Here is a 144,179-nt window from a genome sequence, read left to right on the forward strand (position 1 = left end):
CTGAAATTCTGATTGAGTTCATCTTTGGGACTTTCAAGGAGAAAATTTAAATTAAGCAGGAATTTGCATTAAATCAATTATATTTACACATGCTAATCACTCTCAGTCTGTTTAAGCCTTGCTATTCTTGTAAGTTCTTTGGGCTTTCCAACAAATTAAAAAAAACCCATGAGTTGTCGCTCTTTATACCTCACTGCTTGAGCTGTATTGAAGAATTTTATTTACCACATGAACAAGGAATATAATCATATAAAGTCATATAATGCAAAGTGATCAATCTCATAAATTCTGTAAACAATAAAAATCATGAACAAGGAGGAGTGTACTCTAAATTTAGTGTACAAACAATGGCCGAACAATTTTATGAAACACCAAAGGGTAGGTTATATTTGCAAACAAGGTCATTATGACGACCATATATATTGCAAAGCATAATTAGATTGTTGAAAGTCCTGTAATATCAACTTATTCATCGGTAGTCTGTCTCGTTAAAGATTGAATGTCCTTGCGTACCATATCAGTTGGGAGATTAATTAATGTAGTGGAATATTTCTAGGGTATTCCTGCAATATATTTGCTATTTGCACTTTAAAATGTTTAGAAATATTATTAGTTACACAGTCATTTAGGGACATAATACGGAGTCATACAGGGTGTGAAATGGAAATCCGTATTGGGCGAGGCAAAGCGGGCTTTGATGGAAGCTTTTAGTACTGCACGAGGATTACTACAGGCGCTGTCCCTGATGATACGTGGTGTACTCTGGATGTGAAGAATTCTTAGTGATGGTTTGTCTTCTTTCTACCTCTCCAAAAACCGCACGCTATTAGTAGGAATCAAATGCTTTTTCCACTGTGTTCTTCCATACAGCTTTGGTCGGCGGGTCTTTCATAATCTCGTAGGCATGTGGAAGGTTATACTTCTGTAGTAAGAATCTAATGTAGACGAACCAGCTATGGCTACTTTCGTCTTCAATTGAGAGCTGTCTGCTGGCAATTTCGTGTTCGATGAAGTCAGGATTGGAGGCAATGCTGTTGAAGACAGTGATGGCTTTTTTTCGGTATGGGATGTAATAGGCATGGCTCCAAGTAGTATATACGTCGCGATGTTTCCACATCAATCTGGTAGACCTGGATATTTTTTAGCATCTTGATTTCAATTTTTTCGGGTTCTGTCCTCTCCATACTTGATAGATTGGTGACTTCCAGACCGTAGCTGATTCTGGGTCTGCAGAACTTGGTGTAAAGTGTAAAATTTAAAGGAAACTGTCAGGTTCAGGCCATTCTTCCCATGAAGACCAGATCCCAGAAGGGCGTAAAGTATTCGTCTTCCTTTTTGTATTCTCTCTTCTACTGCGTTTTTGTTGTCTTTTTGCCGGGTTAGGCCTCTATGGGTGTTTTTCTATCTCATGTATTTGGTCTGTACCTAGTTTCCAAGCTCGTTTGTCTTTTTTGTTTTTTAGAGGCATTAAAGATTACTGCGTCGCTCATTGATGAGTTGATGGTCACTCAGTCAGCTTGATTGCAGTTATGGACAATGTGCAGGGCACATTGTAGGTCAACTGGGTTTTCTTCAATGATGGCCTCGTCGTCCGCTACTGTTAGGGCTCTTATGAAGGTTGTAACTATACGGGCCCCTGCCCAGTGTCGCTCGTATGTCTAGCATCTGATTGTTATAAAGACTAGGCGACAATCTGACACATTGCCTTATTCCCTGTTGGTATTCAAAGGCTGGGCTCAGGTTTCCCTTCCACTTTACCTTTGTCAGGTCTTCTGTCTGTAAGGATTTTATCAGTAGCCAATTGCTGAGTTCAATGCCACTATGGTCGATTTTCTTAGTAGATGTTGATGGTCGATTTTATCGAAGGCTTTTTCGGCATCTAGGGTTAAAACGGCAACAGGCTTTCCAGCATCCTGAGATTCCTTGATTCCTTCTGATATTAGTAACAGCATTTAGCGGGTTCGTTTTCTTGGTAAAGCCTCTTTGGAGTTTATTTTGTGTGGGATCTAAGATGTTATCCACCTGACTTTGCAGAATACATTCAAGTAACTTGTTAATAACTGGTGTCACCGTTACACCTCTGTAGTAGCCGGGTAGTATTGGGTCTTTGTTCTTCTTGATGATAGGTGTGAGTAATCCAGTCTGCAGAATTTCTGGGATATGCTGTAGCTGGATTATGTCGTTGATCAGATTTGTTATATAGCTTACCTGTTGTACTCCGCCATTTTCCAGATGTTCGGCTGCTATGCCCAGTTGGTCAGGAGCCTTGCCGTTGGCCAGTGAACTGATGGCTTTTCTGAAGGTCTTTTCACTGATCTTTTGTGATTCTTCTGAGCTGGTACTTAGCTTTATCAGTTCCTCTATGAGTTGACAGTTTAGTGTCACTAGGTTGTTGTTCTGTTGATCTGAGTTGGTACTGTCTTGTGGGGTAACAAGCCTTTCAAAATGTATTTTCCAGCCATTCAGTATGTCTTCCTTACTGGCAAGTTCGTTGTTATCAAGTATCAGAATTTCTGTATCTTGGTTGTTTGACGCGCGCTGCTCTCTAATCAGCTTGTAGAAGAGCTTCTGGTCGAATTCCTGGGCGTGCATGATTTTTGAGTATTTATGGTCTCGAATTTTAGCATGGGCTTGTCTTTGTTTTCTGCGTAGTTCTTTCTTTGTAAGTTTCATGTTTTTGAGCGAGATGTTTGAAGGTTCCTGAGGTGATATCTTATTTTTCCATTTAAAGAATGCTTTTTTAAAAATATTTTTGCGGCTTCTCCAATTTCATTGTTCCATGGAATGCGGCCTTTGGATTTCCTCTTTAATCCATTACAGATCACATATTTTGGTATGGAGTTTCTGCCTGCTTCTTGTAGCAAGTTTGTCAAATGGATGACCTTTAGGGATGTAAATCATATACGGTATATATTAGGGATATATCAAAATTGCATGTAGGGGGTGCCAACGCGTTTAGCAGTTCGTTGATAGTACTGTGATAGGTGGTTTTGTCTCATTTATCCCATCTTGGCTTTTTGTTGGTGACTTTTGTCTGTATTGCCTTTAGGGATTTGTTCCGAAGCTATACTTTTATTCTTCCTGTAATCAAAGTGTGATCGAGGAGTTGCAGCCCGTGGTTTTTAACATCTGAGATGGATGTTTCTTTTTTGTTCTACTGGGATAAAAAAGTAGTCTGAGATTGCACCTTCCCGTCATGATGGTAAAAAGTTGGGGAGGTGGGATAGTTGTTTGGTGTAGTGAGCCTTTTTGCCTTTAGGATTTTGTTTTATTTCTTAGTCGTTGTAGCTCTGTATGAACTATGCATAAAGATGCATTCATGTCTCCTCTTATAATGATAGTATGGGAATGTCGGTATTTCATAAGGACTTCTCATAGAACGCCAAGGGCATCCAGCTGTGTCTTGCAATTGCCGTTATTTCTGCTTGGGAGGTATGCGTTGATGATACAAGGAGGTTTTAATGTGCACTCAATCTTTATGGCTGAGACTCGGTGACATCCATTAGGTAGACTTCTAATGATTGGGGACAAAGACTTATCCCATATGAAAGCCGTACCGCCATATCCTTTGATTCACTTAAGATGGGTTATTGAGTCATCCTCGTCAACAAATTTAGCACACCAGTCCTTGTTGGGGCACAGGGTCTTAAAATCCTTTTTGTTTTTAATTTCCGCATTTCAACATTCATATAACAGTATATTTATACATATAAATATTGCGGATTTTTATTAAACATTCACTCTCTGATTCTTTCTTCTCACTCATTCAATTAGAGTATCATCTATATATATATATATATATATATATATATATATATATATATATATATATATATATATATATGCATGTATACAAATTACAATGTTTACTATAGTTATAAGAAAAATAACAAAGTAAAAACTGCAATGTTTCTTTATAATTGTAATACATAGCTGATTATTTTTCAAATAAATGGTACCAAAATAACCATCTCTTTCTGAATTCTTGATCTTCAAATCTATATACCAGTGTTCCTGAATGAGTAGAATACTGTACTTTTCCAAGGTTTTCTGTAAGTATGCTGTGTTCCCTCTTATATTCTGGATATTTATACTCCCGATCTCTAGTATTGAGAAGTTTTGATCTGTGAGTTAAGTGATGGTTTCATTATTAGTGGCTGTCCTTTTAGCATTTTTGCTAGTAATGCCGTAGTGGTCTTGGCTCGCCCGCATCCTAACAAAAGGCTGCGTAGAGTTGCCTTGGATGACTTATTGGTTGATAGGATCTGTGTGCCTGTTCTCTGCCGCCGTTAACGTTGGCACTGGATCTCTGTGCGTTCGGATTTTGTCTCTAACACTGTTGTTCATAGCTGTAGGCGAGCTGTGTACTGTAGTCATTTTTTATATTAGCTGGATCCATATGGGTTATTTCTACCACTTTCTGTGATGATTGTAGGTTTTGGAGGTCTTTGTTTTGTAATGGGGAGAGTTTCTTCTTGATGAGGTACAATGTTTGTAGGGGTCTGTACATTATTAGATCCTTAAGCTTCCGTCTGTATAATGGCTGGTGGATGGAGTTTGTGATTTGCCGTCTTTTTCATGTTTTCCCTGTTGTTACTCTGTGTGTTACTGTTGAGGCCACTCACTCACAGTCTGGGTCTCTTTAGTTCTTGTTTCGGGCAGTGAATGGTGTGTATCTGGGTAGTTGATGGCCTTAGACTCGCTGGATGTGATGTTGGTCTGCGTTACCCTTTTGTCTCATGGTAAGTGAGGTAGGTTAAGGAGGTTCAGTTTTTCTGTCAAGTTCCTTTATCTAGACTTTTTTTTAACTTCAAGTTTAAGTTGTTCAATTCCAAAAAGAATTTTCTCTAGAGTCAAGTTATGATGAGTGGCATAGATGAAAAACATCGGTAGTGTTTCTAGATGTGAGGGTGGCGTTGGTTGTATGTCAGGGTTGTTTTCAGCTAGTAAGAGTTTGAGGCGCATGGCTGATATTATTTTGTCTTTTTTCATTGTTTAGGTCTTCAAGACGGGTATTTCTGCTCTACATACGGCCAGTTGTTGTTCTATATCACTAAACTGGAAGATCTTCTTAGGTCATCTAGGTTTGGCATGGAAGATCTGTTGACATCGCCTTCATCGGATCTTCCCAGATTAAGTGTAAGACCGTCTAGGGTCTTGAAGTTGTCCAGACATTGGCAACAGTTACAGATGAACTCCATGCTTGCATTCTCATCGTATTTATTACATATAGTTCCTTTAATCCTTTTTTCGCAAGTTTAGTGTAGCCAGTTTGACATCTGCTGCATTCGATGGTTCTGCCTTCTCTTTCCGCGCATATTGGGCAGGACAATCGTCCTCCTTCTTGTTCTGTGATTGTCGCCATACATGACTGCAATTCTTTTACTGCAGTTTCTTCTGTACAGAGTGTTTCAATTGGGCTGGAGTTGTTGCTTCTCTGTACCTCCATTTGTGTCGAGCTGAGGTTGGAGTTATGTACTATAGAACCCGTTGCCTTTTGCTGTCTTAGATTGTGTTGGGGTCTTCTGCTGACTTAAGATGTTTTGGTATTAGACATGCAAGCAACCCTGTCTTGGGTCTCATCTGTTGTCTCATCAGGGGATTTATTTTCAGTTTCATTATTGTTGGCATCATGGTCTATGGTTTGATGTTGAAGATTGGATTCCGTAGCACTATGTATACCTTGTAGGCCTATTGTCTGGCTGTTTATCGATGAAATCTGGCTGAGTTCCTCTTCTAGTTGTTGTCGGTCATTTCATTGTGGATTAATGTACTCCGCGAGTTGTCTGAGTTGCTGTAGTGTTTACCATTTATCATCATCTTGCATGTAGTGTGGTTCAGCATGATGGAAAATCTCAAGACTCCCTTTCTACTTCTGCTTCCGGCCGTCTTGATCTGACTTTGCTGAGACAGTGACAGAGTAGGTGTATTTTGTGTCATGTTCTCTCTGTGAGTAGAAGTCTATGTTTTTTTGTGAATACATCCCATATAAGTTTGTGTTCATAGAATAAATGTGATTACCAAGTTTGTCTATGTGTGCAATGTTCTCTGGGCGATTGATTGATCGTGTAATTTTTTGTTGTTTTAGATGGATTGAGTTGGTATGGGTTTGTCTCGTGAGTGTGTTTGTTTTGTTCTGCTCTAATGGCAATGGTGCGATTTCTACTTCTAGTTTCTATATCACATACGACCGTTCACGGTAGCTCAGTCGGTAGAGCGCTCGCTTCATGATCGGGAGGTCGTGAGTTCGAATCTCGGCCGCGACAGACCTAAGTCGATAAAAAATGGGTAGCAACTGTTCCTTCGACATGCGCTCGGCACTTTGAAGTGAAAGTTGCGGGTCCTTCGGATGAGACCTTAAAAACCGAGGCCCCGTGTCACGGCAGGTGTTGGCACGATAAAGATCCCTCACTGCTCAATGGCCCTGAGTGCCGAGTAAAGGTCAAAATTTGAAGCCCTTCACCGGTATATGGTGACGTCTCTATATGAGTGAAAAATTCTCGAATGGGACGTAAAACAACATACAATCAATCAATCTATATCACATACGAGGGTCGTTCAATACATAATGTAACAAACAGTATATAATAGTAAATGTAGATCTGTTTAAATTTATTTTTTCACAGTTGAAACGTTCAATTAAAGAGCTCCTAATCACCGAAAACCTCATGATTTTTTCCATTGTCCTCGCAAAGAAATTCGCTTTTAAAGTAAGCATGGTCATTACACTGAGTTGAAAACTGTTTAAAATGATCTCTGCCAAGAAGATGAAAATGAGAGCGTATGTGAAAACTCTGCTTCTTTACGCTAATCGCCGAAGAACTCATAGTAAAGATTTGATTTTTACATGTGAAAGGAATAGTCTTTAACGCTGTATAGTTTTCAGATTGATTCAGAAAATCAAAAGTAAAAAAGGAGAGTTAAAATATAACAGTCAAACTGGTCGATTGAAATTTGTAGAGACCAAAAAAAAATATCGATGCTATGTGCAACATGATATCTGAAAATGTCAGATTTACTACGAAAGACATTGCTAAGATACTAAGCATTCCATTATCACAACATTTTATAGAATTCTGACAACGGAAATGAATATAATAATATTTCTATCAAGTAGGTGCCCTATTTTCTTAAAATTGCCGAAGAGAAAACACACATTAAATGTGTCAACGTCTATTTAAAAAAAATATTTCAACAAAATAGAGGATTTGTTAAATTTGCGTTATGGATGACGAAACATGGGTGGACTTTTTATAGCCATAAAGGAAGATCAATTGTAAAATGTCGAATCAAAGAAAAAGCTATCTTTCTTATTATTGTAAAGATAAACAAGGGCTCCTAGAATGTTTTATTAGTTTTCATTTTTTTAAGAGGTCCAGTTAAACCCAAAGGAAGGACCATCAATGGTAACTTTTATGTTCAAATTGCACTGAGGAAAGGTTAACAAATGTCCTGCAAAGGAAGTCCAAATACCGCCCCAGGGTAATTTTCTTGCACACGGCAATGCTACTGCAAATAAGCACAGAGAAATAAATGAAATATTCTGAAGAGAAAGTTTACAGAGCTTTGCCATTCCCCATATTCGCTAAAACACAGTCATTTAGAGATCTTTTTATTCCAAAAACGCATGAAAACAATTAAAGGAAGATTGTACAATATTAGATATGTCATGGGAAGTGATATTCATCAGTGTCTTTGGGACATCCCTAAAGATGAGTATGCTGAGGTTTTCTGGTCATGGGTACAAAGACTTACGGCATGTGTAAAGGTAACAGGGAATGCTTTGAGGGATTGAAAATATTTAGAATATGTATTACGTAATTTTTTATCTTTAGATGACCTATTGCATTATTATTAAACGACCCTCGAATACTAGTACACAAAGCACAACAGTTAGCACAGATGGGTGTAATTGACTTGGATACACAGAGATAACTCTAGTTCTTGCAGCACACAGGTGTATATAGGGTGAATACACAAAGATGACTATGGGTGTTTTAGCACACAGATGGATATATAGGGTGAATACACACAGATGAGTATAGTTATTGCACCACACAGATAGTTATATAAGGTGAATACACACAGGTGACTATGATTGTTGCAGAACACAAGACATTATGTCACAGTAAGCGTGTAAAAAGCTAGTTACATGAATATTCTTGATGTTGCCCTTAGTTAACAAATATGCACAAAAACCAAAGCGGAGTAAAAAAGGAAGATAAAGAAATGTACAAAAATAGAGCATGCGTAAGTTTGGGTTATGACAAAGTCCTTAAAATAGTCATTAAAAGTATATACACACAAGAAAACGACCTTGAAACGATCACCAAGATTCTGTGTGACGATATTCAACTTGCAGTATAAAAGTTCCTGGAGTACGCTATTTAAAAAGTTCTGTGGCCGGACAGATTCTTATGGCTGTAAAGTACTGGTATATCTTCTACCCTCAGTAGCAGTGAGGGATCTTTATCGTGCCAACGCCTACCGTGACACGGCACCTTGTTTTTATGGTTTCATCCGAAAGATCCGTGACTTTCACTTCTAGTGCCGGACACTTGGTGAAGGAACAGTAACTACCTATGTTTACGTCTTAGGTTTAACGCGGCGCGACGAACGATAATGGAACCCGGGCCTCCCGAATGGGAACATCGTAAGTAACAGTTCATATTGGTCGAAAACGTTTTTGTTTATTACGGAAAGCAACAAAATATTGCCAGGTTTGAAGTTGATAATCTCCATTCATAATTTTGTTGCAGCTGAATTTGCCAACGAAGGTGCAGATGCTGTAAACATTAGTAACAATGTTTTTTTAATAAAGAAAAAAACAAAAAACAAAAACATTCAGTTTTGTAATTCAAGGTCCAGACCGTGTCTTTCCTAAAGATATTCTCCAACTGCTGCATCCAAACTTTTCAACTACAGTTACTAGATATTGACCAGCAAACGAAATACTGTGTTCTTGTTCTTTTATGTCTTTCAACTATGTTGTATGAAAATGATTGAATTAAAATGTGGCAGAAAAAATTTTACTGCATAGCTGTGGATCTGGGACTGCCTAAACTAGACTTTGAATATACTTGTTTTTATGACCATAATACTAGAAAAGATTTCAGTCAAAATAGTGTATCTTAATATTAAACAAACTGTCTCATTTTTAACAGGCTTGTTAGATTAAAATCAAAATATTAAAAATCCAGATTTTGAACTCAGTCTTATTTCGTTGTCTTGGGGTCTGATCGGGTTTGACAGCTGACTTTTAGAGTTAAGTATCGAGTGTTGTTCCATAGTAAAACTGGGGTGAGAGAAATTCAATTGTATATGCCGTGATATTGATTAAAGAATTGGATCTCTGTTTTATCTCCTTCTGTATAACTATTGTCCTAACCTTAGATAAGTAAATCAGATATGATAAGGCTGTATGTAAATACTGCCATACTTATTCCTGCAATTGTAACAAATGAGGATCAAATCTTATAAAGTCTGTTGTGGTGTTTTTATCTTCTGTGGAAGTTGTCTTATTCTCCTTGCTTGTAGATCAACTATATTTGGTGAGAACCTTGAAAACTTTTCAGGTATGCCGAAAAGCTTTCTTGTCACTGATAAGGACATAAAAACTTTGTATTGCGGTAATTTGTCTTGTATATGTACTTTCGAATGTTAAAAGCAAAGTCGGCAATTCTATTGTCACACATTAGCTAATCTGTTATATATGATATTTGTCTTGTTTTTTTTTTCTTTATTCTTGGTGTTTCTCATCTAAAAACCCTGTTTAGTTTGTTCAAATCATAATTCAAAGTAAACTATCCGAATATGAGGATGCTTCCAGAAAAATAAACTAATCATATTGAAAGAGATTTGTAAGATTCTTTTCCTTTATATTTCCATGTAAAACTTTGATAGTCCATTGTGGCTCCACACTACTCCCTGGTTCATGCTTTGAACGAACCTGAATAAATGATATCTGAAGATGCTTCCATGAAATATGACTGATCAGGTCTTTGCTATTTTTGAGATTATTTCCTATATATATCCTATGTAAAACTTGATCGTCTGTTGTGGCCCCACCCGACCTAAGGGGGCCATGATTTGAACAATCTTGAATCAACACTACTAGAAGATGCTTCCATGTCAATATAACTTATTAAGACTTCGCTATTCTTGAGTAGAAAATTTTTAAAGATTTTAACCTATGTATTCCTGTGTAAAAATTGATCACCAAAATTTGCACCACTCTACGCATATAATTCATGATTTGAGCAAATTAAAATGTTCCTTTATTACAGAAGATTTCATGTAATCTTCATCTTTTCTGCCGCTCTGATTCTTGAGAAGATTTTTAAAAGTCACCCACCCTGCTTTCCCTTTTCTTCATTAGAAGGGCAAGATAAATGAAAGGTGCCTACTATGGCAAGCCCTTTTACTATTTATTAAAAAATAGAGATTTCTTTAACTTAGAGAGCTTTTTCTTTAGCTAAGAAAGATATCTCTATTACATAGAGATATCTCTTAAGCTTATAGAGATACCTCATAACGCTAGAGTAATATCTCTTATTAAGCTTAGAGAGATATCCCTTTAAGCTAGAGAGATATCTCTTGAAATTTGAGAAATATATTTTGTTCCCTCTCTGTAATTTATATAGATATCTCTTTAGATTTTCCAATGAAAATATAAATTAAAGAAATATTCCTCAAAAAAAAAAATCTCTCTTAGTGAAAGAGAAACCTCTCTAGGTGAAAAAGATATATCTTTTTCTGTCTATTTTGGAAATAAATAGTAAAAGGGCTTGCCATACCCCACAGATATTTTCTAAGGTGAGAAACAAATTCCTTTAACGATGCTTTAAAAAGAAGATGTACAGAAACATAGTTTTAGGTAAACACAAGGGAAAAATGATACTGTCAATTTCAATGAAAAATGAAGAAAACCATTCTCATATAAATATGTGGATTTTTCCATATCCAACAAGAAAAAAGGTATCCATATTGCCTACAGTCTCTCAGAAAACGGTAATTATATGTCCTTGACCTCTTCTTTAAAATAATATTAAATTGATTTAAAAATTTAACTTCTGATTAGAATCACGTAGTTCTACTCAAAAACCTATTGATTATACCAAAACCTCCCATATAGTGAGCATTGTTTTGAAATTACTGATTGGTTTATAGATCTGAAACTAAATGTGTAAAATCACACCAACATCACGCGCAACATCTAAAAAGTCAGCAGCTCAAGGTGATATTGCAAAGTTAGACCTACATTAAGGATTACAGATCTTTACTTTGTCAGCGTAAAAACAATATGCGACAAAGTTGTAGAATCATCAGTTTAAGTTAATGTATATACATTTTGTTTTCTTTTTTAGCGGGAAAAGTATGGAATTCCTTCAATATTCTTAACGAAAAATATTCTGTGGATAAATCAAAATATGGCCAGATGTCTCCAAAAGAGTTAAGGGAACAACAACTGAAAAAAAGAGTTCAACATTTGAGATCAACATGCAAATCGGCTGACATAAATCGGTATAACTTTGACTTTCGTCAAGTATCTGAAAACTTTTATGGAAATAAAGAAGCTAATTTATCCTACTGCAAAGTACCGAAGGCTGGAAGTTCTTTCATGACAGAAATTTTCCTTGTCCTAGAAAAAGACAGAGCTCAGTCAGTTGATGAAATATTTGAAATTAGTCGGAGTCATGTCCATGCCATTGGAAATAAAAAACTAAGTACATCTGCACTAATTAAGGAAAAACAGCCGAATTCGGTGACCTTGATTGTCTCAAGGAATCCTTACTCCAGGCTGTATTCAGCGTATGTGGACAAATTCTACCTGTTCGGTCTTGTTAAAGCAGCTCGTGAAATCTCAGACAATAATGGGAAGAGACGTTTGTCATGCGGGTATAATGTAACATTTCAAGAATTTCTTGATTAAGCAAAGCTTACGGTGGCTATCAGATAAATAGACACTGGGCACCAGTTTATTTACTGTGCCATGCGTGTGACGTCAGATATGATGTTGTGGGCAAAATTGAAACTTTATCTGCAGATATCGAGTATGTTTTGGATTATACAAACATTTCATACAAAACACGGAACAATTTGATCAAATTAATCCATAATAAAATCGAGAACAAGTCAGTGATTAGTCTTATTCACACATATATAAAATTATGGAAAAAGAACCGAAAAATGTGTCCAGATTTCAGAGAATATCTATCAAAAATTTGGAATACACTGCAAATTCAAGGAAAATTGAAATTTAAAGTACCTTTTCCTAAACGTGAGTTCTCAAGATATCTAGATAGGAAGATGAACGTAGATAATATCATCAAAATAATTTTGAGTTATGTGACAAAATACAAATTGAGCTTAAATGAAAAGAGACGTCAGAGAAGGCAAGCACTAGTTAAGGCTTTCGCTCATGTGAAAGAATCCACAATCAGTAAATTACAGGAACTCTATAAATTAGACTTTTTGTTATTCCAATACGACAAATCACCACCTATATCAACCTGATGTAAGAAACGGAGATAAACACTCAGAAAGAGAGAGAGAGAGATCATATCATTGTCAATTTGAGTTTCTAATAAAAAAAAGTTTTCTTTCAAATAAATGAGAAAATCTACCTTTTATGTGTAAGTGTCAATTTTTATGCCTGAGGAAATATGTAGCAATTTTGTAATTAAAAAACTCAGTGACCTTCTACATTTTCTTCCAGTGATAAAATGAATATAAACACTAAAATCAGGTGTCAACGTTTGATCCTCAAAAAATGTTTATTAAAATGAAAACGAATTTCTTCATGGGGAGTTATACACCACTAAAACCACAAGGAATGACATCTCATCATATAAAACTTTTATTTAAAATAAAGTGAAGAATTCTAAGTGCTTTGACTAGGGCCTCGTTAATGAGAAAATCAGCAACACCTAAAGCTCCCATAAAGCCCGAAGAGATCCAAATGCATTTTAATAAAATGGTATAATCTTTGTCGTTTATCAATACCCTAAAAATTATCAATATTGAAGATTTTTTATTTGATGACACATTGATATTGTACATACATCCATCAATGGCAGCTCTAACATTGATATATTTCTAATGGAAACTTTGTGATTATGGATTTATAATGTTTATTTCTTATATGATAATCATTATAAATGCACACATGAGCACCTAAGTGTTTGCTTCAAACAAAATGTAGTTTCAATGTTTTAATTTCAATATTTTAAAAAGAATGCACAAATGTACAGTGTATACACTACACTGTAAGCAATATGGTTTACAATAACAAAGCAAAGTGTCTTAGAATGATTTTGCGTATCAAGTCTTACTGATAATAATAAAACATTTATAACGATTGTCAATCTCAATAACTTGTAAGAAAAATGTTCGTCATATTATGCTAAATATAAAGTCTTTGCTTATACTCAGTCTCAACGTTAATTTCATTAGGCATTATGCAATCTTTTTGTTAATTGAATAAAATCAATTTAAACTTGGCCAATTTTAAGATTCTTAATTACAGGATCGGCCAACACAATTAACGGATCAATACCTTTCCTCTTTATACAACCAAGTACTTAAAATTACTAAATCAATACCTGTTAACGAACGGTCATTCTGTGTAAATCTTTATTTTGGCACAATATGATAGTAAACAGTCTCGAGTCATAGTTTGATTTAATCCTATTTCAATTAGAAACCAAATTCCTTCTCGAGGAAATGACGGATATCAGCCTCTGGTGAAGGTTAGTCCAAGGGTTCAAGGCGGACTGGGTACTTTAACCTCCGGATGGGTGTTGGTTTTCCATAGTTTGTCTCCCATGCCGGAGGTCTCCCTTCTTCCATTTTTCTTCTTCTCTTTTCCATCTCTAATTTTAACATATCTGCTCGTCTCTCAGCTCGAAGACGAGATATGCCAGTATTCATAAGGGTTGAATTTTCAAGGACAATTTGTGTTTCGTCACTTAAGTCATTTCTTATTTTTTTCCATGGCTTCCATTCGGTATCTTCTGGTTGAAATCTGAATCCTATAGAATGGTAGGTTTGTGGCATTTCGCAAGGGAAATGTGAACAGTGATGCTTTCGTTTTGGAGTCCCAATATCACATGCCACAGCACGGCGTCTACGGCGCTTTTGCGCCGATTCTGGCGTGATTGCAAACCGTCCATACATATCATCAAGCGACCTTCCTGGAATCCCGCCCTTTCTTCGGTCACTCTCAATATTTTCTAACTGTCTTTGTACACTTTTGATAGATTTATCTAGCTTTTCCGTTTGAAAATGATATTTCTGTTCAATAAAATGGAGTGTATTCTCCAACTGTCTCTCCACAACTTTGTTTTGTTTCTTGACTTTCATCGCTGGGTGGAGGATTAGTAGCTGTCCTCGGCGGGTCGGACGTGTCCGCATGCTTCCACCATGGTCTTCTGTTGCTCGACAACTCCACTCACAGAATCTGGGCTATTGATCCAATGGGTCTATTTCACGCCGCAACGAGGAAAACTTCAAGTGCAAAAGGGGCCCAGAAACATTTATTTCCATGCAAGTAATTATTTTTTATCGGTGGGTATTTGTTCAGTTCTATGTTCACGTTTGACGGGCTTTCTTTTCATTTGGTAATTTTATTTGCTCAGAGACGTCATTTTTCCAGATTCACAATCTCAAAACTAAAAATTATCAATAACATAATATTTGTGTTGAAAGCATTCATCAATGTAGTATCAACATTGTTGAGTGTTTATCGCAAGTGTTGAATTAAACAAATTCGATTACTTTAAAGCTTTCACTCGCATTTAAATAAACTCCTTCCAATTCAATATCAGAAAAAGGGTCATTCTTATTCGGCATTTTCTCCGTTAAATGAGCATAATAAACGAGTAGACTATGAGAACACAAAAAAAGATTTGCGTGATGGAAAAGTGAGGCCTCTTCCTTTCAAATATTAACTTTAAATCCAGCCCAAGATGTCCAAAAGCTCGCACTTAATGTGATCAATAGTAACAGTTAACAACGCCCAATAAATCAGAACCTAATAGCGTTTAGTAGAATAACTCTTTTCAAGCAGACACAACAATTCGCATGCAGGGTAGAATAATCAATATGATATTGGAGAAATTCAAAAAGAAATCTGCGTCATAATATGCAATTGCCAATCACCTGAGATTAAGTTGTGTATTTGTTTTTTAAATGTCAATATGCTTTTCGGATGTCACACAGATCAGAGGGTATTATACACGACAAAAGGATTTGTACATACGGACCAGCGAGTTTTCATAATTTATACAACCTTGAAATTCAATCTTACATAAGACCCTAGATCAATGCCTTAAAGGTAAAGTTTTACTTCAGCTTTCTCCTCGTTCATAAAAAATCCACCTAGCGGACATAAATTATAGAAGTAGAGGACACTGGTAACCAATTCTTTAGTTTCAATATCTATACTTCTTTGTATAAACTTTACAAGTACTTTATAGTGGCTAGTTTTAAGGACACATGCTACAAAACAAAAATTGTATGCATGGATTGGTATATATTTTGAAGGCAAATGGTGCATATATCAAAATACATGTATAGTAGTATTTAAAATATTGAGAAATCATAGACTTTCCATGATGTTTATTTTCTTTCATTTTTGTCATCACCTTTATAAACCTATACACTTCTTTTTATCACTTTATATGACATTATTGAGGAACTTTGAATGAAAAATGAAACTATATGCGGCTAAGCTTATTCATTTTACTATATAAACATAGATTTAGTTGCTATTTTCATTACTTTTAGAGAAAAACTTGTTTGTATCATCTGTCCTGAAGTGTAAATAAAGCTATATGTACTAATAAAATATTTCCATTTTTACGTTTTAATATACTTCAACACAAGATTCTTTTTTATTTAGTGAGAATATAGATACAAAATAAAATTTCATGTTAAATACGGGGAAAATATGAAATGAAGAAAGACTTGTCAAATTAAAATATTTTTTTTTATTCCAATGTAATACAGAATGTAAGACGTCTGTAGGCGTCCTCTTGGCATCTCAGCTCACACTGTGTTTTAGTACATCCGTAGCCGTAACATCTACTTTTACATGCCCCCAACACACTGTTGCTTCTCATGAGACATTGATATTGAGTGGCGAAGTCGTTACACTGCCCATATACAACTGTTACCAAGACAGCCAAGATAAGGAATCGTATCTAAATATACAATAAAAACAATACTCAACAATACACGAGTAAAAATAATTTTAAATTTTAAAGATATTTTATGTGTCTCGGAGTAAAGATGTTACTAAGAAAAAATTACAATAGTTGAACGATTTTAATTTCTTAAAAAGTTCCAAGCAAAGAGAGGGTGCTTTTTAAGCCATTTAGGTAGGAAGCAGTTCGCGTACTACATTTACATCAAAGGGATGAAAAAAAAATTCTACTGCTAAAAGTATATGTCCTGCTTGCCCTCGTCTGTTCCTGGCAACAATGCGGGTAAATTCAAATGATATTTTTATTTAGTAGATTATTAAATTTAAACCATTATTTTTTCTTACAAAAAGACAGACTGCAAATTTTAATAGACATTACAAAATAAAATTTGGTCCCGCATAAATATGATCACAATCATGAAATGTAAGGAACACGCTCAGAAGTCCAATTGAACAATGCAAATTGAGAGCAATGCACTACAAACCTCTGAAAACATCAGAGGTAGGATCAGCAGCTACTGATGAGTAAGTATCCTTGTCGATTAAAATTGTCAAGCTAAAATTCCATAGTATAATACCATGAATACAGCTTCTCTATTGTTTATACCATGTATGGTAAATATCAAAGGATCAAAAGTTAATTGGAAGGTCACCACAAGTGCCAAACAAGGTGTACAGGGTATACACAGGGACTAGTAAGTAAATGTCAATCAAGTTCTAGCACCCAATGATGTACCTTTATGCACTTGATTGACTGGGGTACACAGACCAGGTATTTTTGAAGGCGGTGCTTAAAATCTCTGCCTTTAACAGATGTGTCAGACTCTTTCCTGTCCTTTATTTTGAGTTCAGTAGGATATATTGAATCAACATATGAATGAAAAATATTATTAATTGATAAAACGTCACCTGTATACAAACTCAAATTGAAGGCTACATCAAAAAGCATCCTCTTTTTATGTGGAAGTTTCTGTATTTTAAAATGAATTTTGCTTCATAGAATGGGCTTCATGCGATTTCCTAAGACACTTGATAATGGTTTATATGCTGTATTAGAAGTGAAATTGGCCACCGGGTTTTAAGGTATTCTCGATGGTTTTGCCCTTTGAGTAGAATCGAACTATTTATGACCAATTTGTCTGTGACTCTGAAAAGCTTGCCAGAATCAAGACTGCATTTTAAGGAGTATCTCTCTCTCTCTCTCTCTCTCTCTCTCTCTCTCCGACCAATGATTTTTTTTAAATCTGCAGTTAATCCATCTGTTCCTTGTTATTTGTCATTTTTTAATTGACTTTTTTGCTTCAAATAAATCAGGATTAATAATTTCTAATTCCAGCTGATTTTTCACGTTCTCTTAAATTTTTAAACATCCTTATCATATATTAATACATCATCCAGTCCAGAAGAGAATCTTTCTTTTCATACAATGACTTGTACACAAGTAACAGGTTTTTACCTCATCTAAAATATTAGGTTTATTGACCTCTATTCTCTGATCATTTATAAGTTTACAACTGTTTTTGTTGACATAAATTCCTTTTTCAAGTGCAGCAAAAATATTTACTAAAGAGGGTGTTGCAGAAACTCGCAATGATTCCCTAAGTCGAGAAGGACATTTAAATACCCACGACGCGTGAAGAGTTATCTGTAAATATAGATAGAGGATATTCAATGTTTTGTAGACGAATATGGAATTTATTTCACGAGTGGGACAGGATTTTTTTATATTTTCACGAGTGCGAAGCACGAGTGAAAATATCAAAAAAAATCCTGTCTCATGAGTGAAATAAATTCCATATTCATCTACAAAACATTTAATTTTCTGTTTATTATATTTTTTTTATTTTCCTTTTGCCTCTGTCTTTTCTTAACACAGTGTCATACGCTTGACGTCATAGTTGAGCGGTTGAGACGTCATAGCTTACCAGTTGCGAGATTGAAAACATTACAAAGCATGGATTTTAGCAACATATTTGGGAAGAAATTTGCAGTTTTAGCTCTATCAAGATGGTTAGTTATACTATCTCTATCTTATGACAGGCCAGAAATTATTTTTTACTTACTTTGATATCCTTTCACACTGTGAGAGAATATCATTTTGGTATCCTTTCACACTGTGAGAGAATACCACTTTTATTCAATAAATAAATCACAGTATTTCACTGTTGAAAATGTAACAAATAATGCTACTTAGATGGCTTTATTTATGCGACGGGTATGTCCAGCTTGTTATAACAAAACATTTCACATTTTACGTTTATTTCATGCATAGTTTTTTCCTAACATAGACTGGCGACCTGTAAGTAAACTTTTTTTTTCACATCTATGGTCACTGTCGCCATATTGCACGAGAAAAGTTAGAACGATAAAAAGCACAACTAATGGCAAGTGCAAATCGCACATCATTTTGAAAGATGTACTGAACGAAAGCGACTGCCTGTGCTAATATTTTTCAATATATAAAAATGTGCCCAATAATCACGCTGTTGATGCACTATCCAAGAAATTCCATTGAGTCGTTTCAATTTAGTTGTTTCAAATCAATTCTTAGCCACTAGTCTAATTAACAGAACAATAATGAAACGAAACGCATATGAAAAAATTAAATTATTTAAAATGATAGTTCTTTATTTTTTAAGACATCGCCACTAAATAATAACATTAAATATATGTCTTATTAGTTTTAGATCACAATATCAAGGAAAACAATTTAATTCTGCATGCATCCAAAATATTACCCTTTAACTTTCTGACATTCTCTCCCTCTCTCTTTCTCTCTCAAGAGAGATGTTACATTGTACTTCCATTATATCAGAAAAAAAAAATGTATATATATACCAACCATTACAGGATTCGAACCCATTCTCAGGTAAAAGAATATTTGCATAGTCCACACTCTTTACCACTAGACCAGCTCCGATAGTGAAATCTCTTGTGCTATTTTATGTGCACATTTTGCATTTCGAATGGATTATAATTTTTATTCGATTTTTGTGATTTTCAAAAATATGCCTCTTTGAAACAAAAATCGGAAATGGTAGTTTTGAAGAAAAATCCTGTCTCTTTATGCATATACCAAATTCATTCTGTTTCAAGGAGGCAATTTTTCAGAACAATGGGGATTCCCTGTTTGAAGAACAGAAAACTTGACTTATTTTGCTATGTGACTAATTTACACTTCATTTAATGGCTAATTGGATGTCGATAGGCAGTTTCTAAATACTGTTCTACATTGTGATGCATATACCGTTGTATCTGAAAAAAAAATTAAGCAAAATTAAGAAGAATTTTTCCTTTTAAACTGCAACAACTTTAGGGAAAATAACAAAAGAACTGCAACACCCTCTTTTTTGCCTTCCTCTATCCATTGAGAATGACTTCTTATGAGTAGTCCAATTAATTTATATTTCCTTATTTCTTCTAATTCTGTCTGAAGTTCATTTATCCGAGTAAAATTGTAAGGGACACAAGTCATGCATTTCTTGTAATATTTTTTCTTACTTTTCGAAATATAAAGAGAACGATTCGTAATCAAGATCAAAAGTCAATTGGAATAATACAAATTTAGAGCAGAGCAAGCACAGATCTCTAAAAACATCAGAGGTGGGATCGGGTGCCACGGAGGAGTAAGCATTCCCTGCCAACCGTTCACACCCGTTGTGTGCTCCTTGTCAAGATCGGGCAAACGGAAACATCTCTAAACAAATCTGTGTAAAAATAACGATCTAACAATTTGTTTGAGAAACACGTCAGTCAACATTAGAATTAACGATATATTGTATTTGCTAACAAAGTCATCATATCGACCACAGAATTTGCGAAAAGTTGACATAAAATTGGCTGTTGATATCCATCAACTCATTTGTCAATATCTTGCCTCATTTTAGAAGTTGTTCGTCATAGAGCATGCTCTTGCGCATCGAATCAATTGGGAGACATAAACTCCATTTCCAGGTGATAGAAGTATTTTAATGCTACATAAATAAAGGAGGTTGACGATAGAAGAGATGAAGGCGTCACGTTTATCATAAAGTGTTCTTGCTATTTTGCCATTGGTGTCTTTTTCTAGCAAATACAGATGTTTAAGACTATGTTGGTGTCTTTCATTTCTAGTTCAAAGGGATATAATGTAGGAATGAAATGAATATTGTTAATTGATAAAACGTCGTTGATAAATCCAAGTATCGAAATGTCAAATTGAAGGCCACGGCAAGAAACTTCTTTTCTTTTATAAAAGTTTTTGAGTAAATTCTGCTTTATATGAATACAAAAATAGGTCTGCTAATAACGTGGCGGAATAAGTACCCGTAGGAATTCCAACAGATTGTTATAAGACTTGATCTCACAAAAACTACATAGATATTGTCAACCAGAAATTACAAACTTTTACCAAAATCATACGACTTTTTAACACTTTATGCAACTATTCCCAACGATAGAATAAACTCCATTTTTAGACAACATACACAACTGCTTTTTCAATAAAATTGAACTCGTAAATTTACATACCTTGTCATTGGTCATCTGTCAAATTATATTGTTAAAAACATTCTGATGGTAGACACAAGCACTCCAAAGATGATATTAAAAAGATACCTAAGTTTCTGATTGACAGTATGTAGTTTTTGGAGATCAAGTCTTCCAACAAGCTATAAAAAAGATTTCCCGGTGTGAACCGCGCACCGTTTTTGCCAAGATGTAAAGTTAGTGATTAGCGATGGTAGTCAGTTAGGTTACTACAGAAGCAGTCTTCAAGTTAAAAATCAAATAATATAAAGCGATTGCCTATCATATCGCCTAGTAGTCAGCCAGTGCCTTGGTGTCCATACCCAGTCCATCCAACTTCCGTTTGTCCCGATTTTGTGGAACAATCTTGAATTTGTCGTGTAATGACTTCTTAATACCGTGGCTATCGATAAGAAATATTTTTGTGTTTAATTATCTATTTGCAACAATTTTTCACTAGAAAAAAAGAATAATCTTTTATTTTTTTAATTTTTTTTTTACAAATTTCTCCGAAGGAACACCATGCGGACACTATACTGACCGCATTAGCATGCTCTTCCCGGGTCAAACGCTGAATATGGGGGTAATTTTGTTCTGAGTTTTTAATTAGTACAAACAAAAAGAACACAAACCCAAAGAAAAAAAAATAGAAATTTATTCCTACAAGATGTGTGAACACGATTTTCATTCTCTCTATCAAATGGTTACGCTTCAGTTAACATTGTAGTTATTTATCAGTTAAATTTATTTAAATACACAATTTTTACTTTGTTAACATATGTATATATGAAATACATCACAAACACGTTTACAAAGTAAAACATTAATTTTCTTTGGTGGTGCGTTAGCAATTTTGACTAGTGTATTCCTTATAATAAAGAGTTACTGAATCTCTAATTACCTGTACCCCATTGAAAATCATAATTCTAAATTCGAATTGTCAATTCTATGTCCTGGAATGATCTTAACATTTTCCAAAATTCACAATAATTTTTCAAATATAACGAAAAAGTCTAGCCTTGCTTCTTTAATAGGATTTCTACGGCTCCAAGTAATTTTTTAGCTGTTCTGTTTTCTTATTCTCCATGGGTTCAGAAGATTAAATTTATTTTTTAGGCTTTATATTTCTAGCCTATTTTAGAGTTGTTTTCTTTGACATAATTATGACAGTCTAACTGAAAAGGTTGATGTACCAGAACTACTGTTTTTCTACGACGAAGTATATATATTCTACATTTGTTCTATTTTGATAGTTTTCAAGAGTGAATAAATACAACGCCTTTTGAATAGTTTCAATACTTCCGACACATCATAATTTTGAGGATTATTACACAGCTGTTACATTATTTATGATTTTTTTTTTTTATACTAGTACCCCATGACAGCAAAATTCGGCCTGGTTTGTGACAATATCTTCTTTTATGAATAGGGAATAGGCGGGTCTTGGTACAATAGAGGGATATGCATGTCCGAGAAATCTACCTGATATGGCTGTTCTTATTTCGCTCATAGTCGCTTACCGAGAACAATTGTCCAATCCGACGACTGAACGGCAAAACATGCTGGTTTACTACCTGTTTACTTTTTATCACAGACACGTTGATTAGGTCAATTTACAAATTATCTCAACTACAATTCAAACAAACTTTTAATGGTCAGCAAAGGCTTTTTTTATACATGATATTACGCATGAAACTTCAGCGTTTATTGTTTTTGACCAAGAAATGCACATGAAACTTGTATTCACTGATACTCGGGAATACATGTGGCCAATTTGCCCACCAAACGCCTTACAAAACTAAGTTATGCCATGTATGTTTATAAATCAATTCTTTATAATCATGAACATAGAAAATGTTGATTAGTGTCTAATCTGTGTCTGAAATGTAAACGTATTACATTTGGCTGCGTATTTATTTTTAGCGCTTTGGCGGAAAGAAACCTCCGCTTATTAAAGTACAACGCTCAATTTCTTTCAAATATCTACCTAAACAAGAATATTAAGAAATACGCTAATTCAAATCTATGCTAACTTGTTTAAAAATCAATTTCCTCTTCATATTGTACACGCTTAATAATTTTAGCTAATTGTAAAGCAAATGTTGAATGACGTATATAATGCTAATTGTTAGGTCATTTTTGATATACAAAGGTTGATTGACGTATTTAATGCTACGTTTTGGGCCATTTATGATATAAAAATGATGACTGGTGTATTTAATGCTAATTGTTAAACCATTATTGATATACAAATGTTGATGGACGTATTTAATGCTAATTGTTAGGACATTACTGATATACCGGTACAAATGTTGATTGACGTATTTTATAAGTGCTAATTGTTGGACCATTATTGATATGCAAAATCGTCAACGGACTAGTCCGTTTTCCCCGATGTACACAAAAGGCTCACGGCGGGTGTGACTGGTAAACTCCTTACTCCTCCATGGAACAAGATCCCAGCTCTCGTGTTTTTATAGGTCTGTGTCTGTTTTTCTCTCAGTCTGTATTGTTTAATTAGACTTATGTTTTTATAGGCCTGTGTCTGTTCTTCTCTCTATCTGTATTGTTTAATTAGACTTCTGAGCACGATTACTATTCGTTATCTTCACATTTAAGTATTATTTTTAAGAGAAAGCAAAATGACATTTAAAAACTGTTGCCACTCATACTCTTTCTGTATTAAGGTCAGACGATACATGTACGTTCATCAAATTTATGTTTTGTATCTCTTGGTATTTTATAAAAATTATTCATAATTGTCATTCTCTTGTGATTTCTACATTGTTTTCAATATGTTTTTAAATAGAAGTACACCAAAAATTGTGACGTAGGCCATTCATAAGATTACCGATAAGGATTATATAAGAAATAACACCCTCTGGTATCTTGTCCAAATGCCTGGTAAGGTACCTCGATTTTTTGTGAGGAAAGTTGTTTAAGTACCAATACTTCAGTGACAAATTCTTGGGGAAAATTATATATTTTTGAGGAACCTGTCGTCTGACCTTAAGGTGAATTTTGTTCTCTGCACAAAATACCCTTTAAAGCTAGCGTCATGGACATATATAATATGCAGATATGCTTGTACCGTGTTTTCATTAAAATTACTTTATACATTTACTATCAGCATTTCCATTTTCTTGACTGCACATCAAAGCTTCAGTATAATGTGATGAAATAAAGAAAATACGACGGATTTTCTTGAATTCATCTGACCCAAAAAGTACAGTTCACAGGAAAATTCTTTACTATGGTATCGCCCATTGGGTTATTTAAATATTTTACATTAAAATATTCGAAACAATTTCACATGAAGTCAATCTTTAAATAATTACATAAGTTGAATTTTACTCAAGATTTATTCTTTAACATCCGGCTAGAACTTTGGACTGATACACATTAGGGTGTACGAGTATGTTGAAATATTAGTTAATATATCTTTAAAACTAAACGATTTTGTAAAATATGACCCTGTATCAAAATGTTTTGACTCCCAATGTTTCTTAAGATAATTGTCAAATTTCATTATCTCCTGGAGATACCCAGTGTCCTGGGTAGGAATTCATTCCATGGAAACAAACATTTGGCACCAAACATTGAAAGAAAGAAGTAAAGAAATGACTGTAATTTTTCTCAATGGAGAAAAAAGTTACATGGTATGCGATGCATACATTCAATCTTCTTTATATATGTTTTGTTTGTTTGTATGTTGTTTAACGTCCCTCTCAAGAATTTTTCACTCATATTGAGACGCCACCACTTGGCGGTGGAGGGCTGTAAATTTTGTCCTATACTCTCTCCACGTCCCACAGTGGGATTCGAACCCGCGACGTAAGGATCAACTCCTTACCTCGGGACTCTAGAGCAGACGCTCTAACCACTGCGCCACGCGGGCGACTCTTTATATATGAGTTCTTTATATATGAGTTTCAATTACGATTCTTCAATGTGTAAGACTAGGTAATGTTGTCCAACAGTTATCAGTATTGATTAGTCACCAAGGCAGAAGCTTTAACAATGACTTTATTGATAAGTTTAAATTATTATTTTAAAAAGACTAAATAGCAAATACATGTATATATGATTGTAGAAATATTCTATAAAATAATTGAAATATTTGAAGACCTCGTCCGACATTGACACACTGTGAAGAGATTTAATAATTCTGCTCTTACTTACTATTTTAGAAAATCACTCTCATAATGAAAAGGAGTTTTCCCTTAAATGTCGTTGAATGTGGAAAAATATTTTCTGTCGTTCTTTATAACAAATTAAAAATGCCTAGAAGCAAATGGAAATTTTGTCCTAAAACTTATTTGGGCGTTTTCATAAATCAAGTAATATCCTGGATCAGAGGTGGCATTCATGCACATACGAGGGTTGTTAGAAAAGTTCGCGGACACACTGATTTACGGAAAATCTATTGTGTACTGTGAAGTATGACTTATGTCTGATTAAATTCCTATCTTTTGTTTATTAGTATGTAAAATATCAGGTCCATTTACTAAAATTTTGAAAATTTACAAAAATTTTTACTATGCGGTCATAGGATTCACGGAGCAATCACTTGACGTTAAGTGACGTGACAATCAGATTTCAAACCCGTTAAGCTTTTTCATAGTTCTAAATATCTTTCATTTCTTTCGAATTTTCTTGTCTTTTTTCTACTTAAAAGTTAAATATCTATATCAAGACATGTTACTTTTCTTCTATAATGTCTTTTGTGCTGTTTCGGATATTAGTAAGATTTTAAAATAGTAGTCTACGCAGTTAAGAGATCAGGTATGGAAACAATGCAAAATCCATAGGCGCAACGTCCATGCGATAAGTGGGGTATTGAGGTATCGATGGAGTTGATCATTAAAAATGTTTATCCTTCCATTCTTATAAAGCTACTACATTTTGAATACTTTTATCCTTTGTACGTGTAGGCAATTTCCAGCATCATCTAGAAGCATTTTAGTTTATTTTAGACATTTTCCTGTCTGCATACATTGTACATAATTTTTTAGGAGCTCGGTGCTCCATGACGTTCCATGACGTTCCCATTCTTGGCTTTGTTTTAACGCGTTGATTATTTATAAATGGCTATAAAACAGTCATACACCCTTCAATTTAATTCAAAATTTCGGCAAGTGACGTTTCATTAATACTGTAGCGACAGGTAAATATCATAATTCTTTCTGCGCTACAACTGTGCAATTTTTGATTTCAATAAAAAGTCTATGTAATGTAAACGTGCGAAAAAGTAGCATGCTCCATGAAGCATGTTTTATCAAAATAAAATAGCTGTGTATTTTTTAAGGATCACCGGAAAACACCAAATCTTTGTATATTTATTGGAAAATAGGTGAAGTTTTTATCTGGAGAGTTTAACCGGTTTCATGGAAATAGCGTGCTCACAATAGAACTTGTCCGCGAACTTTTCTAACAACCCTCGTACATGTAAACAAGTGTTTAATGAAATTACACAATCAAATAATACATTATTAATGCACTTAACGAATCAGATAAACTGGATATTCCTGACAAAGACCATTTCAAACCAGTTAAAAACAAGAATGCCATGACTTTAAAACCAACTACATGTTTTATACTTTTTTAAATTTGTATAATTTCATTTTTTTTTTTTTAATGATTTGCAGGATGTTAATAATGCCTCATTATTGCTGTATGCATATTGACAAAATTTTGATGTTGTGTGAAAATATGCTGTTCAGAACCATTTTAACGTAAAAAAAAAAATAATGTACACTTTGATGAAAACGCTTACCACAGTAATTATATCAGAAACTTGCTGCTTTGGCAGAATATGTTTATATAACATATTACGTATATAGTTCAAAAATGTTATGCGTAATTAACCTTGTTGATTTTCTAGTAAATTTATTTTGGGAATATTTATATTGATTGTTTTTATTTAAACTGTGTGTGTGTGTGTGTGTGTGTGTGTGTGTGTGTGAAATTTGAGTCAAACAGGAAATATCACTCCACACACAAACACACATACACTCTCTCTCATTTATTCATTAAACTAGTAACTAATTAGTAACTTAACTATACACGTATATAATGCAGTTGAGTTTAATTTTAAACTAATCTAAACATAAAAGACACAAGTAATCGTATTTGTTTAGATTGTTTACAACTCACATCTTTTGGTTAAACCTTAGTTCATTTCATACATAACAACTGGATAAACAATGACGAGAAAATCCTCTGATAATTTTTCACTTATGATTAACGTGTTGATTTAACTCCAAATATTGTATTGTACATGATTATCGTACGTTAAAATTGTAGTTAAAATCTTGATATTTTATGTTTTGATATATAGCATTAATTGGGGCATAATTATTAATTTCATGGTCTCTGCCCCCTCTATGGTCCAAAACCATCAAGTATTTTTTTTATGTGTAAACTGTAGACATGACTATATTAAGCAATGAGCTCTTTAACAACATTAAACAAAATATGACCCATGGATTCAGGATTTAAACTTTGAAATTTTTGGTATCATATCTTATAAAATCGCCTTTACTTATGCCCATCTTATAGGCATATTTTCTGCATGATTATAATCAGCACTCATCCTTTGGGGAACTTCATGGGTCCTGGCCCCTGGGTCTTTGTTTCACGCCCGAGGAGAGGGGGAAAGAGCTAAGATAATCATATATTGAAAATGCAAAACACCTTTGAAAATCTTCTCTATTCATTGAAATTTAGCAAGCAAACTTTTCCATAACAATAATAAATACTTAGCCCTGTCCTAAATTGAGAAACCCATGTCTCTCGTCTTTATATAGGTTAATTTTCAAAAACCTTCAAAAATATCTTTACTTATGGACCTTTATCTGACAAACTGTTTGCATAACAATAAATATCAAATATGGAGATAACGAACAGCAATCAAGCTCAAAAGTTATTGAAACAATACAAATCGGGAGCAGAGCAAACACGGATCTCAAAACATCAGAGGTGGGATGGGTGCCACGGAGGAGTAAGCATCCCCTGTTGACCGGTGTCGCATAATATTTGGTCCGCCTCGTTTAAAGGTCCGGGGGGACCTAATACGATAACATTTAAGGTCCGCCTTTTATAAGAAAAGGTCCGGCCCGTATAAGAAAAGGTCCGCCTTAGTTTAAAGGTCCGGGTGGTGCAAAAATGTTTTAATCTTGACTTAAACACATAAAATTAAAGAGAGTTTGTTTACATCATATGGAGAAAGATTAAGGATTAACCCTTGCTGTTGTGTTTATTTTTTTGTACAATGTATCTCTTAGGGCAGGAATTGCTACTCCATGTTTAGTGTGCTTTTAGCAATACTGTTTAGGGCAATGATTTAAAAAAAATGTCGCATTTATTGGATTTGTGTTTGTTTTTCCCCAGCATTTGCTTTATGTAAATTAGGACGATGAAAGGTGTGAAATCTGCCGGTGTGTATAGGCAATAAAACAATGGGGGTGTGAAGTATACCTGACAGGTACCCGCAGGTAGAGCCCGCGGCAGATAGCAATGACAATGTAATGGTCATGTGTTTGCTTTAAACCAATAGATATGAATTCTCTATTTTAATAAATTATGCTGAAGAACAAATTATAATACTGTTATGATATTCATGCGTACACATCAAAATTCTAATATATATAATTATATATAGTCTATTTTTATTACAATATTTAAAGAAATTTCTTATTCCAAGTGTAGAGTTTAATACTAAGACCAATAAAAAATAAAAGTATGTATATGCTTCCCTTTAGTTTTAACAATTAACTTGTTTTCAGTTTATAATATTTTGCCCTTTATTTGTGGATAGGGTAATATATAGCCTAATGTTGTATTCGATCTATATTTACTGCAGAAACAAAATACATGTAATGTTAAAGCTTAAAACAGGTAACTCAATGTTGAAGACATATACATCAGATTTAAAGTATAATCATGGTTTGGATTCAATTCTTTCTTATAAAAATATCACTCTTCCTCGTCATAATGAACTACATATGAAATAATGTTTCATTTTTGTTTTTTGTTTTTTTTTTTTTGCCAAAAGAAAAAGAAAGAAAAAGAAATTACACATTTTACTGTGACTACATGTATAATAGGCAGACTGTGGGATAATCTAGCAGGCTGTATTGCATGACCGATTAAAATTTGAAATCATTATTGTAAAATATTTTCTTTTATTACTGACATGAAGCATTTTGGGCAAAGTTGAATGTCCAGTTCTATATACAAGTCATTTATGTATCTCACGTCTGTATGAACGGGGGAAGGGGGAGGGAACATCAGTTGATCCTCTTCCTTTTTTGCGTATCAAAGAATTTCTATTTTCTACATTAATTTGTGGAATAACCCCCCCTCCCCCCAAATGCACCCAGAAATATACTGACTGACTGTTTCTGGGGACGTAGTCAAGCGTGCGTCACATTTCCCATTTCAAGCTACATGATATGTACATTTTCGTGATGTCGACTAGAAGCGTTTCAGTCTAGTTTTAAATCAAAAATATACTTCTTTTATAAAACGCTGATTATTTATGATTATTTATTTTATTCATTTATGGAAAGTGGCAACTCACGGTTATCCGGAGAAAAAAAAGGTAATTCATGGGATTTTCCATCATGAGAGTCCAAGCTGCAGACAGCTCAGTATTACGTTACGCTACAACTCCATACCAAGTAGCCCCGGAGAATTGACACTGTATGGAGTATGAATGAGAGTCATACTCTCCGGGAACTACTTTCCCTGCGAATAATGATATGGAGTAATACTGAGCTGTCTGGAGCTTGATTGAGAGTGATCTCCCGTGTAGAATTTTCTACGCGGTGAAAACCAATAGTGTATAATTGTTTAGTACCACTACACCTGCTCAAGAGTTTTTGAAAAATTCTTTACGAAAGCTAGGAACTTTGCCAATGTACTTGAATTATCTTTTTCGAAGTCCTCAGTCATTCTCCGTGGTAACCATGGAGGAAATAATACAATCGGTCTCATGCAGTCATGACAGAATTTTGAAGTTCGATTTTCATAAATGCTATACATTGCACATATGTTGTTTCGGATATTACCTAACAATTTTGAATAATGATTATACAGGCGCGGATCAAGAATTTTTCCAGGAGTGGGGGTCCATGCCAGTCAAAAAAATTTCTAACCCAAAAATTTCTTGACAAGGAAGAAAAAAAACGTAAAATCCAATTCCATTTCCAAAACGTGAAAAACACCTATATCGTGGTGGTGATGGTAGGATCCACGTTTTCTAAGGGGGTCCAAAGTCTTTTTTTTTTTACTTCAATATATACTTTTAATAACTCTGCAAATTCCAGATGGGGGTCCTCCCGACTCCCCCCCCCCCAGATCCGCGCATGTTATATGAATAATTTCGGATATTGGCTGGAGAAATTTCCGGTAATACATTGCATCTCAGGTGAGGAAGAGGAGGAGGGGTGGCAATAATTTCCATCTGCTCCTTGCGTATCAAGTACGTAGAAAATAAACACCATCTGGTGTATTACAGATTTCTTTTTACTTGTCACACAGGGCATTTACCACATACATTATGTACGTAGTGTTGATGAACCCCTTTCTTATTTTTAAGGTGATTATTTTCCCAATTCATTGTATGAATACAGAAACAAATACTCCCTCTTTTTCATGCTATATGAATCTATATATAAAGTCTATAGATACGGATACAGTACAACTAATGATCATTCTAACATAACATTTTTGTGATATACATGGATAATAAATCTGAACATATCTTTTGATCGTATATGGTGAATATATTCTAGATAAATATACATTGTACTATACCATTATACATTCAGATTCGTCACTGCCTTTTATAAAAGAATCGTCCTACGATTTTCCAAGACCTTGATATAAAATAAGAGGCCCATGGGCCACAACGCTCACCTGAGTCAATAAGGTCCTGCTGTTTTTCATCAGCAAATTTATTCTAACATATCTTCCAATGTAAAACATTAATCCCTATTGTGACTCCACCCTACCCCAGGTGTCATGATTTTTATAGATATAGCGCTAGCCCCACCCTACCCCTCGGGGTCATGATTTAAACAAAATTGAATTTACACTACCTCAAGATACTTCTATATCAATGTGACTAAACATGGCTTTGTTGTTCCTGAAAAAAAGGTTTTAGATTTTTTTCCCTATACATTCACATGCTAAACCCTGATAGTGTGCATTGTGGCCCATCCTACCACTAGGGGTCATGGTTTGATTGATTGATTGATTAGGGTTTAACGCCGAGTCGGCTATATTTCAGCCATATTCCGGCGGAAAATTAATTTTATATGACCGGTTATCATGGTTTAAACAAATTTGAATCTACAATACCTGAGGATGTTTCCATATCAATCTGACTAAAGATGGCTTTGCTGTTCTTGTGGAGAAGATTTTTCGATATATATATATCCTATGTAAAACTTTGATCCTCCATTGTGACCCAACCCTACCCAGGGGGTCATGATTTGAACAAACGTACATCTACACTAACTGATGATGCTTCCATATTAATATGACTAATCATGACATTGTTGTTCTTAAGAAGAAGATTTTTGAAGACTTTTTCCTAGATATTCCTATGTAAAACCTTAATCCCCCCTTTTGATCTATCTATTACAAAGAGAAAATTATAGACAGGGTTCTTTTCTGTAGCATGAAAAATAGAGAAAGGGCAGGGTGGACCTTAAAACGCAGTAAATAAAAGCTCCGCCTTCTGTATTTCAGATATCGTACTATTACAAAGCGAAAACTTTGAACAGGTTTTTTTTTCGTAGCATAAAAACTAGAGAAAGAGGCAGGGCGGACCTTAAAACGCAGTATAATAAAAGGTCCGCCCTCTGTATTTCAGATATTGTACTGTTACAAGGCGAAAATTTTGAACAGGGTTTATTTTCGTAGCATACAAACTAGAGAAAGAGACAGGGCGGACCTTAAAACGCAGTATATTTAAAGGTCCGCCCTCTATAATTCAGATGTCTTACTGTTAGAAAGCAAACATTTTGGACAGGGTTTATTTCCGTAAAATAAAAACTAGTCAAAATGGCAGGGCGGACCTTAAAACGCAGTATAATAAAAGGTCCGCCCTCTGCTTTTCTGATATCGTACTATTACAAGGCGAACATTTTGAACAGGGTTTATTTTCGCAGCATACAAACTAAAGAAAGAGACAGGGCGGACCTTAAAACGCATTATAATAAAAGGTCCGCCCTCTATATTTTAGATATCTTACTATTACAAGGTGAAAATTTTGAACAGGGTTTATTTTCGTAGCATACAAACTAGAGAAAGAGACAGGGCGGACCTTAAAACGCATTATAATAAAAAGGTCCGCCCTCTATATTTCAGATATCTTACTATTACAAGGCGAAAATTTTGAACAGGATTTATTTTCGTAGCATAAAAATTAGAGAAAGAAGCAGGGCGGACCTTATAACGCAGTAAAATAAAAGGTCCGCCCTCTGTTTTTCAGATATCGTACTATTACAAGGCGAAAATTTTGAACAGGGTTTATTTTCGTAGCATACAATCCAGAGAAAAAGACAGGGCGAACCTTAAAACGCAGTAAATAAAAGCTCCGCCTTCTGTATTTCAGATTTCGTACTATTACAAAGCGAAAACTTTGAACAGGTTTTTTTTTTCGTAGCATAAAAACTAGAGAAAGGGGCAGGGCGGACCTTAAAACGCAGTAAAATAAAAGGTCCGCCCTCTGTTTTTCAGATATTTTACCATTAGAAAGCAAACATTTTGGACAGGGTTTATTTCCGTAAAATAAAAACTAGTCAAAATGGCAGGGCGGACCTTAAAACGCATTATAATAAAAGGTCCGCCCTCTGTTTTTCAGATATCGTACTATTACAAGGCGAACATTTTGAACAGGGTTTATTTTCGTAGCATACAAACTAGAGAAAGAGACAGGGCGGACCTTAAAACGCATTATAATAAAAGATCCGCCCTCTATATCTCAGATATCTTACTATTACAAGGCGAAAATTTTGAACAGGGTTTATTTTCGTAGCATAAAAACTAGAGAAAGAAGCAGGGCGGACCTTAAAACGCATTATAATAAAAGGTCCGCCCTCTATATTTCAGATATCTTACTATTAAAAGGTGAAAATTTTGAACAGGGTTTATTTTCGTAGCATAAAAACTAGAGAAAGAGGCAGGGCGGACCTTAAAACGCAGTATAATAAAAGGTCCGCCCTCTGTATTTCAGATATTGTACTGTTACAAGGCGAAAATTTTGAACAGGGTTTATTTTCGTAGCATACAAACTAGAGAAAGAGACAGGGCGGACCTTAAAACGCAGTATATTTAAAGGTCCGCCCTCTATAATTCAGATGTCTTACTGTTAGAAAGCAAACATTTTGGACAGGGTTTATTTCCGTAAAATAAAAACTAGTCAAAATGGCAGGGCGGACCTTAAAACGCAGTATAATAAAAGGTCCGCCCTCTGCTTTTCTGATATCGTACTATTACAAGGCGAAAATTTTGAACAGGGTTTATTTTCGCAGCATACAAACTAGAGAAAGAGACAGGGCGGACCTTAAAACGCAGTATAATAAAAGGTCCGCCCTCTATATTTTAGATATCTTACTATTACAAGGTGAAAATTTTGAACAGGGTTTATTTTCGTAGCATACAAACTAGAGAAAGAGACAGGGCGGACCTTAAAATGCAGTATAATAAAAAGGTCCGCCCTCTATATTTCAGATATCTTACTATTACAAGGCGAAAATTTTGAACAGGATTTATTTTCGTAGCATAAAAATTAGAGAAAGAAGCAGGGCGGACCTTATAACGCAGTATAATAAAAGGTCCGCCCTCTGTTTTTCAGATATCGTACTATTACAAGGCGAAAATTTTGAACAGGGTTTATTTTCGTAGCATACAATCCAGAGAAAAAGACAGGGCGGACCTTAAAACGCATTATAATAAAAGGTCCGCCCTCTGTTTTTCAGATATCTTACTATTACAAGGCGAAAATTTTGAACAGGGTTTATTTTCGTAGCATAAAAACTAGAGAAAGAGGCAGGACGAACCTTAAAATGCAGTATAATAAAAGGTCCGCCCTCTGTTTTTCAGATATTGTACTGTTACAAGGCGAAAATTTTGAACAGGGTTTATTTTCGTAGCATACAAACTAGAGAAAGAGACAGGGCGGACCTTAAAACGCAGTATATTTAAAGGTCCGCCCTCTATAATTCAGATGTCTTACTGTTAGAAAGCAAACATTTTGGACAGGGTTTATTTCCGTAAAATAAAAACTAGTCAAAATGGCAGGGCGGACCTTAAAACGCAGTATAATAAAAGGTCCGCCCTCTGCATTTCTGATATCGTACTATTACAAGGCGAAAATTTTGAACAGGGTTTATTTTCGCAGCATACAAACTAGAGAAAGAGACAGGGCGGACCTTAAAACGCATTATAATAAAAGGTCCGCCCTCTATATTTTAGATTTCTTACTATTACAAGGTGAAAATTTTGAACAGGGTTTATTTTCGTAGCATAAAAACTAGAGAAAGAGGCAGGGCGGACCTTAAAACGCAGTATATTTAAAGGTCCGCCCTCTATAATTCTGATGTCTTACTGTTAGAAAGCAAACATTTTGAACAGGGTTTATTTTCGTAGCATAAAAACTAGAGAAAGAGACAGGGCGGACCTTAAAACGCAGTATAATAAAAGGTCCGCCCTCTGTATTTCAGATATCTTACTATTACAAGGCGAATATTTGGAACAGAGTTTATTAAAAGTTATCGTAGCGGAAAAAAAACTCGGTAAAATGGCAGGGCGGACCTTAAAAAGCAGTATAATAAAAGGTCCGCCCTCTGTTATTTTTTTTCCCACATACATGTATATCTCACTTACAAAGCAAAAATTATGGAAATGCTGTAAGTTCCTATTGTTTGTTTTTTTTTTCTTTGTTGGTTCGTGTCTTTTTCCAGGGTAAAAAGATAATTAGGTTTTTAATTTTAGGATGGACGCTAAATTAACTTAGAAAACTCTTGGAATGGCCTAATTGTGCATATATAAGAATTGCATATATACTACATGTAGTAGTGTACTTTTTTTCATTTAATATGCTGACAAAAAGACAAAACTTTAATGACAATTAATTATCCACTCTATGTGCGTTTGCAGGAGATGTGTCTACTGTATTGTATATCTATATGCAACCATAAACATCTGTCTGAAGGGACCAAAGATATATAATATTATTTAATTAGTAATGTTGATGACGTGCAACAAGAGAACTATAACCCCCATCACACACACATAAATAAAAAAGAAATAGCCGCTAAAAGTAAATCTAATTTAAACCAAAATCAAAATAAATATAAAAAATATTAACAAAAGAACACGACTTGGTGGTGTTTTATGAATTTTTATATCAGTCACGATCTCAACAGACACTTTCCATTTTATTTTAGGGGAAATACATGTCAAGTTGCTCGATCTGTAAAACCCCTCTTTAAATAGTATGGGTGGATAAGATTCTCCCTAGTAAGAAGTTGGAAAAGGAGAAAATTCTGTACTGAAGCGTACTGAGTATTTCCTATGGTGGATAATAAAGCCGGGGTTGTTTCTTCCAAGCTCGCTGCATGTCATTTCCGAAATTTTGCATTGCATTTCCGACATTTTTTGTTTTCATTTTAGAATACAATCTACACTAAGTCTAGTAAAAATACAAAGTTTAGTAATAAAATGCAATAATTTCAATAATAAAACAATCAATTTTTGATCACCAAATTTTAATGCCCACTGAATTATATGTGTTTGAAAGCACCGAAAAACAGAATCCCCTCAACTTTGATTACTTTATTCCCTCAAACATAGTTTCTGTATGTCATAAATTCTGTCTTAACCTTTCTGATCTCAAATTCAGTCTGCTTATCTTGATTTGAAAAGATGAACAAAAATTCACAACTTACACTTACATGTGTCCGAGGATAAAATCATCATAAGATTCTTTTAAATATAAGCAGAACTTATTATTTGGAAATCAATGAATTATTCTTGATTTATTCTTTAATTTTTTTTATAAGGGAAATTTCAATTTTGTTTTCATTGCCGGAAAAGTACTTCATGATGATAAATGTCAGAGATGAAAATTTTAAAACGTCAGAAATGAAAACTACAAAAATGTAGGGAATGAAATAAACAATATTTAAAAAAAAAAATTCCGGAAATAAAATCCTATGCTAGGCTCCTTTTCCAAAAGGGGGAGGGGTCTTTAAACCCAAGCTCGTTTTTCCGGGAAAAAATATTAATGCGGGAGGAAAGTATACAACATCAGTACTTTTTAAACTATTTGACATGTATTAGCATAATTTTGCTATACCCCACCCACCAAATGTACAACAACACCATTTAAAATCTTTTCCATTTGGGGGGGGGGGGGGTTTATTGCTTAAAATGTTCAACTCGATTGACTTTGATTTTGCCAATTAACGCACATCTTCCTTAACCAGTGTTAACCCCGGGGTAATATCAAGTAGAATGAAATAATCGTTAGTCTTTAACTGGATAAGAAACGATGGTTATAAAAACACGGGGGATATGCGACTTCAAGTTTCGTCAGGTGAGACAATAGGCCTACCCCCCAAAGCACAGACATGTTGTTTTAACAACAACGGGATAGGCTAGTAAACCGTAACACAAGTCCCTGTCACAGTGACAGACCCTCCAATTATTTTATAGTTAGGTACAATATGAATCGTAAGAATTATGCATAATTATTATTAATGATATAATGAAATATCTTTCGAAAGATATGAAAATTCTTTTTGGGAAGTGGAAGTCGAACGTTGTTAGGAAAGAGACTGTTACAGTAATGAAATGATCATTGTTGGACTTACGAACACCATATACTGAACAATGTGCTAGTGAAGGTATGCGTATTATATATATGTATTTTTTTTTATTTTGCAATGATAATATTGATATCACTTAAACTATAAAAGACACATGTCGTACATGATTTTCCCATAAGGTAACTCGATCAACAGATCTTTGCATCTTTATATTTTTTGTTTTGTGCACTATCTGTGAGGTATGCATGGTATGTACTACGATAAGGAGCTAACAGTTAATCAGTGCTAACATCAAATTTTGAATAATTTTTGATAGATAATTTGAGGTTTTGTACCGAGATATATCATAGTATTAGAAAATAATTTAATATAATTAATTAAAATTGGCTAACGAAATCCAGTAACTAGCGAGATATCGCAAGACTTGATCCTTTTAGTATATATACAATATGTACATACATGTACGTCCCTGGAACTCCATTTTGCTGGGAGGGACACTTTTATAACAACTATACCTTAAATAATTTAAAAAGATTAATAAATCAAATTAATTCTGAATCAATAAAGGAGAAAAATCTGCATATTAAACCGAAGGCGGACCTTTTATTATAGAGGCAGGCCGGACCTTATATGTTATCGTATTAGGTCCCCCCGGACCTTTAAACGAGGCGGACCAAATATTATGCGACACCGGTCACTCCCACTGTGTGCTCCTTGTTATGATCGGGCAAACGGGAAAATCCGTAACCTATTCAGCGTGTAAATGATGGCCTAACAATTAGTATGAAAAAAGTCAGTCAGCAGTTGGCCTAATGATAAATTGTACTTGCTGACAAGGTCATTGTATTGACCATAGAACTTGCGAAATGTTGACTTCAAACGAGACTGTTGATATCCTTGTTTCATCAACTTCAATAGCTTGCATGTCTCGTTATAGAAATTGTTCGTACGTAGCGCATGCTTTTGCGTATCGAATCAACTGGGAGACATAAACTCCTTATACAGGTAATAAGGGTATATCACTACTGTTACTGATAATACGTCGTCAATATATCTAAATGTCGAGTTCAAGGCCACAGCAAGTATTTTCTTCTCGTGTAGAAGTTTTTGAATAAATTCTGCTTCACATGAATGTAAAAATATGTTTGCTAATACTAATGCGCAATCGGTACCCATGGGAATTCCGACGAATTGTTGGAAGAATTGATCTCCAAAAACTACATAAAATAATTAACACTTAGCCCTCTACATAAATTCGTGGCCCTTGGCACATGATTCACGCCATTAGGTGGAGTTAAATTGGTCATTTTGTTTATTGAAAGTACCCTATTTTTTCCTAAAAATCTTAATTCTTTATGGATGATCATATTGAGCAGCCATCCCTCTACAAATGTTCCCCGGGTCTAGGAGTCAGGTCCCAGGGTGGGGCTAAGTCGATATGTTTTTATTTTATTAAACAATGTACCTTATCATTTGCAGGAGGGAAGCTGCGTAAATGTAGTAAGAATTAAACAAACTGTAAAAATTTTGTCTCATAAAGTCCAAGTCGCCATAACTTAAGAAACACATAAATCAGGTGACTCTCAAGGCCCATTGGCTTCTTGTTTGAGGACAGATACACAACCCATTATTCATATCTAAATTTTAAATAGAAATTTTAAAAAATTAAACCAGCAGATAGCATAGTCCTTTATAGGTACACTTATTTCACAAAGCTAGTTGTCGTTCACAATTATTGAAAACAGTTCCATGATTACATTACATATATACACTTACATGTATATGAACAATGCAAGAGATTCCTTGTATACGATTGAATAATAAGATATGTTATTCAGCTTCTAATTTTTCGCTGAACATCCTCAAATGATAAACGAGTTTCTGAAAAACAGGTTTATTTGTGTTTCATATATAATTAATGTGTAAAACATGCTGGCAAAGTATCTGATATGTTTAGTGTTAAAAGTGGTTTAATGCAAGGAGAAGTGTTATCACCAATCCTATTCAACATGTATGTGAATGACATGGAAAACCATTTCATTAGTGAAAATTCGCCATCAGTGGAACTGCGAGAACTTAATTTATTCATTTAAATGTTTGCAGATGATACGGTAATATTTGCAAATTCGCCCGAGGAGTTGCAAACAATGTTCGATTCCCTGTATCGTTGTGTTTCTACATGGGACCTTTCCGTAAATGTATCAAAAACAAAGATAATGGTATTCCGAAACAGTGGAACAGTAAATTCTTCACGGACATATAATGGTGAAATCCTTGAGTGTGTCGATTCTTTCAATTATTTAGGCCTTACATTGTTTTATAATGGTAAATTTAGTTCTACACAAAAAAAGCTGGCAGATCAGGGGCGAAAAGCACTTTTTGGACTAAATCGAAATATCCAAATGTTTGAATTTAATGCAGAAACGCATTGTCAATTGTTTGATACATGTATATTAAGTGTTTTAAATTATGGGTGTGAAATTTCGGGCTTCCACAAATCACCTGAAATAGAGCGCATTCATCTTATGTTTTGTAAAAACCTACTAGGAGTTAAAAGATCTACTTGTAGTTATATGATTTATCGTGAATTAGATCGTTATCCATTAATCATAACCAGGAAAATAAGACTTATGAAATACTGGTGTAAATTACTTCGTACAAATAACTGTATATTGAAATCTTCTTATGAATATTTATTGTGTAATGCTGAAAATAAATTACATTCCAAACTTAACTGGGCAAGGGATGTTAAAGAGGAGTTGTTTAGAATGGGACTTGGGATTTTTTTGGATCAATCAAGATTTTATTAATCCAACAAAGTTTATATCTCTAAATAAGGAAAGACTGTTGGATATCTACTTTCAAGATTGTAATGCATTTTTTGAAAATTCAACAAAGTGTTTCTTGTATAAGAACATTGTGTGTGACAATTTTTCCAAAATCCATGCATATTTGACAAAACCTATTCATTCTAAGTTAAAGAAGTACATGTATATTACTAGAATAAGGCTTTCTTTCCATAGCCTAAGTATAGAAACAGGAAGATATCAGAAAATAGAAAGAAGTAATAGAATATGTCAATTTTGTAATGATCACTGTATCGAAGATGAATATCATTTTTTGCTTGAATGTCCTGTATATGATCTTTTAAGAAGAAAATATATCAAACCATATTATTTCAGATCTCCAAATATGTACAAGCTTACTCAGCTACTCAGCTCTCATGATATTGGTGTTTCAGTTGGATTAGGGAAATTCATTCTTCATGCAATGATATTAAGAAATGATGAATAATTTAATCTATATGTATATTATGTATAGATATTTTTTTCATGTATTAATGGAGAGTTTATAATGCTTACTGTAATTGTTGGTGTTAAGGAGTCGGACAGATGGACACTAGGGGTTCCACCCCCTGTAGACTCTCGCCATGCGTTTATATTTATGTTCATTTTGTATATGCTGATGGGCCGTATGGCTTAAAGTTGTAAATAAAGAATTATTATTAATTTTTTTTCTAAAACAAGAATAAAAACTCATGCAATACAAACTAAAAAAATGATTCGAAGGAAAACAAATTAAATAGCCATTAATACAGCAACTTTCTTAGAAATCGATTTTTATTGTTTGGATTTTCAAAAACACTTCTTTTTAATATACCCCGGTACAGACCATTAATAAAAAATTGTGGTATAAATATCTTTCACGTGAACAATACTTGACATACATCTAACAAAATTAAAAATTCACATCTTTACTACTAATTAAGATGATTTACTATCCATTATGCAAGTTCCTAATCGTTTGATGGAGTCCAGGTAACATGTTTTCAGACAGGTCAGCTTGCTTCGAGGCATGGTTTTACAGAAAGTATAACAAAGGATCAATCTGTCACGTGTTCTCTGAACACATTGAGTCTCAGAATCACAGTCCCCACGTGCCATCATGAAAACAAGTGTTAATGACAGGACAGTCAGGTAGAGGGAAGCACCTGTCGCCATCTGAACAAAGACAATAACATACCATTTCATTCTAATATACTGACAAAAAAAAACCCAATAAGATTATACGTTTATATGATATTAGAACTTTTATTTGGATATTTGTTCTTTTAATGTACTTGTACACACATACAGAAATTCTGATATGAAACACATTTAGTTACTACTTAAAACAGTAATGTTTCACGTTCTTTATGCTTATGGATAGAAGCGATCATACTTTGTTTAAAATTGAACATAACTTATAATTTTTTTTAAGTAAGTACATTATTTGATTCAACATATTATAAAAATACATTGATGTATTAAAAACATAAATTTTACATTCAAAATCCATGCATAGAGTGTGGTCTATTTAACTGCGGGTATTGATTTGAATTTTGTAATTCCAATGAGTTTTCTCTTTTTAAGTTCAGAAAGATTGCATTTGTAATTCTTTCATAATTATTTTTTCCAAAATATCGCCTAATAGTAATAAAATGGAAAAATAAAGAAACCCTCTAAATGGCAGGTATATAAACAGCATTTTATTTTTTGAGACAAAAAGGATGTATGATGAATCCCAATTTCAAAAATGTTTCATGATTAGATTAAAAACAATTACAACAAATCCTGTCTCTATCCGAAAGCAAAGCGTGAATGTTTGACAATAAACAAGAAGACATTTTTGTGAAGAAAAAATTATGTTAATTAAAAAAAGTATAAAAACAAATATTACATACCTTTTCCAGAGATTTCCTAGAATATAACTCTGAAAACCAGCATTATAATTATTATATACACAGGATCCCGAGGGTAAACAGCTGTTTCACATGAACCACGTGCGTATACTCAAATTTGTACAATAAACAGCTGATTAGTCTCTTCTGATAAATTAATACACGTACAATTTCTGTCTTATTATTTATAATAAATCATATATATTTGGAGGATTTTCAGGAAAAAACAGAACATTTAATGTTTGATTTAAATAGATTCTTTTTACTGCAATACATTTATGAAAATATATGATTTAATATTTATATATATATATATATATATATATATATATATATATATATATATATATATATATATATATATATATATATATATATATATATATATATATATATATATAACAGTCTAAAATATTTTTTAGCAAAATAATACACTCTTGTCTAAAAATATCTACAAGAAAAGATTTTTTTAAATCAGTATTTTATTATGTAAAGTCAGTTTACATAATTGGATTGGACATCAGGCATGGCCTATATAAGTCCTCTCCAAGAAGGTCAAGGTTACAAATGTTAAGAATTGACAATGATTTACAATCATGATGAAATAATTCATAATAAGTTACATTAATTTCTTTTGTTAACTAGAAATAGGAAAAAAAGGAGAGATAGATTAATAAATTCACAAGAGTTATTACTTAGCATGTATACTCACTATACAATATAATGAAAAAAATAAAAGAGTGCAAACAAACAACAAAATAGAATAAGTAAACAAATGAAGTGCAAAAGACAAATATGCAAGGAAAAAAAAGCAAAGAAAATAATATTAATAATAATAAATAAATAAATCTGGAACAAGCAAAAACACTGGATAATAAAAAAAAAAAATGAAAGTGCAAAAGACAAATATCCAAAAAAAAAAAAAACAATATATATACATGGAAATGCTGAGATTTGAAATAAGTATAAATATAAAAAATATTAGGAAATTAATATTAAAACTTAGATATGAAATAATGCCAATATCGCTTTGAAAACTTGATGTATAGTTGGACTGCTTCAAAAATTGAACAGTTAGTTTTATCAGGTAATTGCCTATCACCAAATAGCAAAGTATTCAAAATTTGATCAGGAGAGAGAATATCTAATTCTATTATACTAGAAAAGATTCAATAACAATTTCATAGTTTAAAAAAATGAAAATATATAGTTTTTTTCTCTTTATACTTTTATATGTTGTTCGTTTTCTTCTTTGATGACAATAAAAGTGAAATACAAAACCATGTGGAAGATCTAAAATCATTAATTTAAATAAAATATAATTTGCTTAACAAACACAAGAAAATGCGTCCTATTCTGTAATCACATTCATGGACCTCATAGTAAATTGATTTGATTTGAACATATAAGTGGATTGGGCAGCAGGCATAGCCTATTTAAGCCCTGTCCACAATGGTAAATTCACTGATGGTAAATTATAGTTACAAGTAAGAAAGTGAAATATGACGAAATGTAAAACACTGTCTATAATAATAATAATAATAATAATAATAATAAATAAATTTAGAAATTTAAGAAAAAGTTTAAAGGTTGATATAAAAAAACATTTATCATTCCATGAATTTTAAATCAGAAATAACAGAATATTTGCACAAGTTTGATAACATTGTACGTATTAGGTAGACTCGATTCTTTTCATGGCTTCTGAAACAAAGATGTAAAGGTTGCTCTGGAATACATGTACAGGTATACGGATTTTTTTTTTTTCAAATAGAATCTCATTGTGATAAACAAAAAGAAAATTTGTCTTGATACACATGCTTCCCGAAACATATAGTAATAAGTATTATATTTATTGAAAGTGTTTCCAATTCGTATATGAAAGCATAGTTTAGAGTGCATCCATGAGGCCAAGACTAGGACCAGAATAATGGGTCAGAGATTTACATATTTTATAACATTATTGTAATTTATCTATTGAAAAAAAGGTTATTTCACAGTGAAAAAAATATGAAAGTGTTATTAAAAAGTAGTCCTTGTTATAACATAGCGAGGGTATTTTAATTATCCTGATACGGACTAAAATTGACGAAGTTCCTCCACATTGTTGTTAAAATCAATGGTTACATTTTTAATCTCGCAATCGACCTGCTATGACGTCTCAACAACCGCTCTACCTAGAAACCCCCATGAAGTTCGAATTCAGGGCTTTTGTGCGTACGTCCCAGCCTACGACACCGAAAATTCAATGTTTTGTGGTTGGATATGGAATTTATTTCACATGTGAGACAGGATTTTTTATATTTATAAAAAAACAAGATGTTTTTGTGAAACACTGATGCCCCCGTATGGCAGCATATGGCGAAGGTTAAAGTTTCTTAAACGCAAGTCAAACGCCAGGTCAAGAAATCAAAAATATTGGTACCCAAAGAAAGGTCTTGTCTTGAGGAATATATCTCTGAAATATGAAAGCTCTAGTAAAACCGTTGAAAAGATATGGCGAAGGTTTAAGTAAGTAAAACGGCAAGGTCAAGGTCAAATGGTGCCCAAGGGAAATTCTTGTCACAAGTGATACACATGATTCTGGAATGTGAAAGCCCTAGAGCCAAACGTTCAAATTTTATGGCCAATGTTAAATATTTTTAAAAGTAGGTCAAACTCCAAGGTCAAGGTCAATGCCAAAATTGTTGGTTTCCAAAGGAAGGTCTTGTCACAAGGAATATACATGTGAAGTATGAAAGCCCTTAACCAATTGTTCAAAAGTTATGGCCAAGATTAAAGTTTTTCAAAAGTAGGTCAAACTCCAAGTTTAAGGTCAAAGGGTCAAAGTTGTTGGTATCTAAAGAAAGGTCTTGTCACAAGGAATGCATATGTGAATAATGAAAACCCTAGCAAAAACTGCTCAAAAGTTATGGCCAAGGTTAAAATTTTTCAAAATTGAAGTAGGTCAAACTCCAAGGTCAAGGTCAACGGGTCAAAAATGTTGGTATCCAAAGGTAGGCCTTTTCACAAGAAATACACTTATGCAGTTTGAAAGCCCAAGCTCTAAGTGTTCAAAAGTTATGGCCAAGGTTAAAGTCTCATAAAATTTTACAAAAGTGGGTCAAACTCCAAGGTCAAGGTCAAATATGATGGTACCCAAAGAAAGGTCTTGTCACAAGAAATACACATGTGAAATACGAAAGCCATAGCTCCAACCAATCAAAAGTTATGGGCAAGGTTAAAGTTTTTGCGGACAAACAGACAGACAGACGGACAGGATAAAAACTATATGCCCCCGAATCTTCGATTACGGGGGCATAAAAAAACCTGTCCCATTCATAAAATAAATTCCAAAACCAACTACAAAACATTGAATATCCTTTATATATATGGGATATAAAAAAGAAACTGTTGTATCAACTTGAAATTTTGAGTTGATGTTTTGAAATTGTTTGAACTTTGTCCAAATGTTATTTCTTAAGTAATTCCTTTTTGTGTAGATCTTAGTTGTAAATGAACTGAAAGGAAATCGGTACATTCTTGGCGCGCGGCGATAGACGAGACCCAACGTTGTTTGTAAAAGTACTGCATATATATCTGAATGAAATTTTAAGGCAACAATCAAATAAATACAGGTGTTAATGTATAATTTTTTCTTGATAACATTAGATTTTTATGCCCCCGGATCGAAAGATCCCGGAGGTATATTGTTTTTGTCTGTTTGTCCATTCGTCTGTTTGTCTGTCTGTCTATTGTAAACTTTAACCTTGCCCATAACTTTTGATTGGTTGAAGCTATGACTTTCATATTTCACAAGTGTATTCCTTGTGACAAGACCTTTCTTTGGGTACCATCAAATTTGACCTTGGAGTTTGAACCACTTTTGCAAAATTTTATGAGACTTTAACCTTGGCCATAACTTCTGAACAGTTGATGTGTGTGGGTTTCAAACTTCACATGAGTATTCTTTGTGACAAGGCCTTCCTTTGGATACCAACCACTTTGATCTTTTGACCTTGACCTTAAAGTTTGACCTACTTTTGAAAACCTTATGACAAGACCTTCCTCTGGATAGCAACCTCTTTGACCCTTTGACCTTGACCTAAGAGTTTGACCTATTTTTGAAAAACTTTAACCTTGGCCATAACTTTAGAACATTGGAGCTAGGGCTTATATATACTTCACATATGTAATCCTTGTGACAAGACCTTCCTTTGGATACCAACCACTTTGACCTTTTGACCTTGACCTAGGAGTTTGACCTACTTTTGAAAAACTTTAACCCTGGCCATAACTTTTGAATGGTTGGTGCTAGGGCTTTCATACTTCACATATGTAATCCTTGTGACATCACCTTCCTTTGGATATCAATAACTTTGACCTTGACCTTGGAATTTTACCTACTTTTAAAAAACTTTAACCTTCGCCAGAACTTTTGAACAGTTGCAGTTAGGGCTTTCAAATTTCACAGATATATTCCTCGAGACAAGACCTTTCTTTGGGTACCAACATTTTGTATCTTTTGACCTGGATTTTGACTTGCATTTGAGAAACTTTCACTTTCGCCATAAGCTGCCATACGGGGGCATCAGTGTTTCACAAACACATCTTGTTTAAAGATTTTATAGTAGTTGTGACATGACTTTTGGATCAGCCCTGTACCTGTGATATTTATGCCACATAATATCGAGGGTCAGGGATTCGAACACAATATAGATCTGAAGCTTTTACAAAGAACTCTTTCACATTGACAACAAAAGACCAATTTCGTTAAAAGATTTGCATATTTTAGGTATTAGTATATTACATGTATTAGTATTCCAAGTACTCATTGAAATGTAGGCAAATTGTAGGTTTCTTCGTTAGTATTGCACAAAGACGTCTGAAGGATCGACTTCTTGTACTTATTAAAATTTTACTAAATTATAATATAAAAAAGTATATACACTTTCATTGATTATAACCCTTATTCACCTACTTGTTTTGGAAACTTCAGTATCAACCACGCTTTGTTAAATAGGTCATAAGAATATTAAAGGTTTAAATAAGAACCCTGGGTTATGTGTGTGCTCTTCAGGTATATCAGATAACAATGTTTACAGGTCAAATTAGGTCAAATACTAGAATTCAACGTTGTCATATCCATTCTTTATGAAGAATTTCTGACGGTCTATAGCTATTCTCTCTTTGGGGTATATGTCAGAGGGAATAAGGACTCAACTGATAATGGACAGAATTAATGAGGATGTTGAGGAAACAGTAGGAGAAATCTGGCTATTCTATCTTAATAACAGTCATTTATAAACCGTTCAGTGTTGAACAGCTGTGGAAATTACAAGGATACTTCCAATCTTCATATTTTGTGAGCTCTTAGAGCACCTTCCGCGTACGTTTTCAAATGAAATCAATATTTTTTGTGCTCGTGTGATTATACGGTAGTCTCTCGTAATCACGTGATCGGGGATATAAGTACCTTATATCAGAGAAATCATGCTATAATAACCTTCCTCCATGTCCAAGTCTGGGTACATACCACTTCAGGTGCTGATCCGAGCTTTTATTGCCTGTAATTCTGTCACCAGAATGGACTTGCACATCTGGCACTATGTTTGACTTAAACTGTGCACACACAGTAGTGAAGTTTACTGTGATGATTGCACTGAAGTTTCAGATCATGCATCAATGTAAAAGAGCTCTAGCTTTTTGGATTTTGCTTAATAGTAAATTAATTGAAACTCTCTGTTTTGTGAATATTGATTGTAAAGCACAGGTAATTTTATTTTCTCTCTCTCTCTCATTGAAAATTGTTCGTTTTTTAATTATTTTTTCTGTGTTTTAATGTACACATTTAATTTATTTTCAGGAATCAGAATGTTCAGGATATCTAGGAATGACAGGTAATGTTAACTTCAAGTATGAAATGCTAAAACGATCCAAGGGATTACCTTGTCATCAGTTTTTAAACTTGAATAAAGTGTTAGGAATTAGATTCTTGTAGAACGGTACATATAAAATTCAAATTAAATTTTGTGATGAAATTTGACACTAAATCCCAGATCTACAATCATGCGATTCTTTTTTATCCTGACACCTTCTCATTTCGACCCGAAACTTCTATACATTGTTTCCGTTTTCTTTTCCAAAAAATGTATTCACTTCCATACATTGTTTCCGGTTTTTTTTTCCAAAAAATTTATTCACTTCATATTTAGTTACTTTTAAAAAAGTGTATATTCTTTGGTTTAGCTCAAGAAGACAACATAAAGGAATTTTTTTTTCAGATTGTTTGCTGTCGGACTTAGAAAATTCATTTCCTGCTCTGTTTGGGGACAATAAAAATCTTCTATCGCCTGGTAGACCTACAAAATTCCACAGTTCCATAAATATGACAGAGCGATCACTTATCCTTAACTGGCAACCGCCTCTTGACAGTAAGTGTAAAAGTTGTTTTTTTTTTTTTTACTTTTTAAAATTCTGTTTATTTTGTTTGTTGTCTTTGTCGCTGTTTTTGTTGTTATTTTAATGTGTTTTGTTATTTTTATATATATGATTACAAATGAAGAGGAGTATAGGTCCCTCATATGTTAACTAGTCTAGTTATTTTTCACTAAGTTTTTTTTTTTTTTTTTTTTTTTAATTTTTTTTTAAACAAAATTGGGTGGTTGCTCAATATAATACCTCGAATGCATAATGAATGAATGATTCTTTACTTATGTCCTCATTCATCACTTTCGTCTTTTTCGTAAAACAACTTCTAATAAAAATAATTGGATTTTAATCACTTGATACTGCTTCACAGGATTTGTCGTTGAGAAAGTTTATATATTATTATAGTAACAAATGTTTTAATTCTTTTTTAATATGCACCTTTTCTTCTGTGGTAGAATTGCCTCTCAGATTTTAATTTTTTTTACTCGAGTATTTGACAAAGGGGGAGTTTTGATAAGGCCGCTCAGCGGCCCACTTTTTTTCATAAAAATAAATTTCAATTTATTTTTTCAAAATTAGTTTAGAATTCAAGATAAATATGTTAACTTTTGTTATTTTTATTTCAAAAGTTAATATGAGATGAATTCACACCGTAGTTGATACATACTTAGATGTACCCTCAAATCCGTTAACATTAGGCTTATGGGAAAATATAAGAGGGTGGCATTTATAAATCGATGTTTAGAATATGAAGTGCATGAGGGACACTCACCTAAATTTGTTCAGTAATTAGATATACTCTGCACACTAATTTCTTGAAATATGATGAGTGTCGCGTGTGCACTTCATATCCAAAAATTGAAAATTGCATAAATTTGCATATCTAAAATTAGAAGCTTCTGGTTTCTTGATCTGACTCTGTATTAAAATACCAAGCCAGAAGTAGCATATTTTTTTTAAATCAAAGAAGATTCTCGATTATTTTAACAGTAGAAAACATTATCGTGTCCTATTTTCATTTCGATACTTTTTTGTCGCCAACGTATAACGTTAACGTCACATTTTTAGCTCACCTCCTCGAAGTTGGGGGAGCTTTTGTAATACCGTCGGCATCCGTGTTCCAGGTTAAAGTTTCTGAAGCAGATTTTTTTTTTCAAGTTTATCTATGCCCTATATTAATCAGAGTCACCTGATCCAGCATGTTTCCTTGTCACCAGTAAGGTTTCAGATGCTGGATTTTAGCCAAAGAATGTCCAGGTAAATGTTTTAAAAGCAGGTTTAAGTTTTAGGAGCAGAGCAGCTGTAAACACTTGTTGACCAGACTTGCTTCATGATGCATCTACAGATGCACACTACTAGACTTGCTTCAGATGCTGGATATGACCTACATTTCCTTAATGAGTGAGCAGGTTAAAGATTTTGAAGCGGTTATCGTTCTTACGTAACTATAAGCCCTATCGTAACCAAACTTGCGCTGATGATGCATCTAGGATTGCTCACATCCAGACATGGTTCAGATGCTGGATCTTTCTTACATTTTCCGATTGACTGAACAAATATGTATTTTCTTGTAAATAGAAATCCACGCTACAACATGCTAGAGAAGTGCCCATATATTTCCGTATAGTTAATATAGGGAACGTGGATTGTTTAAGTCTGGATGTCTAGGCGCATATGTCTGCCTGATTAAGGATTGAACACGTATCTTTTGCGTTTACACATGTATTTTGAACTGCGGTTTGGTCTAGCAAATCATAAATAATGAATTCTAAAACTCTCTAAGTGAGAAATGACTAGAGTTGGTGAAGCAACTTAAGTATCTATGGAGAGTTTGGAAGCGAGACGAAATTAGTCCTGGCTGGCATCTCAGTTATGCTGAAAACATATAATGCTGTTCTATATGGGCAAATACTTCTAAGTTTCATAATGAGAAGGAAACACTCAATGTATTATAGATTTTTCCATTATTTGGCTATTCACATATAACGTACAATGATAAAATATTTTTGACTGTAATTAATATTATTCATATTATCAAATACATTGTAATATACTGAAGGTGCTAGATAAAAAAATGTATTATCTGGCGGCCGCCAGATAAGTTTCTAGCGCCTGTCATTGAAATATCTGGCGACCGCCAGATAAAATTGTAGTGTTTTTGCCAATCAAGTTGTAGCACCCAGTGATGTACCTAAATGCACTTGACTGACAGAGGTACACAGACCAGGTATTTTTGAAGGCGGTGCTTAAAATCTCTGCCTTTAACGACATCTACAACTTCTGATTGTAGTCAAATCTGGGAGTTTCATGCCTTATTAGCAAAGATCAAATCTACACCTTATACCAAAATTCACTTCATAAAGTCTTCATCTCATAACTTTAAATTTATGTTTTATTAGATTACGTCTACACCACAAGAAACTTATGTGTCGGCTTCTAGTTATTTATGTGGCGGCCGCCAGATAAGTTTCTGGTCACCGCCATTTATTTATGTGGCGGCCGTCAGATAAAATATTTTCTTACCTTGCACCTACAATGTACCGGCTTACGTAGCAATATGATGCTTTTAAATAAACTTTTTATTTGTGTATATATATAAAGTTGCATTTATTGTTTAATCTTTTTATTTCAAAACATTTTATTTAATTTCAATTTTATGATATTAAGGTATATTTTTATAAAACACGTAATTGTATGACCCCATTGATAAAAATGTATTGCATATACCTGTATATGACGTTTTTACATTTACCTACCTCATGTCTACACATCTTTTCCATTGCATTTTTCGTATGGGAAAATGTTAAATATTGATTATAAAGTTTATGTATAAACTGTCGATTAATTATGATGTTAAAACTTTCTATATAAGTTTACGTTTTATAAGTTAAATTCATCCTGATTTAAAGAGAAGTAACATTTGACACACCAGAAAAATATCGCACCTTAAAAAACATTCGCATAAGAGAATTACCATTTTCCGTAAAAAAAAAATTGTTGAAATTGGTTAATTTATGTCTTTATTCATATTTATCCTATTTCATTTACGATTTTGATGGTTTAAAAAATCCACTTTCCCCATATAAAAATGTCTACTCCAAAAATATATGAAAGGGGGTATACTTGAATTTTCAATTATTACGTGACCGGAAAATGCGTAACATAAATTATTTTCATATTTTTAGGAAGATAAGGAGATTTTCTACAAAATATCAAAATTTCATAAAATTTCGTGAGGGGCCGAAAAACGGCCTTATCGAAACTCCCCCTTTATGCTTGTTTAGTAAAGAATACAACAAGAAACTCGACTCTGTTTAAATTGTGAATTTTGGTTATGTGTTATATTAAAAGTTTAAAATGTGTCAATTTGAGCTTATATCGTAACAATCTACCTATATTTGCTCACTAATGTACTTCTGAATATCAAAAAAGTCTTCGAATATTTAAAATTAATTATTCGTACATGTATATGGAATTAAAAAAAATTTGTATATAAAATTCATATATATATATATATATATATATATATATATATATATATATATATATATATATATATATATATATATATATATATATATATATATATATATATATATATATACATGCAAATTGTAAATTAAGGACGATTGTGTTAACCTAAGATGATCATTACTCTCTACATATTATTGACTTGTATTTCTCAGTTTGAGAATAATTTCCACAGGCAGCATTCGAGACGTTAAGGGGTTTTTCATTACAATCCATGGAGTTGATGGGCTGGCCAGCGGACTTCGCCAGTGTGTCATCATCCAGCTTAACAGTCCTCTAAACGCAACTCACTATAACGTATGCGTTATCGTACTTTAGCGTAAATAGACGTCCAAAATACTGATGTTTAAAAAAAAATGTTTACAGAGACACACAATCATTTTTTTTTTAAATTTTAATCAGAACAATGATGTTAAGCGGGGTAATACTGGTTATGTACTTGTCTTAAGATCATATAAAACCATGCTTGAAAGAAATATAAGGTATTGCAAACATACACGTCACAATGGGACAGAGGTGGTAGTTCTACATTGTCTAGAGATTGAAGGACAAATGATACAAGCAAACCTTTATCAAAAATCAAGAAAACTACTTGTCATGTTTTTAGAAGTAAAATGAATAAATTAAACTACATATATTTTAAATTAACTTTCAAAGTTTCACAATAAGTGATTTAAAGTGACAAAAAGTTGTAAAGATTAATAAGGATTATTGTAAAAAGGTAGAATTTTGAATATCCCAGAAAGTTTATACTATCTTGGTATGGTTAATTGCAGGACCTCACCGTATTATCCTTTTGTACAATCCATTTATTCAGGATGCTCGTGTAAGCAATGTAAGTTTTAGTCCTAATCACTCCTTAAAATATACCCTTTAATGTTATGCTAAAGGAATACTTTAAAAAATTCTCGTTCAAGTATTTTTTTTTAAATTCTTTACAAGAAATATAAACTGGAAAATCTTTGCAACTTTTCACAAAATTGTTAAAATCAATATTTTACAAAGTGTAATTCAATGTTTTTTTCTTACCATTTATTGTTTGAATCAAATTTTTGAAGATTTAATGGATTTGGAGATGATACAAGCTACATTTAGCTAAGAAATTCATCTTCAGGGGCCTATCTGACATTTTATTTGGACAAAAAGGTTCCTTCTTTTTTTAGTTTCAGTATTTAAGCAATCAAAATTTTGCTATATTCCTCAATTATTAATTTTTTATTACGTCCAAAATGTAGGATAGGGATTATATTTTTAAATTCTAGATTACCTTAAGATACATATACTGTAAGATCACTTATTTTCGCGGGGTCTAATTTTCGTGGTTTTTGGAAAAATATTCGTTTTCCTTTAGAGTTTTATTTCCTGGTTAGTAGATTAATTCGTTGAAAACCAACTTAAATAAAATAATTGACAACAACACCATAATTTTACCTTTTTATCTAATAAATTATACAGGCTAAAATTAACAACCGACTAGGTTAGCTTTATTGACAAGCATTCTGAGAGTATTGCATTAGCAATACTAGTCCCCTACCGGCAAGTGTAATCTGGTTCCCGTTAAGAATTGAAAATGCCATAATTCCGTCAAAAAATAATGAAGCGGGACGAAATGCAAACTTGATCTATAACTAATCAAGGTAAAGCCACATACCAAAAATCAGCTCAATATCTACAAGCGTTTAGAAGAAAATTGCGGAAAACCCTCAAAAATTGAAAAAGGCCGTAATTCCGTCAAAAATCAATGAAGCGGAACGAAATGCAAACTTGATCTGTAACTCATCAGGATACACTCACGTACCAAAAATCAGCTCAATATCTGCAAGCGTTTAAGAAAAAAGTGCGGAAAACCAAGTGGGACAGACTGACAGACAGACAGAGGGACAGACAGACAGACAGACAGACGGACAGCTAGACAGACGGACGGACAGACTCAGAGGAAACCTATAGTCCCCTCCGGTTTCACCAGTAGGGGACTAATAAAAAAACAAATTCTACTCCGCCCATTTCTCAAATGAGCTTTTCTGTCCAAGGGTTTCCCGTCGTCCGGCTGTTGTCTGTTAATTTTTTTCTCAAATGTTGTCTTTTTAGTCCCTACCGGTAAAACCGGAGGGGACTATATGTTTCCTCTGAGTCTGTCCGTCCGTCTGTCCAGCTGTCTGTCTGTCCCTCTGTCTGCCTGTCAGTCTGTCCCACTTGGTTTTCCGCACTTTTTTCCTAAACGCTTGCAGATATTGAGTTGATTTTTGGTATGTGAGTGTATCTTTATGAGTTACAGATCAAGTTTGCATTTCGTTCCACTTCAATGATTTTAAGGGAATTACGACCTTTTCAATTTTTCAGGGTTTTCCGCAATTTTTCTCTAAAGCTTGCAGATATTGAGCTGATTTTTGATATGTGACTTTACCTTGATGAGTTACAGATCAAGTTTGCATTTCGTTCCGCTCCATTGATATTTGACGGATTTATGGCATTTTCAATTCTTAACGGGAATCAGATTACATTTGCCGGTAGGGGACTAGTATTGCTAATGCAATACTCTCAAAATGCTTGTTCTCCATGACATTTCAACCAAATTTGACACAATGGCATCCTCATAACATAATAGTTTTCATATTGTTTATCTTATTTTCTAGATCTACATTTCATCTCATTTTACTGTTTGTTGTAAATTCGAATGAGTTAATTTCAAATAACAAATATAAAAACATGAACATGATCTGAAATACTTAATAGATGTACGGAAGTTACAAATTACATTGCGCACATTGTAATAACTAAATAGCTAGTATAGGTAAACCCAATATGGTGGGTTAGGTCCTGATCAAAGAGACTCTAACCTGCACTGAACGACCACCAATGTTGATTAAAGTTCTTCCCTGAAAACTGGTCGATTTATACTGACCAAAAAGACACAGCTGATGGTATTGAAAATCATGGAAAGCTACGATTGTTCTCTACAATGTCACAGAGAATACCCATAGTAACCATATAACATGTAATTAATTAAATACTAAATAGGATTATCATGTGACTATCAAATCTTATTTGATCAATCTGAGAAAAATAAAATAATCCAATTTACTTAAATTTCATGCGTGTCTCTAAATTTCTAAATCACTTTTGATTATTTTAATGTATTTTTCACATTACATTGAAATACACTCATGATTCTAACTATGTTTCTTAAAATGTATTTGTGTTATAATCATACTTTTTTACTCTGTAGACCAAGTTTGCAATAACATACTATCCAGTATTTGAGTCTTCAGTCTACGATTTCCGAATAGTTTCTCTCCCAATAGCTGATATAAAGTACGACACTAACGACGATTCTGTGGCTGCTCGCCTGAGAACAAAAACTGGAAAGATCGCAGGTAGTTTGTCAACATGAATTGTCCTTTGTGTACGTTTATAAGATTTTTTTTTCATTTTCACTGACTAAATGATAATAAATATAAAACTATTAAAGAATTATCAAGACTCAGGACAGTTATTTTGGATTTTTTTCCCAGATCAAAGCTCACCTGCGCACTGGACGACACCCATGACCTGTCACTCAGATGATGTCATGATCACAGCCGTATTTTCTCTGCCTCCAAAACGGTTTAAGATGACGAAATTTGACATCACAGTCGTGCACTTCTTACAAAACCGTACCCGTCTGTGGGAAAATTCCAGTAGAATTTCCTTATTAGTGGGTTTTTGGAATAATATTGATCTATAAATTAATTGAACTAGTTAGTACATTCACAGTTTTTGCTACAGCACTAAACAACACAATGCAGATTATGACAAAACATTACGACTGTTCCTCTGTGATAATTTTTGGTTTGAAAGAAACAGAGCAAAACGAGTGCGTTGTGTATATTAATAACAATTTTAAAATTATTATAGCAAAATAAACACTATTCATTTCTGATATTCCTTTTTTTCATTACGAGTTCATTCTTTTTTAGGATAGCAGTTTTGAGAAATTACACCAACTTCAGTGGGTGAGTACATTAAACAAATGAATAAACATTGATTAACTCTTTAAAAAAAAAGGAATTTTCTGTACTGAAATGACAATTGTATGGTCGTTTCCAGAGGTATAGCAGTTTTAAGGAGCCAACTGGTGACAGAATAAAGATATTGGTTAGTGTATGATTATTATATTATTATAAATGAAAAAATAGCAGTCTTTTATCTATTTAAATATACATTTAATATTTGATACGTTCGACAAAGTTCTATAATATTTTTTAGATTCGTCCTGTTGACCTTGTGATGGGTCTAGGGCAATGTATTTGTTACAATGCAAATGGAATATGTGTGGGCGGATGCAAGCAATCTTCTTGTACAATAGTTACTGGTCACTCAAAGGAAGGTAAAAAAAAATTTCTTCAATAAATATGAATACCATACGCTTTACAACGTATTCTTAGAATTGGTTTTTGGATATAACCGCTTCACCATATTTAATTTAATTTACAGTGTCACCTTCAGATAAAAGTCCTCTCAAAAATGATTTGGCTGCGACAAGTCGTTTCAAGGACCACCTTCTTGCCATTTCCACATCACTTTCACTTCTATTAGTTTCCATGGCAACTGGATTCTTACTTTTCTTTTTAAGAAGGCACTATACGTCCACAAGGAGCCAGAAAAATCCAAGTAAATTTTCTTTCTAATAATCTGTGCACGAAAAAAGTCAAATTTCCTTTAAGGAAATAATTGTACAGTTACTTTCCGCTCCTTACAGCAAAGACCGATATCCTACCTAACAACCATGATGTTACTGAAGCTCTGACGCCACCTGATTTTTCTTTGCAACATCAGCAAAATGATTCCTTTTACTTTGCCGGCAGTTTTGATACCTTTTTAAAACCTTCTTCAGAGATGGAAGAGGGAAGCATGACTCTCAGCGAACAAATGCTTAAAATCAACGAGAACTACTTCAAAGCTATCAATCGCACCGGAAGTAACATGTCTCTATTCGCTGACAAAGTTAGTCTTGGTGGAAAGAGTGTTTGAAGACAGGTAACTACGTATTCCGTACAGGGGGAGTCATGTTGGTTTTACAGGTACTTATTGGGATGGGACCCCCCCCCCCCTAAATTCCGTACCTCAAGGGCTCTTCAACGTTTTTGAATAAAAAAAAATTATGACACAATCACAAGGTATTACGAAAAATCCAAGATATAACCTTAAACTAACCTTTCAAAAATATTCACAAACTCTGTGATTTAGGTGTACTCAACTTTTTACTTGAGGTTGATCATTGAATTATAAATATAAGGACAAGATCATAGAGTACGAGGGTATGATTGGAGAACAGGGGATACATGTATTTCTATCCATAGATAAACGCAAGTTAATTAAAATATTTCTTAAATAATCTCGAAAAACTTCCCGTGTCCTATGTTTCAATGCATATAACGTATTTATCCAAAGAAAACGTCTCTAGAGAGGGGGGTTGTGTCGCGGCAACACCCCCTGGAACTTTCAGTTTAAAAACGAAAAAAAATGACGTCCGACACCCCCTCCCCAGTAGGAAACACGGACCCCTCGTGAAATGGTAAAGAGAGTCGTGTATCTTTGAAAAAAAAAAAAAAAAAGAACAGACTTTAGTAAATGACTTGGAAGTTCGAGAAGAATTCCCCTCTCGGAAAGCTAACTCTAGAGTGTGTTTTCCAGGGAGAAATATTGATTCTACTCTGGAGCCAATTTTCCTTGGAGGAAATCCTACCCTTGCGTTAGTTTTCCGGGGTAAAATCCTACTCGTGGGTCAGCTTTTTTTTTTTGGGGGGGGGGGGGGTCCTACGCTTCTCTTGTTCAAAAACTCTTCATATTTCAAAGTGATGGAAAAAAAAAACTATGGCATTTCTGTTACCGGTTTCAACTTAACCCTACCCAGTAAAAAATTATAATCAAATGTACCGTAGTCACATTTTTCCCTAGGAGAAGCAAAAACAATTTAAAAGTTGAAAAAGTAGGCCAATTCAATTAATCCATATGTACTTTTAACTGCTTGCACAATTTGAAAGATAAAACTGATAACATTTCAAAGGGATTAAATTTAATTATGTGGATTTACTTTAATTAAATTTCTGTAAAGTTATGTTTATTTTCTTTAATTATTACTATTTGCAGCTGATCACACTTGATCAAAGCACACAGTACCACGTGACTGGTTAATAATCGAGCGCGATCGTACTACATTTGTGTGATTTGACGGTACGAAGAACTGCGCAGTTGAGGTAACAGATAATTAGCACGATCCACCTGATACCTGACACAAAGCAGCGAGGAGGATAAAGGAAAAAAAATTAAATATCTGTTGGTGTTACCTAAAACAAAGACATTCCTGACGTGCGCAGTGACAGCTATTTTGTATGTTTCGTTATAACAAAATTTAAGACTTCCTTCCTGGTAAACGTACACTTATGATTTACTGGGGATAATACAAGGAAATGAGATGGCCATGTAGCGCTTTCCAGTTTGATTTAGACTGATTTTCAATACAGCCCGTAGCTTATATTCTTAAGATCCATGAAAAATGCATTTTATGGTCTTCAAACAAATTACCTGGAATTCATGGTACCATATTTTTTTTTACATTTGTCAGTTACAAAAAAATATGTCTTATCTGGGAAATGTTTATCCTCATTTTAAATTAATCGGTTCACTCCTGGTCCTGGGATCATGAAGCATCTTAAGCTTAAGTCAAAAAATGTATATGGCACTGAAATTATTTAGAAGTTAAACAGTCTAAAATAAAAATATTTTTGCTTTACAATTTTGCATTATCAATCTGCTACCATAAGCAAATTAAGAGTTTCATTTTACAAGTTTTAAAGATTTTATAAATGACTGAAATTTTTGACTTTTACGTCTAAGTCTGTTTCATGATCCATGGGCCTGCATAGCAAAGTAAATTTTAATGTAAAAGATGAATTAACTGTCGGAAAGTGGAATGAGTTTTGGGAAACTAGTAAACATTAAAATTTTACATTAGCAAATAAGATATTTTCATTTGTTGGTGAAGTAAAAGAATAAACAAGTTGGGTACACTACCTTTTATGGAAGGCATTTTTCATCACGTGACGAAAAAGAATGGAAAATGAGTTTCCAAGGGACAATTAAAATTGCTATTTATTTTCAATACACTGTGTTCTTACTAAAATTTGTAGTTACTGTGGCGCATAATGCCTTGCAAGTCATTCAGCTGAATGGGCTTTCAGTAAAGTAAACAGAGAGCTAATTTAACTTGCACATTTATGCTGATTTCAGAAAATCTAGTTGTCTTGACCTGTTAAATGTATTCCCACAATAGGTCTTCATTTGCAAAATTCTGAAGAACCTATAATATAAATGGACAGACAACAATACATAACACACAAAATGATTATTGGATTCTGTATATTTTCTTTTTTGTGGTGGTGGCAATAGAGGATCAACTATATCTGTGCAAATGAGACGTGGAAACATTATTTCACTATAGAGCAAAAAGATACATGAAATGACAAGAAGATTCTAGAAAAATTAGTTTATTTGAATATTTTTCATGTAACAAAAACTTTTTTACCATGTACATGATGTAAGCATGAATGTTTCAACCTTGAAAGTATAATTAAAGCTCTATAATATTGTCTTGAAACAATCAATGTCATTTTAAAATATTCTGATCATAACTTATGTATACATATTTCTAAAAAAAGACTATAAACAAACAGAAATATTACTGCCATACACTTTGAGTAAGATGGTGCATACACAGTCAAAAAGATATTTTTTTTAAAAAAAAAAAAGGCCAAAAATGTATAGCAAAAGTACTTCGAATCTCTTGTCAGATTCTTATAATTAAAAACAAATGTAAAAAAAAATTCTATGATTCAAAGTCTTTTACTCAAAAATGGCAAACATTTCTTTCTGTAACACATATATAAAGTGATTTTAATGGGTAGATTTAGTACAGAGTATAGTTTTCTTTTTCGTTATAATGATACATACAATACAAAGCATCAACAATGCTCAATACTAAAACTTCTACATATCAAAGCATTACACCAGTATAATATAAAGCTTAGGGATAATGAACAGTGTATACTGGACACCAAAATATATAACAAAGAACTGAATTTTCAGCTGCTGAGTAAAAGGTAAATGTACAAGTTCACTTCATTTGATAGGTCCACATTTTCTATAATTAATCAACAAACTACCCTTTGGTGTTTAAGAATTCTTCTGTGGAATTTTTATTACAACCTGAAATGTTTTAATTAAAACCTCAATTAATCACAAGTAAACAACAGACTACAAAGATACACTTATTTCTTAAAAATTAAGGCAAGATTTATAAGTGAGGAAAATAAAAATCACATTCCTAGGCCAGAAATCAGCTACCTCAATAATGTTTTGATTTAGAATTATTAAACCTTAACCATACTAACAGTTAACTATGAGAACTTACAGATTTGACTTCTGTGTAAGCTTCCAGTCCATACTCTCCAAGTTCACGGCCATTACCAGACATCTTATATCCTCCAAATGGCATAGATGCATCAAACACATCAAAACAGTTTACCCTGTAATTAACAAAAACTAGAAATATGTCCATAGGACATGAATGCCCCGCCGAGGATATATAATGCAACATGAAAATTTGTTTTAGTGTATGAAATTTGATGAGAATATCTTGAATAGTTTCTTTAAAATTGAAATTTAAAAAGTTGGATATAGATGATAAATTCTCGCCAAATAATGTATAAGTGCATAAACTTACATAAATATATCTTAAATGGTTTCTTAAAAATTAAGCAAAATGCAAATCTAAGAAAAGTGAGGTCAAGGTCACAGGAAAGTTCAAGGTCAAATGTTTTTGATGCAGTTGAATACTTCTCACAAATACGTATCAACATATTTAAGTTTGATAAAAATATTTTGAATGGTTTATTTGAAACTGAGCTAAGCACTAATTTAAAATAATTGTAGTTAAGGTCAAAGGAAAGGTCAAGGTCAAAAAATGTTGATGCAGTTGAAAAGCTTACATCAGTAAGTATTAGCATATGAAGTTAGATAAAAATAGTATGAATGTTTTCTTTAAAACTGAGTTAAACACAAATTGAGAAAAGTGAGGTCAAGGTCAAAGGAAAGGTTACATCAGTATGTATCAGCATATGAAGTTTGACACTAATTTAAGAAAAGTGAGGTCAAGGTCAAGAATGGACAGGGTCAAAAAGTGTTGATGCAGTTGAATAGCTCTCATCACTATGTATTAAGATATGAAGATTGATAACACTGTATTGAATGGTATCTAAAACTGAGCTAAACACTAATTTAAGAAAAGTGAGGTCAAGGTCAAAGGAATGGTCAAGGTCAAAAAATGTTGATGCAGTTGAATAGCTTACAGCAGTATGTATCAACAAATGAAGTTTGATTACAGTATCTTGAATGGTATCTTTAAAACTGAGCTAAACACTAATTTAATAAAAGTGAGGTCAAGGTCAAATGAAAGGTCAAGGTCAAAAAATGTTGATGCAGTTGAATAGCTTACATCAGTTTGTATTTGCATATGAAGTTTGATTATACTACCTTAAATGGTATCTTTAAAACTGAGCTAAACACTAATTTAATAAAAGTGAGGTCAAGGTCAAATGAAAGGTCAATGTCAAAAAATGTTGATGCAGTTGCATAGCACTCATCAATATCTATCAGCATATGAAATTTGATAAAAATATTTTGGATAGTTTCTTTGAAACTGAGCTTTGAACTGAGCTAAACCCAAAGTGTGACGGAAGGACAGACGGAAGGACAGAAGGACGGAAGACAGACATGACAAACACTATATGCCCCGGCCATATTCACGGCGGGGCATAAAAATCATAATTCAACATTATAAACATCTCCATGAAAATAACAGTCACTGATTCATTTTCATGTACATGCTCATTTGCAATAAGCTTAACAAAGAACATACATGTAGATGTAAATGTCTTTGTAACTTACTAACATATGCATCAGGAGCTGGGAAATTTGGAAGAGAGCAAAGGTCGGGAACAAGAGCCCCCCCCCCCCCCCCCCCCCCCCCCCCCCGAAGAGTACTTACCAGACAGTGCCAGCCCTCACTGTATTGGCAACATAAAGTGCCTTCTCAAGGTCACTGGTGTGAACCGCAGCAGCCAGTCCATAGATTGTCTTGTGGCATCTCTCAATGAGTTCATCCATTGATTTAAACTTCATGATTGACTGCACTGGACCAAAAATCTGTAAAATATTTTGAATTTTTATTAAGAAGTGTCTGCCACTATGCTGTTTGTCAATATATGAATCATTTATAATCATTTTATTTTCAGCACAATATCTTAACATATATCATATCTATAAACCTCCTCCTGGGCAATTTTCATGTCATCTTGTACATCAGCAAAGACTGTTGGCTCAACGAAGTATCCCTTGTCCCCCTTTCTGTTTCCTCCTGCCACAAGCTTTGCCCCCTGATCTTTTCCACTCTTAATGTATGACATGATCTTCTCTGTCTGCTCCTTGTCCACCTAAGAATAAAACAAAAGGCCCATAGGCAACAAAGCTCAACCATTGTCTTTATCTTCCTGGTATGGATAAACCCCATTTGTGGACCTCAACATAAAGTTCATGATTTTAGTAATTTTAATTTACAGTTTAGAGACAAGATGTCAAAATGTACACATGGTGCTTTGTATAAGTTTACATATTCCTAATATAAAAACTTTGTTCCCCGAGTACTGTGGCCTAACCTTAAAATCTTGAGTCAATATTAGAGGAAACTTGTATCTGCACTACATGGGGATATTTGCATATTACAGTACTTTGACTAATTACAGTTCTGCTGTTCTTGGGAATTTTTGTGAAAATATGTTTCAAATGTTCTGACGATCACTAAATTTTTGTGACATGTACTGTGTTTAAAGAGATATTAAATTGGTGTTTATAAGCAAGAAAAAATTCACAAACTTTGGTTCTGGTTGTTTAACTGGGTAATCTTCTTACAATACAAATTCTTCATGAGCAGATGGTCTTGCTTTATTTTGTGACAAATTTTTGTACAGTACTCCTATGTAAAGTTTTTAATCCCATTGTGTAAGATTGAGATAATCAATAATTATAAGTGAGGTCAAGGTCACAGGAAAAGTCAAGACAAAAAAAATGGTGATGCAGTTGAATAGCTCTCATCAACATGTATCAGCATATAAATTATAATTAAAATATCTTGAATAATTCCTTGAAATAGTCAAACATAATTTAAGAAAAGTGAAATCAAGGTCAAAGGAAAGGTCAAGGTAAAAAATGCTGATGAAGTTGAATAGTTCTCATCAGTATGTATCAGTATGTAAGGTTTGATAAAAATATCTTGAATAGTTTTGTTGAAACTGAGTTGAACCTAATTTGATAAAAAAAAAAAAAAAAGAGGCAAAGGTCAAAGGGAAGGTCAAGGTCAAAAAATGTTGAAGCAGTTGAATAGCTCTCATCAATATATATTTACATCCACTGAATATTTTCTCTTTTATTTCTAAAGAAAACCATTGCCGCTTATCAGTTCATGAACAACACTAGGCATATCACCTGTACAGATTTCTTGATCAGTGGCTGTTCCATCAATGAAACATACTATGACGTACAGATCAATAATACAATAATTAATCTTTTTAATCCTACTTTAAATGATTATTTATACAGATATAAATATAAACAATAAAATGTCTTTCTTTGGTTGTTAGTATGGGAATTAACGTCGCAGCTATTGCAGAAAACATTTACATAACCCGCTTACGCGGGTTATGTATTTTTTCTGCAACAATGGCAACATTAATTCCTGTACTAACAACCAAACAAAACATTTTATTGTTTAAGTATCAGCATATGAACTTTGATAAAAATATTTTGAATAGTTTCTTTGAAACTGAGCTAAATGCAAAGTGTGATGGAAGGATAAACTTTTATAACAAATTTATAAAGATCTCAACCTTAATATATTGATCTGACATCCTTTTTTTAAGTATGTATATTTGAAATTCAATTCTTCCGAAAACCTTTCAACTCCAAGGTAACTTTGGTATTAAATACTTCCAAAAATACATTTGGTAGTCAAACATGGAGGAAAACTCGCTTTTATATATACCTTAAAGAATTCTTTATACTGATATAATGAATTACAGATATAGAAAAATAAATTCACAGGTCCCCAGGACTTTGCTATAACTGATTTTTACTGTATTTTGTTGCGAACATACCTTATTGACAAAATGTCAAAGGGATTGGACACAAGTTCCAGAAACTTAGGTAGTCCTCTACCCAGTAGCAATTACTCTTGACAAGAAGGCATTAAATACTCTTCCTAAATAATCCTATTTAAATCTTTGACCCCCAACACGTTGGGGGTGCACTGTACTAGAAGCTACCTGTGGTCCCTGCTCATTAGATGCATTAAAGGGATCCCCTACAGTTCTCTTCTTTGCTCTCTCTGCACTCTTTGCTACAAACTCATCGTAGATTTTCTCCTCCACAAAGGTACGCGAACCAGCACAACAACACTGTCCCTGGTTGAAGTACAGAGCAAAGTGGGACATCTCTACTGCTGTATCCACTGAAAAGCAAGTCTGTATGTGTCAGTTTTAGCATGTTCTAAAGATGGAAGTCTTAAGAAATTACACGTAATTTGGATCAAGTCTTCATCTGACAAATGAAAACTTTTTTGCATTATCAGAGTGTCCTACTTTCCCGCTGATAAATGAGTGTGGCATGGCCAGTCAACGGGAGACAACTCTGATATTTACTAATGATTAAAGAAAAGTTGTTTTTACATACAATCAGCATCAGCCATGACAATGTTGGGACTCTTCCCCCCGAGTTCCAGGGTGACTCTCTTAAGGTTAGACTGTGCTGCTGCCTGAGCTACAATCTGTCCAACCTATCAATCCAATCAAAACATTGTATTATATACAATATATTCCTGTTGTCATAATTATAAAACTTGCTGCAAATGTGCTTGATCATCAGTCCAAATTACATGAAAATGTGTTTATCTACAGACAATATTTATGAGTCTTAAGAGAAGCCTATAGCATTTACTCTTGTTACTTTTTCTTTTTCTAAGACTATATAGAAGTCAGACAAAGTAAAACCAAACAAATTAATATTTAATGTAAAACAAGGTCTGTAATTACAAATTTAAATTTCTTAAAATTTCATGTGAATACTGTGAAATCAGTAATATCTGTGGGGGTTTAATTTTTGTTGTTTTCGAGGTATGAAGAGACCCATGAATTCATGTCCACAACAAAGTGTAAAATTCCATATACATAACTTCTTAAACCACGAAATCAAATCTCCACAAACCAATATTTTTTTCTCAAACCTCATAAATTTGACCCAACCAAAATATGTGATTTTAACAGTAATATACAGTCCACTATGGGACAACTCGAAAGTCTACCTCTGTGGAGCCCGTAAAGGCCAACTTGTCCACACCCATGTGACTGGCAATGGCACCTCCTGCTGTGGGGCCGTACCCAGGAATAATGTTAATAACACCAGGTGGAAATCCAGCCTAAAACGAAACAAAAATTGACTTTAAAAATCAATGTCTTAATTATAATTTATATTTCAATATTTTTTTTGTTTTAATCTTTATTTTTAAATAGAACAAAACAAGAAGATATACCATATATCAAGTTTTTTTTTCGCAAATCAGAAATTTATGCTGCCTAAATTTATGTGAATCAAATTTTTCTATTTCAAAGTGATAGTGAAAATATAATTCAGGAAATATTTAGTAAATAAGGAAAAATCAGGCATTGAAGTGTTTCACAAACAAAAATTCGTAACTTTGGCACAAACAATTCAAAGTTCTGTCATAATTTAATCTACTCCAGTTTCAATGGCCGCATTTTGCAATAAATACCCTTTAATGATTTACAACTTTCAATCACATAAGCTTCTAAATGTCAATCAACTGATAATGTTCATATAGGAGTATAAATATATATATATCTAAAACATATATTCTCTCACAAAGAATATACTTCCCATTTTATATACAGTAACTGGATTATACAGAGGCCTACCTCTCTGGCCAGGTGAGCTATATATAGAGCTGACAGGGGTGTCTGTTCTGCGACCTTCATCACCACTACATTACCACAGGCAAGGGCAGGGCCGAGCTTCCAGGCCTGCATCAACAGCGGGAAGTTCCACTAAAGAGAACAACAATAAATAAATGCTTATGTTTATCAATCAAAATCAGGTTAAAACTGTGCTCATTTTAAAAAAAGATAAAATTTTATATAAGTTTTCTAAAGGTTATACACATATAAATGTACAACTGAGTATACAGGTTCAATAATGCCTATTCTTTATATATGTAAAATTCTTCTCAAAAATGTGCAGTTCTAATGGTTTGTACTTAAGTGGAAGAAAAATGTTGCACTTGGAACACAAAATTATGTATCCTGATAAATTTAACTATACAGCCATAAAACTATCACTTCTGTTTATACATATATCAATATACCATTTATATACCATTAAAACATGCATTCATAATTTTGTGTCCATGGGACTCCATCCATGGCATGCAGTTTCTTATCTCTGTTCCCTACACATGGAGGCATTTAAATACATATTACACATGAACACTACATGTATATCCATTAAATGAAAAATTTAACCTACTGGAATAATCTGTCCACAAACTCCTACAGGTTCATGTCTGGTGTAAGCAAAATAATCACCAGCTGAAAATAAGGAATATACTCAAGCATTATATAAATACTGCACGTAAAGTTGAGTGAAACATTGAAAATTTTCACCCCAAGAAAACCATTGGCAACCGAGGCACAGCCAAGGTAACAAAGCTCAACTGACCAAAGATGACATAAATAACACATGCAACATGACAAATACTGCATGTTTGTTAAATGGAAAATTACATGGTTTGTCCAAAAAGTTTGTGGACACTGATGTTTTTGTGACTTTGAATGGTCTTTGATATACACATTGTACATGTGTATAATATAATATCTGCTATGAAAATCCAAGTCATCATAGTTCGCTTTTGATTGATTGAACTTCATTTTTTTGTGAAAATCACAGTCTTTACAAGTCGCAGATAGTGAGCACAGTACAGGGTTGAAATGTTTCAAAGGTTGAAATGAAGTTTGGGGATTTAAATAAGTTTTCTTTTGTAAAACAAGTCAAAACTTATAAAATGTATTGTAAATATAGTCGCTGTCATCATTTTCTGCTGCCTTTCATATTGGTTATTTATAGACAGATAGTGAAAATATTCGAAATTTTGAGAAAAAATGCAAGAAATATTAGGAAATGCAAGAAAAAGTGACCTTGGCCATCTTAAAAGAACAGCATCTAATCATAAAATCTGTTGATATGGTTAAAACGGCATTAGAGAGAAAATTATATATATACTATCAACTGAAAATACTCAGAATATTTCAATTTCATTGATTTGCAGTTGGTTTAGGTTGAGGATTTTTTGACAGTCTGCACATTTTGGGAGACACTGAAAGTATATAGTAAAAGACAACTGTTATTTGTACATATGGACTTAGGAATACTGAATCCCCATTACAAAATAATAATATAAATTGTATGGACTACAAGATAAAGGTATAAATGGAGAGCTATAGACAAGGATAAAATTTTAGGACAGACAGATGGCTAAAGAGAGACACCAGTAAACCAGAGGCTTTCATGTGCCTCAATTTTCAGAACTTGTGATACTGACCAACAGGGACAGTCTTTCCTTCATTTTTGTCTGCCCAGCCTGCATAGTAGCGGTAACATTTGATGACCAGATTGAGATCAGCACTAAATGCCACATGGTAGGGTTTACCATTGTCGAGGGTCTCTAGGGACTGGAAAACAGAGACTGTATCAGTACAAAATATCAGTATCTAAAATACTGTAGTGTATGTGTATATTACAGTTGTTATGATACGGCTAAAATGTATCATGATATATCATGATATATTGGGACTGTATCATGATACGTATCATGATATTTCATTATTAAGTTTCTTTTTTTAAAAAATAAATTTGTATGTTTCTGTTCTTAAATGAGAAACTCTCTGTTACAGTATGAAAAGATCAAAGTTGTAGATTATTTCATCTAGTTCATAAATCATTACGAAACATTAAAATAAGCTCTGAAGTTCTGAACACAAAGAAAATAGCATAAGTAAATAAAGAAATTTTTTTTCAGAATTTCAAAAATAATTAAGATAAATTGCTTAAAATATTTTATATTGTGATACATAAGTACACAGTATTTGTACTGCAATACATTACAATTGTTTGTGTATTGCATTCCTTGTGTATATACTTTTAACTTTTTGTATACTGTCGGATCATCCAGATTTCCTTTTTATGTTTACTCATATATTTTTTAAATTCAATTTTTAAACCCCCCCCAACCCCCCCAAAAAAAACCTCGAGAACAATTTCATGTAGCTTAACAACATTAAGTGTAACTGTACAGCCTAAATCAATCTGCTTTCATCCCTAAAAGTAGTCCCTATAGAGAAGGGTATGAATCTTTAAAAGCTTTGTGTAACAGAATCAGTTTTATAAATACTGGTATGTTCTCTGACAGGTCAAGAAGTAGAATGACTGGGATTTAAATTAACAATGCTCTAACATTCATTTTATACAACAACAGCAAAACAACACGTAGTTATTCAGTTGGACAAGTTATAAATATAGAACAACATATAGTCAAATGAAAAGACAGCTTAATAATCTAACTTGTGTACCTGCTGATTATTTCAAAACATCGGCTTTCAAGATATGTGATCTGCAGCATGACGTGCAAGATTAACTACAAAGGTTAGACTGGATAATGTAAAATCCAGATAATTCATGAAAGATAAATCAATTACACTGATATACTGCCTATCTCTTTCAATGAGGTCTGCCAGTTTATTCAAAAGATATCCTCTTTCTGCAGCATCCATTCGTCGCCATGGTGACCCCAATCGAAAAGCGTCCTGAGCAGCCTTCACTGCAATGTCAACATCTTTCTACAAGTACATGACAACAACCTTGAATATACACTGTGTAATTAAAGCAATGCAACAGTTACCTAAGTATTCTGCAATCTTTACTATTATTGTTTATTTTAGTCATACATTTATTCTTTCCGTATTGTGCTGACAGCATGGCGTACTCTTACAAATATATATTGTATGACAAGGAAACAAACAATCTATAAATCTGACAAAACAGAAAGATAAAGACAAGATTAATTTGTATAAAGTAACAGTGTGCCTGTATTTGTGAGGAAAACCAATTTCCTGCTCTGCACCTTTAACATTTCATACATTAACTGTCATCCTTTATTAAAAGCTACATCATATATGTAAACATACTTATTTTAGCAATTATAAATCATATTTTAGCATTGATTCATTCCACATATTATGTACTACACGCTTTTAACTGGTTTTTACAAATATTTGTTGTTTTAAAGACTCAAATGTGCTAATTCAAGATTATGTTCATCAATTTACATGTAGGAGAGGAATTGCATTCAATTTTGAGTGCACTAATTTATGAACCATTAATGTATTTAAATTGAGAATAACCTGTCTACATAGGGACTGCCAGCAACCTCAAGCTACATAACAATAAGATGAACAGTGTTGTCATTCAATTTAAACCCCAGAAACACCAAAACATACAGTTTCACCAAAATAAAATGCAAAACGACCTAGATGTGTTTAATTTAAATGGTGCATTCATGAACATATTTACATTTGTATAGTATGCAGTACAGCATACAATAGAAAAATAGGTGAGCTGTGAACATGTTCTAGAAAATAAATTTCTACGTTTCTATGTATAGCCAGTCCTCCCTTCACAGTGTGATATAGCATTGAAAACAACAAGGACCATAGAATTGTAAATGTATATTTATTTAATAGGGCTGGGACGACATATCGATAATAGCAATTTTGTGTGAGGACAATACGCATATCGATACATATGAAGAAATATCGATATATTGCAAAAAAATACTGACTTATGTTTTTCTTTGTTTACTTAACATTTTGGGTTTAATATACATGATATATAAAATAAATATCTAAAAATATAAATATGAAATACATGATAATTAACACCACTATTGTGTTAAAGATTTTTCCTATATATTTCAATGTAAAACTTGGATTCCCTATAAATTGTGGCCCCATTCTACCCCCTGGGGGGGGGGGGGTCATGATTTGAACAATTTAGAATCTATAACACCTCACCAAGGCTCAGGGATAAAAAACACTAAAAAATCACATCCAACCACAAACCATGAGAGTTCCTATATATCAATTCATTCCCTGTTTGCTTGTCTCAATTCCTTACAACTTGCAGGTAACAAATGTATTCTTATTAAAATAATGCACACAAAAAGCAAAATTTTATGAGCTGAAGAAGCAAATAAAACTATTTTTTATCTTGATGTTTTTTCCCTTCTGAATTTTGCTTTATATTTTTTAATTGCATGAATATACCAGTCTTGAAATCCATAAAATTAAGCAACCATGAACAAAATATTAACATGCAGGGGTCTTTGAATGGCCACATTAACATATTTAAAAACTGACCTACAGCAGACACGTTATTGCTGTAAATCATCACTACTTACACATCAAAAGATCTTAAATGTGACAAACAGCTGTTGATACAACAGAATAATGCTTAAAAAACTGACAGAGTAATGTGCCATGTTCAATTTTTGTAAATCAAAAAAAAAAAATCTCCTGGGTTAGTGAACTATACAGGACATTGATGATATATATTTCTGCATTGCACACATCACTGTCCATTCTGAAATGGTGGTTTTGAAGAAGAAAAAAAATCAAGATCCAGAGTACACTTACTACGTTAAAAACTAACTAACAAACATTGAGAATCTCACCTTATCTCCCTCTGCAACTTGGCAAATTATCTCCCCTGTAGCTGGATTTATAGTGGGGAAAGTCTTCCCTGATTGGCTGTCAATGAATTCATTGTTGACAAAAACCTGGAAAAAGATTATTTTTAATTACTGCTATCTGCAGCTAAGATCCTCAATAAATACAAAGGATCTTCATTGTTTAGGTACATGAAAATATTATTTAAAGAAAATAAATAAGATTTTAGGTATGTATGAACTTTTTCAGGTACTTTGTAAAACTTGGTGAAAATATGTTTAGAAAGAATTTTTTTTCCTCAATGATTATTTTTCTTGGTCGATGAACAATAACAGATAATTACATTCATGTACACCTCATCATTTTTTATGGTTTGATGCTATGAAACAAAACAGCAATTTAAGATATCCTATTCTGGAATGTGTTTTAATGAAGGCCTTGTATATTAGTTACAGTCTGTAGGGATCAGTCAATGACTGTAAGCCTCAGTAAAGTGATAGCCAGAGATTTGAAATATAAAGCCATTAAACCAGATTCCATTAAAAAGGTCTATGAACCTTTTTGAAATAACCCCTCTCAAATGTGTAGTTCTATTCAATGAAAATTGGAAAATACCAAACATTTTCAAATACTGAAACAATGCATTTTCCAAAATGCATCTCTCTTAGTCTTTATAATGATAAAATCAGAATTAATACCTCTACAGCAAGAGTTTACCATTTTAATAATGATTAAACATTATCCTTTACTCCCGGTATAGTAACTTAAAAACTGTAAAAATGAAATTCAGATGAAGTGGCTGCATGCAGAATCATTATCAAATAATTGCTAGTAAAACACTTTGTATACGATATATCATACCCTTTATAACCTTGAGCACTCAATAAAGACCTTGACAACTTATATTTGGACCTTTTTATTCATGTCACCTAGTATAGAAAGACGGAAAAGAAGAGATTAGCTGAGGTAATTGACTATAAACAACTTTATGAATTTTAAACTGATCAAATCATAAATAGATATTTAAACATAAACAACTTGACTGCATCTTAAACAAATTTTCATATCTATAGGACAAGGAAGGTATGAAACAGGAAACTGTGTCAATATATACACACACATTAACTTCCCTACTGCATGACTGTGCAGTTGTTTTTGTTGTTGTTTTATTTTATTTTTTTTCAATTATTCCAATACAAAACCTGTAAGTTACCAATGATGCACTGATTGTAATGCAATATTTTTAAAAAGAATTCAGAATGTTGAAATCATTCAAAGATTTTTACAATTCTTTGTCACAACCAAAGAGATATGACAAAACAAATGTCCTCACTGGTAGAAATATAGTCACATAAGATTTATGAATCAACTTTTTGTTGCTGGATATTGCATTTATTAAACATAATGTATATAGCTAAAATATGTTACATATATATAGGATCTCCCATGATTTGTAGTTGGATATGATTTTTATCCAACGAGTTGTGTGTTTTTTATCCCCGAGCCTTGGCGAGGGGATAAAAACACAGAACGAGTTGGATAAAAGTCATATCCAACTACAAATCATGGGAGATTCTATTTATCCCATGTTTAATACTTCACAACCAATGTTTTACACTGTTTTATATAGGACTCCACTTTATTTTACTTCATCGCGCTAACGCAAAAACCATTGTGACGTCACAACTGTGGATTATGAAAAATTTATCCAATGAGTCATATCCACGGGATAAAGGGGTAAACATGGGATAAAAAACTCTATTTATAAAATACATTATGCAGCTAAAATAAGTAACATATAAAACTCGATATAAAACTCCTGAACCTAAAAGCTCACAAGGGCCACACCAGGGCCTTGGGGCCTAAAGATGGCACCCAGACCACCAACCTCTCCCCCACCCCCCCCCTTTTTTTTTTTCAAAATTCCTGTTTCCACCACTGGTTCTGAAAACTGGAAAACTAATGTCCTTAGAGTCATTTTAAATGCAAACTTTCACCGTGGCTTCAATTTAAGTCTTAAGTTTATGGCTATCTACAATTGACTGACTCACTTTGGAAGGAAATATAATTTCCATAATATTTTATTAGGTGCAGTGGACAGGGGGTACCCACTTAATCCCTCTCCTCCCCTTCCATCCTACAAACTTCTCTTCTCCCTCCTACCTAATCCTCCCTTCAGCCTTCCCCTCTTCTATAACTCTCATCCCATTTCCCCCATCTTACCCTTCCCCCGATGCTCCTCATCAATGTCTTCATTGTTTGTACAAAACTAACTTGAACATTATGTTTCCTTTCTCTGGTCATGTAGATTACATTACATGACGAAGTTTAATGTCCCTTGATTTACATGTATCTCTCATGCACGCACATATACAGTTGTATGTATATATATCAGGGACCTATATTCTAAGTATAGTCCATAGATCCCTGGTATATATGCATCTTGAAGCATGTAAACATGCATGCATGTACATACCAAATACATCTTTCAAAAGTTTCAGGGAAGATAACAGTAAATAAGAATAGTACAAGTGTATAACATAGCATACAAGTGTTGAATCCAATGAAAAAAAAATCCTCCAATTTTCATTCATTTTTTTTGAAAGTTCTTCATTAGCACTGCAGTAAAACAAAAGTGAACCATATTAAATAACAAAGCATTTTGAATAGACACAGGTGTTTTGGACAGAATGTTCAAACTTTAAAATAATTGTCCCATATACAGATATACACAGCTCATTGACATTCTAACTACGTACATGTATGTGTATGTAGGCCTATACATTGTATATATATAATATACTCTTATTTCTGCAGAGACGTATTTTAAACAATGAAATAATTATGTACTCTACATCTCTGCAATAAAACTGTATATCAAGAATATGTGTAGGCCTTATTGCAGAGACAGGTGTTAATTGTTTCTAATTAAGTAAATTGACATAACAGTTAGTCACATACCTTGTTGTACTTGACTTCGGGGTTCACAATTGGTTGTGGAATGGATGACATGCACGCCGCATTGTTTCTGAGGGCAGTATAGAGGCTCCTAGCCCTCAGTCCAGTTCTCAGAAACGCCATTTCTTAATTCTTACCACAAAATGTGATGAGATAGGCCGATAGTAGCGATAAGGCAGCTTGCAGCTTGTAAATAAGGTCAGTCACTCGGAACACCTCGGGTTCTCATTGATGTGCATGACTAGTTTTTTTTTAAATTTAATTTTGATATCAACAGGCAGTGCACGTGTCCACATTTTCAAAAAAAAAAATTAAAAATGTAATATGCAAATATATATCATAGATATCATGTACTCAATGCTTTAGGTTTAAAATGACTACAATTTCATTTTTGTATCGACACCTGCAGGGGCCCGTTTCACAAAACTATTTTATGACTAAGATCTGTCTTAAGATTGAAAATTATCTTAAGATTGCACCATAGCCGTTTCACAAAACTGTCATATTTTATGATAATCTTAAGATCTATCATAATCTTAAGACAACTAGATACATGTCTAAGTCTAAAGTGAAACTGGTGACAGTATAATATATCTTTTGGCTAAAAACCGATCGAAGGATATTTAAAGAAAACGGTTTTTAGAGACAGAACAATCCTTTGGACTATATCAGGCAAGTCGGAACAATGACACCCCCCAAATAATTTGCCAATAAATATACGATAAAAACCTAAAATGTACATACTTTATGTTTGTGCCACTTTATTCATTTCAAGGTTTTTCTTTGGTTGTGCCCCCTCCCAACTGAAATTGCACCCCCCCCCCCAAAAAAAAATTGCTTCTTAAGCCATGTATATATGTACATGTATGTAAGATCCGGATATCATATATAACTTTATTCAAAATTGTTTAATTTGGATTTAATACCCCGCAAGAATATCACAATTTCTATGACCAAACATTGCTAATTTATGTAATTCTAAAAATGGCTAACGTTATACTTTGAATACATAAAAATTCGAAATATATGCATTTTTATAGATTGGATTAGTCCCGCCCATGAAAGTAAAAAACAAAAAAAAAATCTGTTTTATTTTGTTACATTGTAGTGATTTTTTTTTTTTTTTTTTTTTTTTTTTTTTTTTTTTTTTTAGAAATTTGAAAGTAAACATTTCTTTCAGTCTTACAAAATTAGATGAAAATCAAATAGTTTTAATTCTTGCGGTATCCTTCATTAATCCACCGGAATGTGTATGAAAATTCAATATAATTACTGCTGTAACATTTGATCCTGCATGTACATACTTTCTTAATAGTATTGAAACTGTAAAATTTTGTTTAGAAAGTGTTCTTTCGTTTCTCTTCTTCGTTTGTTAGCATTGTTATTTTGTTGCAGTAGTTACAGCGTTTCAGAGACACCTTCATCGAATTTTATGAACGAGCTTTGAACAAGATTTGGTGTTTCAAAGGATTCATTGCTAAAAATCATTCATTATTTGCAAAGGTTCATATACCCTTTTAGCTTTAATTGAAGGTAGTATCACATACATTACGTCAGCAACAACTATTTTCTGAGCAAAAAGACATTTAAGCAAATTTTATTCAATATTTTTTTTGTGACGAAATTAATTCAAATTTAGTTTTTATGACCGGGTGTTGCTAAAACGCGGAACGGAAAACGGAACGGAAGGCGGAACGGAATGGAAAATATGATTCGAGGTTAAATCACTTTAAATATAAAAATCGTACCAGAAAAAGTGTACAGCATATAAAATTTTCATATTTAATCCTTAATTTTTAAAATACGAGTTGATTTAGTCATGTTCATTCTCTTAATCATGAAGATCTCTGAAAATAGACAAAGCACAGGGTACGGAAAAAAAAAACGGAACAAAAAATATCTAAACATGTTGCGCTAAAATATGGATGAGTGGGAAAACTTCATTGATGATCACTCTGATCAATATGAACGACAGGTATTCGATATCCTTATGAGCCGTGTGAGCGAAAAATCCCATGACTTTCAATGCATATGTACCCATGCACTTTAAGCATAGATAACGTACATCTCTGCACCTCCTACCCCCATACTGAAATATAACAACTCTAATTTTTTTTCGAAAATATGTAATTTCCCCATCCATCTTTACGTTATTCTCTGCAATCAGTTTGTGCTATTTTGCACAATTTCACCATATGCATGTATGCTATCTTTCTTAAATACCCGTTTCAGATCCCTATGGATTGCATCAACACCCCTGTAGTGTATTTTTTAAAAATTGTATCCTTTATTCTTCCAACAATCTATTGGAATTCCCACGGGTACCAATTGCGCCCCATTATTAGCTGATCTATTTTTGAATTCATATGAAGCAGAATTTATTCAAAATCTTTTACGTAAAAAGTACAAAACACTTGCTGTGGCCTTCAACTCGACATTTAGATATATCGACGACGTATTGTCAATTAACAATGGTTATTTCCATTCTTACGTCGACACGATATATCCCGCTGAGCTTGAGATAAAAGATACCACAGAGTCTGACACATCTGTTTCATATTTTGATATTTTATTAGAAAAAGACGTTAATGATAATCTTACAACAAAGCTTTGTGATAAACGTAATGACTTTAACTTTTCAATCGTCAACTTCCCTTACTTATGCAGCAATATACCCTTATCATCTGCATACGGGGTTTATATCTCCGAGTTGATTCGATACGCCAGAGCATGCTCTACGTATGACCAATTTCTAAAACGAGGTAAATTATTGACAAACAAGTTGATGAAACAAGAATATCAGCAGTCTAGTTTAAAGTCATCATTTTGTAAGTTCTATGGTTGACACAATGACCTTGTCAGCAAATACAATCTATCAATAAGTCAAATGCTGACTGACTTTTTTCATACTATTTGTTAGGCCATTATTTACACACTGAATTTCGACGGATTTTTCCGTTATTTCCCGATCATGACAAGGAGCACACGGCGGGTGTGTGACCGGACGGCAGGGGATGCTCACTCCTCCATGGCACCTGATCCCACCTCTGATGTTTAAGAGGTCCGTGTTTGCTCTGCTCTAATTTTGTAATGTTTAATGGACTTTTGAGCTAAAATGTTGTTCGTTATCTCCACTATTTCAATTATGCCAGTGATCGTTGTCTCTAACACAAATTAATATAATATACTCTGTGTTTCTCATTCACTCCGCCTGTTTCGAAACAACATTTTCCCTTTCATAATCAATAATGATGATGTTGTCTTTGACGAATAAGTCATTTTTTTAAATTCAGATTTGGATGAGTGATAAATGAGACATGTTATGGATGTGAGTCTAATTATTGTGCATTTTATTGACCATTGCATGTATATGCCGCATGTTTTGAAGGGAAAATCTGAATAAATCACATTGTTACAATAGCTTTTAATTAGATATGAACTACATGTATTAGATAAAGAATATCGCTGCCTATGTCTGAATTATACCTGTGCATAGTGAAAAAGAGACATAATATTTTCCGTTTTCCGTTCCGCGTTTTAGCAACACCCGTAATGATCCCCCCTCCCCTCCCCCCCCCCCCCACACACACACAAAGTACATTAAAGTTGATGCAATAAGATGTTTTTTCCAAGGGTATATCTGCAAAAGAAACTATATGAGACACGCTATTATTTCAATATTTCAAAGAAAATTAAAGAAAGACAACTAAACTTCGTGCAAGCGTATTTAAAAAATTCCCTGTGATATTGAAGAATGGAATTTGTCCTAAGACTTGTCTTAAGATTTCTTATATACTTAAGATAGTTTTGTGAAACAGCAGTGACAAATCTTATGATTGTCATAAGTCACATCTTAAAATAATCGTAAGATCTATCTTAGGACAAATCTTACGATAGTTTTGTGAAACCCGGCCCTGAACTACGGATGGTGCCCCCCTTTTCGTCTGAGGATTTTTTTTTTGGTCAGATACGATAACTAATCAGAAATACATGAATATTCCTATCAGATCTGGATTCATCTTTTGTACAGTCTGATTAAAACCAGCCCCCCTTCTCCTTTCACTCGTCAGGACGAGTGAAAGGAGAAGGGCGGCTGGTTTTAATCAGACTGCCAATAAATATGTGGTTAAATATTTAAATATGTGGTTTTTCTGTCATTCAAGGTTAAGAAAAGAAGAGAAAAATGCCCCCTTCAGACCACGGCGAAAGGAACAGAAATGGAACGGGGGTGTGAACGAAAGAGAAAACTAAACCTCCTCCCCTCAGTATTTTTTCTCAAGTTATTGCTAGAGCAAAAATGGTGAAGAAGAGCTCTTTAGAAATGTTCAATTTTAGTCCTAAGGTAATAAATCATTACAAAAGGTTTTAACTTTACTTTTTAAGATACTGGTACATGTACTTAACACTTGAGGTTCTTATCTGCAAAGACAAAAACGTGTCGTTAATTGACAATCTGCAAATTCATTTTGATTTTCTTAATAATTCTTTATGTAAATGATTTGGTCTTAAAGATTTTACCGATTTTAAACGAAACTAGAGGTAATGCATGTGAGCACTGAGCTCACAAAATGAAACCCCATGCTCCCGTATGAGTATAATGGCGAAGGCCATGTTTTGCAATGGGAAACTACATTATATTTGTTTGATCAGAATATAAAATAGAAGACCACAATGGCACCATGTAATAAAGATTCTGAGAAAGTCTGAATAAATTTTCTTCATTGGAATAGGAGGAGTTGAGGATATGAGATGGGTACCCCCAATATTATAGAATTAAAGAATGGCGCGGATGTACGGAAGGACGGACACCCCATAACAATACATTATAACTAGAGATACTGTGAGCAATGAGCTCACAAATTTATAACCCCCACCCCGTTCCCATATGAATATAATGGCAAATTCCTTTTTTTTTTTGCTATGGGAAACCCGAAATTGAACATAAAATAGGAGCTGCTCAATGACACGGTGCATGTAATGAAGATTCTGTGAAAGTTTCATTGAATTTTTATTATTAGTATAGAAGGGGTTGTGGACCGGATAAGAGATGGGTACCCTAAAAAAAGAATAGCAGTGTCCAGTAGAAAACCCCAAATATGTGTCCATTCGAAACGTTAAACAAGAGATCTGCAATGCCACTTTACGTAATGAAGATCTGGTGAAAGTTTCATGAAATTGCATTCAGTGAATATTTGGGATTGCTATCTCTAAGTGTTTCGGGCGGAAGGACGGAGACTCCCTTCACTGTATACCCCCACTCTCAAGCAGGGTTAAAATGATATAGATAGAAAAGTTTAAAAGAGAACTCTTCAAACAATATAGAAACACTGCTTTGAGAAATTTTCAAAATTTTGTTTTAGTTCACTCAATTTATCTGAAAATGCGGAGGTTTTCCAAAAGCTTCCTTCTTTATTAATCAATTTAAGAAAATTAGTATATGCCGATTCTGGTGAAAGAAAGCGTATTTATCAATTTTAAAAACCCCAAAATAATAAAAAAGAAATATCATACCTACTGCTTACTAATGTTACATTAACGTGTGGTGATTGATTGGAATAAATAAATCATGGTAGAAATTGCGTCGCATGAAAATCATGTCCGCTCTTTATATACACTTATCAATGTATAGATAGATTTTTTTAGGAGATTCGTATGAATTGCACTATATTGTTAAATTATGATTAAACTATTGATATCATTCTTGTCATGAACCTGATGTTCAAATTGGTTGAAATATAAACATTGCATTATCCATTTTGCATTTAATTTGCTAATCCAAACGTTTTGCATATTTAAATATTTGTGAAATGTGACCGAATAAAACGATATATATATATATATATATATATATATATATATATATATATATATATATATATATATATATATATATATATATATATATATATATATATATATATATGGGGGTGGGGGGTAGTGGGGGTTGCATTTTTAAGACATCCATAAATCGGGAACAAAAGAGTAACTGCTTTCTTATACGAGTCATCATTCAAAGATCATCTACTAAATATCTACCCAGATGGCTGAGAATACCTCTGCAATTTGTATGGATGATTTCAATTTTTCGTTTTTTTAAACAAGGAAACATCTTAAAAAAGCTTTGTAAACTGACCTGGGTTGGTTTGAATTCCAATTAAAGGTTTGAATATTGAAGCCTGGACGCTTACGGTATTTCAATATCTCATTGCCCTTTCAGATATGACCTTAATTGATTCAAGATCATTGTACACCTTCTATGGAAGGACAAATGAGTTTCAAGTTTTATTCTGGTCATTATTTCAATACATGTATATTGTTGACCATTGTCTTTAAAATATGACCCTGATTCAGAATTATGATATAGCTTTGGATATTAGACGTTGAGATACCGATATTTGTTTGAATCCCAGTCAAGGGTCTTAAAAATACATGTAATATACAAATGTGAAACGAAGTTGATAAGATATTATCTTCACAATTCCTGCTAAGGTTTCTCACGAATAGTTCGTAACTGTCATAAATTTTGAAGCTGAAAAATGGATTCTTTTATAATGTACATTTTTTTCTTTCTGTGATTGCTCTCCTACGTACACATACCACTTTCCAATGAAGCTTATGGTAAGATGTTTTGAATTGTTTACGTGTGTTCGAGTCACCTATCATGCATGACGTAGTTTTTTGGTCAGATGAGTAGTACAATGTATATCATATATTATTCCACAAAAAATAGAGGTTATTTGTCCGAACTACCTCTCCATCATTCGAAGTAAGAAATCTTCCTTCAGCACTTTGCATCTTGGCTTAGTCTTCCAATGTTCACTGACTGCTATTCCTTCGAACATTATTTTATTCTAACAATTATACATAAATTATACATGTATTTGATCAGCAAGAGAAACTGCTCTTAAAGACGAATAAAACCTATGTTTATAAAATCGAAAAACAAGCTACAGTTTAATTTATGATTGGCGAACAGTCAGTAAAGAAAAAGACAACTCATCTAACAACATTTCAGACTACAGAATTATGCCTCTTGATTCAGACATTCACTTTGACAGAGTAACGACGATATTTGACAACTGTTTAAGGTAACAGAGCAATTCCATTGCAATTTTCTTTGTAGCTTTTAAAGGTAAAATGTTTAACTGTATATTTCTGAGAGATTTGTCATATTGTAATTTTTGAATTTACCGGGTGGTAGTAAATACAAAAATCAGTTGTCATATTGTAATTTTTTTCTTTACTAACACACGGTAAATTCAAAAATTACAATATGACAGATTCTTGGTATACAATTTATATATTTCTACAAAACATTTCCTAAAGCTTAAGGATTGAGAGGTTAAAAAATCACACCCACACCCACACCCATACCCACCCACCGACCCACACACACACACACAAACACACCTACACACACACACACACACCTACACACACACACACACACCCATACACACACACACACACACACACACACATATATATATATATATATATATATATATATATATATATATATATATATATATATATATATATATATATATATATATATATATATATATATACACACATCATACATTGATGATTTAAGAGGGCTGGGTGGTTGTGGCCATTTTCAGACTATATTGATCTCCTTTAGAAGAAGAGCTCCATATAAAGATACCGGTATACAAAAATGATCAAATTTTTTTAAAAACTAAAATGTATGAAATTTTTGTTTGCCAAATGATAGTTGACAGCTTAAGATATCATATCAAAAAAAATAAGTTATATCTGATGGTTAATTTGTCGACCCCTAGCCTCCTTAAATGTTTACTCAGATTTCAAATGTAAAATTCTCATGTTCTTGAACCATAACTTTCATGTACAAACATTCCGGTAGCGATATGTTTTCATATATTGAAAACAGAAAATAATTCTCAAGAAAAATGTAAGCGGGATGAAGGTGTGTGTCAATATTTTCCTGCACATATCTATAAAAGTATTTCTGTAATGTTATAAAGTTCTATATACTGTATTTCATAACAATTTTCCCCAAGTTAATAATCAAAATTTTAAGATAGCATCAAGAATGCCAGGTATTTTCTAATTTCATTTCTTAGAGAGTATTCATAATTCTTTGTTTTAAAAAAAACAAACAACAACAACTATTAATGCATGGATACGTGTTCTTTTAGAGAGAAAGCAACAACTGGATTAGTGATATCTTCAATTCATTTTATCCATAACACAAATTAATAATTTCTTTAATTGAATTGCTGCTCTCTCTAAAAGAATTAATACGCACATTAATTCCTCTTACTATCAATCCCATAAAGAAATTATTTTTGCTGATTACTTAAATATTGAATATTCTCAAATGTAACTACGATTCTTGATATCATATACTCCATAAAAGTCATTGATAGTTATAGGACGTCTATTACATATTCTTTCAATACGAATGTGAAGTAAACAAAGAACAATGGAATAACCAGGTATGCAATACAAGTTCAAATTAACAAAAAAATATCTTTTTGTATTCACCTTATATATTATGAATACAATATGAAAGTAATAAATCTATTGTATGAATGAAACTGTCCGAGTAAGAAAATGTCTTAATTAATGCTTGGTACGTGCCAGCTGCAGAAACCATTAAATGCTGAAATAGCAAAAACATTGTTTTGACTTTAATGATCTATGATTCCAGGATTTGGTTCAGAGTTGGTCACAACTTGACATTTTCTCCGCACTAACATGCTAACGATATCATTTAGTATTTTTGAAACATACTCTCCATGAAATTAAGACGAAACGGCTATTAATAAACCATTAAAATTATGGCACATTTACGGTATAATACAAATTAAATTGGTTTGTTTTTTGTAATGGTAAATTATGGACATAGGGATTTTTCCTTAACTTATATAGCAAGCATTATATTGATATATACAATGAAAATCCTTCATTAGTCCTTAACATAGGGGTTATCTATCAGTGCCAATGAAAAAGGTGAAGATAACGAACAGTGATCGATCTAAAAAGAAAATCAAGCAATACAAATCTGTGAACAGGGCAAAAAACACGCCCCCCCCCCCCAAATTCCAGAGGTGGGATCAGGTGCCTAGGAGGAGTAAGCATCCCCTTTGACCGGTCACACCCGCCGTGAGCCCTTTGTATTGATCAGGCAAACGAACAATTCCGTAGTCAAATTTAGTACAAAAATAAAGACATAACAATTGGTATTAAACACAGCAGCAAAAATACGACCAAATGATAGGTTATATTTGTTAACAAGGTCATTATAACGGCCATAGAATTTATGAAATATTATTGCTGACATTAATTTATAATTATATAATTTACTTGGCAGATATTATTCTTAACATGATTTTAAGAAGAAGAATACTAAAATATATATAAGATGTGTATTTTCCTTCTAATTAAAGATTGGCAATACTTACACATTTAGTAAAATAACACACACACACACCCTCTCACACACACCCTTACACACACACACACTCACACACACACAAATAAAAAAAACCGCATACATTTGTTTAACTTCTAAGAATTTCTATTCCAGCAATATATTGAATAGTAAAAAAAACCTGGACTTGTGGACACTAAATGATTATGATAAATATGGAAATATTCAAAAGTTTGTCAAGTTTGGTTCTGAACATTTCACATAAGAAAATATATACTTATCAGATGTAACACCTTCAAGGATTATATTAACATTTTATCAATTTAAATAGATATTTGTTAATTTTATTTAATTATAATATTGCAGGCGGGATCCAGGAATTTTTTCCAGGGGGGTCCACCCTAGTCCAAATACTTTCATCCCAGAAATTTCTTGTCACCCCCCCCCCCCCAAAAAAAAACACACACACACTAACTCCTTTCCCAAAACTTATTAAACCGAAAAAAATTTCTCGACAAGCCAAAAAACAAACAAACAAACGTAAAATCCATTTCCCAGAATTAAAAAAAAAAATCTGTTTCGTGGTGGTGATGGTGGGGTCCACATTTTTTAAGGGAGGGGGTTCCAAAGTCATTTTTTATTTGCTTCAGTCTATACTTTTAATAACTCTGCAAATTCCAGGAGGGGTGGGTGGATCCGGACCCCCGACCCCCTCTAGATCTGTGCATGTATTGATCGAGAACTGATATCTACTTGTAAAACAGTCAGATGCATGTAATGGTCATAGTAGACCAATAATTTTGTGTTATTTAATGCTGTGGGTTATGTAGCGCAAAAGATCTTTACATTATCTTTTTAAGTGTATTATTGTCCAAGGGGAAAATTTTGACAATCACTTGATCCGAATCCACGTTGATTCTAAAGAGAGTGAACACACAATAAAAGTATTGAATACTCCATTAATTGTCATTTATTAAATTTCTTATCAGCAAAAAATCGTTACTAATCAGACAGTAATTAATGACATCAGATTTAAATATTTCAAATTACACAAAGTTAAGTTTACATTGATAGATGAGGTATCTTAAATATGGGTCAGCAGTCTTTGTACTCTTTCGTTTTGTTTGAAACATCTCTTCCTTTGGTCTGAAAGCCTCTCACGAGAAAACGTGCATACCTGTCTTTGCCTGGAGCAAAAAGCATTTCATATAAAAGTACTATATAATATAATCTTTACACGTGGGCTGAAAAACTTTTACATAATATTTTTAAAGCTGTGGTTAAATATATTTGTTTATATTTATACATGCGTTGTTAATTACTTTGTCATATGAAAATTTAGTTTTTCCAAACGCTGTGAATTGACAAATGACTTGTTAAGTCTAATTCCACCAATGTAGTACTTCTATATGAAATGATTTTGTTTTGTTCCAGGCAAAGACTTTTAAATATCTCTTTTGTTTGTGTTTGTATAAATTGAAAACATGTTACGAAAAGTATAATAATTTGAAAAAAAAAAACAGAGGATATTCAAGGTTTTGTAATTGAATATGAAATTTATTTCACTCTTAACAGAGACAGGATTCTTTGTTATTTTCCCTCTTGCTTTGAATATATCAAAACTTGTCCTACTCGTGAAATAAATTCCATATTCTACTACAAAACGTTGAATTTTCCGTTTATATATTTGGTTTTCCTTTGGTCCCATTCTTTGTGTCTCTTTATTGGATTACGCGATGAATATACATGTAGGTCTTTAAGAGTTAGCAAAACGTAAAAACTCAACAAATTTGAGTAATTAAACAATTTCAACATTATTATGGTAATATTATATTAATATTACCCCGTTATTAGCAGACCTGAGAAAAAGAAAACGCTTGCTATGGCATTCAACTCGACATTTCGATATATCGCCGACGTAATATCAATTAACAACAGTTACTTATATACCCATATCTTCCTTTCTCAGGAGGAAATTCTTCCAAATCATATCTCAGTTTTGAATATTTTTAATATTCCCAACAATCAAAATGAATTTGAATTAACATGTCTATATTGGATTCCAAAACTTCATAAAAATCCTTACAAACAAAGATACATAGCGGGTTCCAATAAATGTTCTACCAAGCCTCTTTCTTTACTCCTCGCTAAGATATTAACAGTAGTGAAGGAGAAACTTCAAGAGTACTGTACAACAATATATTCGAGAAGTGGTGTAAATCAGATGTGGATACTTAAAAATTCCAAGGAACTTTTGGAACATTTGAAATCACAAAATTTACCGAAATCAACAACATAAACACTTACGACTTCTCAACTTTATATACAACTATTCCCCACAATAAATTAAAGTCCAGACTTTCTGACATCGTTGATAGCTGCTTTTTCAATAAAAATGTAACTCGTAAATTTATTTACCGTCATTGGTCATTTGCAAAATTCTTTGTTAAAAACAATCTGATTGCACAAACAAGTACTCTGAAGTTGACAATAAAAGGTACTTGGTTTCTGATTGACAATATCAATGTGGTTTTTGGAGACCAGATTTTCCAACAATCTATTGGTATTCCCATGGGTACCAATTGCACCCCGTTATTAGCTGACCTATTTTTGTATTCATAGGAAGCAGAATTTGTTCAAAATCTTTTACGTGAAAAGAAGAAAACACTTGCTGTGGTCTTCAACTCGACATTTAGATATATCGACGACGTATTTTCAATTAACAATCTTATGTCGACACGATGTATCCCGGTGAGCTTGAGATAAAAGATGCCACAGGGTCTGACACATCTGTTTTATATTTGGATATTTTATCAAAAAAAGACATTAATGGTAACCTAACAACAAAGCTTTATGATAAACGTGATGACTTTAACTTTTCAATCGTCAACTTCCTTTACTTATGCAGCAATATACCCTAATCACCTGCATACGGGGTTTATGTCTCTCAGTTGATTCGATACGCCAGAGCATGCTCTATGTATGAACAATTTCTAAAACGAGGTAAGTGATAGATGAAGTTGATGAAACAAAAATATTAGCAGTCTCGTTTAAAGTCATCATTTCGTAAGTTCTATGGTCGATACAATGACCTTGTCAGTAAATACAATCTATCATTAAGTCAAATACTGACTGACTTTTTTCATACTAATTGTTAGGCCATTATTTACACACTGAATTGTCGACGGATTTTTCCGTTATTTCCCGTCATGACAAGGAGCACACGGCGAGTGTGACCGGTCGGCAGGGGATGCTCACTCCTCCATGGCACCTGATCCTACCTTTGATGTCTTGGAGGTCCATGTTTGCACTGCTCTTATTTTGTAATATTTAATGAACTTTTGAGCTCGAATACTGTTCATTATCTCCACATATTTCATTCCATTCATATGTTGACTCGATATATCCCAGTGAGCTTGAAATAAAAGATACCACAGTACAGAGTCTGACACATCTGTTTCATATTTAGATATTTTATCAAAAAAAAAAAACGTTAATGGTAACTTACAACAAAGCTTTATGATAAACGTGATGACTTTAACTTTTCAATCGTTAACTTCCCTTACTTATGTAGCAATATACCCTTATCACCTGCATATGGGGTTAATGTCTCTCAGTTGATTCGATACGCAAGAGCATGCTCTATGTATGAACAATTTCTAAAACGAGACAAGCTATTGACAAACAAGTTGATGAAACAAAGATATCAACAGTCTCGTTTGAAGTCATCATTTTGTCAGTTTTATGGTCGATACAATGACCTTGTCAGCACATAAAATCTATCATTGAGTCAAATGCTGACTGACTTTTTTCATACTATTTGTTGGGCCATTATTTATACACTGAACTGTCTACGGATTTGTCCCCCTTTTTCCCCGATCGTGACAAGGAACACACGGCGAGTGGGACCGGTCGGCAGGGCATGCTCTATTTTATTTAACTGAAACAAGGTATATTTAGAAGCAAAATATTCCAAAGTTTGCTGGTATTGCTGCTTAAATATCAAACTGTCCGTAAGTTGAGTCTTCGAATAATTGACCACAGAAAGAATATGGTTGCAGGGAATTTATTTCACGGAGTTTCAGACGAAAATATAAGTTGATGTAACCGATAATAGAAAAATTCAAGATGGCGCCCGATGTGTACATTGTTTATTCTATTAGGTAGGGGGTATATATTTTTTATTAAAAGAAAAATAAGTAACGTCAGGTGCCTGTGGATTTTTGGTATGTGAGTCTACCTTGCATTATGTCCCGCTTCAATATTTTTTGACGGAATTACGGCATTTTCAATTTTTAACGGGAACCAGATTACACTTGCCGGTAGGGGACTCGTATTGCTAATGCAATACTTTCAGAATGCTTGTTATAAAGGTCTTTTTTTTAGTTACCCAAGCTTTGGTGTATAATATTTTAGCGTACATTTTCTGTCTTCTGTTCATCATTCAGCTCATGAAAGAAATATCTATCACAAAGCAGAAATCTACTATGTTTTCATACCTACTAAAATATATACTTTGGATAATTTTTCATTGTCATTGGATAAGCTTTTACAAGCTTGCAAAGAAAGAAATGTCCTGATTTCTAGGACCTGTTGCGGTAAACATACGACGCTAGCTCTATCAGTCATTGGCTAGAGGTCTCATGTCTAAAGCATAAAGCAAAGGTATAATCTTTCTGAATCAACACCTTGTTGTTAGAGAAAAGTGAAGCTTGTAATTCACTCTGACAGTGCATGAAAACGTTTGATATTCATAAAGATTTAGGTGCTGTTGAATGGAGGAAAATTACTTCCGCTGAGAGCGGATTTCCCCTTACCTCCCATGGGGAAGATGTTGTGACCCTCAGAAGGTCAAATTATCTGTCAAACTGGTTTTATTCATGGGCCTTTATTTCAGGTACAGCATTTTTAAAATCAATGAATAACTGTGTGCATTTTAGAAGAACAATTCAAACAGTTTATTATTACTACCTAAAATCAAAAGGAAACGAAGGTAGGTCATTTATTTTTGTCATTTGTAATTTTATAAAATCACGCATCATACAATTGAAAGTTAATTTTTCCCAAAGGATAAAGCAATTGAAATCATATTTACCTTCGATTTAGTGAATATCAGTCTTTTTTCAGAATCCGCTCTTTTCTCGCTGTTCACATCGCTTTTTCCATGATCAAGATAGATTTCATAAGAATTAAATAAGTTAAATCATGAAATAAAACTTTAAAGTGGTATTTTCACCTTTGGATTTTATTTTATATATTTATTAATTAGTAGAATTAAAGTCTCTTTTTTATTAAATGGTATGTAAAATTCTTATATGTTAAACAGAATTGTGTAGACAGTATAATTTATACATTGAACGGACTCATTTTTGTGTTTTTTGTTGTTGGCTTTATTTCATAGTTTTTTTTCAGACACCGAAAAACAAAAGCAAAATTATTTAAGAACCTTAAATATCAATAACTTACATCCCAAAGTAAGACCTGTAAAAGATGTCTTTGAAGTGAAGCTTGCCTATTAAATTGATTTACACAGATCAGTCCCAAAACCTATCACAGTGCTTCTATATTTATTATTTAATGATTTCATATCATGTTATATATATATATATATATATATATATATATATATATATATATATATATATATATATATATATATATATATATATATATATATATATATATAAGGAACTGAAGGAAATTGAACAAACAGGTGCAAAAGCATAAGAGAGAAAGAACATCAATTTAACCACAACAATAAAGCCATGCAAGTATGCAAAATATTACATTTTTGCTTACTAATATTTTTCCATCAATAAGTGAAGTTTCTAATTTTATTTAAGGAAAACGAGAGTAATTTACATCAATGATTTCCTAAAAATATACAAAATGCAAATGTTGCGTTTTTTGGTATAGGTGTTAAGATTTCCACAGGATATCCAAGAAGTAAAAAATAAACGAAAAGAAACAGAAGGATTTGAAATTAAGATTGATTTGTCTCCAATGTCTTCAAATACATCATTTTTATTATAATCACTCTATTCTGATTTTTCTTTACATGGGAACTGAACCTAACCCCGCTTTCTGTGTTATTATGAATTAAATATCAATACCGAAGATGACAGAGCACAGTAAGATTTATTAGTTAATTTTTGTCTAGGCATCGAGTGCATTTTGTTACTGTAAATATTATTCATTTTCCTTTTGATTCAAACATGTGTGACAAAGTAAGCCATAGATTTAGGGTCGATAGAATGGACCCTCGATTAGGCTTGACTGGAGTTCAAGACATAGAGTGGTAGCTTTTTTCAACTAATTGTTTTGTTGTACTTTATGTATTCGAGGCATTTGTTAGAAAAAAAATTCTACAGATAAAAATATAGTTACACTGTAGATATTTTGTAAGGCTTTAGCTGTGCAAGGAAAGAAATGCCGGACAATGTTTTCACTTTTCAGTAATAGATCTAATCTTTTATTTTATACTACTCTTCCCTACTTGGCCTTGTACTCTGTATATATGTAAATGTGTTCATGTACCATTGTATGGTTTGAGAGTAAAAAAAACAAAGAAACAAACAAATAATTACTCTTTTAGATTTCCGAATCTAGTCAATCTTGGTATCAATATTTCTAATTTTTTCTTTTACATTCACATTGACTTAAGTTATTTTATGTCTGTTGATTTTAGGGTATTTTTTTTACAGTTTTTATTTAGATAGTTAATTTTTTTTTCAATCTTAAGATCAATAATTAAAGTTTGTTGAATTTCTTTTATGTTCATTAACATTCAATATTAAAATGTAATTAAAATTCATTACATAGCTTGAAAGCTACTGGTATCTATATATATAAGATTACAAAATTATATGATCAATGGAAAGCATGTGATTTGTTTTGCATAAACCTGTGATATAACAGTGGCGGATTATATATAGATATAAAAATCACAAGGGTTTACTAGAAGTAGTTATTAATTAATTCTTGCAATTAAAACAAATTATAATTGAACATTCCTATCATTCTCTATCATTCTACAAAAAGTTTCTCTATCATTCTACAAAAAGTTTTTAGCACGTGTCTTTTTATTCTGTTTTGATTTTACGTAAGCCACAGTTTTTCGGTCTTATTATATTCTTCACAACTCTATATCAAACTTATTAATGCCTACTTGTTTATATATATTTAACAACCCTCGTGTATATATATATATATATATATATATATATATATATATATATATAGATATAGATATATATATATATATAAAGATATTTGAAAATGTCCTGATTCAAATGGTATCTGTGATGGATACATTTCAATTATCCGGTAATGACCAATTTGAAACAAATATTGAACTTGATCATTCCGATTTTTATTTCAGTTATAGGAACTAGTTTATTTCATATGTTGTTGCTGTTTATCGTGACAATGTGGATGAAAATAAAACAAAAACAACACAGATACAGCAAAATAGACAAACTTTAAAAAACAACTAAACAAAGTAAAAAAAAGAAGGAGACTTCATCCTCATATACATGTTAGTTAATTAATTATAATGACACGGAAGAGATCCTGCAATGTCATGGTCATATCTGCATATCGTGCACCTGGTTTTAATGATCTAATTAAGACTTAAATGTACTAATTTTGCTGTAAAGGAATACAGAATCATTATATTATAAGATGTTTCTCCGATTTGAACGATATTGAACAGAAGAAAACCACCTTATGAAACATAATACCAAGACATTATTTCATCGAAATAAAATGGCAAATTATAAAACAAATTGTTTACATAAGTATAGAAATAATCAGGTATAAAAAGTATTCAGAGTCTTTTTATTATTATTATCAATACCACTAGAGGGAAGGATTTTGTGCATTTATTAGTCATGAGTTATCAAACCGGAAGACAGGTAAATGGACAAGACATATGTCTAAAGTGGGCATCTTCTATGCAACATGCCAGTGCTGTGAAATAAATGGCCCTATGATTAAATCATTTTCTAACTATAGCAAAGTCCAATGTTATTGACCCCAGTTTATGATTAAATGTGGTCAGCAGTAAGTAATTAATGTAAAAACATAGTATCTAAATCATTACTGTATCAGGTTATCAAAGATGACATTTTCCATTTAGTGGAGTTCAGCTATGAGCAGTATTATATTGGCTATTAGCTGACGCATACTGTGTCATCCATTGTTTGATCTGAGAAAAAGATTCACCAATTCCGTGTAAAAAATTGTAACAGATCTTCACCCACATATGGAGAACATTTGCATTTTTTAATGTATAAGCTAGAGTGATCTCAATATTTTTCAATCACAATTAATTTATTATTGCGAAATGCAGTGAATGAATGAAACGATATATTCATGCCTCTAAATACTTCCTCATTAGTTTAAATATTATATTTTTCCTTACATTGTGTGGAAAGTTTTAAGTAGCATGCTACTTTGTTGAGGTTCTTCATTTAGAAAGGATTTTTTTCAATGTAAATACGTGTTTCCTTCTATTGTTGTTGTTTTTAACTTTTCTTATAAAATGACGAGCCATTTTTAACTTTGTGATTATATTTTCAGGTTTTGATGATCAAAATGATAAGTAGACTAGTAAACGAATATTGCCAAATTATTGTATATGCCCTCATAGGTAATTAATTGTGGAATAACAAGGAAGAGAACTGTGTCTTAAGTTTTTCCTGAAAACTTGTTTCCTTTTCCTTATTTTCATGTATGTATACCATAGAAAATATAAAGTGTATATAAATTGCAAAACAGGAACTTTAGACTTCAGGGTAATTACTGATTTGAGTACTAAGAAAATTAGACATTTTCTATAAACACAGATTCTACAACAATGAAGTTATGTCATCATTAAGTGATCATTAATTCCTTTTGATTTTACTTCATAGATTTTTTCATATATGCAAAGAGTGCTTGAAATCACTTGAATAAACATGTATTTGATTGCGGCTAATTGATATTAAAGAAAAAGAAATGGAAGTAAAGTCGACCCTGGACACTATTGATATACTGTAAAATCACATATTTTTGAGGTGTCAGATTTTCGTGGTTTGGGGAAAAAATATGGGTTCAATGGGATTTGATCCCGTAGATGTAGAATTGTTGAATAGTAATGTACACGTGTGTATATTTCGTGGTAGACATAAATGGATGGGTTAATATTCATACCTTAAAAACGACGAAAATTAAACCCCTACGAAAATAAGTGATTTCACGGTACACTGGTACTTATATTATTGCAGCTATTGAAAATATAATAAAGTGCTCTACTTTACTAAAGGCGACAAGAGATTAATTTTATCAGAAAAGGTAATTAATTACAATATAAAAAAGAAATATTTCTTATTTTATTATTCAAATGCTAAATAATTATGACACAGACATAGTTTCCCCATTTTTTTTTTACCCAAAAAGTGTACAGTAATTTTTTAGTTATTTGTTTCTTCTGGGTGAGAAATGATTATCATTTGTCTTAAAAGAGAAAGAAAACCTTGTCATTCAAATGGGGATTTTTTTCCCAATTAGTTGAATTTAAAACGTAGTTTTCATTGCTTCAACACAGTGTAGGAAGGTTCATTTTCCGTGACGTTAACAGTCTTCGAACATAGAAATTTTCCAGATTGCACAGCGATGTATTGTCATGGATTGTTTGACAATGTCCTTTGCATTTATTTCTCACCAGAATTAAGAATATTATTAATTATCCCAATCAGTTTGTGGTATATAAATAACTGGCTTCTCTTGACTAAATATTTAGGAACAGGTGGATACTTTATGAAACATATGCACGTATGTAACATATTTTTGAACTTTAATGAATTTAAATGATTGGGGATACAAATAAATATGGAGATGTCATTCATTTGTATAAAAATTTGATTTATGCTTTTGAAGATATTTTTGCACTTGTAAGGTTCATTACGAAAGCGGTTATAATTTTAATGATTACACAAATTCTCATGGCACGTGTTAAAATACCACGTGACCACAAAATTTCAAATAAAGTCGAAAATTAAAGATGAAAATAAACAATTTTTCATTGTAAATTGTAAGCTCCTTAAGGGCCTATAAACTTGATATAGTTATGTGACATTTATTTGTCGTACAAAAACAGCCACAAATGTCTTTTTACTATGCATGATCCGTCTGTCAGACATTAGGTCCGCCCTCTTTTCTCATCAAGGTGTGGATTAATAGAGACTCGGAAGATCACTGATCAATAGTCTCCGATCAGACTTTGATGTGATAAGCGGACTAAGCCATCTGTTTACTCAAAACTACGATGTAATGGTGATAAGTTCTCTTCCCGTTTCCATTTTATCGTGATTTAACAGTTCTTGCTACTGATTGAAATCCATTAAAATAGAATACATTCAATCAGATCAGGTAAACTTTCTGTTTTAAACAATTTTTCATCACGTTTATCTTCATCCTCTGTAGACCAACGATTATTTTTTGTATGTTTTTTTCTCCCTCAGAATGAACTCCAAGTATTTAAATTATTCCGTTCTGTTCCTCGGCTATTTTGGCTGTGTCAACTTCACTGTCAGTGGCACCCATCAGACATTTCACAACATCAGAAGAAGGATGAACCCCTTCCAGAGAATGTGCCTCTGTAACAGACTGAACCCGAGGGTACTAAGCAGAGCAGTGTTAGAAATGTATCCCGGACTTTTTAATACTCAGAGGAGTCTGCGATTTATGCCTGTTGTCAAACCAGTGGGAGAACATTCACATTCACATGGCACGGGATCTTATGTAGGAAACACAGTAACAAATCTTAACGGGGAATCCAAGTCATGTTGTCCCACGTAAGTACAAAAAGGGCATAACATCTCTCATTTTCATCATTTCAAAAGAATATATTCTTAAAAATGATTTAGTAAATCAATATGTGTTTCGTGATGCTGCAATAATTTAGTTAACAAATATGCTATTTGTGATATTGCAAGTTCCATATTTTGTAATAAACTTGTTCACTTATCATTGACATTACCAAAAAATTGAGAATTTCAGCTCAAAAGAGTTGGAACTAATTGACGTTTTTTGTTTGAACAATTACATCAGTTTAGCAAAAGAATTTTGTGATTTCAACCTTACAATGCATCAATTTCATAAACGTCGAAGACGAAAGTTTTAAGTAAAATTCTAGGATTGTAATGTTTCTTTTTAATGTTAGCAAGAAAGGACTGATAGCTAGATCTGAGGAGGAAGTTAAGGTTAGGAGGAATATATATTCTCTTTGAATGACTTCTCTATCACTAATCATTCTATGACAATAAATAATTGTCCTTTTCTTATCGTCATCTAAGTTGGAATATATATTTTATGACTACATTCGAAGCAATTCTCCTAATCATGTCGAATTTGTAATTTGTATGTATCTGTAAATATATTGGAATGATTTCGTATGTAAATGTATTTATTTATATGACAACACGAGACGTCGAAATAGAAAGCGAGTAATATCCACTTGAAAAATTGGTAAACTTGTAAGATACATACATCTAATAACAGTCTAATGTACAAATTAGGAACATACTCATAGTCTCAAAATGCGGAAAAAACTACATCTAGATTGTTAGCTAAACTGTTAGGTACACATTCTAACTCTAATAAGGTCAGTGATTTCCAAAATCTAGTAACTGTGTTACAAGACTACATTAAAGATGGGTGTTCCGAAAACTTCCGTTTTCACGCATTTAAAATCAAATTAGTAATCGTAAAAATTTTGTATATTATTTGTTCGACCTTAACCACAGTATAAATAATTCATGAAAAGACAACATTGATCACAGATAGAGATGAGATAATGCTTGTTCACACCACCTTTATTTTACATTGTACTTTAATGTCACACAATTTCCTCATCTGAGTTATTATTGTAACAGGTCCAAAAGGAAGGGGTGATTAGTAATTAAACCAAATTCCCCAAAACGTCCTAATTAAGGCTATTTTACCATATTACATCTATTCATTTCATAATTTATGATTGTATTTTAAAACGCAAAAACTCTTGATCATAATTTTTAAGCAAAACAACGCATTTCAATCTACTACTGGAAACAAGAATGTTTACAAGGCTTTATACATGTACCTATTTAATCTATTGGTATATTTTCCAAGTTTCTCTCAAATAGGCTTATTTTTTTAAGACCTTTAGATGCCAGACAAGAAAAGAATTCATATCTGCTCATGTGAAGTCTTAAAACGACAGAAAAATAAATATTGTTATTGACATATCAAAGATATATAATTCCTTTGAAACATGTTTTGCATACATATAAATTATATTGAAATATTTCGTCCAAGAAATGAGTCTTTGACATTAATTTATTTTATTTTAGTCCAATATTTCCTTTCTTGTTTGAATTCTACACCTCCTCAATATGTAGTAGTATCAAATTTTTTTCTTAACCTGTTGACAGAATAAAGGTTAAAAGTTACGGATTCGACAATTTCAGAACAGCATGTTTCTATGGATATGTATTTTCAACCCTTTTCATTATTATTCTTAACATGCAAATATGTATAAATTGATTTTTATAAGGTAAAATTTCACTGAAAACAAAAAAGGGTGCCTAAATTATCAAATTAATAGTGGCAGCATTAAAATTCCTTCTGTATAAAATGAAAAAATTCAATAAATTTGCATGTACTTTTATTAACAAGAGAGGATATCAAAGCTAAATGCTAATTACTGAAAAAAGACTTTCTTTGAAGTACAGCGAACAAAAGTAATCAAATATTTCAAAAACGTACTTCAGGTCGTCAGATATTGTGACATTGTGATTTACTGAAAAGGCTGCACCAAGTTCGTGGCGACTGAAGCAAAATTGACTCCTCTTTCTCATTAGTCATTGAAAACATGTCCAAAGGTCGAATTAAAGCATTTGTTTTTAAATATCAATATGCCTGGTATTTCTGTGATAACTTTGTCCTACAAATATTCGTGTAAAGTTTGTTTAATTTAATATTTATACGTTATTATTCATTTGTTACTATCACATTCTTTGGGTCCTTAATGACGTTTCCCTCATTTCTATTCTCTTTATGTAACTTTTAAAACTTAAGATTAAGAAGTTGAGTGTAAATACATGACTGCATTTCCACATTAATATAACTTTATTTTTATTTGAACCAAGCCTAAGTTTAATGAATTTTAAAGTTAGTTTTGAAATTAAAAAAAAATGAACGAAGAAGTGAAGCTGTTTGATCAATGGAGTCTTTCAGAACTTTCTACAATATACAATTGCATTAATCATGCAGTTACACAATTAAAAAATAAATATGGACATGAACATCAACATATTTTTTTTTCTTCGTATAGGTGTGTTTGGTGATTGATTATGAATTAGAATACTGGTTTCTTTTATGCTTTGACAGCTTGAAATGTGCACTCTCCTTTTAAATATACTATTTATATAATAACCTAAATGTCTAAATTTCAAACATAGTTTGAATCGATTCTTGCTCAGAGCGTTTTGTTTTATCATATTTGATAATAAGATCTCTCATACTTCTTAAATTACAGTGTATTGTATTGGTAACTTTTTTTTACAGAAACTATGCTTTTGAAATACTCAACAAAACCAAAGAGAACGGCAATCAACTACGTGTTGTTCACTTTGATCATCAGTATCAATTTGTTCCAGTTGGTCGATGTGTGTAAGTATTATATTTAGACTAAACTATTATCTTAATGCGATACTCCATATCCAATTAATAAATAGAATTTATAGAAAACAAGATAGCTTGGATATCTACATCAAGATTGATGAATGTTTTTAATATTCGTTTTAGGTCGAATTCAGCTGGAAAATGTGGGTGGGGTTCTTGTGTACAGATGTACAGACATTATTGGATGCTGGTGTGGGACGATGATTTAACTCACTTCCCACCCGTTAGGTTTATCCCGGTAGAAATCCCCTCCCATTGTGAATGTGTCAATGTTGGAAGAAAAGGATGATACGTGATAACAGTTTGATATGCTATATAATTGAGAACAAGGATGACTGTTGGTCATACTGAGATTGGTGGGAGATTCCTGGACCAATGACGAGAATATCTCTCAGTGACGTACCAGCAGGCACTACGACCGAAACATAGAAAATAACATTAAATACTTTACAGGACCTGTTTAGGTTGCACTTTAATTATGTGGTGAAATTTGCTGTTGATGTGTGACCTTTACTTTTCTGTCGGGGTGAACTTCCTTACGCTTGTCATAACTTATTTGAACATTTCCGTCGGTTCTTGATCATTTATTGTGTTCTGTTAGAAGATGAGACTTTTTCAGCTGTCATTGTGATAAGCATTTACTGAATGACATGGACTCTGATTTTCAGATGTCTACCTATATATTAACTACATGGAGGAATGATCTTGAATAATTCAGTATTTCTTTGAGTTTTATTTGACATTCATTTATATTTTTGGGCGTTCATACACTGTTGGTTTTTGTCGATTCATGCTTTCAATAAATCTTATCTTGTCAACGAACAATAATCAATTTGTTATCTTCAAATTAATAAGATATTCAAATTTAGAAGTCCCGATCATCAAATTTCTCATTTGAGCTTCAAGGAAAATGACTGAATTGGCGATAAACCGAAAAAAAAGTTGAACTGTAATGTTTTACATAAGCTTCCTTTCTGTGAATACTTTTTTCTTATATCTTTTTATTACGTACTATTGAACAGCTGAAAGCTTAGCAAACATTTCAATATTTTAGCGTCTCGTAAACCAGTATACATTTACTTTTACTTACTGGTAAATAAGTTGTATAATTCTAAGGACTTTTTCCATATATATATATATATATATATATATATATATATATATATATATATATATATATATATATATATATATATAAAAACATAGCAACGTGTTTTTTTACGTTGTAAAAATAATATATTATTACTTTCATTGTAGTGTGTAAAAATTGTTGATTTATACACATGTATATACTTGAATGTACATTCTTTAAACTTTATTTATTTTTTATTTTATTCATAAATACATTTTTAAAGTGTTGTTCTTTAAATGAAAAAGAAATGCTGTGATTGTTCTAGATCTGAATATAAAGCTTGCTCTGCTGTCTTATATATTTAAGAAATAAACAACGATGTTAAAAAGTTCTCTGGGAAATGAACTTGGTTGGTCACGTGATCAAATCCTGTGAAGCCCGAAGGGCTTCTCAGAAGATTTGATCACGTGCCAACCAAGTTCATTTCCCAGTGAACTTTTTAACATTGTTGTTTATTACTTTTATTCACATTTGAGACGAATAATCTGAAAAGAACTGCATTTATTACTCGAACGGCCCACCGTATTGCTATGTTGTGATGCGCAATGACCTAGAAGCTGTTTGGTCTTGATAGTTCGCCTCGCTCCAACATTCGAATACTTACATTGATGTTCAGCGGTCCCGTTCAGGAAATATCTGTTCATAATGAAAAAACCATGATCGCTACTGTGAATAATCTCACTATTATTGTATGAGTTCTTAATATATGAAGTCAAAAGCGGTGGTATCATCTTCAGTTTACATACCTTCAAAGGAATTTCGGGTTAAAAAGGTAAGCGTGATTTTAGGCTAATTAAAAACGTTCTTCACACCGTAGAAAGAACTAATGATCATTTGTTGAACAAAAAACATATATGTTTCAATAATTTTATCTTTTTCATCGCTTTAACGGCTTAGAAGTTCCGAAACTAGTGTCACCGTGAAAGAAATATGTAAACAAGATATCATCTCGCTGTGTGATTCGGTCACGCCATGACCTCTGACCCCCTAATAAGTTCATTTAAGAAATAAACAACAATGTTAAAAAGTTCTCTGGGAAATGAACTTGGTTGGTCACGTGATCAAATCCTGTGAAGCCCGAAGGGCTTCTCAGAAGATTTGATCACGTACCAACCAAGTTCATTTCCCAGTGAACTTTTTAACATTGTTGTTTATTACTTTTATTTACATTTGAGACGAATATTCTGAATAGGACTGCATTTATTACACGAACGGCCCGCCGTATTGCTATGTTGTGACGCGCAATGACCTAGAAGTTGTTTGGTCTTGAGAGTTCGCCTTGCTCCAACATTTGAATACTTACATTGATGTTTAGCAGTCCAGTTCAGGAAATATCTGTTCATAATGAAAAAACAATGATCGCTACTGGGAATTATCTTACTATTATTGTACGAGTTCTTTATATATAAAGTCAAAAGCGGTGCTATCGTCTTCAGTTTACATACCTTCAAAGGAATTTCGGGTTAAAGAGGTAAGCGTGATTTTAGGCTAATTAGAAACATTCTTCACACCGAAGAAAGATCTAACGATCATTTGTTGAACGAAAAAAAAAATATATGTGTCAATAATTTTATCTTTTTCATCGCTTTGACGGTTCAGAAGTTCCGAAACCAGTGTCACTGTGACAGAAATATGTAGACAAGATATCGTCTCGCTGTGTGATTCGGTCACGCCATGACCTCTGACCCCCTAATAAGTTCATACAGAATTGAACATATTTTCTCTTCTATAGGTTCATCTAAGAAAAATATTTGCAAATGTAAATAAACAGAATTGAACATATTTTCTCTTCAATCGGTTCATCTAAGAAAAATATTTGCAAATGTAAATATTTACATTTGCAAATGTTTTCCCTATAACACTATTGAAAGCAACGCGCATCTATATCCGTATAAACACAGGTTCCTCGCGTCATAAACGTTCGACGTAATTTCTCAGCTCTTCGGGCTTTATGGAATTTGATCTCGTGACCAACCCGTATTTATATCCCGATAGATGTTTAAAAATGATACCTTATTTCTTAAATATAAGTGTATAAATGTAAATATTATTGCTCGCATTAAGCTTAAGTTAATAAATGATTTTTGAAAAAAAATCTTAGTATTTCTAAATTCATTTCTTTAGAATTTTTTTTATTATATTAAGAACAACAAATAAAAACTGGAAGAATAAAAGAAATCATGGTTTTTTTTTCCAGAGATTGCGTTTTCTCACCAGGTGTGCATGTATATAATCGTGTAGCATAATACTAAGTGCATGTATTTCTGCAGTCCAAATAATTTTACATGAGAACGATATTTATGTTAATGTTATTTTTGGAATTTTTGTCAGAGTTATCCTATTATACTTGTGGCTTGATCAACAATGTAAAGAATTCTAATGGTGAGTGAAAAGGGCTTATTTATGGTCTAAAGATTAATAAGTTCTGTGAGCATGTGTTTGTAAGTGTAAAAATAGGGAGAAGACAACATTCCAAGTCATTGTAGAAGAATCTTGTTATTTCAAGGCAAATGAATAAATTATTGATTTGCAATAAAGAAAATCAGGAAATATGTCGAGTCTTTATGTGTGGCTATTTACAAAACATGACAAAGAATGGTTGATTTAATAAAAAAATAAAAAAAGAGACATTCTTTGATAAATTTTTGTAATATCTGAAAAAAAAGTTATGTGATGAAAGAAATAAATTCTATGAATAAGTAATTTTCAATTTTTGAGATAATTTATATAACTTTTTCACATTGAATTGTAAGACTGTGATTAAATATATTTTCAAGAAGAAAAAAAATGTTCAGATAACAATAATTGAGATTACAATAATTGACAGAAATTTTAGGGTTATCTTCTAAGGGACAACATTTTTGTAACTATAAAATGTACGAGTGAATGGTTATATTGAAAATTTCGTTAAAACTTATTAGTTTTTTTTTCCTAAACCTTATTGTAGTCCAATGTAAAGTGACAATCATTTTTTTTTACACTATAGTTAATTATAGTAAACTATAGTTTACTATAGTATTTGTTAAGGTTATTTTAAATAACTTTGCAGTAAACAAACTGATCTGTACATTCATTACCAAGTTGGACTGACACAGACATAAAACTATATTTCTATTTGATACGAGTTAATATAATACAAGCTTAAGCGAACCTTAGGTCGACATAAGTTAGAAAGAGTTCTTTGATACTTACAATTTAGAATATGAGGAAATGTTGCGCTGGTAAATTGTTTTGTAATTTTTTAAATTGAAATATTTTTTTTTAGTTTCTTATGTTTTTGATTTCAAAAGTGTTAGGTGATCAAACAAGAAAAGAAATTATCCATTCGTATTTTTCATGGTGTGACAAGAAATGAAACGTTTGTCCATTGTAAAATTATAGTCAGGACAATAATATTATATGTACATTCACTGTTAATCCCTGTGACTTTAACATTCTCGACTGTCCATGGGTCAGGGTCCTGGAATTGACCATGGATCAGGATTCTAGAACTGACCATAAGTCAGGATCCTGGAACTGACCATAAGTCAGGATCCTGGAACTGACCATGGGTCAGGATTCTGGAACTGACCATGGATCAGGATCCTGGAACTGACCATGGGTCAGGATCTTGGAACTGACTATGGGTAAGGATCTTGGAACTAACCATGGGTCAGGGTCCTGGAACGCCCTCTGATCAAAACTTCCCCTATCACAAATATAACTTTTTACCTTTTCTTTATAACTAACACAGAATAATCGGACATAGTCTAATTATCGTTTTGATCATTACTTCTTTTGTTTCAAGCTTGAGCTTCTAATGTTTTTCTTTCTAAATGCAACCAATCATGTTAACCTTCCCGATGGCTTATGATATTAGGTAAGGTCAGGTCAGGACACGTTCTATGGAAATAACTACCGTGGTGACAAATATAAATTCCCCATGTTATGAGCAATGGTAAAGTGGACAAAGAGACAGATATAAAATTTTTAAAAAATATATCGACCAGCACTATGAACCGAGTGATAATAATATATTTACATATTGCTATCTCCATATTTGCCGCCATACATTTTCTGACAGGACTTCTATGTTAAAGGTGATAAGATAACAGAAAGTCAACGTGTCATTGAGAAGCACTCTAATTTTCAAAGTAATATTGTTAAAGAAAAGAACAATTGACTTGAAGATGGCCAGTGAATTCACTCTCTGTCCAGCTTGTGGAAAACTCTTCGTGGATCCTGTTACCTTGAACTGTTTTCATACTTTCTGTTTGAAATGCATGACAAACACTAAAGGAAAATACATTTGCTCTCTGTGTGACAAAGAGCAAAGTCAAGAAGGACAAAATTGCTTCAAAAAAGACAATTTTATGGAAACATTTTGTGACGTCATTAGGATGGAAAGAAAGCTCAGTGACGTATGTTTTTCTTGTAGCGAATCAAGTGCTGTGAATTACTGTTTTAACTGTCAGAAATCCTATTGTGTAGATTGTTCTAAGCAACATCAATTAGAATGTAATAATACACATAAAATCTTACCATTTACTTCTGTTCTCGAATGTGGATTTGATAGAAGGAAATCTCAGCCGGATTCATGTGGAATTCATCATTTGGATGTTTCACAATTTTGTATGACATGTAAGAAACTCGTATGTGGGGATTGTGTGATCTCGGGTCACAAAGGACATTGGTGTCTTCCTACCCAGAAAGCTCTGACACAGTGTGCTACTGACATAAAGAGAACAGCAAAATCCTTGAAGAATTTCCATCAACAGATTCACAAACAAACAATGCTTGTGTTGGAGTATTTATCACTAGAAGAAAAAAGAATTGAAATTGAAATTAAGCTTATGTTTGAAAGTATACGAAAAGTGTTAGACGAAAGAGAAAAACTATTAATCGAGAACATTAAACTTGTATTTGACAAGGAGAAGAAAATTTTAGAAGAGCAAGAAAAAACTTCTTCCAAAATGTGTTCCTCCGCATCCGCTGCAAGTTCGAAGCTAACATTCATTAACAAGTATGGCACTGCCACAGAGATGTTGTCCTATCACTCCAAGGTCAAAGACAGTGAACTATCGACATACATCGAGTCCAATGTGCAACTACTCCCAAAAGCTGTCGTGTATCAATCATCCTCATTGATGTCTGAAATTGACACTCTTCTTGAAAGATTGAATTGCGCCATCTCTTACCAGAGAGGAGACTATGTGAAGCGATTATTGAACAGGTAACAAGTCTCACGCCTTCCATAAATCAATCCATCAAAATCATGAATGATGATGAATCAATTCTAATACACTGAAAAGCATTCATTAATAAAAGTGTGAAGATCTGTTTAATTCATAAAAATCTTTATTTCATTTTTTCCATATGGTTTGTACTCTAATGGATATCATCATGATAAGTTCAATATGCAAATAGACATTAAAACATTTACAAGAAAGACAATAATACTAGCTACATGTATTTGTATCATTCAAATATGATGTCGTTTAACAACAGCTAATCATGTATTGCATCAATCCCGTATTATTATGGTTCACAGTAATTTTTAAACAGTTCATGACTTGTATGATCTTCAAGTTCATCAATCCGTTTGATATCTCTCCTCTTTCGTACTTGTGATTTTATTTGGCTTTGAAAGACCCTGGTGGGTCTGGCACAACCCTGCTGATTGCCAGAAGAATATACACATAAAGTGACTCCTGGTTTTTCTTTTACAGTTGCAGTGACCGGCTTAAGGACACTTGCTCAAACAAGGGAGACGGATAATGATTTGTCAAGGCAGAAATCCGTTTAATTTTCCGTCAACCAGGCTGGATCGCCTGCTTGTGCTTAATGGTCGTCGGATAAATCCATTTCTTGAGTGTGTGACTGATTCAGTAGAGTTTATGGATCCATTGACAGACGGAGTTCGCATGCTATGTGGACCACCATTCATCGGCTCCACTGTCTTTACTCTGGGAGAGACTATTTTTGGTGAACGACATTTGGATTTGAAAAGAGTTATTATAAACACAATCAGAAAGGCTCCTGTAGCACCGCAAGCGCATCCAATCCCAATTCCCAGCATTAAACGATCTGTAAATTTCAAAAAAAAGTTAAGTTTCTTATTAATGTGCTTTTAATTGTCCATTATTATAGTTTTAAAATAGTTATATTGATCTATTCAGATTAAAAAAAAAAACAAGTACTCAACTTGCAAAAATAAGGACCAGGTCCTGGATGTTGAACCTTTCATACAGTGTAGACAAAAACAATTATAATTCAAGCATTAGGATTTTTCCTTATTTAAAAATTCAAGACTCCGGTACATTTTAAACTTGATGAAATTTGATTTAAGCTTTACGTGTGTCAAAATCGACAATTGAGAAATTTGATTATCATGCTTTAGAGTTTAGACCAACGGCACTTAAAGTAATGCTTTGATTTACATTGTAATTGATCTCCTTGTTTGCTAGTTTTGTATTATTTAAGAATTTTTAATATATATTATGTTGTAGAATACAAAATGAAAATAAATGCAATCAAATTTAAAACTATTATTTATTGAACCTTCAGGCACGTTGTATCGATGGGAAGCCCCCACCCCCACCCCCTTTTGCCGGAAGAAAAAATTTCAACTTTTGAAAATGTTTATTGAAGGCTGGTTACCCCCCCCCCCTCTTTTTGTTGCAGTAAAGTCAAATCAGGGTAATGTATTGATAAAAATTGAAATCTGATAGTGAAAAAAGTTAGAACCTTATAATTAAAAACCAGAAGTCTCTGACGAGACTGTAGCTCTACTGGTTTGTACTTATAACGAAGGAAGATAAAAGTAGCACTTGGACTTGAAACTTTGCAACAGCAATAAATAGAATAATGATCCTTGGTTTAGTCTCTTTTTGTGGCAAGATTTATTGCAATCAGACTAAAACTGTAGGAGGAGTAGACTTTTGAAAGAATTTTACAGATATTGCAATTTTAGTACCATGGCAACATCATTCAACAAAATCAAAAAAAAAAAACAATAAAGTCAATTATGTATCTTAGTGTAGTCTATCTGTGTGCCAAGTTATACTGAAATTAGATCAAAACTGTAGGAAGAGTAGCATTTTGAAAGTATTTCCCAGAAATTTCTATTTTTAGTAACCATGGCAACACCGTTCATCGAAATCAAAAACCAATAGATAGAATTATGTATCTTAGTGTAGTCTACTTATGTGCCAAGTAACATTGAAATCAGACCAAAACTGTGGGAAAAGTAGCAGCATTTTGAAAGTATCTCAAGGAAATTTCTATTTTTAGTAACCATGGCAACACCATTCATCGAAATCGAAAAAAAAACCGATGTACAGAATTATGTATCTTAGTGTAGTCTACTTGTGTGCTAAGTTATACTGAAATCAGACCAAAACTGTGGGAAGCATTTTGAAAGTATTACAGAGAAATTTCTATTTTTAGTAACCATGGCAACACCGTTCATCAGAATTAAAAATCGATAAAGAGAATTATGTATCTTAGTGTAGTCTACTTATGTGCCAAGTTACATTGAAATCAGACCAAAACTGTAGGAGGAGTAGCGTTTTGAAAAATTGTTTACAGACGGACGGACAGACAGACAGCTTGACAGACGGACGGACGACGGACACCTTACTATCGCATAAGCTCTTCTGGTCTCTGACCAGTAGAGATAAAAAATCAAAACCATCTTTTAAAAATTTTTTAAAAGTGTCAAAAGAAGCACGAATAAGATGCGATTTTAACAAAAATTAAATATGGGTATGTTTTTACTGCTTTACTTCCGTTGACATTCTGTTTGATTTTAATTTCTGTTTCTTTTATCTACTTACATTTTTTGCATTTTTCTTTTCTTTTTTTTTGCTATCTTCTGTATTTTTTTTATGCAGTGAGAACCAGGACTTAAAAAATGAGTACATAGTCTGAATAACGCTAGCTAATAAGTGTTGTATCTGAAGCCAATGTCGAAAACCCAAACTCAATCTCATAAACACAACATAAATGTCGAAAACAAACCCGACTCCAAATGCAAAACAGCAAACAACATGACCCCCCCCCCCCCCTTCCCAAAACTTAGTTCTACAAAAGTACTGTCCTTTGCAAACGTTTTTGAAAGAGCCATCTTTAAACGTTGTGATGAGCACCACCAAGCTTAAGAATGCCCAGCGCCAAGCATAAGGATTCGTAAATTTAACGAAATGTCGATGTATCTTATTCCTACATTGATTAAGGTAATCAGACAAAAATCAAATTCTAAATCTGTGAACTTGTTTCGTATGTATTACGTCAAACAATTCAATTCTTGGTGTTGATAAACTACAGAAATTGAAGCCAACTTTCAGGATTGGGAATTCCAGATCTAGCTTTATATCGGTGCAAGAGTCCCATAATTCGTCCCGTAAACGTCAAATACTACACACTAAGGTTTAAATCATGACTCATTATATGAATGAACTTTGGAAACTCTGAATAAATCGGTTTACAGACTTCAGACACGTAGTAATGTAGTACAACAAGGAGAAAACGGTGTGATTATAGCTAGTGAGTATTACCCTAATTACAACCATAAGTTTAATCTAATAAAGTAGATTAATACTTGACAGCTTACCACTAACAGTGTTTACTTAATCCTTTATACTGTATTAATCTCTCTATTTATAGCTAGTGTGAATCTTTTTTAAAATGGTTTTGTAATACTCAGTACATGGCATCGAAGTAAAGAATGGTAAACTTTCTATCTAAAATTGTTAGCACTACCATCTACATTATAATCTAATTAAACATACTTTACAATGCAAAATGTAAATTTCATTATCAAGTGCTCTATTCTTAAGCATGCTGTGAATGTAGACGAAAGCTGGTTTGCTAAAGTGACGTACGCTCTATAATTCACAGTAGTTTAAACTCTATTTTTCTAAAATACTCATATATGTAAAAATTTCTTACCAATGTCATTTTCAATATCTAAAATGTTAGGCAAAGAAGTTAGTCAAGCCGCAGTCCCTGATATTGTGAAAAAAGATACCATTGCCATGTTGTGAGATGATTGATAAAGATTAAATTAAAAAGTTGACAAAAAATCTAAAGTTAGTTTAAGAGTATTACCTTCTGATGACGTCACAGGATTGGATGATACCACCTCCACAACATGAGTGTATTTGATTAGAAATCCTGTGTAACTAACGGATCCGTCTGACTTAAACTTGAGGAGAAAACTAGTTCCATTACTGACGTAAGCACCTGTCACACCATTTGGATATCGGGAGCAAACGGCGGCTAGTTTTGTATTTTCACAAACATAATCACCTGATAATGAAAAAATTTAAGATACCTCAAATAAACAGTTTTCTTAGATTAAATACCATTACGAAATTAGGAACACCTAAATATTATGTACAAATTATTTTAATATGAGTTTCACCTTGATGTTTTGCTTACCATCATAGATCTCCAGTGAATCGAAAGCACAGTTGGTTGATGTTTCCACATCGCTGTATATGATTTCAACCTTAACTGTCCCTGCGGAAACAGTTAACACCCATCGACAGTTGGAACTCCTAGGATTAGAAATAATTCAACACGATCAGGACTACAATCTGCATTTGTCTCTTTACCTTTATTTTAAATGATACTGTTATCAAAATTAGCTTACACGTCATAAAGACCTGGAAAACTTGGTGATGTCAAATATTGTGGCGTTGTAGTTGGTGTAAGAGTCTGTTCCGCTGTACAACCTGTTCCAGCTATTAAATAACGTGAAAGTTAGACATCCACTTTTGTTTCTTTTATAATCATACTGAACTTCGAAGACATTTTTTCAAAGACGCTTATGAATATTTATTGCTTGGCACATTCTATCAATTATTCATTCCTATAATTCCGATCATTTCCCATCCTTGGTGGTTAAGAACAAAAAAACCAAACAAATACATGTTTGACGACTTTGAGCAATCTTATGTTCCAAATAAACAGAATTAAATACCAATATTACAAGTTTCTTATGTTATATTTACATAAATCCGCTGCAGAGAAATATGCAGCCTCGAATCCAACCGACTGATTAACAGCATCTGTTGTAAATCTCAGTGTCATATATTGTGAAGATGACGTCACTATTTTGTCGGAGGCACCAGTTCCACATATGTTTGATTTCAGTGATGTTCCCGAAACGCTATTTCCTATTTAAAATGAAAGAAGTAAAAGTCATTAATGTCATCATTAAACTAACATCCCCCAGTTTCTTTACTGATGACATCACAGTGATTAATGATTTGAGATGTAAAAATATGCTCTAATTATTGGTTTGTCAAAATACGACCCAACAATATACAGTTATTGACTGAGTATGAGGGCAACATATGATTCGTTGGACCTGAAGGTGAAAATGTTGCCCGAGGCCGCAGGGCAACACTTTCACCTTCAGGTTCAACAGATCGTACATTACCCGAATCCCAGTCTATAACTGTTTTGTTATACCCTTCACTTCAGATAGAACAATTAAGATGAACAGATTTAATCAATATATAATCAATTGCTTTCTTTGGAAAATTTTGGCTTGATCAATAAAGATAAAATAATAGGAAAGAATGAAAAAATCAAAAATAAAATTATTATATCACAAAAATTATCTATCTCACAAAACATACTCTTTCATATAGCAAACGACAACTCCCGCAGCTCTAAACTTCGGCTATTTCCGTGTCACCGATATTGTACGACGATTAATTTCTTGTGACGTAGCAGTGACGTTGCGGTCTAACAATTCTTATGATGGACTGGCAGACCGGTCAACATCAAGATTGTTAGACCGATGCAATAAACATTTCTTCTGTTGTTCTGTTATAACAATAGATTGTATTTGCAAACAAGGTCATTATAACGACCATAGAATTTGCTGACTTTAAATGACATAATTGAAAACCCTGCAACATCAACCTATTTGTTAGTGGCCGGCATCAATTTAAAATTTGATCGTTCTCAGAATATGCTCTTGCGTGCGAATCAGTTGAGAGACAAAGCACCATATGCAGGTGAAAGTGGAATAATATTACATAAATATTATAGTGAAAATTGAAGATGGAAAACCTAAGTCATTCCGCTTTTCGTATAGTTCTTAGCTGACCGTTGTCGTCTATGGTCAGTTAAATGTCCAAGTATAAAATAGATGTGGCAGACTCTGTAGTGTCTTTTTCGAGTTCACCGGGATATTTCAAGGTGACATATAGATAAAAATAAGTACTGTTAATTCATAAATCGTCTTCGATATATCGAAATATTAACTGAATGCCAAACCAAAAGTTTTTTTTTTCTCGTGCATGTTATTTAAAATAAATTCTGCTTAAGGATAAAGAATTAAAAAAAAAAGGTTGCAGTATCAGTGCTCATCGGAATTCCAGCAAACATTCTGTAAGACTTGGTATCTCGTCTCCAAAGACAACTTAGATATTGTCAATGTGGGGACTCCAGCATCTTTTGAATATCAACTTCAGAGTACTTGTGAGTAGAATCATTTTAAGGATTTTTAACAAAGTACATGTAACTTTGTAGATGACCAATAACAAGATATGAAACTTTTATTTATCATGAGGAACGATGGTATAAAGCGTTGAAAAGTCACACGTTTTGGAGTTATTGATTTTTGGAGAATTTTGTGATCTTAATATAAGGATATAGCTCCTTTTTGTTTAAATTCCACGTGCAATGAATCACAGGTGTACATACAACTTTAAATATATATTTTTAACAATTAAAATGCTCAGCCTATTTTTTAAATGCAAAAATAATCACCAAGTAATTAATTAGTTTCTTCACATCTTAATGTGTTCCTTTATCTCTCCTGTATTTGTATTCGACATATCAATTTTTGTTTCATATTAGAAAATTAATAATTATCTTTACATTTGTATTGTGTATATTGTAATTCTTTTAGCACGGAATGAATATCAGTGCATTTATGTTAATAGGACGCTTGAAACCTCCAGTAAATCTTATTCAAAATGTAGGGCAGTGTGCTATTCCTGTCTGCATGGATCTTTTTAGCACATTGTGTGAATATTTTTACTAAAACAAGACTCTAATCTTATCTAAATGAATTACATTCTTATAAAGTAGTAGTCATGATTAATAAGCTTTGGAAAACTAAATCATGCAAGCAAATGGAAAAGAAAATGACAAAAACTATGTTATCAAAGTATTCAAAAACTTTATTTGGAAGTCGTTGTCCAGGATGTGTCTTTATTTTGCCTTCACATTTATTCTAAATAAGGATTATAGATGTCCAAAATGTTTGTCTCTTTCAATTAAAAATTCGAAAATAAAAAAAAAAAAATAGTAGCAAAAACTTTTCATGAGTAACTATAGATTAAGGCATCTTTTTTCATGCATAACTTTTTCTCAAGAATCCGAACGTAAACGTATTTTTTTTCTAAATTAAGAGCATATTAAGTAAATATTTTTAATTAAAGAGTCAATTAAGTCTTTCACTCAAATACGTATTACTCTAGATCTATGTAAACTTTGTAAATGTAAATAAAAACAATCAACATCGTAAAACATAAATATACCGTAAATTTACGTCGTTAAAATTATTTAGCATTGAGAAATACAGTCAAGAATATCGATGGCTGATATTTGCATAGCATACTCTGTCATGAATGTCTTTATCATGATTAGCCTATATTAACTGACAGATAACTTTAAACACTGCTGTCAGATTGACTGTCAGTCCTAGAATTAGAAAATATTGCCCTGCCTAAATACTTACCGTCGTAAATATTGATGCTGTCCCCGCTGCATGCTACGTTATAATTCGTTAGATACAGTACGACTTTGTAATTTGAAGCTCCACTATCAATGATCCATAAACAGTCTAGATTACTAGAATTAGAAAATACAAATTAATTAGAAATAAAGGAGACGCACTTCAAGATTTCTAGGCTGAAAAAAAGAACTTCAAGGTGGGCCCGAAATTTCATTTCTTTTTAAAATTGTTTGTTTCATTTTTGTTGCTTGATTTTTTGTGGTTTTGTCAAACTGTTAGGATATTACGTCGTTTTGTTTGTTTATTCTTTACATTTATTTCATATACATAATACATGTACATAGGCATGTACTAATCCATATAGAGATCAGTCTGTTTTATTTTGCGTCAAAAAATGTCTCTAACAAAGAGTACTTTTCGCTTTTATTAAAAAGTAAGTTATCCTAAAACACTGTACACCTACCTGCTGTACGTTCCAGCACCACTGTTATAACCTGTCGATGTAAAGTACTGGATACTTTGGCTAGCACTCAGTGATAGTGAGGAACCGCTACATTGAGAGAACACTGTAAAAGACGTATACGTGCCACATGATCAAATTCGTTTAAGGAGAATAGTAATGATTAAAGTGTTCATTTAAATTTGTAAAGTAATATGCATACTAACTAATGTACACTTAATTAAACATGATGAGTGTTTTACTGATTTGCAAGCAGGATGTTAAAAATCAGGTTATGCGTGTCTTTAGCTTTTGTAAAAATATTACTTCCTTTCAAAACCTGTTTTCATTTATATTGTAGTTTGGTGTATAAATATTATCTGTACTGACGGTTTTCTGTATGTCATGTGAGGTTTTAATTTCATACATATTATTTCTATTAGTTATTTTGAAATAAAAAAAATATCTACATGGCTATAATTCTTAGAATTTTGTTTTATTATGCATTGTATTTCTAGATATACATTCTTTCTTGATTGCGTGTCTAGAAAAGTGACTCTATGTGCTAGTATCTGCTGAGATGATTGCGTGCATTATATTTATCCTCTATCGAGTCCGACTCTAAAACTGTCTGTATACTAGTATTCCTGTTCCTGTGCCGAAAAAGTAAAAGCCGATATGCACGTGTGCCGTGATGCACGTTGATGCAAAAACTCGGTTCTCCATGGACTAAAAGCGTATATTTCATATTACTAACATTTATCTATCCTTACCATGACCAATGAGATTCAGGAGAATTATGCCAACGATTGTTTCACATTTGCTGTTTTGGAGGCGAAAGGACATCTGTGATCTTAAAATATAACAAAGACAATTATGATTGTGTTGTGCAATGTAGAACATTGAATTACAAGTGTAAAAATATAAGAACAATTGTTACATTACTACATTCTTCATTTTAACCCTAACAAACATTCATTCATGCATCAAGTTACAAGATTCTTTGATGTGTTCGTCAGTACTTGAACTTTTCAAACTTTCAATCTATTTCTTTCTATGAGCAGCAAAGTTGTAAATCAATAGCAGAAGATACATAAGTTTTCACAAGAAAAGTTAAAACGTCATATACGTTTACATGTATACGTGTGTGCTCTCTGATTTGATGTCTCATCTTACACAATCTCTTTTTTCGTTATCATTTCTTTACAAAAATGAAACCATAGTACATCTTAGAAACATAAATTTAAATGACGAAAGCTAGAAAGCTGTCAGTATCTTAATTGTTCATCTATGATTTACATATATACAATTAAATGTATGATACATGTCCTTCTATCTTCATATCTTGATAAATAATCTTTGAAACCATCTACAAAACTAAAGAAGACATGCTCTAGAGTTTGAGGTTCAATCAAATTTCCACGAATATTTCACCATAAAGATTCAATCACTATCAGCTCTATCACAAACAGGCTCTAACATTAACGAAATTCATGAGGTTTTTACCAATATCACAAGATATTGGAACTCAAGGCTTTCTTACTAATAAAAATAATCAAGAAACTGGACAAGAAATTAATTCAAAAGAAGAAATGCCAAATTGAGAGAAAGTTCTTTAGATGAGAGAACTTCGAAGAACTTATGTCTGATTCTTTTGACTTTTTGTCAATAAATATGTTCAATTCAATTCAATTCAATTTAAGTCTTCGAATATAAACATTACCCTTGTCAGCACCCACCCTTGTAGTTCTAACCAACCAATGAATGTCCTATCCAAAGTAAAGCTGAGTAAGGGCATGTGCTTTGTATACGTGAGATAATCAACATTTGATTATCATTTAAAATTGAAAATACTTATTTCTATAGCCATCAAGGACCAAGACTAAAATTTTAATGGTGCTATATACTTATAACAGAAGTATAATCCTGCTTTCAGGAATATGGATAAAATCAACCACAATTCAATCTCTTGTCGTTATTGGCATGACCGTTTAACGACTTCGTTAGTGTTCTTTGCTTTCCAATACCCATGCTTTTCTGTGTTGACGTACTGAACATTTCTTAGGAGTAACAAATTATCGAGAGCTTTTTTATGCTAGATGCAAAATTTACAGTCGTAAGTACATATACAAAAATTTATGTATACTTTGTAAGAGTGTAACATGCAAAGTAGAGAGAATCAATCAAATATGACAAGGTTACGGGGTTTAAACCCCAGTGAACCAACCACAGAACAAAAACTCTGTTATGAGTCATTCTTGACTTTCTTAGCGGACAAGTTCAAACTGTGAGTGTGATGCTGACTATAGCAACTTCACATTTTACAGAAGTTTCACGTACGCGCAGTTATTCTTACCTACATTATAATTCTGGTAATTAACCTGGGCGACTTCGTTGTGACAGGGCCGTGGTGTGTGTAGAATTATTATTAGTCACACCGTGACATGCTCCATAATAAATCTATTAGATTTGTTGGGGGCAAGGACCCAAGTAATGCACAAAGGCAAGTGACAGCTTACGAGCTCCCTGTGATCTGATCCTGATTTCTTTTCTTTGATTTAGAACTGTTACAAAAGCATGCACTTGAACTCGTAGCATTTCAGAAATGATCATGCCTTGCAAGAAAGTAAACTCAGTGATGTAAATAAAGATTTAAAAACAACAGTAATTCATTACTTGTCTTGTTATCAAAAAAACGTTAAGTCTGACAACAAATCGTAACTTTTTATTTAATCAATCTAATAAAAACAGAAATGCAAAAACATATTCAAAAATGTTTGCACTTTTACCAGTATCCAAAGCAAACAGTGATGCTGAAGAATTGCTACTTATGTCTCATGACTTGTTTATATATATATATATATATATATATATATATATATATATATATATATATATATATATATATATATATATATATATATATATATATATATATATATATATATATATATATAGATAGATAGATAGATAGATAGATAGATAGATAGATAGATAGATAGATAGATTATTTAAAATTCTTCACATAAACGTGCAACTTCAGCAGAATGCTTCCGCTTGCGTTAATATTGTGCAACATACATTTTTTTTTCTTTTCTTTCTTTTTTTTAATATCTAATAAACAATCATCAACAAAAATTCGAACAGATATAGGAGCATCAATAATGAAAAAATAATATTGGGTAAACTTGGAATACTGTAAAAAAAATTATTGAATATTTTGTTTCAAATTACGCATTAAATTTTGAAGAAAATGATTTTGTAAATTACTAGTACTGAATCCACGTGATAGTGTTAAATATTCATCTTATTCCATCATTAAATATGTTATAAATATTGTATCTATCATTTATGCATTTTGTGTTGTATTGCTTTTTCTTATATCATCTTGTAAAGAGTCCCAAAGTCTCAATGGTGCTAGTGGAAAACACTATTAGTAAAACAAGAATGCGAACATTTGCTGGAGTTTCTCAAAAGATTACAATTTAAAGATAAATAAGATTCAATGATTTCATTAAGTAATTAGGGGTGGATCCATTAATAATAATAATTTTTTTTAAAAAATTTGGAATTACAAAAAAAGTTAAAAAAAAAAAAAATAATAATAATAATGAAAAAAAAATAAATAAACAAACAATATATATAATACTGAAAAAAAAAAACACTGATTTTAATTTTCAAATATTTGTAAACACGAGTATCTGAAAAGATTCAATTTAAGCAGATTTTCAACCATTCTGGCTAATAAACGACATTGGGTTTATCCTGAAATATCAAGTTTGTAGTCATATTCCTTACAAAGTGCACGGATGTTAAATTCTAATACAAGTAAAGATTTTTAATGGAAAATCAGATGATCTAATTTAATAACAAAAATATCATTACAATGGGAAAATTTGACAAAAAAGGTTAATATGAAAAAACAATCCACGACGATTCTAAGCATTGCCTATTTCAGACAAATCCAATACTTTCAAATTCTTCCAGTTTATATTATACCGAAAGGGAGACAAACCAGAATTAAGCAGACTTAATGATGAAAATACAGATGAATTGTTTAACTAGTTCTGTTCATTTGTATTATAACTGTATAAGGATGATTGAAAAATCATCTCGTCGCCAATTAATTAACACTAACTCAAGATTTTTAATTTTATACGAGTACAATAAAAAATATACATAAATAAGATTTTTTTTTTTAAATTCTTTTCCATGGCAATTAATGAAAAGATTTCTGCATACATACCGCGAGACTGGATTCATCCAAACAAATATAAATAAAATGCAGCAGTCAACATAAACCAGTGGAAAGGTAGGGATAACATATCACCCAGCATACAAAATACAAAAAGTGGAGGTTGTACATTAGAGTGTAAACTACTCAGTTCTATAAATGTTCAATAATAGAAATTCCATAAGATGAAACACATCTGGCTACCGTCCGTAAATTTGTCGAAGGACAAAGAGAAAAACAACAAGTATTTAGTTTAATTGTAGACTGATGTCAAGTGATAGGGCCTTAAAACCAAAAACCAACAAATTTACTTCAGGCTTAACGACTCTAAAGTACCAATATATGGCTACAATTGTGATTTTAAATATTATGAAGTATCTATTTTAGTGTATTAATTGAGAAACTTCAATGAAAAGTTCACGTCACAGACGAAATATTGGTCTTTGGATTTTAACGCTCTCAAGGCATTAAGAAAACAAAGTTCTGTATCAAAACTGATTTTTAAATATCGCAGCACGATTACTTTTATAACACTTTGGTTCAGGTGAGGGATGCCTCTTGAGGACAAAGATCAACATACCTGGAATTAATGCTTACCTTTGTTTGTCCCCTCGTCATGTGAACCGACGGTCTGGACAATGCATTGTTTATGTAATGAAGTGTTTCTGCGATTTATTTTCTTGTATTTTCAGATCCGTGTTTTCACTTTAATAATGACCAGTTTTAGGCGGTACAAGATGTATCTTTTTTTCTATATCAAATATGAAATAGATACCTATATCACCTATCAGGCAGATTACAACTACTTGTGCTGTTTAAATAATATAATATCAATGCGTGTCATCTCTATTTAGAATTTAAACTCAGCCCATTAATATTATTACAATTATTTAAAATACTTCCATAAAGATGACAAATTGCAAAATGTGCCAAAAGTGATGTTATAATTGCGAAAGTCTGTTTGAGGGGGATAATCTGCATTATGACATGGTCATCATTTAAAGATTTTCAATCAAGGAATTCAATTTTTAATCATTTCTAAGGAAGGTGGGATAAGATTATTATGATAGATGCAAAAGGATCTTAACGGACCTATTCAATTGCCAAACTACTAATTCAAGTTTAGATGTTTACCTTTATGCATGTAGACCACTTATTAGTCGTATCTTCCTGATTTCAGGACCAACAGAAGTAGAAATATTACAGTAATTTTTATTTTATTTTAGTGCAGCCTTGTATAAGGTTGTCCTTTTTTTCTCAATATACAATGTATCTTCAGCATGGGGAAAAGAGGAAATATATGCATTAAAAAGATTTTGTGATAATTACTTATAACAAACATAAGGCTCTTAGATCTCGAATTAAAAGCATTGACAAACATTGCAAAGCCTTGCTACACCGTACTTCTAGAAGAATTCTAAATAATTATAAACTGATGAACTTTACAGATAAAAAAAATAAGAATGAATGAATAAGATGCATTCCTTGCCTCATTTCAAATTAATGCTCTTAAAACTGATTGGATGGGCTTTACAATAAACTTAATTCACAAAAGACAAAGTCTGAATTTTCAATCGCGCGTACGATCAGCGGACTTTCTGAACATCTTACCCATGTAGTTTATATCAAGATCAACTTTAAATTTACATTTCACCATTCAAAATTAGATACAATGGAGATATGGTCACATTTACAATCAAATAATTTATTAATATTCTCTTTGCCGTGTGCCAGAGAGCCGAAAACCATCTATCCTGTATTTAATAATTCAGAGGTGAAAAAGAATTAGATAGATTACACGATCAGTTTGTACTGGTCCCAGCTGACAAAGCAGGTAACAACATTGTCTTTGTAAGGTTCATTATTTTAATTGTATTTTAGAGGAACTGGGATTCAATTCTGCAAGTGGTAATCCAACTTATAACCATAGCTCCCTTATCTAAGGAAGAGGTTCTTCAAAATCATATGTCAGTTTAAAATATTTTTAATATTCCCAACAATCAAAATGAGTTTTGAATTACAATACCTATACTTGATTCCTAAACTTCATAAAAATCATTATAAACAAAGATAACATACATGTAGCGGGTTCCAGTAAATGTTCTACAAAGCCTCTTTCTTTACTCTCACTAAAATATTAATGGCAGTGAAGGAGAAACTTCAGGAGTACAGCACAACAATATATTCGAGAAGTGGTGTAAATCAGATGTAGATACTTAAAAATTCCAAGGAATTTTTAGAAAATTAGAAATCACGAAATTTTACCAAAATCAATAACATCAAAACGTACGATTTTACAACCATTCCTTATGATAAATTAAATTCCAGGCTTTTTTTTTTTTTACATCATTGACAGTTGCTTTTTCAATACAAATGGAACTCGTAAATTTACAAAAAAAAAAAAAAAAAAAAAAAAAAAAAAAAAAAAAAAATTCCAAATGTACACACAAGTAGTCTAAAATTGACATTAAAAAGATGCTTGAGTTTCTGATTGACAATATCTATGTAGTTTTTGGAGACCAGGTCTTCCAACAATCTGTCGGAATTCCCATGTGTACCAATTGCGGCCCGTTATTAGCAGACCTATTTTGTATTCATATGAAGCAGAATTTATTCCAAATCTTATACATGAGAAGAAGAAAACACTTGTATCGACGATGTATTATCAGTTAACAACAGTACTTCCATTCATACCTCGACTCGATATAACCCATTGAGCTTGAAATAAAAGATACCACAGAGTCATGACGCACCTGTTTCATATTTGGATATTTTACTAGAAAAAGACGTTATATTAATGGCAACCTAACAACCTAGCTTTATGATAAACGTGATGACTTCAACCTTTCAATCGTCAACTAAATTCCCTTACTATACCCTTATCACCCGCATATGAAGTTTATGTCTCTCATTTGATTCGATGCGCAAGAGCATGCTCTACGTACGAACAATTTCTAAAACGAGGCAAGTTTCTGACAAACAAGTTGATGAAACAAGAATATCAACAGTCTTGTTTAAAGTCATCAAGTTCTATGATCGATACAATGACCTTGTCAGCAAATACAATCTATCATTAAGTCAAATGCTGACTGACGTTTTTCATACTAATTGTTAAGCCTTTCTTACACACTGAATTGTCTACGGAATCTTCCTTTTTTTCCGATCATGACAAGGAGCACACGGCGGGTGTGACCGGTCGGCAGGGAATGATCACTCCTCCATGGCACCTGATCCCACCTCTGATGTTTTAGAGGTACGTTTTTGCTTTGCTCCTGATTAGTATTGTTTGAATATACTTTTGAGCTCGAATACTGTTTTTTATCTCCATATTTACTTAAACTTATATATAACAGTGTATCTCTCAACGTTTGTCAAAAAATGGTTTGACCAAAGTTTCCAAAAACAGAGTGTCAATTACACACAGCATGAAAGATTTACAACTTCATAAATAATGGTTTTGAATGGTTTTAAGTGAAATATATACAAACAAAATACAAATAACTGAGAAATACAAAATAGTATCAAAAACGGAATCTAGGTTATTCCTAAAATAAGCAAAATACAAAATATAGTAGGAGACGCTATAATTAACCATAGATTGATGAACTTGTGTCTTATCCTTTTGACTTTATTTTCAATAAAATGTTCAATTCATATATATAAAAACTCGTATCTTATCCTTTTGACTTTATTTCAATAAAATATGTTTAATTCATACATGTTTGAATGTTGACTGAGGTAAAATAGTTGTAAAGTTCAGGAACATGCGCTAAATCTTACATTGCTCTTGTGATCGTCTCTATCTCTTTCGACTCTTTCAAAAGTAATCAGTATAGAGACATCTATCTTCCTAATTTTAAGATTGTTCATATTAATACTTGCTTATTTAAAGGACCTACCATATGCTTTGTTTCAAATAAATTAAAAATAAATAGTTATCTTAATACTAAAGAAAGTTGCTTATTTTAATCATGCACAAACTAATGCCAAAATATGAAAATAATATATTATATGAAAAGGAAAAGTCTTACCTTTTTCAGGTGCCGGAAGAATGAGAGTCTGCGGAAATTTTTGTTTCTACCATTTAGAAAATCCTGATTTCACACCTCTTTAAAACATTTAATTAAAAACCATCCTAGGAACAGAATGTGTATTGGTGTACATGTCTACCAACAGCGGGCTCTGTGATCACGGAATTATGGCAGTAGTGACCTGCAGATTATGGATAACGGATTAAGATCTAGCTAAAAAGTAGATTAAAGACCATGTATCTAGATACGTAAACAATCAAATATGCTTGAACGTGTTTAATTTTCGAACAAGAAAAGTAAGAAAAAGAATCACTCGCATAATTGAGTCTTCCTAGTCGACAATTTTGTTTAAGTTATTTTTCTAACAAAATAATAAATTTAAAACCTAAATACATTCTTCTACAGCGATGCATTCTTTTTAAGCTCAATTAATGGTGGGCAAAGTGTTTTTTGTTAAAGGTTGAAAAATTCCTGTAATGCGCTTGTAAAGATCTCTAAACAATGTAAGAATCTGTCTGACATGGTCATCAACAATCCAAAAATCGACCATCTTCGCCACATAACAAAAGACCCTCCCAAAAACCGCAACAGAAGGGAAAAGAGGATTGTGAAATTAGGAAACAATTCTTCTTTATGCAATGATTTTCCTAATGACTTATTTTTTGTGGAGCTCACGGCAGCTTTTCTAGGTAGAGAACTGTTGTCAATGGGGCAATGATCAGCCACTGTGAAGGTAATGATGGCCTATAAATGAAATCAATTGTTCAGTTGGCGAGGTCGTCACGAAATTGCCTGATTTCTGAAATTTAGCGATTTTTATGTCTGTCATTTAATGTTTGCATTGCCTGGCATAGTTTTCGTTCATCATGGGTGTTCGGTATCCATTACTTTTGAATGTTTAAAAAATATACATATTGTAGTTTTAATTTGATTTGAAAATTACATAATCAGTGTCTAATGATGGCTTTTGAAGAATGAAAGAATAGAGCTGCGATACCCATCTAGGAAAGGGTCATACCAAGTGAAAGAATTCTAAAGTAAGATTGCAGTCAAAGAAATTTTTTTGATATTTGGTACATGTATGTCAACTAAACATGGTTAGATTTAACTCCGTAACACTGTAACAAATTTAGAAACCATGCATTAAGAAAAGTTTGAATAATATAACAAAAAGAAAAGTATGCAACAGGTTATGCCCATTTAATGCACACACACAGAGAAAGAACTTAATATTTGGTGCATCGTTTAGTTTTAGTTTCATTTAACAGATCATTTGAGTTGAACACTTTCTACTGTTCTCTACATTGCATAAATAGGTTACTTTTAATGATTTAATAAAATGCAGAGGTTAAAATTTTGATTTCTTTTCTTTTAATACGTCTGTAATACATGCACTGTCTCGGGAATGGATGGGTGTTAACTTTTTACGTGAAATTTTCAGTATTTGGGGATATTCAAAAAAAAAATTATCGTGATTTCTTATATATTTAATTAATTTATCTCACGACTTACTGTTAATTGCTACCGTTTAATTAATAAACAGAGGTATTGTTGATAAAATTAGAACTGCTTTGTCACTTTTATAAATAGATTTAAACTCTTGTCAAATATGATAGATTATAGGAGATAATGAAATTTAGGAATAAATAATTAATAATTCTGATTTACATTATGCTGAAAAATATTAATTCTGAAAAGGCGTTCTCGTTTAAAAAAGAATCCTACTGTATGTATTTCACATTCAGCTGAATAAAAGTAATGCAAAAAGTAACAAACTCGTGTGAAAAATGCACTGCATTGGTGTTCTGCATGGTTTTAATGTTACGCGATGTGTTTTGCTTTAGTAAATTTTCATTTAGATGCGGGTTGCCCCCCCCCCTCCCTTCTTTTCTTTTTGTAGCTGTAAGGTCTAGCACTGGCAAATTCAAGGATTTGAAAAAAAATGTACCAAACAGAAAGAGAAAGCCCCCCCCCCCCTCCAATAGGATTTTCGAGTTTGGACAGTTACACAGTTAAGTTTTTTTTTCTAGTCAGATTTTTTGGGAGATTGCCCTTTCCCCACATTTAAAACCGTTGCTACAGGCCTGCCAATATCTGCCCCCAATATCAAACCTTGCTGGAACAATCTATAATTATGTTCTAAACCAGTGGAATATCCGCAGACTTGAAAGTATTACAAATTTTCACCAACCAAGACACCATATATTAGATAAAACGTCAAGACGATAATGAAAATTCTAAATTTCAATAATTTTGAGAGGAAAAAGTGTTTTTTAGGTCGATATTCAAAGTCAGCATTTTGTAAGTTCTATGATCGTTAAAATGACCTTGATAGCAAATGATATATAACCTATATCATTGGGTCGTATTTTGGCTGACGTGTTACTTACTAATTGTTAGTTATTTGTTTTTATACTGAAATTGACTACGTCTATACCTGATCAAAACAGGGGCCACGTGACCGGTCAACAGGGGATGCTTACTCCTCCTCGGCACCTGATCCCACCTGTGGAATTTCCAGGGGTCCGTGTTTTATGCCCTCTTCACAGATGTGTATTGTTTTTAGATTTTTCCCAGATCAATCACAGTTCATTATCATCACCTTTTTTTTTATTAAAAGCCATGGAGTTCAGGTCTGCACAAGCTTGATCATTTGATATTATGTGTAGAATTATAATATCAATGCAATATGTGTAAATAACTAAATATTGTTCTGGGGCAAGCTTGCGCTCAGTAAATTCTTTACTCAAAATTGAATGAATTTTGTCCATTTTATCCTCTCTCTTGAATTAAACGGAAAATATTAAATCCTAATAGTTTGTGACATCACAGAAACAAGAAACAAGAACTGACGATAATCTACTTCCAAACTATTATATTTTTTGTCAATTTAGATTTTTCATTCATTATAAAAAAAAATGTGTAAATTTCTTGAGATTTTCAAATTTTGGCTTTTGGGAGGGCAAAAATATGCTTTAACCGTATATATAGTACATTCTTTCTAATTTTAATCAGTAGTCCAAGAAAGATGATCTTACAGATATTAAATTTCTCCATATGTTTAAGTGTTACAAAAATGGATTATAGAGTTAACTTGCAAAAATCATCATTGAAAAGTGAATTACTATGGATTTTCATCTGTGAACATTAAGCTTAATCTGGTCGGTTACAGGGCCGACAGCCAATTCAAACCTCGCGTGACTCATCTAAGTATAGTCTCAAGTGGGGTCACGTAACAGTCCCACGACCAAACATACGTACCACAGACAGACATGCAGACAAGTAGCCAGCCGTTTGTTAGAGTTTTGTTTTAAATAAATCTAAATTACAAACGTTTCAATTCATTCATCTTTTTTAAGTATAGGAAGACTTATTGGGACATGAGTAGTCTGACATTTAAATATATTCCTGTAATGAAATGGGTGGGAATATCAACTTTTAAATACCACAAATTAAACAGGAAATGTAAAGGAAAAAATAAATTAAATCTGTTGCATATTCATGAAATCATTCCTGTTTTAACAACCCAACCCCCTTAGGTACACGTTTAAGACATAAAATTCCTTCTTTTTCAAGGAAAGGGAATAGATCATTATTTATTTCGATAAATTCATTGTATAAACAGACTTATTGTAATCTGAAAAATACATTTACTGAAAACGAGAGAGAGGAAGATTACCTTGCTCTTTGTTAACATCCTTGAAATCAGTAGAATTTATCATCACATTCCATTTTACTACAGCTTAGTTAGTAAAAACATTTTAATAATGGCGCATTCCTTTATATGGTGTGGTTTTCCTTTTTTTACTCTACTTCTTTAAAATTTATGGACCTAAACTTAAAAAAAATTGTGGAGAAAAAAATCTGATTAAGACAATGGACGTAAAACAAAAGTGAATAATTGGTAGTGACTTTAATGGATAGGGAAAAACAATGCTTCGATAAGTGGTGAAGATAAAATAATGGAAATAGGGTAAGAGTTTTTTGAAAGAATAAAACTTTCTTATCCAGAGATTGGATGAATTCTAAGGACAGATTAAATATCTGTTCTACGGTGTGGCTTTGTCTCATGTTACATTAATTTTGTCACGCATTCAGTAGGCTTATCATATTACAGATTACTTCTAACTGTTATACAGCTATGTTATTTCCTCTCATTCATGTGTTCAATTAAATGTCATTCTGATAAAAAGTATGGAATCGTTGCGAAATAATATTGTTCGTTTTATTATTATTATCATTATTATTGTTATTTAGTGATAAATAATCGAATTATTGATATCTTCAAATATTTAAAAAAAAAACCGTATGTCTTGAGCGCACGAAGTTGAATTGATCTAGGAAATATTAAAAATAAAACTATACAAAAGCTGCATTCTACCTATCCTTTTTTATGTGTAGAGTGTTTGAGAATGACAGAGAGCGACCTGAACAAGCTGTCGACATTCCGTACAAAGTCCCTGAGAAGGATCTAAGAATATTTTGTCCCAATACCATCTCAAATCAGGACCTTCTCAACAGGTGCCAGCAAGAGGACATGGCCACAATCATCATCAGAAGACGCTGTCCAGAACTGGCTTGGTCATGTACTTAAAAGGGACTCGGACAGCATTATAAAGACAGCTCTCTTCTGGACACCGGAGGGAAAACGGAAGAGAGGGAGGCCCAGAGTCACTTGGCGTGGACAGTGGAAGCTGAACTTAAAGAACAAAAGAGAAGCTGGGGCACACTCCAAAAGCTAGCCAGTGAAAGACAAGGATGGAGAACCCTCGTTACTGCCCCATACGCCAAAGGCGTCACGGGCAGTAAGTAAATAAGTAAATATTAAATTGATGCGCGGATCAAATCATTCATTGTTCTGTATCAATTCAGTTATCTCTGTATCAATTCAATTTATGCCTTGCGTCAATTCAATATTGATGCGCTCATGAAATCACTGGAATTCATCGGTGGAATTATTGTTCTTCAAAATCAGTTTACACCAGCTTGATATTAATGATTTGTTGGGCTTTTTAATTCATCTGAAGATATATTGAAATATTTTACAATGAATTTACAAAAAGAATTAATGCATGCATCCAGTCTATTAAAGTGAGGAACAATTCAATTAAAGGAATCACCATTTAAATTAAGGATTTTATAAATTGAAGATATCCTGATAATCAGACAGGTTCGCTCTCTTACAGGATTTGTGTGTTTTAACTGAATAAATGTTATCATTGATTCAATTTAAAATTATTATTGATGCGCGCAATAATTCCATGAAATATGACGGGTTCGTTCGATCGCCGGTGGCCAGATAGTTGGTAGAGCACGTGACTGGAGATTCAGGTGGCCCGGGTTCGAATCCCGGACTGTCCGTCGCATTTTTATCCTCTCCCGTTACACTTGGTGCCGTGACCAGGATGTGACAGATGAAAGATCTGCCAGGGAAGAGCCTGTGACCAGGGTTGGTGTCTTCGGGGGCCCGGCGAAGACCTTAAAGGAGGGAGGAATGTAGCGGTCAGACGCAGGTGGCCAGACAGCTCAGTTAGTAGAGTACCTGACTGAAGATTCAGGGGGCTCGGTTCGAATCCCGGACTGGTCCGTAGCATTTTTCTCCTCTCTCCTCTCCCATTACAATAGTAATAACGCTAATTCAATCATTGCTCTCTTCATTGAATTGATTATGCATGTATCTCAAAATGACTATATGGATACCTCCAATTTTTGAGTTTGTTTTAATTTGGCGCTCCATACTTGCATGCTCAGTTTCCTTAGGAGTTGAACCAAGGCGGTTAGAGTGAAAGGGGACTATATAAGAACTAAACCTTGAACATAATATGTATATATCTACCACCTTTGTCCCATTAACTGGAAACAACCTTAGGCCTTCCATTCGCTCCCCGGTTTTCCATACGTCGCATGGACGACGGGAAAACCGGGGTGTGGAATATCTAATTTATAATTTTCATTAGATTGGAAGGAAGTAGGCTAAATGTAGTTTAGTTTTTTTCATTGAAAAGAACGTCCACTTTGCAGACCACGGGAGAGTGTGGTTCCCTCTTTAACCTGAAATAAGACTGATGATCCATATACATGTAGTTTAGGCCAAATAAAAAAAATATGTGTGGTTCCGGTTACACCTCCAAATAAATTAGGGTAGGTAGGTAGGTGTTTTTTTGTTTTGTTTTTTTTTTAATTTATTTATTTAAATATAATAAAAGTCAAAAATATCATTGAATGTTCTTGAATTAAGTATTGGTGATATTGGTGAGATAATACTTTTGCTTTCTTTCAAGTGGTGACATTTGTAACTGACAAAACACTTGTACGGCGTGTTGAAACGATGTTGTCAAAGAAGGCCACCATTGCTGAAACTAAAACTAATACCGGAGCCAATGAGGGAAATCAGGGAAAATTCCGGAAATTTGAATATTGTCAAAAAAAAGTTTAGGGTCGGGAGTATAAAATAGGGACGGTCGGGTAACCGGAACCACACATATTTTTTTTTATTTGGCCTTATGGATCATTCATTTTTGTTTTATCTAACTCGTTTTAGTTTGGGTCCAGGGTCAATCTAATTGAAATTAAATCTCCATTCGCTCTCCGATTTTTTTTATATGTCGCGATGAATATAAAAAATCGGGGAGCGAATGGAAGATCTAATTTTAATTAGATTGGGTCCAGGGTGGGCTTAAACTCACGTTATTTTTGATCGGGCACGACATTCAAACAAAACAGGTAGTAGTAAGACAGAAATGAAATAAATAGAATAGATTTCTTAAATATTATTATTTCACTCAGAGCTTAAAATGAAAACATAATTGGATTGTAATTTTAGCTCAGCACTTCCAATTCATGTATACAATAACATATCTTATTATTTTTAGAGAAGTGGACAGACTTTAGCATGTTTATCCTGCATCCACGCACTGTCACTGTGGATGTAAGGCTATATGCCACTTCACTAGAGAGAATATAACATCTTTAAAATGAATTTTCAGATTTATTATGGTTAAATTGGATATCATTGGGGTCCCTTGGGATAAAAAGGAGTTTCCCACATTTTCGATGATTTATCTTATTTCATCTTTCATAATTTAAGTTGATCTAAGTGTATTATAACGCACTGTAAAGCACAAAAAGAAACAGTGGGCTACCTATTTGTTTAAAATAATGGACCTAAGCTTTATCAAAGAGATAATCTGGAAAAATAAATCATAACATTCAGAGTGGACATTTATTTTCTCAGCTTTTGCAATGGATCCAAAAGATGTAAAAATAGCATTGAAAAATGCTAGAGAATGTATAAAGAATAAAGAATACAAGGAGGCCTTGAAGCATTGTAAAGTAAGTCTTATAACTTCAAGTTGTAAAAGTAGTTGACTTCACTGATTTGTACACTTGCATGTATGTATGTACTTTAGTATATGTTTTAGTAATCTGAAAACACACTGTATTTTTCATTTTGTTTGTAACATGGTTGTATGCCAACATGTTTGGTGAATCAATAAATTGAATTGAATTGAATTGAATTGAATATTTGAAACTCTGAAAATTCACCCCAAATGTAATGCAATTTTCAGTTATTGGTGAAGTGTTTATATTTATAGACTTATTATGAAAAAAAATTACAAACAGGAGCAAACACATAACTGATATATTTTTCAGGGAATTCTAGCTCAAGATAAGAGCAACTACAATGCACTGGTATTTGTGGGTGTAGCAGCTGATGGTTTAGACCAGCCAGATCAGGCAGTAAAGGCATACCGGCGGGCCACCGAGTCTGAGCCAGACCAACCGCTGGCATGGCAGGTCAGTGTTACTACTACAATACAGGAAGTGAATTTATCTCATTTAGTAATATTATACCTCTATTAAGAATACTCAAATTTGATTGGTTTGTTAGAAGCTTTTAAACTGAATAATGACTCCAAAAAGTACTGTTTACAGCAATAATGACCTAGGAATCATTGCACGTGGGGTATGATGACCCGGTCATTATAAATAATGACCGCTAAAAATGACCTGTTAATCTAAATTCCATTCAAATTTAAAAATTAATGCATACAGTAATGACTGTTCATTACAAAAAATGCCTTTATAAAAATACGTATAGTCTTTTTATGATACGGAATACGATTGTCCTTTAGATGCGTCATAAAATTTATTGTTTTCATTGAAACTTTCGTTACAATGTCAAATTCAATGAATGCAGACTTGGCTCTTGTGTACAGTAAAAGTCTGTACCAGATTGTCATTGTACTCAGAAATGGTATTTGTAAATTTATAAAAATGCATGTTACTGACAGTCACAGAGTGTTTTAATAAAACGGCGGTGCAAAAACTTACAAGACTTGCAGGCGAAAAGTAAACATCTTCACAAGCGAATCCCAATCCCGATGAAACACTGATAATAACAGTTCGTAGGTCTAATACACAATTGATTATTTTAGTAATTAAGCCTACAAAAATTGTCTTAACTTATATCGGTATAATAAAACAATTGATCACCCCTTATGAGTTCAACATGGTGAAATAAGGACCCTCGACCTGGCCCACTCGCTGACCTGACATGACCTCGGCCGCTGCGCGGCCTCGGTCAGGTCAGGTCACCTCGTTGGCAAGGTCGAGGGTCCTTATTTCACTATGTTGACCTCATAAGGGGTAATTAATTGTATAATAAGGGGACTGAGGCTTGCCTCTACTACTTTAAATGTTTACCTTCATGTTAATGAAATTGGACTTCAGAGGTTTAGAATGAGTTGTGTGTTACATACTACATGCATATCTACAAGATTAAATGATTTCATACTGGCCATAACCATCATAGTCATATTCAAATGCTGAGCCACTATAAAGCCATTAGCTCTCTACTGGTCAGAGACCAGAAGAGCTTATGCAATAGTGAGGTGTTCTCATTCTTTGTCTGTCTGTAAACAATTTTTCAAAAATGCTACTCCTCCTACAGATTTGGTCAGTTTCAATAAAACTTGGTACACAAGTAGACTACACTAAGATATAATATAATTCTGTATACCGGTATTGGTTTTGATTTCAGTGAGTGGTGTTGTCATAAGTGTTGTACCGATAATAAGAAAACATCAATTGTCAGCGAAAAAATGCAACCGATTCCGATGATTGATTATAATTTTTCATAATCGATCATCGGAAGCATACTTCTTATACAATACATTCCGGAATTATCAATTTCTGGTTTAAAATTTATTTCTTCTTAATGAAAAAAATGGCGTCTGCATCTGATACTAGCCAACAAGCACAAAGCAGAGGTGATTAAGAACCGAAATGTGCATATATAGAAAGTGTAAAAGAAGCAAAACAACAAAGAAAATAATATATTATATATTTTACATATTCGTGTTAAAGAAATAATTTGAAATAATTGTAATAGTCTGCTTTTTATATACAAAACTATGACATCCGATTATAATCGGTAAAATCGCATTGGAAGCAGTAACCGATTCCAACCGATGATCGATTATGAAAATTAACCGATGTTCCATCACTAGTTGTCATGGTTACTAAAATTAGATAGAATTTCTGTAAAATTCTTTCAAAATGCTACTCCTCATTCACTTTTGGGGTGATTTCATTAAATGTGGTACACAAGTAGACTACATTAAGATATATCATTCTGTATATCGATTTTTGGACATTGCCATAGTTAGACCATTCCAATTTTTTCCTATGTCTATGTGCACCTTGGTATTTACACCCCAGATCAGGAAATCAGTAGTCCTGAAACTGATTATTTTGGTGGAAGTCCTTAAATTCTGTCAATTTCTTTCTATATTTACATAGAATCTGTCAAATAAAGAATTGTAGATTGCCATATTTTTGCGACATCTTATTTTCATGAGATAGGTACTTCACAAGCAGGACAAAATTTTCAGGCATTCTGGTGATTGCTATATATAATCGATGCCAATAAAAATGAAATTTTTGCGAGCAGATCTGCTCATGTAAGTACACAAAAATAAAGGTCTTGTGAATAAAAAGTGATTTACGGTATATATGAATCATTTATTACCTTGATTTTGCAAAGGAATAAATCTTTCTTCGAGGAAAATAGGTAAACAGAAACAAATCCTTTGAAAGAGGTGTTTATATGACTATATGTCTTGTGTTTAATTTTTCAGCTTGTGTGTTTTTTTTTGTGAATAGATTGGTATGTTTTTGAAAGATAAGTGGACACTAAACGAGAAAAAAACTGAGAATGCATGGCCTTATGAAAATAGACATTTTGTTAAATTCAATAGACTCCTCCTCCTGCAGTTTTGGTTTGATTTCTGTTTAACTTGGTACAGCTTGGTACATTAGTAGACTACTCCCATATACACAATTCTTTGTACTGTTTTTTTGATTTTTACAAACAGTGTTGCCATGGTACTAAAAATAGAATTTTCTGCAAATTTCTTTCAAAATGCTACTCCTACAGTATTGGTCCGATTTCAGTAAAACTTGATATGCAGTATACTACACAAAGATACGTAATTCTATTTATCGTTTTTTTTTTTTTTAATTTTGGCAAAGGGTGTTACTATGTTTACTAAGAATAAAAATATCTGTGAAATTCTTTTAAAAGGGTACTCCTCCTACAGTTTTAGTCTGATTGCAATAAAAATTGCTACAAAAAGAGACTTACCTAAGGATCAATTAATTTTTTTTTTATTGCTGTTGCCTTAGTTTTAAGTCCAAATGGTAATTTTCTCTTCCTGTGTAATAAGTTCAAACCAGTAGAGCTACAGTCGCATCAGAGACTTCTAATTTAGTATAAGAATCTTATAACTCTCATCAAGCCAGTTTCAGGAAATGTGTCAAATGTACCAGCTGAAATGTACCTAGAATATTGTTCTAAGATGTTTCATTTTTATCCAGGGACTGAGTGGTTTTTATGAAAAGCACAGTTCACCAGAGAATGATAAAGAACTAGTAGAAGTGTACACCAAACTCAGAGATTTCTTTGAAAAGTAAGTCAGAAAACATTGCTTAAAAGTATTTTATTTTTGATTCCTTGTTGTAGATTTCTTCCTCTTATTTCATATCAATGTTTCTAATAGTGACAAGGACAAGAAAACAGAAGTGACAAAGAAGCTTGCTAATTTACACATAAAGCTGGGGGATATTAACAGGGTATTGTCTTGGACTTAATTATCTTAAGCAATAAAATGAGCATGCTTTAGTAATTCCAATACACTTTTAAATTTACATGTAAAAATCTGAAAAAAAAATTTGAATTGTATTTTATTTTCATTCCCTGTTTTGTAACAAGGTACATGTACCTACAATTGTTGTTGTAGGGTTTAGAACTGTATGAAAAGTTGTGTTCTGAGGAGACAGAAGACTCTGTCAAGTGTAGCCTCTATACAGATATGTTATCATTGTTCCTAAAGTTGTCATCCCCCACACCACCACAAGAGGACATGGTATGATAATCAGATAGGGGCTATTCCCAAAGGAGTAGAATTTTTGATCAGAGCAAGAATATTCATCTTTAACACAGAGAAAAGGTCTTTGTTTTAGGAGAGAAATATTTTCTAAAGTCAATAAGTAGTACAGGAATTTTCTTTTGAAACAAAATAAGGTGTGGTGATAAATGAAAAGTACTAGAACCAGTTTTATTTGTAATATGAATAGAATATTGTTTTATAGCAGTTTGTTTTTAATTTGTAACATCTCAAAGCCTAACTTGTCTAAATTATAGGTAATTGACATCATGAATAGTCTGCTGGAGTTGGATGCACAGCTTGAAGAAAGAATCATTACCTTCTATGTAGATATTCTTTTTAAGGTAGGAGTGTGTACAATATTCTAATGAAGTACATGTACTGTATGTTTGCACATAAGGCCTTTCTAAGGTATTTTTCACCCATCATTCAAAAATCTACCTACATATTAAAGAACACAAACAGATACATGAAAAATGCTCATTATTTATTTTGCAATGACATTTTAGAACAGGAAACAAGCTTTTTGAATTGAATGTGTTCTAGACAACATATAGTTTCAACCAACATTCAAGTGAAAAACTGATTTGGAAAAAAATGAACAGACAGTTCAGTTCTTTTTCAGTGATTTTGTGAGTGATCTCTTTTTTTCTCCTTAAATTTTGAATGTCCAGAATCATATACGAGGGCCGTTCAAAAATTACGCAGACTTGTTGCACAGAAAATATATTTGACAACATAATCAAGCAAAAAGTCATAAATAATATAAAAGAATCTTTTCATATATGATCATCAAAATTTCATATCAAAATATTGTAAATCGGTGTCAATTTCAAGTGATTTAACAGGACGTCTAATGAAATCATGACGCAGTAAAACTTTCAACGTCACGGGCATTTTAAAAAATGGGAGCTTTCATTTTCTCAATATTTTCCCTTAGTATTTGATACTGTATAGTTTGGGTTACCTTATCCACTCAGAATAAACATCCATATACCATTTCCGATTCAGCTTAAAAACTATAAAACTATAATTGTGTGTTTTAGTTTGTGTTAAACACCAAAACTGCAGATATTTCTGAGGTAAAGTTTAACTCAGTCGATCTCTATCACATTCTTAACAGCCCAGATCAGTGTTTTGTCGATGAACATCATCCTTCCCTCCCGGATTGCCTTTTAGCTAAGGTCTAACAATCTAAAATTCTATTTTTACATTTTGTAGAGATATGTCGGATATTCCGCTGGTTTACTACATGTTTCATCAGGATTATTTTGGGTCTCTATTGGCGTTTTCCCTGCATGATTCATGATTTGATAAAAGTGCGCTGCTCCGTCAAATCACGAGACGTCATTTTTGCAGTTGATTTCGTAGGGGTTACATCGGAGAAAAATTACAATATTTCTGTTAGTACTTCAAATATTACGCCTGAAATCTAAATACTTAATATTAAAAAAAAATAAAAAGAAATTTTAGAGAAAATTGATAAATAATATCATGAAATATGGAAAATAAATGAATAAAATTTTGGATAACACGTTTGTTTTTCAACAGTTTTACCTTGCTCTGTACATCACCATCAGCAGTATCAAAACAGCAATAATTTTATGAGATATTAAGTAAAATAAAAATATTTTACCAAGAATTTATTGGAATTTTTAAGAAATATGTTCCTGTGAAATTTCAATTCTACATGACGTCTGTAAGAGTAAATAATAGAAGAGTCCACGTAATTTTTGAACGGCGCCCTCGTACTTAACATTAAAGTAAAAAAAAATGGGAATTGATCAGTATCAAAAATGAGTTGCCAATAGATCCTCTTAAAGGTGAAATATTGAAGGTAAATTTATTTTTTTTCCCAATCTTCCTTTTTTATGCCCCCATAATCAAAGATTCAGGGGAATATAGTTTTTGGTCTGTTTGTTTGTCTGCAAAAACTTTAACCTTGCCCTTATCTTTTGATTGGTTGGAGCTAGGGCTTTCATATTTAAGATGTGCATTTCTTGTGAAAAGACCTTTCTATTGGCACCAACATATTTGACCTCTGACCTTGGAGTTTGACCCACTTTTACAAAATTTTACCAAACTTCAACATTGGTTATAACTTTTGAACTGTCAGTGCTGGGGCTGTTATATTTCACATTTGTATTCCTTGTGACAAGTTCTTCCCTTTAATACCAATATTTGTGATCTTTTGACATTGATCTGCTTCTGAAAAACTTCAACCTTGACCATAACTTTTGAATGGTTGGTGCTAGAGTTTTCATATTTCATATGTGTATTCCTTGTGACAGAAGACCTTCCCTTGGGTACCAACATTTTTGACCTTTTCACTTTGACCCTGGAGTTTGACCTACTTTTGAAAAAAAAACTTTAACTTGTCAAAACTTTTGAACTGTTGGTGCTAGGGCTTTCATATTTCACATGTGTATTTCTTGTGACTGGACATTTCCTTGCGTAACAACATTTTTGACCTCATGACCCTGACCTTGGAGTTTTTAACTTACTTTTGAAAAACTTGAAACTTGACCATAATTTCTTAATGGTTGGTGCAACAGCTTTCATATTTTACTTGTATATTCCTTGTGACTAGAACTTCTTTGTACCAGCATTTTTGACCTCTTGACCTTGATCTTGAAGTTTGACTTGCATTTGAGAAACTTTAACCTTGTCAATGAGCTGTCATACAGGGGCATCAGTGTTTCACAAACACATCTTGTTTCTATTTTTTATTTGTAGAAGAAAGACCATTTACTGTTAGAGAAATCTTGTCATGTGCTATGTGAAAAGTATCCCTCAATGAAATATCCCTTAGAAGTCAAGTTACTGATAATTATGGATAGAGCTTTTTGTAAGTAGAATGTAAATTATCTTTTAGACTGGTTTTTATCTTTCTTTAAACTTGTATAATAGCAAGGCTGCAAGAGATAATTTTCTACTGTATACAAATGTATCATAGTATTGAATTATTTTGCCTAGGTTCTGAGCTTCTTTTGCCTACCAAGGATCCCCACATGTCTGAGACCATGACCCGGCTCTCAGAATTAGACAGTGAGAGTGTTACACTGAAAGCTGCCCAAGGATTCCAGTATATGTGTAACAAAGAACTGAATCAGGCTAAGGACTGCTTTGTTGAAGGTATCTTTGGGCTTTAAAAGTGTATAAGTATGGAAGATAGATTTTTAAAAGAATATTTTATTCACACATTTTGTAGAGTTGAATTGGGCAACTATTAGACCCCTCCAATATAGAAAATCTTCTTTGAAAAAAAAACAAAAAACAAGCAAACAAACAAAACAGTATTTTAGAAACAAATTTACATAAATTATATTTAATGATATTGTGTAACATTTCATTACTGGTATTGAATGTTGCAAAGGATGACTGCACTTAAGAACATGCGGAATTTGCAACAAAATAAACTTTCAAAACAAGCATTTTTCTTTTCATTGCAAGAATGGTCAACATCCAATATACCAACTTTATGAAATTATGTTTAATAAAAGTGTGTATTTACGAAGTTGGAAACTTTTTTCAAAGGCAGGGGCATCACAATTTCTTGAATCTCCGTTCGATAATGAGGACGCCCACTTTTTTACTGACTTTATACATAGTCAGCGCATGTTTGTCTATTGTTCTACGTTTAACAGTAGTTGTATATTTGCATAAATAATAATGTGTCAAAAGGAGAATAATAGACAAACATGCGCTCATGATTAAAAAGAGAAAAAACTGCTTCTTCTTACATTTGCTCTCTGTGTTGTAACCAAGGATTGTGACATGTTGAATATTATAATTCACCACGTGATTTCTTACCTCAGGTAACTGTGAATACTAAATTCCGTCACGTGACTTGTAAGGTAGCATGTTTTGTGCTAACTAGGACATTGTGTTCAAACACGATATGTCATCTGGCATTGATATAAAATCTGCTTTAATTACATTGACATGCTTATATTGTTAATTTCGTTTTAAAACCTTTGTCAGAAGTGTATTTGTGCCATACAGAATGGAGGGGGAGATTTGAAAGAGTGATCACGTTCGCTTTTCCAAACATGTCATTGTTATTTATCTAGTCTAATTTTAGACCCATTCTTAAATGTTAGCTCCACTTCTCATGCATATCTAATGTTCAATCAAGGGCAGGTAAGTGTAAATTCTCTATATTTGGAAAGAGTAAGGACAAAAAACATTGAATCATTTTATTGTATCACAGTCTAAAATCATTTTAAGATTTACATTTGGTCACAAATTGACAGGATTCTTTCATAAACATTCAACAGTGAAATAAGGTTTAGATATAAAAGCAAAAGAAGCAACCGAAAAAGACCCAAAAACAGGCGTTAAGTGCAGTCATCCTTTAAAGAAATACTTCCTTGGCTAAAAATTTGTGCCAATGTGCATTGATTAAGGAAGTGTTTTTCAGTTTAAATACTTCATAAAAGTATGCCCTGATACTTTTCCATCTCTGTTATACATTGTATATTTCTGTGACAGCTTTGCCAGTGATGACCTCCACAATCTGTGTACCATACTATCTGGCTCTGACCTACTTTCTATTACATAAATTGGCAGATGCTGAATCAACTATTAAGCAGTGTATGTATATTTCTTTCAGAATATTTGATATTCACTTTAAATGTGTACCATGGATAACTGTTGATGCGAAATAATTGGTATACAGTATTAACCTTTCACATTTTAAATCTTTTGATGAATTTCAACTTTGTTGGTCAGGTGCCATAAATCTAAGTAAGAAGAGTAGACAACTCACAGTGTCTAGTGGTGTCGTGTCCAGGAAAGTAAAAATCCTACAGGCCAGAATCCTTCTACAAACAAGGACCACGGACTCTCTCCAGTCAGCTCTAGCCATTACAGAGGAGGTAAAAAATAAAATGTGACAGATCTGTGCTATGATTGAAAGGGGATCCCCATCTCTCTCTCTCTCTCTAGTCAGTTTTCACATAACTTAGAGGTACATTGTGTAAGAGATATCTTGCATGGGGGGGGACCTATTTCTTTCTCTTGCTGTTATCTGTAGTGTATCATCACATAGGAGTTAAACGAAGCTTAGTATGTATAAGTCTAATTAAGATACATGCCACAACAAACATTTAAAATTCATTAGTCAACTGAAGGTTTGTCACTGATGCAGAAATAGGATTGAATTAAAGATTTATAAAACAAAAAAACAAAAACATTTGTTTTAATTGTGACAGATTCATACTTTTATTCATGTATTTCAGCTTTGTGCAGAAGATACAAGTCCACAAGTGTTGATTTTAAGAGGACACATTTTATTAAATTTGAATAGACTAGAAGAAACAGAGGTAAATATTGCATGTCGTTTGTCATTATTACATTTTCACAAACATGCTGTCAACTTTTATTTTTTGAATTCTACTACAGATATTGTATATAGAATATACAAATTATTTTGCTAGTCATAAAAATTTATCAGTATATGTTACAAACAAATTTATAAATGCTTAAGGATATTTTTAATCCAACAAAAGCTCAAATGGTCTGCATTCCATTGCAATCAATACACAAGTAGACAAACAAGTTGACCCTCTGGTGTGAAATGGAACAGCATTGTCATGACTTGGTGACCTAATTTATTTTTCTATATAGGAAATTATCAGCCATAGTTTAGAGCTGTTAGTAGAATAGAAATAAAGTTCTGTTGTCATGAATGATGCAGGATAACCTCATTCTGGAAATGTTTGAGATATTAAAGCCTCTGCTTTTATATTTCAAAACAACATTTCTCACCTTGAAGGTTATCCTGCAAATCCATGAAAACATTAACTTTATTTGTTAAATAGCAGTTGACTGATAATTCACAAAAATATGAATTGCCTTCTTTAGGATATCCTCAGTAAGTTAGAGGTTAACACAGAGAGAACAGCACTGGAGGGATATGTCATGTTCTACAAGGCGGAATATACCAAATCAGCAGCCATGTGAGTGTCCTAACTAAATATATAATAATTTAAGGAATTCTGCTATGTGTTGAGTGTTACTATTTTCTTTAATTGCATGGAAATTGTATCTATTTACATAATGAATAACATGAATCCCTTTGCTTCATATTTTGTACACTATCGCTACATGTACTTACACGTTTTTTTCATGTTGGTTATGTTGTAGATTTTGTGAGTTGATGAAGCAAGATACCTCCAACAGTGAGTACCACCTGATGTATGCCAAGTCCCTGTGGTTTGATAAAGAGAGACTCCAGAATAATCTTCAACCCTGCCATACTGCTCTTCTGAAGGTCACAAATCTTTGTCATATTATTAATGTAAAATGTTTAATTACAGAAATATAGGTAAGAAATGTAATATTGCCTGAATGACCTACCGTATAGTAGCATAGTAGAGGAAAATAATCCGGCTCCGGGGCCATAAAACTTACATGAGCTCACTTTTTTGATCTCTATGTCTGACTTATAGATGAGTCCTAGAAACACTATCTTTTTCTGGATGGCGAAATGACTTCTTTTTGAATTTTTGGGAATAACATATTAAATATCAATATCATATTCCTAAATATTATTTTAACACAGGTTCAAATACATTAGAGTATTTATATAAAATTTATTTGTTGAGAATAAAAGATTAAATATCGGATGGGCATCTTTTTCCAAAATATTATTTCAAACAAAGGTAAAATCTTTAGAGCAATGATCTAAAATGTTAACCAGATATTTGCAAAAAAGTTGTATAGTACTTACTCATAAGAAGGTCAAAGGCAAATCCCTCCAAACTAACCTGAAAAAAATACAATGGGCTTATAAATGGCCTGACTTATAGGGGAGTACATATGGTACTGGTAAAGAAGAAGGTACAGTTTTAGCTTTATTGTGCCCTAAAAATTTAATGTTTTTGAAAAGTTCTGAAACTGGCTTAAATATTAGTTGAGTTTATTACTGTGATAAATTGGGAAAGAATATTCATGAAGGAGTACCATTCTGGAAATATGACATCATTTGATGCATTTCTCTATTTTAAACAGAAAAAGCCTTAAAATGACCCATTTCAAGGGTTATTTTCCTTAAGAAAATAGTGTCCACAGCCGTTGCCCACTTTAATTTTTGGATATGTTGTGTAAAATTCTTTGCAAAATCACATATCTCAAAATCTTTCTGGGTGATGCCTGTGGACAATATTATCTGAAAGAAAATTTCATTGAAATTTGGTGTCTTCTGCAACTTTTTAAGAAAATGCGGGAAAATGCACAAGATTATGACGTCACAATTAGCATTTAGAAGGTCATGTGAGAATAATGATTTGTATGATCTTTCTGCATGGAATTTCGATGATTCAGAAAGCATGTGTTTTAATTTTTTACATCACTTTTATTTTTAAGAAAAACACAGGGCAAGATTTGTATTGAAACCACACCTTGTTCTTTACAGTTATATATGTCATATGAGACAATCGTTCAAAATAGCAGAATGTGCTAATCAATAAACTAACACTATGATGAAAGTGAAATCAGTCCTTAGTACTAAGAAAAGTATCCAGAAAAAAGGTAGTTTGATTTATTTCCCATACATGTATATTATATACCCACCTCCCACTCTTGAACAATTTTCTGATGAAGAAAAAAGTGTGCATAATATACGTGACTTTACGGTATTACCCATCTACTTCTACAGTCAGCCAAGCTTGATTCCTACTGCAGTGAGCCATTTGAGTACTTGGGGAGATTTTACACAGAGATACAAAAAGACCAAGTCAAGGGAAAGCGCTGTTTTCAGAAGGCGTTTGATCTGGACAGGAGCAATGACAGTGCTGGGGAGGCGCTCTGTGATATCATGAACAAGATTGGAGAAGAGGTTAAAATCTTTTTCAAAACTTATTAGCCATGATAAAAAATATTATTCTGTTTTCATATATACATGTAAAAGATGTATATGGATAATAGTATTTTCCTGTTGTAGGAAGATGCGTACCAGCTGCTTTTGTCTGTGACAGGTAAAGCCAGTGCTGGATGGTAAGTTTTACAAGTGACTCTTGACTTTTTTTGATTAACAATTTTCCTGCCTCTGTTTTGAACTTTTTGATTTGTTGTTTTAATAGCTGCAAGTGGGCATGGCTTAGATTGGGCCTTCACCAAGTCAAACATGACACAGCATCGGTAGCCATATCCAGCTTTCAGTCAGCTCTCAGGGCAGATCCTAAAGACCCGTAAGTAATTTACAGACTGATAAATTATGAAGTTCAATATGAAGTTTATGCTCAGGGAATCTACATGTAAGCTGTAGACACATTATCTTTGATTGTGTTGTTTTCCGTAGACATGTCTGGGAATGTTTGGCAGAGGCATACTACAAGAGAGGAAGCTATACAGCAGCTCTTAAGGCTTTCACCCGAGCATCAGAGGTACATGTAGGAGTATTATATAATTGTCATATTTTATAGCAGGGAAGATAGATGTATAATGTTTTGTAATATTTTTCTTTATAATTTTGAAAATGATAAATACATGATTGTACATGTGTATACAGAAATTTGAAGCATCCCTATATTGTGCATTTGGATACTATTTTTCAGTTGAATCCAAATTCTGTGTACAGTCTTTACATGTGAGTATATGTATTATAAAACAAAGCAGTTTTATACTTCTTTTCTGAAAATTATTGTACATAATATGTTTTAAAGTTCTTTAATATATCTTTTGAATACATTTTCATAATAGAACTATTTAATATTTCAGGATTGCATGCATTAAACAAACACTGAGTATGCTGACAGAAGCTATAGAGGAATATGGATTTATCCTGAAGGACAAACCAAATTATGTGCCAGCTCTGAAAGGTAGGATGTTCAATTCCTGCAGACAGTACAGATAGCAATTTGGGAATACAATACATGTAGATCTAAGAAATTGAGCCCAGTGAGGGTTTGTCATGATCTTGGAATTAAGAGACCCTTATCAATCCAAAATTAAATAGAGTATAAAGCACAAGTAGAGACCCCTATGCTGTATTTATAGGTATAGGAGAGACATATGTACTGCTGGCCAAACATCATTTCTCACAAGGTTTCAATGGACGAGCAAAAGAAAATTGTCAAAATGCTCTTCAGTTTTTGACAAGGTATTATACATTTTTTGTTACAAGAGCATATTGCTGCATACTTACTTTGCTGAAAAAAATATATTTTGCACAAAAGTTTGATAGAAAAAAAATTATGAATTGGCTTGAAATGTTTTTCTTCAAATAACATATATCAAAAAATTGTACAGTTTTTTATGATTCCTTCTTATATCACACATGCATATACACTGTATATGTAAGTTCTGTGAGTAAAATATTCAAGTTCTGCTGAAACTTTGCTATGTGGTATAATATGTGGTATAATGTCATTTAATACAAACTTCATTCTTTTAGGGCAGTGTGTCACAGACCTGACCTGTCATGCTTGTGGAAATTAATGGGGGATTCCTGTACCATCATCCATCCCCTGCCATCACAAACCTTCAGGTCAGAAACAGTTCCTATACACATATATACATTTAAAAACTTCAGGGAAAGAAAATTACTTCATTGTAAGGGTGAACACATTAAAAAGAGTAACAGTGTTTTACTGTAGTAATCCTATGCATTGTATCAGATCAGTGTTCCAACTAAATCTTAAACATTTGTAGATTTAATGTGCCAGAAAACTTGTACAAATCCAAAGAGTCAGCAGAAGAATGCAAACTCAATTTGCTACAGACTCTAGAGCTAGGAGCCAGGTAAATACTATTCTACAGACTCTAGAGCTAGGAGCCAGGTAAATACTATTCTACAGACTCTAGAGTGAGGGGCCAGGTAAATATTATTCTACAGACTCTAGAACCAGGAGCCAGGTAAATACTATTCTACAGACTCTATAGTGAGGGGCCAGGTAAATATTCTACAGACTCTAGAGGGAGGGGCCAGGTAAATATTATTCTACAGACTCTAGAGTGAGGGGCCAGGTAAATATTATTCTACAGACTCTAGAGTGAGGGGCCAGGTAAATATTATTCTACAGACTAGAGTTAGGAGCCATAAATATTATTATAGAGACTCTAGAGCCAGGAGCAAAATTAATATTATTCTACAGACTCTGTAGTGAGGGGCCAGGTAAATATTCTACAGACTCTAGAGTGAGGGGCCAGGTAAATATTACTCTATAGACTTTAGAGTTAGGATCCAGGTAATTATTATACTTTAAGTTATATTGAGAGATCTAAAATGAAAATGCAGAATTCCATAGCTATTTGGAGATAAACTTTTGTTTTGATGAGTTGGCAGTTAAAGGCAAAGGCAGTCATTATCAGGTGTTATGTTTTGTTTTTTTTTAAGGTGTTATGGTCGAGCTTTAAAGTTACTCCCTGACTGTGCTGCTCTGTGGCATGACCTTGGCTTTAATCTCTATCAGCAGGCCTTGCACTCTAATGGCCAGGAGTCTCTGGATATGGCAGAGAAGTCCGTGGAAGCCCTGAGGAAGGGATTATCCTTGGATCCTGTCAATCACCTTATCTGGAATGCCCTAGGATTAGTCTACTGTCACTCAGGTCAGAAGGAGTATCAACAGTAAGAAAAGTTAATGGGAATGTTAATTGAAAATACACCATTATAAAATAAGTTATTCTTTTTTCAGGTCTGAAGAAGCCATCACTAGGGCAGCACTGTTTTATTAAATCAATACAAGCAGAATCTGCTGTAAGTCATTTTTTTTCTTTTTCCCAGAATTGGTTTATTTGTATGCAGTATGTATCATTTTGTACACCTGAATTACATGTACCGGTACTAATATTTCTGTGGTAGTTCAATGTATATACATGTACATTCCACTCATATTGTCTTTTGGCATTTTAACCTTCATACAGAATTCAAAGAATCTGTAAAATTCACTTTTCAAAGAAAAAGTCATAAATGTATACATAGATTACAAACTAACAAAATATTTTTGGGCCTATTCCAATCTTTTAATATGTTTCAAAAACTAAACAAAAAAATTAAGAAATGAAAAAAAAATCCATGTAAAATGAACATTTAAATACAGTAAAATCATGTATCAGTTTTATCATTTCTTTCCAGAATGTGGTGGCTTGGACAAATTTAGCCACGCTTTATCTGAAGAATGGCAACATTGAGGTACACTTGTTTTTTTTTCTTTTTTTTTTTTTTTGCTTTTTGTTTATAGAAAATTATGCTCTTCTGGGTAAAAAAAATCAATAAAGCACACTTAAACATGACTTTCTGATGATCATTCATCACACATTTTTTTTATTGCTCATTATATTGGGGTTATATCTAAATCACAAGTATGTGTATCTAAACCATATCATTCAATATATACCGTATATACTCGCCTATAAGTCGGTCCGCCTATAAGTCAGTTGCATTTTTTGAGGTTATTTTGGAGGGATTTGCCATTTGTATAAGTCGGTACAACTTTTTGCCAGCATCAGTTGACAATTTCAAATCAATGCTCTGATGTTTTAACCTTGTTTCGATTAATATTTTTAGAAATGACAAAGATATTTAATTTTAAATCATGAAGAAAATACATAATGCACACTTAAGATAAAAATAGTTATTAAAATATATAAATACTTGTACTTTACGTATAATCTAAGAAAACATAAATGATATAATATATCCAGACTTTGTTCAGCGATAATTGTTGGAAATGTTAATAAAATACTATATTTCACCGTCCTAAAAAATACTAATCTTTTTATGACTCGCCTATAAGTCGGACGTACAGTTTTGGACCAAGATTTAACTCCCAAAAAACCGACTCATAGGCGAGTATATATGGTACATCTTGATAATATTTAGAATATATCTGCTCATGGTACAGAAAGCTTTCATTTTAAGTACTGTACAGCAGGTCAAAATCGCGGTCGGAAAAGATCGCGATTTGTTCAACTTGCAGCAAATCGCGGTCGTTTGAATTCGCGGAAAGGAAAAATTATACAAAAACTTTTTCAGCACTGCAAATATTTTTCTTGCGTATTTTGTCGATTATGAACCCGATTAAATAGAACGAAACACCGTACTGATCCCGATTGGATTAGAAGATAAAATATCATACGATGTACAATGTTACGCATTCAGATAAATTTTCTTCTTTCTTTCTCGTGTTTTCTTTCTTTTTATTAAATATTTTTGAAATACATATGATTCTATACTCGAGTGATTTATTCAAGTGATTTCAAGTCGTATCCAAAACATTCATGTAAAAAAAGAAGCCATTTGGCAGGTGTTCGTTCATAGCTACGTTTTGAGTTGAGTACAGAGTAGTATTTACTGCAGTATATTTAAATCCCTTTGAATCTAAATCAGTTGTCACTACCGATAGTCAACATGTTTAACTGTTAATAAAATTTAATTAATGTGTAACAGTGTTGTCTTTACAACGTAAGTGCCTTGATTAAAGATAATACATGTAGGACTGAGTGATACGCACAGGTGAAATCTAACAATACATGTTTTATAGATAATTACATCGCACCTCTACTGGGTGGCAGAATTGAATGTTATAGATGTTTATTTATCAATTGTTAACGTCTTAGTAATTAATCCGTTCACCTGCATAATTAGGAAGACAGTCTACATCTCCTCTATATATCAATTACTGCTTTTATGTTTGCAAGAAACACAAATAGAGTTACCGAATTTAATCACAGATATCGGTAATATTTCAATTTATCCTTATCAATTTTTGAAGAATTATTCACTGTATGTTGAATTCACGGAATTTTTATTTCCGCGAATATAGTGAATATTAACTCTGCGAGTTAATTTCTTGCTGTACAGTAATTGCTCTTTTTTATACGCCTGTCTTAAGGTATGTCACTCGTCAGCCTTTTAGAAAATTTTAGTCAGAACCTCTTACTTAAAAACTATTTATTACAATTCAATCTTTATAACATATATTTAAATTAAACAATGTAAAATGTTCAACATTCAATTAAAAAACTGCTCAAAAATTCACAAAGAAGCAAGATTTATAAGGGACTATTTCTTGTGGCGGAAGGATATTTATCAGAAAATTCTGCAAATCTACACATTTGTCAAATTTAATATCTTGGAACTTCAGCCTCACATACTTTTACTCAGAGAATATTTTCCGTTATGATATGCCTGGAATATTAAATATGGGTCTCAATTTATATTTTTATAACAAAATTTACACCTTCGCTCAACAAACATTGCCAAGAAATGAAGATATATTAAGGAAGTCGAGATAAAATTTACACAGTTTTTTGCCTGAAAATCACATATTTTGACCAATATTTCAAAATTTACATCACTGACCCCAACTTTTTCTTTCATTATTTTAAACTACTCGATACTTTTGACCGATCAGCAAATAAGTCGTAAAAAGTTTGATACAAGAAAATATTCTATTGCCTATTTAGATTTTTAATACCCCAAATATGAGACTTTTTTAGAGCAAAAAGGTCACACAATAATTTACGTGCATTAATTTGCACGATTTGTTCAATGATAAATATTATTCAAACTATTTTACTTAAAATAAGATTATGTTTATTGCCATGGTTACATCTTATAAAATATGATAACGGTTAAAGTGATTAACCAAAGAGTTACACTTTAAGTGCAAAAAGGTCAACTTAATTGTACCGTAGCTCAGTTAGATGCACACTGACCCCCCATTTTCTCTGCGATTTTGAGTCATACTATATGAGTACTTATCCAAAATATACTTCTCAAAAAATCCTTGATATAAAAAATTTCACGAGTGACATACCTTAAGAGGGGACATATTATGGTATGATGTTTCTGTCCATTTGTCTAGCTGTCTGTTTGCTATTTTATGTCTGGCCAATAACCTCAATACTATGAGGTCTAGAATAATCAAACTTTGTCAGCTGATACTTCTTTG

General features: G+C 32.8%; 8 protein-coding genes across 10 annotated transcripts in view; 5 read left to right on the forward strand and 3 right to left on the reverse strand.

Moving 5' to 3' along the window:
* Positions 1–9,479: 9,479 nt before the first annotated feature.
* Positions 9,480–12,032, forward strand: LOC133183501 (uncharacterized). Its single transcript, XM_061318451.1, has 2 exons — positions 9,480–9,551; positions 11,367–12,032. Exon 2 carries the CDS (start codon positions 11,438–11,440, stop codon positions 11,930–11,932), a length of 495 nt encoding a protein of 164 aa, XP_061174435.1. The 5' UTR covers positions 9,480–9,551; positions 11,367–11,437; the 3' UTR covers positions 11,933–12,032.
* A 1,136-nt stretch (positions 12,033–13,168) lies between these two features.
* On the reverse strand, positions 13,169–14,792 carry LOC133183500 (uncharacterized). Its single transcript, XM_061318450.1, has one exon. The coding sequence runs from the start codon at positions 14,413–14,415 to the stop codon at positions 13,753–13,755; it is 663 nt and encodes a 220-aa protein (XP_061174434.1). The 5' UTR covers positions 14,416–14,792; the 3' UTR covers positions 13,169–13,752.
* Positions 14,793–46,459: 31,667 nt separating this feature from the next.
* On the forward strand, positions 46,460–58,258 carry LOC133182585 (uncharacterized). Its single transcript, XM_061317433.1, has 12 exons — positions 46,460–46,522; positions 47,127–47,160; positions 47,545–47,694; positions 51,399–51,520; positions 54,450–54,597; positions 54,736–54,917; positions 55,180–55,215; positions 55,310–55,357; positions 55,469–55,574; positions 55,697–55,873; positions 55,962–56,239; positions 57,353–58,258. The coding sequence occupies exons 1-11, from the start codon at positions 46,460–46,462 to the stop codon at positions 56,231–56,233; spliced, it is 1,338 nt and encodes a 445-aa protein (XP_061173417.1). The 3' UTR covers positions 56,234–56,239; positions 57,353–58,258.
* A 475-nt stretch (positions 58,259–58,733) lies between these two features.
* On the reverse strand, positions 58,734–73,296 carry LOC133182087 (aldehyde dehydrogenase, mitochondrial-like). Its single transcript, XM_061316806.1, has 13 exons — positions 73,123–73,296; positions 70,167–70,271; positions 68,134–68,274; positions 66,981–67,110; positions 65,909–65,970; positions 65,302–65,430; positions 64,671–64,784; positions 64,043–64,145; positions 63,637–63,821; positions 61,588–61,752; positions 61,308–61,465; positions 59,673–59,787; positions 58,734–59,467 (listed from the first exon to the last, which is right to left on the reverse strand). The coding sequence occupies exons 1-13, from the start codon at positions 73,240–73,242 to the stop codon at positions 59,435–59,437; spliced, it is 1,560 nt and encodes a 519-aa protein (XP_061172790.1). The 5' UTR covers positions 73,243–73,296; the 3' UTR covers positions 58,734–59,434.
* Positions 73,297–92,832: 19,536 nt separating this feature from the next.
* On the forward strand, positions 92,833–97,357 carry LOC133183502 (uncharacterized). The gene is made up of 4 exons (XM_061318452.1): positions 92,833–92,953; positions 93,046–93,378; positions 96,131–96,235; positions 96,371–97,357. The coding sequence occupies exons 2-4, from the start codon at positions 93,047–93,049 to the stop codon at positions 96,534–96,536; spliced, it is 603 nt and encodes a 200-aa protein (XP_061174436.1). The 5' UTR covers positions 92,833–92,953; position 93,046; the 3' UTR covers positions 96,537–97,357.
* A 4,185-nt stretch (positions 97,358–101,542) lies between these two features.
* On the forward strand, positions 101,543–103,136 carry LOC133183504 (transcription intermediary factor 1-beta-like). The gene is made up of 2 exons (XM_061318457.1): positions 101,543–102,591; positions 103,088–103,136. Exons 1-2 carry the CDS (start codon positions 101,549–101,551, stop codon positions 103,134–103,136), a joined length of 1,092 nt encoding a protein of 363 aa, XP_061174441.1. The 5' UTR covers positions 101,543–101,548.
* A 7-nt stretch (positions 103,137–103,143) lies between these two features.
* LOC133183503 (embryonic protein UVS.2-like) lies at positions 103,144–118,920 on the reverse strand. 3 transcript variants are annotated; one of them, XM_061318456.1, is made up of 10 exons: positions 118,829–118,920; positions 111,337–111,416; positions 110,588–110,690; positions 110,128–110,240; positions 107,378–107,542; positions 107,017–107,107; positions 106,803–106,921; positions 106,470–106,670; positions 106,311–106,328; positions 103,144–103,445 (listed from the first exon to the last, which is right to left on the reverse strand). In XM_061318456.1, the coding sequence occupies exons 2-10, from the start codon at positions 111,407–111,409 to the stop codon at positions 103,144–103,146; spliced, it is 1,185 nt and encodes a 394-aa protein (XP_061174440.1). In that variant the 5' UTR covers positions 111,410–111,416; positions 118,829–118,920. The 3 variants fall into 3 exon arrangements, with proteins under 3 accessions (XP_061174440.1, XP_061174438.1, XP_061174439.1); XM_061318454.1 differs by lacking the exon at positions 118,829–118,920 and having other exon boundaries at positions 111,337–111,500; XM_061318455.1 differs by lacking the exons at positions 106,311–106,328; positions 118,829–118,920 and having other exon boundaries at positions 111,337–111,500.
* A 7,149-nt stretch (positions 118,921–126,069) lies between these two features.
* Positions 126,070–144,179, forward strand: part of LOC133182091 (superkiller complex protein 3-like) — a 35,025-nt gene continuing 16,915 nt past the window's right edge. The window contains exons 1-25 of the mRNA XM_061316810.1: positions 126,070–126,160; positions 126,482–126,625; positions 129,710–129,801; positions 129,892–129,964; positions 130,132–130,257; positions 130,536–130,622; positions 133,015–133,126; positions 133,255–133,413; positions 134,773–134,874; positions 135,013–135,158; positions 135,522–135,605; positions 136,147–136,241; positions 136,429–136,555; positions 137,942–138,121; positions 138,227–138,279; positions 138,366–138,473; positions 138,584–138,668; positions 138,840–138,871; positions 139,003–139,103; positions 139,282–139,384; positions 139,679–139,771; positions 139,936–140,025; positions 140,621–140,832; positions 140,919–140,980; positions 141,359–141,415. Of these exons, the coding sequence (XP_061172794.1) occupies positions 126,071–126,160; positions 126,482–126,625; positions 129,710–129,801; positions 129,892–129,964; positions 130,132–130,257; positions 130,536–130,622; positions 133,015–133,126; positions 133,255–133,413; positions 134,773–134,874; positions 135,013–135,158; positions 135,522–135,605; positions 136,147–136,241; positions 136,429–136,555; positions 137,942–138,121; positions 138,227–138,279; positions 138,366–138,473; positions 138,584–138,668; positions 138,840–138,871; positions 139,003–139,103; positions 139,282–139,384; positions 139,679–139,771; positions 139,936–140,025; positions 140,621–140,832; positions 140,919–140,980; positions 141,359–141,415 (2,613 nt within the window). The 5' untranslated portion in view covers position 126,070. The remainder of the gene's footprint in view (positions 126,161–126,481; positions 126,626–129,709; positions 129,802–129,891; positions 129,965–130,131; positions 130,258–130,535; positions 130,623–133,014; positions 133,127–133,254; positions 133,414–134,772; positions 134,875–135,012; positions 135,159–135,521; positions 135,606–136,146; positions 136,242–136,428; positions 136,556–137,941; positions 138,122–138,226; positions 138,280–138,365; positions 138,474–138,583; positions 138,669–138,839; positions 138,872–139,002; positions 139,104–139,281; positions 139,385–139,678; positions 139,772–139,935; positions 140,026–140,620; positions 140,833–140,918; positions 140,981–141,358; positions 141,416–144,179) is intronic.

This window comes from Saccostrea echinata, unplaced genomic scaffold, assembly GCF_033153115.1.
Source record: "Saccostrea echinata isolate AGI-Se365-2 ecotype Australia unplaced genomic scaffold, CSIRO_AGI_Sech_v1 ptg000009l, whole genome shotgun sequence".
In the NCBI taxonomy this organism is placed as follows: Eukaryota; Metazoa; Mollusca; class Bivalvia; order Ostreida; family Ostreidae; genus Saccostrea; species Saccostrea echinata.

What these genes read in the sequence shown, in the direction of transcription:
- LOC133183503 (XM_061318454.1), bottom strand. Translation starts at nt 111,466, where the DNA reads ATGTTCTACATTGCACAACACAATCATAATTGTCTTTGTTATATTTTA. An exon ending in GGTGCTGGAACGTACAGCAG is followed by an intron (nt 110,241 to 110,587) that starts GTAGGTGTACAG and finishes TTCTAATTCTAG; the next exon opens with TAATCTAGACTGTTTATGGA. An exon ending in TTTCTCTGCAGCGGATTTAT is followed by an intron (nt 107,108 to 107,377) that starts GTAAATATAACA and finishes GTTATTTAATAG; the next exon opens with CTGGAACAGGTTGTACAGCG.
- LOC133183502 (XM_061318452.1), top strand. Translation starts at nt 93,047, where the DNA reads ATGAACTCCAAGTATTTAAATTATTCCGTTCTGTTCCTCGGCTATTTT. An exon ending in TCCAAGTCATGTTGTCCCAC is followed by an intron (nt 93,379 to 96,130) that starts GTAAGTACAAAA and finishes TTTTTTTTACAG; the next exon opens with AAACTATGCTTTTGAAATAC. An exon ending in GTTCCAGTTGGTCGATGTGT is followed by an intron (nt 96,236 to 96,370) that starts GTAAGTATTATA and finishes TATTCGTTTTAG; the next exon opens with GTCGAATTCAGCTGGAAAAT.
- LOC133183501 (XM_061318451.1), top strand. Translation starts at nt 11,438, where the DNA reads ATGTCTCCAAAAGAGTTAAGGGAACAACAACTGAAAAAAAGAGTTCAA.
- LOC133182585 (XM_061317433.1), top strand. Translation starts at nt 46,460, where the DNA reads ATGTCAGAGGGAATAAGGACTCAACTGATAATGGACAGAATTAATGAG. An exon ending in CTGGCAACCGCCTCTTGACA is followed by an intron (nt 47,695 to 51,398) that starts GTAAGTGTAAAA and finishes TAATTTCCACAG; the next exon opens with GCAGCATTCGAGACGTTAAG. An exon ending in AAGGAGCCAGAAAAATCCAA is followed by an intron (nt 55,874 to 55,961) that starts GTAAATTTTCTT and finishes CGCTCCTTACAG; the next exon opens with CAAAGACCGATATCCTACCT.
- LOC133182087 (XM_061316806.1), bottom strand. Translation starts at nt 73,242, where the DNA reads ATGGCGTTTCTGAGAACTGGACTGAGGGCTAGGAGCCTCTATACTGCC. An exon ending in GAGATAGGCAGTATATCAGT is followed by an intron (nt 67,111 to 68,133) that starts GTAATTGATTTA and finishes TCTGTTTTCCAG; the next exon opens with TCCCTAGAGACCCTCGACAA. An exon ending in AGGAAAGACTGTCCCTGTTG is followed by an intron (nt 65,971 to 66,980) that starts GTCAGTATCACA and finishes CCTTATTTTCAG; the next exon opens with CTGGTGATTATTTTGCTTAC.
- LOC133183504 (XM_061318457.1), top strand. Translation starts at nt 101,549, where the DNA reads ATGGCCAGTGAATTCACTCTCTGTCCAGCTTGTGGAAAACTCTTCGTG. An exon ending in GTGAAGCGATTATTGAACAG is followed by an intron (nt 102,592 to 103,087) that starts GTAACAAGTCTC and finishes TTTCTTTTACAG; the next exon opens with TTGCAGTGACCGGCTTAAGG.
- LOC133183500 (XM_061318450.1), bottom strand. Translation starts at nt 14,415, where the DNA reads ATGCGGACACGTCCGACCCGCCGAGGACAGCTACTAATCCTCCACCCA.